The sequence below is a fragment of the Pithys albifrons genome, chromosome 20 (assembly GCF_047495875.1).
Source record: "Pithys albifrons albifrons isolate INPA30051 chromosome 20, PitAlb_v1, whole genome shotgun sequence".
NCBI lineage: Eukaryota > Metazoa > Chordata > Aves > Passeriformes > Thamnophilidae > Pithys > Pithys albifrons.
Genome location: NC_092477.1, coordinates 13,441,801 through 13,560,563, shown reverse-complemented (window position 1 = coordinate 13,560,563; position 118,763 = coordinate 13,441,801). Strand labels below are relative to the sequence as shown.

Below are 118,763 nucleotides of genomic sequence, written 5' to 3'. Positions count from 1 at the left end.
GCCCAAGAGTGAATTGTGTTCAATTGTGTCTATATGTGTCCCACATCACCTCTCCCTTTCCATAAATAAATATAGGTGGGGAAAAAGCCTGTAAAAACTCACCTTCAGGATTCAAAGATCAAGTCTCCTCAGCAGTTACAAATGTACCCTCTTGGCAGCTGGCAGGTGAAGTAAAAACTATTCCCTCTCCCAATTGTTGAAAGAATTAAAACAATTGCACTGCTAAACAATGCAGACAGGACTAGCTGGACTTCCAAGTATGCTGTACTTGAAAGCAGCAAAGAACATCTTGTAATCTAAAAGGAAGTGTTGTGGGGGTTTTTGAAACCTGCACCTTCTGCACCAGCTAGTTGTCCCTTTCCTTGCTTTCCAGTTTTTGTCTCTTTGCCCACATCACCTTCAACAAGTCAAGTCATATATTCATTGTATTCATGTCAAACAGGTTCAATTCTGTAGTTTGTAACCATTTGTAACAACTAAATTTCAGCATTTCCAGCACTCTAGAGTGTTCGTGTTCAAAAACTTCTTTATTTTATTAAGACAGTGGTGTCAATTAAAAAATATGTAAAATATCTAGCTGGTTGTTTGCTACTTTTATTCTGCAGAAATTGATGGACTTTTCTCTCTATATATTCTAGAAGAAATCTATTTGTTTTCTGACCTTGCCTGTTTGCTTTGTATTCAGTTACATCATGCTTGCAAACTCAGCAACTAATCCCTTGGAACACCCCAGCCCCACCCCAGCCTATTCTTCCTTGTGGCTGAGTAGCCGATTTCTTGCAGAAAGAACATGGCTACGGATGAAGTCCAGGAATATAAAGGATACTTCCTCCAATTCATTACTATCTGCACTTCCTTAGCACAAGTGTTTTAGTTGACGCAAAATGGGTGTTTTCATCCTTCCTAATGGACTTTTCTGACTTGCCCTTATATCTGAGGTCTATTGAGACAAGTGAACTTTGACCTATTTTTCTTCACACTCCCCCCCATTAAGTAAAGGTCTGGTATGTTTTCCAAATTTGAAAAACAAATCTCCAGAGTAATAGATCACAGCTATGGAAATACCAAAACAATCATGATTGACTTTGGGAGAAAAAGTAATGCAATTCACCAAGCCCATCCTTTGCATACCTAGCACAGCCTGGCATATAACGTAGGAACAGAGTTATTTAAATTTCATTTTGGTCTTTCTCTCCCAGGCTACAAGACAAGAGGCTTGGACATGAGCATTTAATGAGCTCTTCAGTACTCATCTTTGGGTGTTGTATGATAAAAGCATGTTACCCTTATAGTGAAATACTGCAATGCAGAGAGTAGTCCTCTCTCCCCCCTGCAATTGGACTCCATAACATCATCAGTCTGGGATAATGTGATTGCTGGTTTTCCTTTCTAACATGCTCACTTTGTTTATTTTCTATCCTGTTACCTATGGGAAGAAGAATTCCAATCAATTTTCCCATTTTAACTGATGCTATTAGTGAAAAGAACCATTTGGTAAATACAAGAGACACTTATTGATGCTTCCTTTATAAAACAGTTACAATGAAATACTGGACATGATCTTGGACGAAAATCATCTAGATCCACGTTATTTCCAAGATGACTAAGTAATAAAAGTCTTTAAATACCCCTCCTGTTTCTAGGGGAATAACAGGAAAAGGAGACCATTTCACAGGGCAAGGATATATGCTTTCTTTTTATCAGTAAAAGTAGTGATTTTATATTACCTTGTTTTGCTCTCATCTTCACATTAGGTTGCGTTTAATTTCTCTCTCAGACAAATGAAATTATGCTTCTGCAGAAATTAAAGCACCTTAACTACCAGTCATAATACAGAGCTTATTTGAGTATGGAATAATAAAGTTATAGAATGGTTTGGGTTGGATCACACAGTCCAAGCCCCCTGCCATGGGCAGGGACACCTTCCACTAGACCAGGTTGCTCAGAGCCCCATCCAATCTGACCTTGAACACTTCCAGGGATGAGGCAACCACTGTCTCACTGGCCAACCCAGTGTTTCACTATCCTCATCACAAAAATGTCTGAATCAACCTTCTTTTAGATCATATTCCCTTATCATTACAGGCCCTACTAAAAAGTTTGTCTCCATCTTTCTTATAAGTGTCCTTTAAGTACTGAGAGGTGGCAATAAGGTCTCCTCGGTGCCGTCTCTTCTCCAGGCGAAACGATTCAAACTGTCTCATCCTTCCCTCACGGCAAAGGCGCTCCAGCTCTCGGATCATTTCTGTAGCCCTTCTCTGGACCTGCTGCAGCAGGCTGTTGCCTTTCCTACACCAAGGACTCCAGGGTTGGAGGCAGCTCTGCAGGTGGGGTCTCACCTGAGTGGGGCACAGGGGCAGAATCCCCCCCTCACCTGCTGCCCAGCCTCTCACCCACCAGCGCCCCCAAGACCTCCCCAGGGCTGCTCTTGATCTGATCATCAGAAATACGTCAGGCCCAGCCACTGCTCGTGCTTGTCCAGGCCACCGGGACAGCCCCGTCCCCCAGGTGTGTCACTGCATGCTCAGCTTGGCATGACCTGCAAACTTGGGAGTTTACTTTTAAGTGCCAAGAAATTTTGGTTTGTCTCTGCTTCTCTAGACTTTCCAAATCCCACTTGAAAAAACTGAAAATTCAGAGGGTTTTTCAATTTTATCCTAGAAATTTTGATTTTGCTGTGTTTATATTATTAAATGGCTAAACACTATAAAGTCTGCTCGACTGTATTACCATCCATTCACAAATAAAGCATGATTGCTGTCTTTGAGCTAAAATGTTCCTTCTGTACCTCTATTATTCTTTTTCAGAATATTTTATTGTTAGAGCATACATACTCTGCACATTTTTAAACTTACAAATGCAATTGCCATTGAAGTAAACAAACTTTTTTTTACAATAGAGTATTTAATTAATGAAACAATCATTATCAATGTAACAAACTGAAAAACATAGCAACTTGATACAAGACTGAGGTAACAAAATACTTTGCCAAAAACCTAGATTCCAACACCAGGTTCTTATGGGTGAGACAGTTCACAAGAATTATAGAAAGAATCCTTTACACAAATGGCATGCAGTGGACTGCTGGAAAATACAGCCAAAAATAGTGCAACAGTTTTCACACAGAACAAACCAAAATGTTGAAATTGGTTTACATTATAATGTGACAAGGAAGTTGCAATTTGAAAACCAGTTTCTTTGCCTCGTTTTTGTGCTATTTGGAAAAACATGCATTTTGGCACTGAATTACAGAAAAGCTGCATGTTTCATAAACTTATAATATTACTTACAGTTTTTGTATCTTCACAATTCTGAAAATAGTAATTATGACTTAATACTTACTTTTACAGAACTACTGCAGTTATTCTCTTTGATGGAGGAAAAACTGGTATGGTTTTTGGTATTTTTTGTGCAAATGCTGTAATAATCAGCACGGATAGGCAATAGAATGTGTTTCACTAGCAGCTTTCAATTACCCATAAAAGTACCAGATAAGAGCAAATGGTACCAAACAACATCACAAAACCTCTCATCAGCAGCTGCAGACTTTGTAATGTTTAAAAAGTAATTTAAAATTGGTTTAAGACAGTTTAATAGTATTCTTACACTGTCATCAATCTGAATTTTTCAATACTGTGCTATAGCAAAAAGATTAATCTGATGATTGTGTCAAGTATTATTTGTTATGTTCATCTTTCTTCTGTATAATGCTTTTTACATTCAAACAGCAGTTGTGTGAAGGAATTCAGTTACTGTTCTTTCCAAGGGAGGCTTGTTGAACATAACTGAAAATTGTTACAACATCCATTAGTTTATTTCAATTGCAATATGCTGGAAAAAAATCCCACAAGCCCTCTTTGTGTTCACCTCCACTTTAGAAATCAGAAGGTATTTGCATGTTTCTAATGTATGTACACAATGCTAATAAGTCTTCCATTTTAAATTTAGCTTATATTTAAGATAGATCAGGTCGTTCCCTTTTAAGGGGGAAGGGCTACTAGTTACTTCAGAAAGCCTCCTGACTTGAACAGTTCTGCTTTGATTCATGTTCCCGTGGCATCATTGTGGTCACTGTTGTGCTCTGTTGGAACGCTGACAGCACTCAGGGACACAGGGCATGGGTGGCACGGGCGTTCAGAACAGTGCACGTGAGGAATCTCACTGATAACTAATCACAGAACTCCATGGGTGCACTATATCATATTCTAACAGTATGAAGTCATTTACTGGTGACAGGATGTTACCACATTAAAAAGCTTCTATACCATCTCTAATGACATTTGATGCTCTGCCCTTGCAGACAGAAGTTTTTCCTCATTCAAAGTTGTCTTAACTTAGCAAAAAAAGAGAAAAAATGGTATAAACATATTTTTCATTAACACTCTTTTCACATAGCTCCCGAGATATCGAGGAAACTTTGTCAACTTTACATATGCTTTCATCTGTCCCAGATCTAAATACAGTTTTCATCAGGAACTGGTTTTCTTGAAAAGCTGGTATGTACTGGGCTTTCAGGATTGTAGCACGAACTCTTAAAAGAACTAAAAATGTACTATTTACCCACATTTAGCAGTACAGGTACTGGTGTTGTTTTTAGAGAAGTTTCAAAACAAAAATTTAGAAAATCATGCAAGTCCACAGAATACATCCTGCTAATGCCAAGGACCTTGTTCTGCTCACTTTAAACTGACTTCCATGTTGTTCCTGTGTTGTAGGCTACAGGCTTGGCTTGCCAATTTCTCCTCTGTGCAATCTTAGGAAACTCAGAAGAGGTTTTGTGGTGATTGATGAAGTCTGAATAGTGATGCCTTATGGCAAAAGAATTTCAAACTTCAAAGTGATGAACTTACCCTACGAACAGAGACAGACTGATATAGCAGGGACATAGTGATGTTGGGACAGTTCCTTCAGATGAGAATGCTCAGGTACAGTCTTTTTTTGTTTTTTGGTTCTCTGGGCACTGGTGTGGAGGCTTCTTTGTACTTGCTCCACTGTTAGACAGGCTTCCCTAGCTTTCATTGCCATCATGATGTCATATGTCATAATAGCAGTACCATCTGCCCGTACTAGTGTCCTGAACTTGCAACATATGCCAGAATTGACTGGAACCAAGTCATCCACAAAAAGACAGAGCAGAAACAATGATATGGATCATTCTGAGGAGCGAGGGCCATGTGATACATATCCTATTACCTGTCCCCCTGTACCAAGGTATTTAAGATGAACAACAGTCAGACTGAACTCAAAAAACCAAACTTGTAGGCAACTATGCCTCTAGTAAGAGAATGAAGGACAAACTTTAGCACTAAGTAAATCTGAACAGGCTTAAATCCATTGTCAGGGCATTTCATGAGTAAAATAACTGAATGAAAAGAAATCCAACTGTTCTATGCCAAAATACATTTTTCCCAAATAGCTCAAATGTGAACAGCAGAATTGTCCAGAGATTTGATACAAAATTTGAGGCAGCCACTTTGCCAAGCAACTCAGTGCACTTAGATTATAAAAATGTTGTTCCACAATTCTCTGTTCTAATTGACACTTTGCAGCGAGTTAACACTGTCAATCACTCTGTGCATTAGAAAGAACTGAAACCCAACATGGGCCAAATATTCTTCAGTCACACAAAGCAGCTTAACAATAAAAAGAACTGTTTAAAAAAGAATGAGCAGAAGATACGATGCTGTTTGTAGTCAAGTATCAGTTCATGCAGTCTCTGACCACAAATGGTTGAGGGCTCTAGAATCCTGCAGCAGTCAGGATTAATCTTCTGTCCATCTAACTTGTCTGTTTCCACTCACTGCACAAGCCTGTACCTGGTCCTAGGGACAACATTCACTTTCTGCTTTTAAAAGCTGTGTCTGAATCAAGTTACATACGAAAGTGCTGAAATATTTGTGGCTGGCTCATGTCAGGAAACCATTCACCTCTTCCTCCTTAGAGAAGCATAACCCGTTTCTTCAGTTGGCACTTCAAGTCACACCAGGTAGGAGAGCAAATTATTCGAATGACATTAGATTAGCAGGTACCTGGAAGAGAATGTAAATTACTTATGGAATCATTACATTTGGGAAAGACCTCGAAGATAATCGAGTCGATCCTACCATGGTTGTTTCCACTGCCCATGAGAAAGCCCCTTCTGAAGAAGAGATGCCACTATGCTTGAACCAACTGAGTGTAGAAGTTATATGCTGTTAAGGTAACCAAACCTATAGCCAGACCTGCACAAATCCTGATTTGGCAGGAATTCCGTAATTTTAAATAATTTTTATTTCTCCTATTGAAAAAATGGATCAATGTACAGAGCATGGGATTATGTCTGTCCCCAAAGATTGTGCACACAGATGGAAAAGAGGTACCTTTTCTAGTAAGGATTTTCCGTAGAACATGAAAAAGTGGGTAGAAATAAGTTTCACAACCTTACCTGAGGCTTGTTGCTTTTGCACGCATCATCCAAATGCTTATGCCATAATATTGCATGAAACCTTGAGCCAGTCTGGAACTTGTAAACATTGCCTACAAAAATAAGAAGATCAAAGGCTCTCAATTTGCAGACAGAGGTGTAGTTTCAAGGGATTCCGATTTCTGTGCAGAAGCCAAAGTCTTAAAGTAAACTGTTAATTTGCACTTCAAATGCTCAAACATGACTTTGCTCGTGTAACAGAGCCCATGTGAGGTGTGTTATCCAACAACCCTGCGTGAAGCGAGTGTGACAACCATTTGTGGTCTCAGAGGCTGAAAGGCCAAATTACAGCCACAGAAAAGACCACTTAGGTCACATCTAATTTAATCCTGGCTTTCTTCTCATTAAGACTTCTGATAAAGTTTTTGATATTTCTAAACATAGCCTTCTTCAATGTCCTAGGGCAAATTGTTTCCTGCAATCAAATATTTTGTGCATTTCAGTCAACACCCAAGAGATGCAAATCCATGTCCGGCACCAAAGCTGAAAACATGAAAAGTGAAGGAAGTCTCAAAAATCTGTAAGCAACCATTCAAAATGCAATATAACTCCAGGGGCTACATTAACTTTTGGAGTTTTTAAAGTTTGACCAAGGGAAAAGAGTTATGGGACTTCAAAACTAAGTATTAAAAAGTATTTAATAATTACTTAAAAGGCTTATTTTGGTAAATGGTTTGATGTTTTAATTGGCCTCAGTGTCAGTCAAGATTTGATACTGAGTGAGTTTAAGGAAGCCATTCAGAAAGTTCAGTATGAGGGTATGTGGACACATGGACATGCTGCAATCTCTTACTGGTTGGGGAATTTCTGCAAAAATTACAGTAACTGTCAAGGTAAAGCAATACCTCTGTAGGCAGTACAGAAACACCACAGCATATTGTAGAAATATATTCAACTGAATTTGTATCCTCCCTTCCAAATTCTATATTGAAAATCTCCCTCTTCAGTCTTTTAAGTAAGTGCCACTGCAAGTTCTGTAATCTACAAACTCATTAAGAGATAATGATATACTTCCTGTCACAGAAATGTAAAGCAAACAACATCCATCCTGCAACATATACCTTTGTCAGGGTTATTTAGCTGGAAAATATCAGGATGCTCTGGGTCATCAGGCAGTGCCACCATCCAGCCCACAATGGAGACCTTTTTCCCAGGTGTAGATTTATACTGGAAGAGACAGACAAGTCAGTCACAGCTGAGACTGTAGCAGGGATTAACTTCTGGGTGTTAGAATAAATCTAAAGCTTACATGTTTTCTTTCAGTGCCTCTTAAAGATTTTGCTCCAAAGTACAGAAGAGTTGATCCTGAAAGCATAACCCAGTACCTAGTCCACGAGGAGAGCTGAATCAGAAAGGAAAAAAAATGAGGAAAAACTCTGCATATCTCTAACATTTCAAAAATGTATTCACAAGCAAGTGCTACCAAAGTTAATTTCAGACGCAAGGAATGGAGAGTCAGGTAAAGAGCATTTCCTGGTGTAAATTAGCCCAGCTCCCGAAATTTGCACGGCTGCTTGTGAGTACAATCCATCTTAGTTGGGTGTATCATAAAAGCTTCAGGACTGATTGTTTGCAATGAAAACAGTGTGTTGCCTTCTACTGGACAGATCTCAGACTTTCGATCTATCAAATTCATTGACATGACAACTCTGCAATTATTCAAATCTTTTAGCCCTGAACAGGAGGGTTGCATGTAAAACCTATCAATAAACTCTACAGAGAACAGAAAAATCACCAAATGCACGGGAGTAGGACCATGTGAAACCTGTGAATTTAGGTTCAGTATGAATTGCCATGATTTTTGTGCTATGAGTGGATGCCATGCAGCCTTTCCATTTCAATGCCATACTACAGAAGTATCACAGTTAATTGAATTTGTAGCCTTCTTTGAAAATTCTGTATTGAAGATCTCCCTCTTCAGTCTTTTATGAGAACGCCACTGCAAATTCTGTAATCTACAAACTCATTAAGAGAGATTAATTTATTTCCTGTCACAGAAATGTAATGCAGACAATGTGGACAATGTCCATCCTGCGACATCTACCTTTGTCAGGGTTATTTCACTGGAAAATATCAGGATGCTTTGGGTCATCAGGCAGTGCCACAAGGTTTATTTCTGCTCTCACAACAATGCCCGCTGGTTACACGACTGCTTTACCCCTGCCCTGCTCTTATGGCCAGGTATGTGACTTGCAAATGCAGGGAGAAGCAAAACTACTGCAGATCGAATGACACACAAGGGTTACAAACCTGTTATAACCTAGTTATAACTTTGATCAGAAAATTACTTTACAATTCATGAAAACATTGTTTTGCATAGTATCAAGATGCAGGTTTAATCTAATCCTGAAAATTAAAATAGCCACTACTGAAGTAGAATCACAGGAAGATTTATAATTAGTCACTTACAGTAGGTTTCTTGCCTTCTTTGAGCAGTGTTTTTCTTCTTAATGGCCCTTCCCAAGTAATGACTCCTGTGGAACCACCTGCTGTGCAGCTGCAGGCCCCTGTTGGGCTGGAGACACAAAACATTGCTCTATGTATTTGAGCAGACAAATAAGGATAAGAAGTAAGCAATATAATTTAGCTCTGAATAGAGCTGTCCTGCACTGCCCTACATATATTGTACCATCTGATACTTGACTCTAGAATGTTTTCCTAACCTAGCTATCAAATAGGAATGAGGATCTTTGCAGAATAAATAGCAAATCAAGAAGAAGTTCTGTTCTTGGCTAAACTGAATTCCATCTGAACGGGCTGTATTCCTGCTTTAGCATTAGCAGGAATTTTTACAGGCAGGAAGGTGAGACTCCTGTGAGTTGTTACAGTCATACAAGGGTATCTGGACACAACATACATTGTGCTAGGAAAGTGTAGAGACCCACATGGAAATTGAGCACCGTACACTGAGCAAGGTAGACCCTGAACTGTACCTGTAGACACAGCTTCGACTCCTGGGAGAATTCCGGATCGGTACCCTCCAGTTAGGCCCCAGCGTGGCATATAAACGACCCCTGTTTGTGAATGCAAATATCTGATGAGGGGAATTCTAGTCTGAGACTTCAACAGTTAGGGTTTGGTAAACACCACAGAGATAGCTCCCAATCTTTTCAGGTCCATGGAAAGAAAAGCACAATACCTTTAGAGTGCTTTCTTTTAGAAAGTTTGCCATTTTTTCCCTAACTATAACAATTTGATAAAAATAACTATTGATTTAGGGCTTACCTATGTCAGGGACCATTTGTGAATTTCTTAGCTAAGTCTGTAGAGTGCTCAGTGAGTGTACATGAAGACTAACTCACCTTTCAAGCCCTGACGGCAGCTCCTCACTAAATTCTGAGCTTTCACTGCTATCTAGAAAGAGAGTAGTACAGAGAAGGAGTAAGAAAACCACCCATGGGAAAATACAAAGCCAATGTATGTGGATCACCAGAATACTCTTTATATGGTACCATGGACATTGCTCACTCAGATCATGTTTCGAAGCTGAAGTGTTTAGAGTTTGTGGTAAAATCTTTACTTGGAAGAGGCTTAACATGAGCCTCCCCATTTATAATGTCTCACTGGTAACTCATGTTATTGATGTGTTTAAATACCAGACAACTACACGATACTTTAATTTTCATAATGCTGCTTTTCCTTCAGAAACTGAGCACTTCGGGAACATAAAATCCAGTTCCTTTATAAGAAATTATTTCTACCACAACATTTGTAAGTCAAGTGAAGTTGTTAGAGATTATATCATTGTTTGTTTTCAAGAAGCAAGCACACCTGTAATAGAGGATATGTCAGCTGTGTGCTGCTGCTAGGAGTCATAACAAATAAATATTGATGGCATTCATAATGACAGTCCCTATTTCTCCTCCAACCCCATGACCAATTTGTCCCTCCTTTCCTGGCACAACTATTTAGCTCATAGTTTTAATTTGCCCAGGACTGATCTTCTACCATTCAGTTTCAACACAGTGAAACGTGTCTGTATTTTCAGAATTGCAAACATCATCTCAGTGTCTAACTCTTGGACAAGCAATTTTCTATCTTTCATAGTCTATTTCCTATTCTAGAAATAGCCTGAGTCACTTAAAAAGTTGCTTTCTCAGGCTTAGAACAGATTCTTGATCACTGCTGATATTATAACAATTGTTTTACTAATTATAGTATCATAATGTGTGCATTTTACGTTTCTTCTGAAGTCTCAGAGAGTACAGCTAAACTACTTTCTCATCTAAATCATGCAGTTAGAAGTTTTCTTTGTGGAAAGACAGGTTTAAAAATATATATCCTGCTTTTTCCCTGGTGAAGGCTGAAAAACACTTTGTGTCACACACCAAGCATCTACAAAACGAATCTTCCTTCAAGCCACTTTCACCAAAACCATCAGTGGGCAACTGAGGAAAGCTGGGGTAAAGTTGACCAGGTAAGCTGGGCAGCAGTTCTGATCTACGTTCTTCCATGAAACCAACTGATCTTTGCACATGTGCTAACGATGTTCCTAATTCCCTGCTTTCAGAATCCCTACAAGTCTCAGTGCCCTGGGCCAGGGTAGGGGTGTGGATACCTCTGCAGAGGCCGTTGGCGAGGTGTGTGCTGGGCACGTGGCTGCGGGCGGGACTGTGACACTCCAGGACACTGTGCCCTGGGCCAGGGTAGGGGTGTGGATACCTCTGGAGAGGCCGTTGGCGAGGTGTGTGCTGGGCACGTGGCTGCGGGCAGGACTGTGACACTCCAGGACACTGTGCCCTGGGCCAGGGTATGGGTGTGGATACCTCTGGAGAGGCCGTTGGCGAGGTGTGTGCTGGGCACGTGGCTGCGGGCGGGACTGTGACACTCCAGGACACTGTGCCCTGGGCCAGGGTAGGGGTGTGGATACCTCTGGAGAGGCCGTTGGCGAGGTGTGTGCTGGGCACGTGGCTGCGGGCGGGACTGTGACACTCCAGGACACTGTCATCCAGCAGGTGCCGGGGCCGCTCTGTCGGGAAGGTGGCGCTTTTGCTCTCCACGACGCTCAGCTGACACATCATACTGGAACAGGAAGGAAGAGAAGAATAGGAAACCCCTCTGAAGCCACCAACAGCCACCCTCGGCTCACAGTATTTCTGCCTCATCAGCAGGGTATCAACAAGCAGGCAACTAAAGAGTACCATGTACTGTACAGATGCTCCTTGACTACCAAAACAAGTTTCAGATTTTACTGCTCTTTGTCAGCAACAATTATGAAATTTCTGCAGCTGGAAAGTTTTACGTTTTTTGACTTCTCTGTACAAAACCCAAACACCCTTGGTGGCAGCAAAAGTCGAGCAAGGAGACTCCAGCTAAGCCACTGCTTTGTGGTCTTTCACTAAGCTGAACTAACACACCATCGCTCCATGACCTTGAACAAGTCACATGAACTTCTCATCCCCTAACCCATCAATTGTGAAATTTGGTAGATGCTGAAACCTTAACTGGGGAGCAGGTGCTCCCACTTGGCTAGGTAAATGGTACATTTAGGGAATTGCTTCTAATACGCATTACCCAGGTGAACCAGTGCAGAGGGTCACAACTTCTCTGAATAAGGTGTGCCAAGCAGCTCGTAACTTCCTTAGATGTATTAGCAAGATATTTAAAAAAACACAAGTATCAGTCATGCAACCAGGAATCCACAGACCAAAGTGGATATGCAGCTTTCAAGTACTGCCCATGCCTGGCACCAGCAGAGAATGGAGTCAGCAAAAATAACCAGGTGTGAGGAGAAAAATCTAGAGAGTACACAGTAAAGCCGGAAGCACTCTTGCAATACAAGAAATAGAAAGACAAATACCAGCGTGTTCTGCTGATATCTTAAACTTTTGTGATGCAACAAACTGCCTGAGTGGAGACAGCTGGGAGTACGCACTTGTTTCCCAGGCTGTGACTCTTCCGGTGCCTTGGCACAGGAGGTGTAGGGAGACTTGCTGCTACTGAGGCATCAGGACACGTGGGTCTCCTGCTGAATTTCACTATCGCTGACATGTCGGATGGACCTAAAAGACAGAGATTATTTAACAGTGAACTGGTACAAACCAAAGAAATCTTGTGAGCTGGTGTTTGGGTACAGATTAAATGAATTGTTACAGATACCCAAAAGATACCATTTCTGAAGCACTGTTTCTTGCACATTAGGTTACACTATCGACTTTTGTTATAAATTCATCTTTATACCCTTGAACTACCTGAAAGTAGTTTTTACAATAGTTTTGCTCATACTTGTAAAAATGAACTACAAAAAATCTTGGGATCTTTACAACAGCTGGATGTGCCAAAGTGTAATATACAGAACCACGAACTCAGTTTGTACTTCTGGTGTGAGCAGGAATGTTCACACGTTTTGAGTTTTGTTCAGAACTTCATGTTGTGAATAAACTCTAAACAATCTGCTCATACTGACCCACAGCTTGAGCATGTAAGCGAAAGCGGGATTTTCATGTGTCTAATGGCCAGACAGATGCATCACTTCTTAATCATCTAGGAGCCCTAGAGACACCTCACTGCAATCATTCTTACTCTCATTTTACAAGAGATTTTATGAGGCCTTACAGAAAACATGGACAAACTGTTCTTGTTCCAGTTCCTCGATGCTTTTCACAAAAGGCTGTCAGTGAGCTTTGCAATACAGTAGAGAACAACACAGCCTACCATCCTCAGTAAATGCAAGGCTATTCTTGGCATCAATAAACAGTTGAGATTTAACTTTTGTGGCATTGGTGCTTGTGATGAAATTGGGAATGGTGGTCATGAAAATGGCCCTTTTCCCCACATCTTTCTCCTTGGTGCAGCCCAGATAGCAGCAGAACAGACTTCCTTCTACATTACAAGAATCAGAGGCTCCAGCAACCTCAGCTTCTGGCCTCTAACCAAATCCCATTAAGAGGCTGACATAGGCAGCAACTTTGTGATGTGAAAAATCATATACAATTATCACCTTTACAAAAGTGTCTGGCCTCAAAGAAGTGATAAACTGGAACAGAAGGAAAAAAACCCAATACAAATCCTCAACAATCCAGGGCACAGTTTGACAACAAACAGTATGTGAAAGTGCAGTTCCAACAGAAATGGCTCTGAGAGGGGGATCAGTAACTGGACAAGGCTTGCCAGGGAAGTGGCACCAAGCCTGTTGGAGTACAAGGTGCATCTGGACAACACTCTTAGTGATATAGTTTAGTTTTATATAGCCCTGCAAGGAGCAGGAAGTTGGACTCAGTGATTCTTATGGGTCCCCCCCAACTTGAGATATTGCGTGTTTCTATCCATTATGTAGGCTATTCCATCTCTCACCAAGCAAAGGAATTATTTATCAGCTTCTTTTGCCTTGCACTGAAGACTCATAGGACACAAGAAGCAGGAGAATCACTAATGAGTTTTTTCCAGTAAGAGGCAAAAAATAATACAAATAAATGCAATATGCTTTCCTGTCCACACTCACTGTCTCAAGTTCTATGAAATATAAAAATTAATTGCAAATCACTTGTATTTTTATTTTCCCATAGCCTAGACTCTGGAATTTCACCATAAACTGAGTCATAACTATGAAGAATTGCAAAGGTTTTTCCCTAGCAGTAAGGGGGAAAATTTAATCCACACAATGTTCTGCACACTTGAGCAAAGTATGCACAGTGCTGTTCACTTAATAATGAAGGAAGTCTCACGACAAGCAAAAGTAGGAAACTGCTTCTGGTAACAGAGGAGGAACAAGTTCATTAGAGGAGCCTGCAGTAATATCACTCATCGGGTCATCAATTTAGTAGGAGAACAGTAAAATACTTAGAACTACTGAGGTGTTCATTACCATAATACCATCAGTGCTGGTATTATTCTGTCAGGAGTGGCCATTTTCAATGCAGTTCTGCATCTTCCTCATCTCCAAAGCAAGAGAAAGATATATATACAGTTTGTTAACTATGTGCTAAGGTAAAAAGAATCTGAATTTAAAAAACCTTTATGGTCTTTGCATTTGCTCTGCCACCAAATGTCTCTGAAGAAGAATGGTGAAGTCCAGAGCTCCATCAGGCAGGACCTGTGCTGGGCACACTCAAGGCAGCAAGTCTGGGGTGCAGAGTCAGCAGGAGTTATGGGGCACAGGGGAGATGACCTCATTTATCTAAAGGGCTAAGAGACAGAGAGCCCGAGCCAAGAAGGATGCCAAAGAGGTTAGTGGTGAGCTGATGAAAACTGCACAGACCAAGAGATGTTTATGGACATACCAGACTGCTGAGCAATTAGCTGGGGAAGCTATGCCCAATACTGCTGATAACAAAATCCCAATATTTTAATTCATTTGAGATGGAGTTATTTTGCCCCTTTTTTCCAATAAGTGAAGTCATCTGCTACTGCTAAAGCTCCTCTTTACTCTCCTGGCTCCACTCCTAGTGCATACTGTTACCATGATTGCTGTTCTGTTATTTTGCCTTTCATGGAGACAAAGCACTCTTAGTAGGATTTTCCAGTCAGCTGGCATGAACAAGGGTTAGTTTGGTTTTCATTATTTCTCAGCATCATTTTCAAGATTATGCTGACATGCACCAAAAAAAATGTATAAAAATATTAAAATGTTATTAAAAGTTTGTTTGCATTAGGGAACGTGAGACAAGTTCATCAGAGTGAGCTGAGTGCTGTTCCGAGATCTGTGGCAAGAACATTTGGAAAAGTTTACACATATCCCAACGGATCTCACTGTTTTTTCCTTTGCATAATTTTTCCATGAATAATCCCTCAAATGTTATAAATGAACATTACTTTTGCAATCCTTTAGTAAAACATGTGAACATTTACAGTCTCCAGAGCTTTTAAAAAAAGTAACAGGGTGAGGGAGTTACAGTTCATAACTTTTCTCCACTAAAAAGCTATCAATAAACCAATACTAGACATGCAAACAGAAAACTGAAAATAAGTTGCATATATGATGAAGAACTGAGGGATTTTTCAGGAAGGTAAAAGTCTCAACTATTGATTATTTTTCAGTGAGCAGCTAAGACATAAAACTGATACTTACCAGCTCTGTTTCTAAAACTTAATAAAGACATTCCAAGCCACAGACTGTCTAGTTAAATCTTCGCTGTAAATTTTTACTGTTCTGTTTTCAGTGTAACCAAAGTCAGTGGGTGATAATTAAAACTTTCAAAGAGAAAGACCTACTTACAAAACACACAATGAAGAACTTAAAAAGAATATTGTGCACAGAATCAAAAATGACACAAAAAATTAAATCTAGAATGATGGCTACTGTAAAAGAACAGTTTAAGTTTCCAGTGAATTCCTTTACAGTTCAATGAAAGCCTCCCAATGCACAGAATGTGTAAGAGCCATGTTTCTTACGGCTGCTTCTCAGTCTGAGAACAAGACTCTGAGTCCTTGGCTGCCCCTCTCTGTGCTCCCCCAGAGCTCACACACAGACAGACACACACAAAAGTCTTTCTGACTGCACAGTAAGCACACTTGAGTCTAATTCCTTCAAATGCTTCCTGGATAGAAGTGACACTTTCGATTTCAGGTGTCACTTTCATGGAATCACTACTGTCAGCACTTGAGTGAGTTACTCTGCACAAGTGGAATGTGCAAAACCCAGCCTTCCACTTCAGCAAAAATGCTGCATTTTTTGCAGTTGGATCTGTGGGGCACTGTATGGGCTTGGGTGACATCCAGATTGGCAGTGAAGTCAAACCCATTGTGAGAGCACAGCTGCAGGGAAACTTGGAAGTTTGGGTTCAACCAAATACATTTAACTAATTCATCAAAAAACCAGAAACTATTTCAGGTGACTGCTGTGAAAAAAGGAGTCAAAAACAAAAACCCAACTAAATCCCCAAACACCAGGACAGGAAAGTTCCTCACCCTCTGGCAGTTTTCTATGTTGTTAGCATTCCTAAGGAGTAACAGCTTGGTAGCTAAAATAAGCATCAATGAACTAGGACATTAGATTTGTTTGGTAAGGAAGTCACAAAAACTAATAGTGATAAAGTTAAAAACTGAGCATGATCCTTCTCTCCCTGGAAACTTTATATTTGTTTTGAGAGAATATCCTACAATTTTTGTGAAGCTTTGGTATGTTAAGAAAAAACCCAAGGACACTAATTCCAGCTGGATTTAGTTGCTGATAACATGTGAATCCCACAGATTTCTCTGGCATTAATTTGTTTCAAAAACACTCCAATGAGTTGTAAAAATCTGTCTGGAAAGTATCACAGAGGAAGAGATTGGACACTAAAGACCAAAGTTTTTTGGAAGCTCTGTAGATTTATGTAAAAGAAAACGTAGTTCTTCCATTTCTATCTTAAGTCCCGTGTAAGAAAATCAGACATTGTGCAGATGAAGCAAATGACCAAGAACTTGCACAAGGATTAGACAATCCTCATTTCCACAGAACAACTGGCTGCTAAAGCACTCAGCACGAACTGTTTATTAGTTGTCAAAGCAACCAGTAAAACAAATGGCAAAACTAAATGTCAAACTCAGTGTTTACATGGAAAATGATGGGGCAGGGGTTTTTATTCAAAAATTCTGGGACTGCTGTAGAGGTGTCACTAGGTAGTATGTCTACTTCAGAGGGTTACAAATGTGCAAACATCCCAGTGTTTCTTCTTTGTGTTTCTACATTTTCAACGCCTACATATCACATACTCTACATCCAATAAATATACCTCTTCTAATTAATTAAAATACATATTAAAAGTTGTTTATGGGCCAGCACTCAAAGCTGAATCGACTCAGCACAATAGGCTGAATTTTACCCCAGTAACAAAGAAGAGAATATACCTGTTTCAGATTAATTACTCCATATTCCTGGTAGGATGGTAACATAAAACCTCTGGTCTAATTATTCTCCTCTCCAGAATTACACCAAGACCTACTTGGGCGGGGGGAGAAGACGGGGTGAGGGTCCATTCCTGACTACTGCATAACAAAACACCCAAAATAAGGGCTACCCACAATGGAGGCCTGGCTGTTGCCAACTTCAATGCTAACTTTAATGCTAGATACTACTTTAATGAAGGAGTTTGATAAAAATCACAGAATCGTCAATATCAGTCTTTAAGTCATTTAGTATTAGATAAAATTTTCTGGACATGGTAATTATTTTAATATTATTTTAAGTTTTTATATTGTTTTTCAAGACAGGATAAATATGATACATTTCAGAGAAGGAGTATTCACTTTCTAAATTCTGATTAGCACTGCACTCTGAACTTTTCAAAGCAACATGATGGTAAAGAACGTTTTCTCTCCTGAGCTACTCTTGATGTGTTAATTCTGAGGAACTTCACTTGCTTAGAAGGCTAACATTTACCATATATTGCACTAAATATTTTCTTTTGTTCTGGGAAAATGTATTGAGATATTCCTTCCAAAACATCCTAACGGCCATACCATAAATGCCAAGCACCTTCCAGCCGACACTTCAGGAACACAGATGTCTTTTACAGCTAATTCAACTGGAAACTGTGAACAGTTAGCACAGTATAAGCTCTCCAACTGCATTCTCTCTCTCTCAAACCACAGCAAGGCAGAATGAACAGACTTAAGTTGCTGCCAAGGAAGTCGTGTGGATCACACAGTTCCTGAAAGCATTCAACTAAACTGCTTAAAGCTCCTTTTTAAATGCTACTTGCAAGAGACAAGAATCTCTGCAGAGTTATGGAAGACATGAAATCTTCCCGTGAAAGCAGTATGCACAATTATATATGCATTTGGTAATTAAATGAGACCCTCTTAGCCACTAATACACAAAACATAGCTTGTTGTCAGACATTCACTTTAATCAGATGCCTGCCTTCTGTTCAAATTTACTGGAAAACCAGTTGGCAAACAAAGTGGAAAATGTACACATGGTTTTCTCCAGTATTTTGCAAACAGAAATACTGTAGGATATAACTGTTCTTATTGAACCTCACACTCATAAAGTTACTTTAAGGGGAAAAAAAGAAACCCACAATGTCCCTGGCTAGCATAAACTGTTTTCTTTTGAAAGAGAAAAAACGGGGTAGAAGATAAAGTCACAGTGCTGGCAATGTGACCAGCATGAACACAAACAATTACACTTTAGGACATGAAGATGACACCATTCCCTGATATTACCAATGATACTGAGGTTTTTTTGCTGTCTCTGGAAACACACACTGACCTGTGTGAGGATGTAGCAAGTCACAGGCAGAACTCAACCAGACTTTTTGCTATTTGTAATATTTTAACTTCTGGACTGTTGAGAGGACTGAACTGATGACTGTCCTTATGGGCCAAGAACATTTATTTTACCTTAAAATTACTACAACCAGACTCCCATGCCTTAAACTGTTGACTAGAACATTAAACTACTGCCCAAAGTACTTGGACATCATCTATTATCATTACAGCTTGTTGACTGCAGAGGACTTACTTGTGACAGACAAGGTCTGAAGCGGAATCATCTCAAACTATATAATTTGAATCCAAATAAAATGGACTGAAAAATACCTGTGAATGTGCTATTTTTAATTCTCCATGGTCAAATACATCATTACTGATACTTGAGAATTTGAGCTCAGAATTATTAAGACTGCCATATGGTTATATTCTATTTATTAATGTTGTGCAATAAACAATGAGTTATTGCTTAGTTAAATTTCAATTTGAATTCATGCTAACTTACTTAACTAATGTTCTCTGGGAATAAACCTGCTTTTTTCAGTAAAATACACTGGATTCCCTTTAGTAGCATTTTTGCAGCCACGTAGGTGGAGGTCACTGAAAAATTCCTATGGGTATTACAAAATGCTGATGGCATTCGTTATCTAACTGGCAAAAAGTGAGAACTCCTTGGCTGAGCAAGAAATACAGCAGGCCACAACTGGGTCAAGATTTTGAAGGAAATACTAAGAGAAGAATGGAGCAATAGGACTGACTTAGGACATGGTTTCTTGTCATCACATAAATTCTCACTCTGAATAAAGCAACCTTACAGAGCACAGATGGGCACTACAGACTCAGAATGGAAAATTCATCCTCTCTTAATACTGCCAGATACCATATGATCATGTATTCAATTGAGTAGGTACTACTGAACATTGACAAGGGGGCACAGGCTTAAAGTCTGCCAGGGGAAATTTAAGTTGGATATCAGAAAAAAATTCTTTGCAGAGAGAGTAATCAGACATTGGAATGGGCTGCCCAGAGAGGGGGTGGATTCCCCATCCCTGGAGGTTTTTAAACTGAGATTGGACACGACACTGAGTGCCATGATCTGGTAAAGGGACTGGAGTTGGACCAAGGGTTGGACTTGATGATCTCGGAGGTCTTTTCCAACCCAATCCATTCTGTGATTCTGTGATTGTCATCATCATTTCTTGTGGACTTCAGCTGAGCTCAAGGCAGTATCATGCCATATTACTTGCCTACTTCAGAAAAGTTCAAAATTCTTGTTTCCAACTTTGAAACTGTATTTTAATTGCCTTCCATTATAGGTCTAATAAAATCTTAGCCCTTGATTAAGAATTACAGAGTATTGGCAATAATCACATACTATGCTGCCATGACTAAAGTTAGAACTTCCATAATCATCCTAATGAAATGTTGGCATCAAAGCCCGAATGTCGAGCATGTCAACATGAGCAGCACAAAGCAAAAGCCAGGAAACAAAAAATTCACTTGTATGTCTGCTTTGCAAATGTAAGTTATAATCATATGAGAGGCAATGACTTAGTTTCAAGTATGAAAAAGCTAATAATGACAAAGGCAAAAGAAAGTATGTCATGATGTGGTGGGTTCACCTTGGCTGACTGCCAGGTATCCACTAACCTTCTCTTACCACTCTCTATCCTTTACAGGATGAGGCAAAGAAAATAAGGTACAAAAACTGTCAAGGGTTAAGATAAAGGCAATTTAATAAAGAAATGCAAAGGCTGAACGCAGAAACAAAATAAAAGAAAAAAAGAATTTATCCTCTATTTCCCATCAGCAGGCAGTGAGCAGCCACAGCCTGACTGAAGCATCACAGCAGATGCTCGGGAAGACAAATGCCTGAGTAGCAAATGCCTCCCTCCCTCCTTTCTCTGAGCCTTCACTGGTGAGCACGTCACACGGTACCGGAGCACCTCTGTATCTCTTTGTGCAGCCTCAGTGAGCTGTCCTGGCTATGTCCCCTGCCAACCTCTTGTCCACTCCCAGCCTACTGGCCTTTGTGGCAGGGGGCTGGGTTTGGAGAGAAATTCTTGGTGCTGTGGGCACTGCTTGGCAGAAGTGCAGTACTTTATCAACACCTTTCCAGCTGCAGACACAGAGCACAGCACTGTGGTGGCTGCTACGGAGAAGTGAACTCCCAAATGAACATGTTCATTAGGAACTCTTTTTTAACTCGCCTAATAAAAACGTTCTCTTGTGAACTATTTCCTTATTTCTATTCCTCAACAACTAATAATACTGACCATTGAGCAGAAAGAGGGAGAGCACCTCCCTGAAGAAACTGAAGACCAGGTCAACTGTTTACCTAACTCTGGGAATAGTAATCACATTCCCGAGATAAACAAGAGGTTCCCTATAAAACCTGGTCATCTGATAGGTGCCAACATGAAAAGCTGAGAGGCAGAGGAAAAAAAACCCTCTATTTTTTTCTTTTGTATTTAGCATCTTCCTTTTTCTTTCTCTCATTCAGTGAGAAGAAAAGACATTTTGAATACCAAATGAAACTGCTTGTCAGCTTGGGTCTGGACCCCTTGAGCTTTATACATTTGCACATGGTTTAACATAATGAGAGAGAAAATTGGCCATTCAGGTTCAAGAGATTAAAACAGAACAGTGTTTGAGATAATGGCTCCTGTAGCAGTAGGTACATTTCCTACAGTCTGATATTTGCTTAGTCTGGTCATAGAAATAAGCAGATAAGTTTTGGTCAACTTATGGATGGTACTCTAGGTTTTTAGATGTTGCTAGAAGCTGTTACAAATCTTTTGTACTCCTGCTTTACACAATGAAATTATCTCAAATTTACATGATTACACAGAAACCTGAAAGGAGAATTTCCTAGGCTATGCACTGCATTGATTTGTTTGTACTGAAAGGGGGCTCTTTCTTCTTCACTTACCATGAAATCATGACAATGCAAGCATTTGTAAAAAATCCCACAATCTGACTTCTGTTCCAATGCTAGCAAACACCCTGTGTCATCTCTTGAACTGCAACTGTTTCTATACAAGTGAGCAATTCTTATTGTTGACTCATGCTACTGATGTACCTCTGGGGTTTCCCATACACTTCAGTGGAGGATTTATGTAATTAAAATGATTTCCTTACTCAGATTTTCAAATGACATTTACCTGCAAGATCTTCTTTGGAGGAAACCAGTCGAGGAGAGCTGTTACCTGGCTCAATTCTTAAAGATAATCTGGAAAAACAAGTTTTTAGAAAAATTAAGATAAAACATTTCTCAGTAGAAGTTGAAAGTAATTATTTTGGCAGTGCTAAGTAGGAATTTTACTTTCTTTGAAGTGTAGTTTTTTTTTTTTTCATGTAACAAAACAGTAATTTTTTCAAAGTAAATCACTATCTGTTAGAACCAAGAAAGAAATTGTTAGGAGAGTCGGTCAAAACAGAACAGGAAATTGTTACTTTATCCTCCCTCTCAGCGTAAAACCGTAAGTTCATATAGTCTTTCACCTGGAAAAAAAAATCTCCAAAAGTTAGTAATTTAGATGCAAACTTAACAGCAAACATTTTATTTCCTCTGAGCATGAAAGTGAATTTAGTCTGTTATCATGTGGAAATGTGCACTCAGAAATAGCTACTTAGTTACTACAGACTTATAGAAAAGAAACATAAGTGGGTAAAGTGACCAACACTTAAAAGAAGGTAATTAGAAGAAAATATTATATGCCACTCTGCCTAACTCCATGTGTTCTAGGATGCCCTCACTCACTCTGGCGTTAGCTCAGACTCCAACATGTCTCCATCTCCCACTGCACGGCACTTCTTCCATCTCTCAAGTTTAGGCACTTGACATTCATGGGTCCTTTGCTCTGTACCTGTTTGACAAAAAGGTATGGAGGACTACAGTGTTAAGTAAGTTTTAATGGAATTGCATAAGCCCAAAGGAAACAGCTGCTGTCCCTGCACAGCACAGAACACACAGAAGCTGCGGAGCCCTCGAGCAGCTCCCAGCTGGGCACCAGGAAAGGCTCTGACTGAAGACAAAAACGTGCAGAGGGGCAGGGGGAGGAACCTGGAAGAGCATTTCAAAATACCACATACAGCCCAACTACCACTTTCCTCACTCCTGTTTATGGGGAATACCTTCCAGTTCCTTTTGAACAGTATTCAAACATTGTTGAGTATGTTTCACCATGAAGGCAGTTAACAAACCTACGGTAACTTTTCAAGTTTTTGAATTTCTATTTTTTGATAGTACTAGATTCTTTTAACCACCCAAATTAATGTATTTCAAGTACGTAATGAATCAGTCACTCCTTTCCAGGCTACCTTTTCTTTCTGCCAGCATGACTTCTGTGACCCGGAAACGCGAACATGACTCTCCCAAAGCCAACAATGAGAGAGTTGCAATGATACAAGTCAATGCACCATTCAAATGTTGATCACATGGGAATTTCTTTCACTATGGAAAAATGGCAAAAGAACCTAATGAAGTCCTTCCCTGTAAATAGGCCCCTACTGTGTGAATTTATCTTCCATCTCTGCAGAAATGTTGCAGGTGCATCCCTTGCACAGAAGTTACTCCTTCATTCACTTCTAAGGCTAATCTGTTCCTCACTATACCAGAGCTTTATTGTTCCCATGCTGTGGGCTTGACTTTTGCATAGAAAGTTTTTTACATTTTTTTAAAAATAATGTCCTGCAGAACTGTGCCACTTAAAGATATTGAGAAATTTGGGTATTAAGCTCATTTTACCGGGTTAGCTCATATTTGAGAAACCAAAGTCCTTAGGCAAAGCAGAACACGCATTTCAACTTGTTTCACAGCTTTTCTCCAAACAGAAGCAGACAACCCTCCTCCTGCTAAGCCATCACTGTTCCACTATTCCTAATTTCTTCTATTTCTGCCTGTACAAAGGACATGTTACTTGTTCTTCCCCACATGTGAAAATGGCATGTTTAGTTTCTGCCAGCTTTGAGGAGCTAATTTCTGATGCTCTTTCCTTCCCTGTTATGAAATAAGTTACTCAGTTTTATTAGTCCTCTGTGGCAATAGCCAACAGTTTATTTGGTCACTGTGGACATTTTTGTTCAATAAGCCCAGTGCAAAAAGACATAACTGCAATTCAGTCCGTGTAAGCAAATCTCTTCTTTTTTTGACAGTGATGTGATTTGTAATGCATCCCTCCTAAAAACTTCCTGCTTTGTTAGACTAAAAGGAATTTAAATCTATACACGAGGATTAGAGATTAGATTTATTCTTAAGCATGTTGAACTGAATTGTGCTCATTAAGCAGGTCCAGTCTATAATTTCAGATAACTATGTACAGAATCAGGCATTATGTAGACCTAGTGTGGCAGGACTACCTCACGTACCCAAGAAGGTCAGAAATCACTTGCCCAACTTTATATTTTGTACCAACTTCATCAGTTCGTTGCGTATCAAGGTCCAAGAACCAGTGAAGCTCTTCCAAGTTTGAAAAACAGCACAAGTGAAATACTGTCTATGAGTATGTACATCAGGGGAAGTGCTATCAGATTTAAAGCAAGAACATTCCTATACCTTCTTTAGTGACAAAAGCAAGTAAGATCAACTGCCATGCAACTACTTGGGCTTACAATTTTGCTTCCTGTTTAAAATTATTCTGGTAAAGAAGAAAAGGGGAAGATAACAGCAGAAAGCAAGACCTAACACCTCTATGGTTCAAGGGTTTAGGAAGAGGCATGTTATCACTATACTATCTAGAAAGCACTTGTATTGTGTGCTGCACTTAGAAGTTCACTGACAGAGCAACAAATGAGTCTTCATTGCTATAAAATGAGATTACATCACTCTCCACTGGTCATCTCTCCAGAAAATGTAAAGTTAGATAATGTTTTTCTGTTTGTTAAAGTACACTCTGAATCTCACCCTTTGACTTGAATGATGCCATAATTCTGCAATGTTTCCAAAACAACAAAAATGCAATTTAGCTACTTTCAACTTAAGAAAATACAGGATTTATTAAAAGAAGAACAAATAAATACTAGCCTAAATTTGAGTTTTGGTAAATATAAAGTACTCATGCTGACATGGTTTAAAAACATTTAAAATAAACTGTGAGAAAAGGGAATATATTCTGAGAATGAGATATCATTTCTCTAACCACGTTCTCTTCTATTTCCTCTGTCCTCCAGAAGGCTAGAAACAACCAAACTCATTTTTATTAAGAAGAGATACTGACAGTCAGTAGAATTTCAATCAGCTTTGCCTTGTCTGTCACCACTCAAATTTAGTTCTGCAATTCCTCTGACACTGTGTTTTCCTTGAAGCAGCGCAGGTTCTACACAGACACACACACACGTGGATGTGTCTTGCCCCTGCCACACATGTGTGACACACTTCTGTGTCAGCAGCACGAGCAGGACCCCAAACAGGGGTCCCAAACAGGACCCCTGGAGCCAGAACCTTTGGCCCCTGAGAGGCTTGGGGTGATACTCTCAACAGGTCAGTGCAGACTTTGAGACCTGATGTGCTTCCCCACCAACATTCATCATGCAGATCCTCACACACCCAGTGACACTCCCACAGCTGACTAGCACTACTACAAATTCCTGTTCTCATAGGACTGGAGCTAACATGGTGCAGCTCTTACTTTTACAGCACCAGCACTGTTACAAGTCAGTATAACCTTTTAATTGCCTATTAATTTCCCTCAGATGCTTTCCCATAGCATCCTGCCTATCTGAACCTACATTTAAACTGATTTTAGTATTCTATTGGAATATCAGTGTCTTGCCTAATATGCTCTGAGGGACTGAATCATAGGTATAAGATGGCAGCCTACAAAATGGGATTCCAGTCCTGTCTGTCCTGTCCAGACAGATAACAATGTCATAAAATAATAAGTCTTTGAACTGGTTTTACTCAAAGAAAACTGTGGAAAATAAAAGGCCTGACCTAATGATACCAAAAGGTCAGCAACAAAATTGTTTAGGAATGGCTGCAAGGTATGTCACATTAGGAAAAGATGTGGCATGGTGCCACACTGTTATATACTGCTATAACTGGGCATATTCTACAAAAACCAGTGTATGGGCTGAGAAAGAAAGATCTGTTATTTTTAGGATATGACATAATTGTCAGGGGTTTTTTGGAGCATTCCTACTTGCTGACAAGCATGAACTTGAAGGAAGCAATTGGACTAGCAGAAAAAATTGCAGAGAAAAGCTTTGTTTATATAAAGTGGCTGCCAAATCTTCCTTTTCAGTGTAATTGAGGTTCTCATTTGGCAAAACATGTGTTGGGATTCTGCCAATACATCTCAGGGCAACTAGCTAAGCTTCTTTCCCTGAGAGCCTGGTACTGAGATAGTTTTATTCTTGATGCCAAAGGTCACACATACATCTCTGCAGACAGCACAACGCTGTCCCTGGCTCAAAAAGAGCAGCCACTGGAAAGAGAGAGGAGATTCTTTTCCACTTTAAAAACTTTGTACTCTGCATTTTAAAGGCTTAAAGTTTCTTCTAACATTGGACCAAGAAAATGCCATGAAACTAAAGATCTACTTCAGGAAACTGAGAAGAAAATGTGAAATCAAATATTCAGAAAAAAATTCAAAAACCTCTTATCAAGGGCAAAAATGGAAGAGGAATTAGAGTTTTCTTTAAGGTTAGATTGATGAGTTTTGATGAATTTAATCTTTTATTTTAATTTAAAGCTCTATTCTGACGAAACAAACATGGTAGAAAAAGATCAAAGTTCTCCAATGTATATAAGCTGCAGCAACTTTCCTTGGTAAGAACCTAATCTTTCCCTCTTTTTAATACCTCTTGTGACTTCAGTCAAGTTTTGTCTTGCCATAGTGAAGCCTAGAAAGAAAACTTCTAAATTTGGATTAGTTTCACAAGTAACTAAATCAAAAGTACTAAACAATATTTAAGATACATCGAGAATCTTAAACCATTATCAGCAAGGCTGCTGCTAAAGTTAAACTAATATTTGAATTTTAAACTGAATTACTTGTATTTTTCCAAATATTTTGTTATAGTATCATGTGCTTATAGAAAACACTTGTTTAATCTTTTTCCAAGATAGTACAGTTCATGGAAGCTATTGTATATAAAGTGTTAACACTTGCATCAACAGGAAACTCCATCTAAAAATCAAACGAAACAACATGACCAGTTTGTTTAGTCCAGTCCAGGGGCTCTGTGTGTGTGGCTCGGCTTCGCAAACGAAGAATTGGGAAGGGCTGTCCCCACCCGGCATTGCCCAGCAGGTCTCCCATCCAAGTACTAATCCGGGGCTGACCCTGCTGAGCTCCCGAGATCTGACGGGATGGGATGTCAGGGAGGCATTTAACTGCCTTTTGTAACTACAACTCTTCACCTTTACTAATGACTACTCCGTTTAATTTTGCTCTATGTTCACAGTTTTAATGAAGCATGGAAGTATGAGGGAAATCTGTAAATAATGACCACTTGTTAAATTTTAACACCGAGATTTAAATCTCAGAGTACCCTTAACAAAAGTCTTTTCAAAGGCTGTGTGCACTGCTCACAGTCAAGGTGTGTCTCTGTCACAATGTCTCTATGTGTGAAACACATACAATGTCAGGAGACTGAGAAAAGGAAGAACATACCTACGTACTCTGGCAGGAATTCTAGCTCCACAGAGCAGATAAATTTTGCTACGAAAATATCAAACATGTTCCTTTTTTAACCAAATAATTTTCTTATGGAAACATCACTACTTTTAGTGCTTGTGATCAACCAGACAAAAACCCACAAACACCTCAAATCATAGCCAAGCATGAGTTTTTACAGGGAACGACCCAGTGCTGGTTCAGTTTCTTTTCCTGAAGTTTACCCTTAGCAAGGGGATAAATTTTGGACATTTTATCTCTGTTTGAAGTAATTTCTGATAATACTTGGAGAAGTTCCAAACGAACACCTTGTCTGAATGGTTTTACTTTTACAATTATTCTCTCAGGTTGAACAAACATTCCTCACAAGAATTCCTATGGACAGGTTTGGCTAAGGGATAGCCCTGTGTGGCTGGAACGAGAGCTCAAAGAACAGCTCTGGCAGCTGCAGTTACCACCAACTGCAGCTAAGTCCAAAACTGAAACAACAAATCGCCTGACTCATGTTGTGCTCAAATATAGTTTCTTTGTCTCTATTATGGTGACCCCCTTTTTTCCATCACAGCAGGATGTTACATCTGTAGGGCAGCAGAGTCAGCTCTAATTGCAGCAAAGTGCCATATGCACGTGTACATCACCCCACCCCAGCAATGCAGTCTTCTGGTACTAAACCTGCTCTTTTCTTTTGACAGACATTAACTGGTAAGTTTCAAATACCATCAACTGGTCAGGTTTCAACTTAAAATTATTTAATTATTTATCTCATTACTTTGATTAAGAAGACATTCCAGGATGCCATTACTCTGATAGTTACAAATCATATTTCAATATTTAGCTTCTGAAATTTGTATTCATTTTATCCTGGTGCTACCATTGCAATTTAGTTTAAATTTCTCTTTACCCTGACTGTTTTCTCCCAGTTGTGTTTATACGAAGTGATTCTTTTACCTAAACTTCTCCTTTTCTAGGCTAAAGCCAAAGCTATTTCTTTTAAGTCTGGTGTTACAAGATAGATGTTATTCACCCAATGGCCCTAGCATTTTTTAACCCCACTTTAAGCATGGGTGGCCAGAATTGTGCTCCATGGAGGCTCTCACCAGCTCCTTCTGAAGGAGTAGAAACAATTCTGATTTTTATAGAAACACTGTATTTGATAGGGAGTAGGGATGAATTTGTCTTTTCATGGCTTTATCTCACTTTCAACAGCTATCTACTGATCAACACCATAAACTAAAGTCAGAATAATTATGTAACACTTTGGTTTTTGTGGCACTATCATTTTAGTCATCAGGCCATCTGATTCTTCTTTTGGGATATTCAAATCATGTTCTACTTCAATGAACCCTTCCATCACTGTTTTATTAGCACACAGCCTACGTACACACAAACTGTGAGACAAAGTTCTTAACTGAAATATATAATAAAACTGATAACAAGACTGATTTAATTAGCAACCTCTCTCCCTAAAACATATTCTAGAATATTTTATACTGGCATCACATTATTGAACATCTGTTTGCCTTCAGTGCTTTAGATTCTGCTCAACTATAGTTACTGTATTTGTCAATAGCTAATTGTATAGTATTGCACCTACCTTGGTTGAGCTATTTAAAACCTTGGCTGACAGACCCAGATTTAATTTGCTAGCTCTTCAGAATTACTGGCCAGGAATTGTCACTTCTTTTAACTGGAGCACATTCACATACTGACCAATGTGCTCTCTGGTGTCTGCTTCAAACCACTGTGTGGGTTGGCTCTTCTCCAGGTCTTTTGTAAACATTGCTTTGACAGGCTTAACCCCCAAAACTTAAATCCCCAAATCTTAAGTACCAATTTACTAAAAATAGTTATTTGAAATTGGTAGATGTTCTTAATGTATTATTTATAACACCATAGAGTCAATCTTGGAGACGACTTTAGGATTATTAACAAAATTGCCAGCAAACAACCATCATGTAATAGAATTTTCATCTACTTTTAACTGTTACAAATATATTTCATTTTATAAATCTGCTTATAGTCATAAAGGAAGACTGTGATTTTGGATTTTACTCAGCAGAAACATCTTCAGTCAAGGGCTTTTTGTTCAGCTCTTAATCAAAATAACAATCAAGTGATATTTCCTTTAAATTTCCCAAAGCCTGAAGAAAAGAACAGTACTTACTTATAATTGTCATCTTCTACAAATTTCTGAAGTTCTTCAATGTAATGGACAGACTTCAAATACTTTTGCACATGGGGCAGTTTTGTGAGATGATCTGTGGAGTGTTCAAACAAACAAAGATGAACATTCATGCCACCCAAAACTGATTATTATTTTAGGGTATTTTTCTGGTTCTTACAGTTACCTTAATGGAAACAGAGAATTTGAACCTTCCTAAAGAATAAACCAGGCAGAAATACTACTTTGACTCTAAGAAGATGTTACAGACTGGATGCAGCAAAAATGATGCTCTCAGTTCTTAAAGAAAGGAAAGATGCATTGCATCACCATGAAAGCTCAAGGATTTTATTAGATGCTGTCTCACAGGTGGAAAAGAGTTTTATTTCCTGCAAACCCTGCTTGAATTTTCGTTCATTTTTCTGCAGCCATGGCTATTAGTGGTGCTCTTATGACCAAGAAGTGATTTTAAAATTACTAAATAATTAATTAAAAATTACAATGCTGAATGCCAAGAATGAAAGATGCTAAGTTCAGAGTGACAGAAAACCCCCCTGACACATCAGGTGCATGGATAAGAATATGCCTCATAGTACCTAACTTAACCTTTATGCTCTTGAAAAGACAACTGTTTTAAAGGCACCCTTTATTCCAGAACAGTTTCTTCAAGGCCATATTTTAATTTTCATCCTGATTTTAACTAAAGCACTCAAAATTAATGCACAGCATTGCAGGAAGATACCAAAGCTGTCAAAAGGCAAGGGTCAATGAAATAATGAAGTTTCTTTGTCATTCAAAGTATTCAGAGACAAAATGAAACTCACAATAAGGAAGTGGCACCTGAATAATCTAGCTATTCATAATCATACATTATTATGGCTAGTCCCTACCTTTAAGTACTTTAAAATAAGTTGACAACAATACCAAAGGACAAGGACTGGATACTTAAACATACACAGTTAACTTCTCACCTCGTGTCCTCACAATCTTTTTATTTTGTCCTAAGCACTTTGAAACTGTAGCATTAAATGCCCTGAACTTACTCAATTGTGTAGCTGCTGCCAAGGCTTACCAGCTCGTTTCATGTTTAAGCAATGAAAAGTCATGCTAAGTCCCCAAGAGCACACTGAGTATTCATCAAGACTCCAAACCCAGCAAATTTCTTGATATACATCTTCACTAGCAGGCTAGAATTGCAGAAATTAATTTTAGAGTAAAATCACATTAACAAAAAGAACAACCTCTCATTTTCCTCACTTCATCCAGGAGCAATGTATGTGGAGAAGCTTAACACAATCGAACAACTTGTATAGACTGAAGTATTTGTATTTCATTTTGTATCATCAGGATGTTAACAACAAAATAATAATGAAATGAACACATTGTACACTCCAGAAATATACCTACTGCACAGTAAAGGGAAAATATTAATATAATTCTCTCTGATTGCCTCTGGTGGAAACAGAATACAACCCAAATGCAACAGCTGCACTTGAAAGTATATCATTTGTAGCCCACACGTAGCAGTAAACTCTACACAACCTCTGTTATAACTCTTACAATTTAGAATACATATTTATCTGCCCAATTTACTGGTAAGACTGAAGCTACACAGGAGTGGAAGCTACATCACTTATCAGGACTGAACTCTACCAACGTTAGCCTCTTGTGTTGCCTTTACAAAGGGCAAAAAAACTGCTTCCACAATGTTGCACTAAAGAAATTTTAGCTAAGGCTTAATAGGCATAACAAAATTTACCAACCATAGTTACAGGAGACCTGCAGATCAGCAATTATTCGGAGAATATTGTTCATTTGATTGGATCTTTGTTCATTCTCCATAATGCTGTCTGAAGCGGGATATGCAGAATCAATGTAGATTAAATCCAAGAGATAAATTCCTGAAACAAACAAATCAATGAACCAATTGATCTAGTGTTTCAAACAGAAATAGTTGCATTATTTTTCATGCATACCAACAGCCAGCAGCTATTTACTCTCACTGGGGTCTGGACCCATTAAACAAAGGAGACCTTGGGATTTGCATATTGAAAAATTCCGTAATTACTGCTTGAATTTTATGACACCTCTTGAAAAAGGACAGAAAAGCTTTGTAACTTAGGCTAATGCTCACTATGAGCAATTTTCAGGACACTAAAAAGAGAGTGAGAGCTGCACCAGCTGGTGGAGTGAGGGTTGGGACACAACCAGAGCCCCCTGCAATGCCACCAGTCGCTGCTGGAACGAATTACTGCAGCTTTGGCTCTGGCTCCAGGGTGACTTTGCTAGAGGACATCAGGAGAAGATACTTAGGATTGACTAGGTAAAAAAGCATAAAGAAAAGGGGGTTATTTATTAATTTATTAATTTAGAAAAAGGCATGAAAAAATGTAGTTTTTCCCTTGAGAACAACATGTGCTGTAGACTGAACACAAATCACTATGTGTGCTCCATTCAGGGCCCACTGCAGCTATTGCTAGTGTGTCAAAAACATTATTGTGGTCTGATTTTTTTTTTAAGGATTGCTCAAACGTTTAGGGTCAGCTAAAAGGCAGACTGTAATTTAACATATTCCTAAACTATTCTACGACCTGTGCAGGAAAGTTAGATGCCTCTTTGTTGCATAACAAAGAAGGGAACATTCTTTTAAACAGGAAAATAACTTGTGCAGCATTAAAATCTACCGTATTTCCACATTAGATTTTCCATACTGGTTTTTGAGCATGTTTATAATTAATGATTCCCCCCCTTCACCCCATGTTTTCTTGAAAAGAACATTCTTAATTCCAACAAATTACCTTGCTGCCTCATTTCACTTTTCTAGCTTTAGAACATGACATTTCCTCAACAAAGCCCACCTATTAAAACAACAGGCAATGCAGCTGTGCTAGTCAAGCACAATTTTTCAAAAGGGAAGGAAACGCAGGGACCACGCCTAAGCAAAGTGCTTCAGAGAGAATTCCAGTATGCTTGCATTAATTACTGATAACAGTCAGATCACTGGAAGGCCATTAAGTTTGTGCAGTGAAAACAAATTATTTTCATGTCATCTCCTGGTTCTAAGTATGCCTTAAAGTTACTCAGGTTAAAAAACCCAAAAGAAACAAAACCAAAATCCAAATCTGAACCCCTGGAAATTGTATTTCCATCTGGGAAAATAATAAACTCTTTTCTCAAATGAAAATGTTCTTATGTGTTCTCTAGTTATGTCTCATTTCTATCATACATAGCTACAAGTTACAGACCACCAGCATAGTCTAGGAAATCTAAGAAAAGCATGTGGCTTACTAGAAGTTTTCTTCTTTACAGCTTAATAAAAAGACCCAAATCCATCGATACAGAAGTTTTCTTAATTTGTAGTACTGAGTATCTGCATGAGCAAAACCTCCTCGCCATGTTAAGTGCACTCCATACTTTGCTATCACATCATTTTACAGCTGAGATTCAGTCTTGTCATGAAATTTTGCGTATCTAAAGTGCTGCCTGGAGAATCTCCATTAATGTTCCTACTCTGAGACTGAGGAACACCATAGAAATCCCTTGCAAGACCTTTTATCACTCGTGCTGAGCTTGCTATGTATCTGTTTCCTCAGATCTCTACCACCTTGACAAGTAAGTGGTTCACTGGATCACACTGTATTATCTCCAGCATTAGCCAGGCTGCAATACCTAATTTGTTGAGGTTTTTTAGCTTATGCATTCATGTGTTCTGGAAAAGCCTTCCAGTGCTCAGGGAGAAATGAATGAAGAAATCATATGACCTGTCATTGCAAAATGAAGAAACAAAGAGGCAGCAATAAGCCAGAACAAATTCAGTCTGTTATGAACCATTAAATACTTTGCTTTGAAACCATAAGGCCAAACCAAATTGTCTCTTAAGCCCCCAGCAATCTGTGAATTTGGACTATGAAAGAACCATACCCCCCTCATACCCATACCCACTGACACGACAGATAGGAGAGTGCTGCAGTGACTACAGGTAATTTGATAATCCCATCAAAACCAACAGGGACATTTAGCCCTTGTAAATGAGTGGAATAAGAGTTGGATTAACAACTGAGCAACATATAAACCAACTGGCTCTTCACTGTCCCCTCTTGCCCAGTGGCACAGCAAAATGCAGTCAGAGTTCCAGCTGTCAAAATTCCACCTGCTCCCAGCCTCTGTACTGCAACATGCCTTATGGCAGCTGGGTCAAGGCTGCTCCAGCTACTCTGAGCAAGTCAGTAGCTTCCCATTGATATGAAGGGTACAGACACCCTCTCACTCTGCAGCAGTGGTTGTAAACATTTCTTCAGGACAGTCCACTTTCCAGGACACTGTGCAGATGAGGACCAATGAGATACACATGCAACAAAAAGGATGAAAGGGTGTTAGCCTGGGTCCTAGAAATTCCAAATAAAAATGCAAGGAAACGGCCTTTTGGTAGGTAGTACCAAACTGATGGATGTCAAAAAAATTAAACTGAATGTGATATGCTGGAATGTGTGAGAGAACATACTCTCTGTAATTACACACCAAGCAACACCTTTCCAAAGTTCCTCTTTGTATCATCTTTTAAAGCAAGAAGGATGATTAGTTTGTTTGGTTTTGTGTTTTTCTGAGGGTTTGGGGTTTTTTTTAGCATTAGCAGCCTGTATCTGGGCAGTTACATTTTGAACTCTTCTACATATATGATGTGATAATAAGAATAGATGAGAATCAGTTTACTTTGTACAGAGAAATGACAACATTATTCCCTTCAGCAAGAGACTTCAAGACATGTTTCTCTAAGGAAAGGCTCAGAGCTGCCCCATGCCAAAGCAAACACACAGCACTAGATTTTCAAACTTTGGCTCACATTTGTGCTACTGTGCACTGAAAAAAAGCTCTCTAAGCTGTGGAGCCATCAGGATATTTTCCAGAGGGTGAGCTCATGGGCAGATTCTTCCACAGCAAGTATCCCCTTCCAGCGATATTCACGTTTCTCCATTGTTACCAGAACTAATTTTGCAGCTGGATACTATATGCAGACAACATAGTGTTCATTAGATTATGGTGTCATGGAAATAATAACACAGACTAAGGAAAAGCATGGTCAAGTAATTCAGAACTAAATTTATCAATGAAAATCACAACGTGTAAAAGGGGATCAATTATTTTTAAATTAGCAAACTCCCCCCAAACCTCTAATATCAAGCTCTTAAATTTTAACTGGAGAGCTCAAACAAAGGCATAATATTAGTAACAGTTCAAAGACAGGGAAACATTAGTACAACAAAAAAGTGACCTTGAAATGTAACAGTCAATGCCACCTAGATAATGCATCTTGAGTGCTACATCCACTAGACAACAAGTTCCAAGGCTAAGTTTTATTGAAAAAAGTATTTATAGAGAACTGGAGTGTTCAGCAGGATGCAAACCTAAGTCTGTATATTTGTGTCTTGATTCACAGTTAAGCTTCTCCTATTGTTTCTTTAATCAATAATAGTCAAAGTTTCTGTAAAATAGAAAGTAGCACTGAGGCAGATAATAAATAAGCATACCTGCGAGTTGAAGGGTGCTAATAAAAAGGTCTTAAAAAAATACCCCCAAGCCTTCTGAAATCAGTGGTTACTTAACTTCACCCAATTTTGATGAACCTTGGCTGAAGCATGTAAGCTTTAAATTGTTCATGAACAGCTACGATGTATAATTTGGTCTTCATTAAGAAAGACTGACATAACATGCTATGAAAGACAAAACACTTTCAGTGCAGTACAAAGTTATGCCAATGAGAAAAGCTGAGAAGGTATCACTTTAAACTGCAGTAACAGAAACAAAGGGAAATCTGATTTTTAAGGCCTTTGCCTGAAGTTAGAAAATCAGGGTTCAAATTTTCTGTTCTCTCACAGATTTCTTTGACCAGGGCATGTTATTGTCATAATCTATTTACCAAAAGTTGAGAGAGAACGAGAGAGAGAGGGAGAGAGAGACAGTGAGTGTGAGTGTGTATGTGTGTGTGTGTCAGAGTGAGTGTGTGTGTCTCTGTGTGTCCCCGTGTGTGTGTGTGTGTGTGTGTGTCTGTGTGTCTGTGTGTCTGTGTGTGTGTGTGTCTGTGTGTGTGTCTGTGTGTTTGTGTGTGTGTGTCTGTGTGTGTGTCTGTGTGTGTGTCTATGTGTCTGTGTGTGTGTGTCTCTGTGTGTGTGTGTCTGTGTGTGTGTGTGTGTGTCTGTGTGTGTGTGTCTGTGTGTGTCTGTGTGTGTGTGTGTGTGTGTGTGTGTGTGTGTGTGTGTGTGTCTGTGTGTGTCTGTGTGTGTGTGTGTGTGTCTGTGTGTGTCTGTGTGTGTGTGTGTCTGTGTGTGTGTGTGTGTGTGTGTGTGTGTGTGTGTGTCTGTGTGTGTGTGTGTGTGTGTGTGTGTGTGTGTGTGTCTGTGTGTGTCTGTGTGTGTCTGTGTGTGTGTGTGTGTGTGTGTGTGTGTGTGTCTGTGTGTGTGTCTGTGTGTGTGTGTGTGTGTCTGTGTGTGTGTCTATGTGTCTGTGTGTGTGTCTATGTGTCTGTGTGTGTGTCTGTGTGTGTGTCTGTGTGTGTGTCTGTGTGTGTGTGTGTCTGTGTGTCTGTGTGTGTGTCTGTGTCTGTGTGTGTGTGTGTGTCTGTGTGTGTGTGTGTGTCTGTGTGTGTGTGTGTCTGTGTGTGTCTGTGTGTGTCTGTGTGTGTCTGTGTCTGTGTGTGTCTGTGTGTCTGTGTCTGTGTGTCTGTGTGTGTCTGTGTGTGTGTGTGTGTGTGTGTCTGTGTGTGTGTGTGTCTGTGTGTCTGTGTGTGTGTCTGTGTGTGTGTGTGTGTGTGTGTGTGTGTCTGTGTGTGTGTGTGTCTGTGTGTGTGTGTGTCTGTGTGTGTGTGTGTGTCTCTGTGTCTGTGTGTGTCTGTGTGTGTCTGTGTCTGTGTGTGTCTGTGTGTCTGTGTCTGTGTGTCTGTGTGTGTCTGTGTGTGTGTGTCTGTGTGTGTCTGTGTGTGTGTGTGTCTGTGTGTCTGTGTGTGTGTCTGTGTGTGTGTGTGTCTGTGTGTCTGTGTGTGTGTCTGTGTGTGTGTGTGTCTGTGTGTGTGTGTGTCTGTGTGTGTCTGTGTGTGTCTGTGTGTGTGTGTGTGTGTGTCTGTGTGTGTGTCTGTGTCTGTGTGTGTCTGTGTCTGTGTGTGTCTGTGTGTTTGTGTGTCTGTGTGTGTGTGTGTGTGTGTGTGTCTGTGTGTGTGTGTCTGTGTCTGTGTGTGTCTGTGTGTTTGTGTGTCTGTGTGTGTCTGTGTCTCCGTGTCTGTGTCTGTGTGTGTCTGTGTGTGTGTCTGTGTGTCTGTGTGTGTGTGTGTGTGTGTCTGTGTGTGTGTCTGTGTCTGTGTGTGTCTGTGTCTGTGTGTGTCTGTGTGTTTGTGTGTCTGTGTGTGTCTGTGTCTCCGTGTCTGTGTCTGTGTGTGTCTGTGTGTGTGTCTGTGTGTCTGTGTGTGTGTCTGTGTGTGTGTCTGTGTGTCTGTGTGTCTCTGTGTGTGTCTGTGTGTCTGTGTGTGTGTGTCTGTGTGTGTGTGTCTGTGTCTGTCTGTGTCTCCGTGTCTGTGTGTGTGTCTGTGTGTGTGTGTGTTTGTGTGTGTGAGCATTTCCCTGTCAGAAAGAGCTCATAAAAATAAATGACTAGGAAGACTTAACAAAGCCAGGAGTTAAATTCCTGATATAAATAATGTAACAATGTGCAGCCTGCAGAAGGAGCAGCACCATTTATCCTTAACAATTCAGAATTTCAGATCTCTTTGGAGGTTTATGACAATTTGCAGGCACAAAGTGTAATTGAAAACTTTCAGTACCTAAAATTGTCTCACAAATACACAGTGTTGCAAAATTGACCACAAAAAAACCTGTGCAGATAAAGACTGAAAATTTACATCATTCTTAATTGTGTAACTTCTCATTTCTATTTTTTAAAAACTTTTTGTTTTCTAATGGATATCAAACTATCCTATAAAATAGTAGGGCTAACAAACCCAAAATTAGGGGGTTAAACCATACCACTATGATATACTTGACATATATTTTAGTGCACAGTGCTCTGTTAAGTGTCTGCTTTGCAAATGCAAGTACATTAGGAAACAGCTGCTGTACCGTATTTTTGTCAGTCAGACATTTACTACTTTGCAAAAAAGATTAGTGAGCTGGTAGGGAAGTATTTCAGATTAGCCTGGGGACTTTTAAGTAACATTTTGATCAAATACTATAATAAACTACCACGTTTGTTTGGCAGACTGTACTGTTACCGTGAAAGCCACAAAGACATGCTGTAAGAGGAGAGGAAAAAAAGTTAAATGTTCTAATGAACAATTTAGTTCTTACTCACAATCACATCCAATTTAGTTCCTACTTACAACCACATACACTTGTATGGACATCGCAGTCTCTGAATGCACGTCCTGCCGTGTACCAGGACGCCTGGACACAGAGCACTCCTTGGGGAGAGGAAGCAGTGCCTGCAAAACATGCAGTGACTGGCACACTGAACACAAGGGAACCCATGGGAAGGAATTCTTTTCCATTTTATCTCCTCAAAATTGAATAACGACACTGCTTTGATAAAAGAGCCAGGAAAGACAAAGATATGATTCTAATTTGTAGTGAGCTGTATTTATGAAAGCATTTTCCCACATACAGTAGTGTGGTTGAATCATACTAAATAAAGCAGAGGACGGAGGGGAAGAAACTTATCAATTAGCTACGTGGTAGAAAGTCCAAATTACTAGTCAGCAGTTCATAAAACCAAAGACATCATTGTTAGGAGATGAGCTCACAGAAAAGCCAACAGTTTTGTGGTATTGCTGGTTTCATGAACACTGACAAATCCCATGGAATAAAGGCTGGAAAAGTTTTCTACAAAACCAAATGTATATACTGGTCAGCCTTGGTGGGACTTGGGAGTACTCAAAACAACTGAAGACAATCATTTGCCAAGGCAACACCACGGGATTTGTAACACAAAGAAACATTCATTATAACATGTCTCGAGAGACATTACACCATTAGGAGATGGTCCTGTGGATGGCCATCAAGGTGATCACTGGGTTGGAAAACTTGTCATAGGAAAATAATTTAAAGGAATTTGATCAGTTCAGCTTAGAGAAGCAAAGGGACCGGAATGGGACCTGATCAGTCTTTCAGTACCTACAAGGCAGTCACAAGGAAGATGGAAATACTCTCAGAGCGATACTCAGTAACAGGACAAGAGGCAAGGGGGGACATTCTGTCTGAATACAAGCAAAAGTTCCCCTCTGTGAGTACAACTAAATATTAGAATAGGTTACCTGGTAGAGGAGAGCAACTTCCCTTGCTGGAAATATTCCAAGATTTGGCTTCACTGGACCCTAGGTAACCTAAACTATGGCCCTGCTTTCCACAGAAGGCTGGATCAGACAATCTCCAGGAGTCTCTGCCAGCCACAACTCTATTATTATATGATAAATGTGATAAATGTGCTTGCCTATGCTTATACATCTATTATTGTAGAGGAGTTTGGAGTAATGGAGTTAGATAGACTAATTTGCTGCAGCAGCAAGGCTCTGTATGTGCAAGCAGACAAAGGACACTGACTTTAACTGTGGAAAAAGCAGGTACTTCAAGGAATCTCTTTTATCAGGAGATATAAGCAAAACTTAACTTATAAACAGGTAGAGCTAGGGAGAACCTTATTTTGGCTCGATCAGCTTCAGCTATATCAACTAATAAAACTAAAATTTTATGTTGTTAATCCCGTGGCCTTTCCTGAGTCTCACTCTAATGGATCACCGGAAGGAATCATCTCACCTTTGTCACTGCAGTGATGAAGCCTCATACAGAAAAACAGATCAGTAAGTGCAACAAAAAAAACAAGCAACTTTCAAACTAAGATACCACTGCATGAAGGAAAATGCTACCAAAACTTCAGCTGGAATGATGTTCAGGATGTTGTACTCTGAATCACCTCCAACTGGTGCAAATAATATTCACTGAAACAGGCTAAAAAAATATGAAGCTGTCTGGAGCTTTCTAGCAAAGCTTTCCCTCTAAAAGAATTGGATTTGCTCAAAAGTACTGCCAATTTTTATTTCTTTTTCATTTTTTCTCAAAACCCAACTATTTCCTAATGCTTTTCCCATGAATTGGGAAAAATATATTACAGAAGATTAAATACTTTAAGAATGATGCATTTTAACATTTTTAAACATACTCTATCCAGTGTCAGAAAGCAAAAAATGCTTCAAAAAAGAATATAGGAAAAAGGCAAAGGTACAATAGCTGTTTTCCAGATGTAGTTTCCTGCCAGAAGCAAGCAGTGGTTAAGGGACTTCCTGAGATGGATCTTACATAAACACTTTTGGGTTTAAGTCTGGGTGGTAATTTTTCTTTACAACATTTCTTCTCTGAATTTGTCTGTTCACTTTTTCTGCTACTCCTACAGAAATGCCTTTTTCAAAAAAAAAAAATTAGTTTTGAAAGATACTGTGGCAATTGAACTGCACCCTGTCTCAAAAAACCAATCTCTCTGATTTCTCACTTTTCCTTTTCAAGATTGGCACATTCTGATCTCTTTTGTTTACGTTGAGCTTCTGATCACTGACCCAAAGTCAGTTGATTAACAGTATTTTCACTCCCTTGCAAAGCCAAACTCACCCCTGCCAGCTGCATCCCCTGCTGCTGCCATCAGCTTCCACAGCCAGATATAACCGGGTGTTAGCACCTTACTACTGGGAGGATGTTATCAGATTTTAATACAAACTGATCCCTGAAATTCTCAGTATGAAAGACAAATGAACTATGACATTTTTTGCAAAGCACATCATTCAGCCTAGAGCCTTTAACAAAAGCAATGAACTGCACTTCACAGTATTACAAATCCAAGGAAATGGTATTCCCACGAGGTAAAAGCAAATGCCCACACTAAGGCAAATCCTACCTTTTCCTTCAATCCTTCCCAAAGAGCAAACACCTACTGTTATCTAAACAATTCAGATATCCTACAAACACTTGGCACATCCAAATAAAAGCTCTCTGTCATCTATCAAGTTGCAACAACTTTTCCCCTGTAGACAAAACTGCAACAGATCCAAGAAATGTGGCAGCTTCTTCATATGCAATTTGGAACAAGCCATATACAAAGCTTACAGAACAGGTTATTTAGCTTTAAAAAGACAAAAATGCACTCAGCACTTAATCACAGGCTGATCTGTGTAATAATATATTTCTTGTTCGGCAAAGAGGACAGTCAAAGAAAGAATTTGTCCATTTTTTATAATTTCTTTTAATAACACAGTTACCTGTAAGAGAACTTTACTGACAAGACTAAGAAGAACACCACAAGAGACATCTCCAGTCTCCTCCATTGTGCAAAATTTTTAGGCATTATTGCACTTCTTTAAGTGACCGAGTATCAGTGGAGCTTAGGTACAGGTTAAGGAGCTTAAAAGGTGTTATGGATGCTTTATAAATATTGTCCTAAATAAACCACCTCATCCCCCAGAAATCCTGCTTTTTTTCAAGAACCTTGGCGCTGCGACGCATAACTCTAAGTTAGGAACCTTTTTTTCCTACAAAAGGAAAGACTCTAAAAATTTTAAAATAAAAACTTGATACTCCAGCCAAATTGTAATCCAGGCAGGGAATCACCTACCCAGCTCAGCAAGGAGTTAGGAATTGGAGAAACCAACCAGCACAGGAAACATATCCTGGCAAACACTCATGGTAAACCCACTCCCCTTGCTCTTCCTGCTCCCACTTCCCTTCCTTGAGCAGCTCTGTGTATCTTAGGCTGAAAAGGCCCCTTGGAAAGGAAAAAGCATGAATCATACACAAGTTGAAAGTAAGTTTAATATGACTATTGATAAACCTGACAAAAATGAATAGAATGATCACTTTCTGGTTCTCTTAAGCCGGCTTTGTCAGTATAAAACCGGTACATTAGAAAAGCTTTGAACAGCTTTAACCCCAAGAGCCCTGAATTGGACACTTCAGTATCTGGTTTTGTGTCCTCTCTCTTTAGAGAGGAGTAAGCCTTTGAGTTATAATAGAAAATAATGTAACGAAACAACAGTAAATAATTAGAGGTGCTATTATTCCCTGAAGGAATCCCAGGCCATGTAGTAAAAGTACAAGGAATTAAAAAAGCTCAAGGTTTACTGAATTGCTAGTGCAATATATTTACACATGGGGATTTTTTCCGACATCCACTTTTATGATGGAAATAATTTATCATTAGACTTGTTCACATTTTAACTTGAATGGAAATAGTTTGCTTCAATTCAGTATCATTAAACCTCTTTATCTGTCCTTGAGTTCATCTTCAGTGTTCTCATATTGGTTTTCTCCACTTCCTCAAAACCCAACGATCTTTAAAACCGATAAATTACAAACAAAATATTATTTGAATATGGTATAGCTTTATAAAGATGGCTATTATATACAATGACTGAAATAACAATTTGGTTTGCTAAGCTGTAACAAAAATTTACATTTTTATATTGTTTCACTTTTAATTTTGGTAATTTCTTTACAAGACTCCCAGCAAGTTATAAATACATCTTAAAGACAGCTTTTACATTCATTCATTCAACAAATTATTTATAAACCCAGAGGTGATAGCTAATAACTAAAAACATTCTACAGACACAAAGTTCTGTAATAGCAAATTTTTTAAAAGGTTCTAGGAAAACAGTAAGAATTTACTGCAGTCAAACTAGCCAGAGTTTAGATTATCAGGACGAGTGGCGAGAAACATTACGAAATGCTCGGGGGTTCAGCCATATTATGAATTCTCAACTTGCATTAGATGGTTTTAAGAGTTTGCCGGAATTTGGCCAATTTTATCTTCCTTCATTATGCGATCGAGCTGTTCCATGACAGACACACCCGGGCAGCGCTCCTGGCGGAGCGCCGGGCAGTCCCCTCGGGTGCGGAGATGGGGCACTCCCGGCTCGGCTCCCCCAGTTCGGCTCCCCCGGTTCGGCTCCCCCAGTTCGGCTCCCCCGGCTCGGCTCCCCCGGCTCGGCTCCTCGAGTGCGCCGTGACGGGACCAGCGGCGGGAAGCGCCCCCTCCACCCGCGGCCTTTCGGGGCCGAGTCCCGAGCAGTCCCACGCCTGACCCCCATTCGGCACACCGGGCCCGCGGACTCCCCCAGCCCCCGGGCGCTGGCGCTGCCTCCCGGCTGCCCCTCGGCCTCCCCCGCTCCGAGGCCGGGGGGGTCCGACGGCGGGGCCGCGGCTCGAAGCCCCTCCCGGCAGCGACCCAGGGGCGGGGGCAGCTCGCCCGTCCAACCAGCGCCGGGCAGGTCGCCGCTGCCTTGCCTTTGCCTTCCCTCTCCCTTCCCCGGCCAGGACAAGCCGCCACAAAGGGCTGGGGTTCAAATGAGGCTGCCCCGGGCCGCGTGAGGGGACGGGCGGGAGCGCCGAGCGCCCCGCGGGAAGGTCCCGGTCCGGCTCAGCCTGAGCGGCCGCGGCCAGAGCGGTCCTGAGCAAGGATAACAGAGAGAAAGAGAACTGCGCCGCTTCCCCAGGTACGTCCCGTCCGGCCCCAGCGCGGACCGCGGGTGCCCGAGGCGGTGCCGGGCCGGGAGGGAGAGCCCCGAGGGGGCGGGGGAAGGACGGGCGCGGCTCGGGAAGGGCCGCGATCGGAGCCGGCAGCGAACGAGAACCACCACCCTGGCAGGGACAGCACCGCGCCCTGCGAGCACCGAGCCTGGTCTGTGCCGTTAGAGAAACCGCAAAAACACTCCCGGACGCAAACAAAAAAAGGCTGTCAGGGAGTAGAAGAGAGTTGTAAGGAGAGCGGAGACATTACATGCCAGGCAGTGAAAGCCTTCTTGACATAATTTCCAGGAATATTATTAAAAATATGATTTATTTATTTCTGCGTGTAACTCGGGTCTTCACACTTCCTTAAACTTGCTGTAAATGCATATGCGTTTCGAGAAACTTTCTAGGACATATACTATGTTCTAAAGGACTATCTGTATGAAAGAAATAGGAAATCTTCATTCAGTTTTTTACACTCAAATCTGATCAGGGAGATATAAAAGTTCCTGATAATTTACCAGATTCTATAAAATGAGTATTTGAAATATTTTGCAAAAATTTAATAAAAAACAAAGAGCCCAGAATTTATGAATACACTCCTGTAAGCATTAAATATTTATTATATGATCTAACTGCTATTTTTCATGGGCAAAGTGAGTCATCTATTAAAATATAAATCTTTTTAAGAGCTGTTATGGACAATGTGTATGCACACGTAGGAGCACACACAGTATGAGCACCTTCTGGTAGTGATTGGATTAAGTGAAAATAAGGTGAGGCCGCTGTTAAGGGAAGCAACAACAAAAGCAGTGCTCTCTTTCAGTAATTACATTCCACATCTGTGACAGAACTTCAGTAAAGCACAAAGAACAATTCACACATAGCACGACTAAAACTCTTGGTAATCCAGTAGAAAATTTGTATTTCTTGTAAAAAGAAGCTTTTGTCTAAGTCTGAAAAAAGTTACATGGCAGCAAAAGAGAACAACCTTCTGCGGTTTCTTGCAGCACTTGATAGTATTTCAAAACAAAAGTTCTCCAAAAGGTCATGAAGACGGTCTGGTTCTGAAGTTTTGCTTTAGTAATCCATTCCCCTCAGTGAGAACAGTAAAAAAACTGAACTTGTGCTTGAACCAAGATGTCACCAGTTTTAAGTGGACAGAAGAGCTGAGAAGTGACTGCATTATAATATGGGTATCTTAAAGCAATTAATCAGTTAATGTCAGTGTGGCACTGCTTACAATGGAAGCAACTAACTAGTGGCAAAACGCTAAAACTCATTCTCTCTGTAAGTTTGGAGTTAATTTTCTCCAGTTAGTTTTACATCATGTTTTCATAACTAAAACTGCATGCTCCTATGTGTCAATCCCTCCCTATATTTATTTTAAAAGTTCAAACAAAACTTTAAAGCTTTACCCAATACATGTGACATGCATATTACTGTGTTTTTCTCTGTGAATTGCTGTTGCCTTTTATAAAATCAAAAAGAAATCAGTATCCAGGTTTTTCACAGCAGTACTCCCCATCTAAAAATCAAACCACACAAGGTAATTCTAAAAGAAACCCTGTACCAGTGGAAGTCCTCTCCTTAGAAAAGAGCAAAAATTAATAAATCACATCAAGCATGAAGATTACCTTTGAGAGGTAAGCTGAGAGGTAAATTAAAGAGGATGGATTAACATAATTCCACGCAAGAAAATGTTTGGGAGATGTAAAAACAGAACATGAGCTCTGAGAAAAGGGACAGGGAGTAAGAAAGTAAGTGGATTCAGAAACTTCATGCTTGTCTGTCTTATCACAACGGTAGCATGAAATCCAGATCATGTTACTGGCCTGGTGCCTGGAACATGCCAGCTAACTGTAAGTCCACAAACACTGGCTATCAGAGGATTCTGCAGAAGCAAAACATGAATGTTTGTTAACAAAGCCCAAACCCAAGCTGTCTGATCTTTTCATAGTAGGATTTTACATTTTCAACACCCTTGCTTCATTTGCTTTTATAATGTAATGTAAATGTAAAGCTGCAGTAGTTCAAAAGGTGTTCAAAAGATGAACCAGCATCGCACTGTCACTGACACTCAGCCTGTGGTTCTCCGGCTTTGTAGCATTTACTGCTACTGTAGAGAAACACAAGAGCAGCAGCAAGAAGCAATTCTACTGCTGTCACCTACTGAGACCTGTGATGTTCCTTATCTGTAGGAATAACATAATAATGCAATTTAAATACAGAACTTCTATTGTGGTATGAAATTCAGGCAATTATTTTACACTTTTGTCTTACTTAAGGTTTTGCACACAAGATTCGCACAAATCATTATTTTGCTTTTGTATTTCTCCAAAATGCTTTAGGACAGGTGATGTCTTAAATATCGAAACATCTCCTCCTTGAACTGACTTTAGTCCAAAGTAAGACATAATAAAGTGCACTGTTCAGCCCCTACCCAGCAGTCTTCCTACTGCTCCAGCTCTACTTTTTGCAGGACACAGTATAAGCTCCTAGAGACAAAATGTCAATGCCTCAATGCTTGAAAGACTCAGCATTGGAAATCCACTTGCGGTCGAGATGCCAATGTTGATAATATATACTAAGGCTTTCATAAACACATTTCTTTCCAGAGTAATAATGCAAGTGTCTATTTTATGAACAAATTTCATCCAACAAAAAGCAGTCATGGCATTGAAAAGCTACTGGCAGCATTTTTAGATAAGCTTTATGAGTCTATGACTGTGTTATTACAAGTCCTATTTTTCAACTGATGAAGACAGACCTTTAATTGTACACAAAATTCCCAGAGGTAAACTGAAAGAGACAGTTAACCAGTCTCTTTTGTAAAAATGAGATCCTCTGAACCATGTCATCAGAACCAACAAATAATGAAAAAAGCTACAGAGTTTGGAATATCCACAATGACCTGTATTTTGTAGCTGAAAACCAAAAAGGCCATCACGCTGACATTGCAACCTTTAATGCTTCCTCTCAAGGCAACCTGATTAAAAAGCAAAAGTGAACATTTGCCAGACAGTAATATTTTTGCATGTAAAAGTATTTTTACCTTTACCATTTCAGGATCATGCTAGTGATTTAAAAATAGGTTGTAAAACACATGTATAATTTTAGATTTTAAAATAATCAAATCTTGTTGAAATGTAACAAAAATTCTAAGATACTTGTAACGATCAAAAGGTAATACATTTTGAGTAATCAAAAGCTCCACATAAGCAAGACAGAGAGTACAGGACAGAGAAATGTTTCAAAGCAAAGCCAAAGTAAGATTTTATTTATTTTTTCCCTTTAAAGGGCAGGAAAAAAAAAACAATCAAATGCTGAAACATCTGATATCCCTTTCAGAAAGTTTATTTCCTCTTTTTTCACCAGATCATGGAAACATCCTCAGTTGAGTAACAATGAATGAGCAAACCAACCAACTTCTTATTACCTACTTCAGGTTTTATACTCAGATTGCCAATATTTGGGATATGAGCTGAAATTCCAACCAAAGTGCTTGTGCTGGCTTGAGTATAAAACTGCTGTGATTATGGGCCACACAACAATGCTGCCAAATCTTTTTATACAGATGCAGTTATGCTTGCAAAAGACAAACAGAAAAAAAAATTTTGCCTGAGCAAAAAGTAAAATATACTGCTGAACAGGGTAAACATGCACAAAACTGGGTTTTGGTGCATCTGCACCGTGGCAAGTTTCTCCCAACTCAATCCCCATGAAAAGCACTTTTATGAGTTCATGACTCTTGAACAGCCACAATCTCGAAATTAAACTATGGGAAACTTCCATACTTCTCATTAGAAGTTTCTTTTGATGTTTAATTAAAATAAAACGTCTTTCTTTTTAAGCATGCCTCTTTCACCTGGTTTTTGTTTGTATGCTAGTGTGTTAAAAGTTTTGTCATACACATGAGGATAAAGGACTGTATTTCCAATAATTAAACAAATTTGCCCCAAGCCTGCAAGCATGCTTAAGGTTGAAAAGTCTACAGCTGCCTAAGGGAATTCTGCAGGGGGGACAAATATGGCCAGAGAAAGAGGAAGAACTGAGTGATCAGCAATGGCACGAGTCAGGTACAGAATCAATTACTGGGCATAGGTGCACTACGGGAGAACTGAAAGCTGATGTCCTAGACATGGGAAGGAATCCCAATGTTTTAAGAATCCGATGTTCTGCTACTCAAAAAGAAGATATTAAAAAGAATGAAATCCTTCCTTAAAACTGTTTCGTTGGCTCCCCTCCCCCCCACTTCCTCAACTCCAACAAGCTTTTTTCTCCCTGAAAGATGAATCATTGGGAGTTGTTGAAATAAGCATATTCGTTATAAACTTCCATTTTAATCCAGCTTCAGAAAGGAAGAAATGCCCTTTGTTATGTGGTCCTTCACAATATGCAACAAACAGACCTCATTCTAAGCACTTATTTTTCCCAAACAAGTAGATGATAAAAAGACTTAAGAGATTGTCATGAAAGGACTGCAGGAAGACATCTGATGGTTGTTTCTGGTTGTACTGGGGCATTCTCTTACCAATGTCCTTTTCCTTCCACTGTTTGTTTGTATAAGAACATCGTCTTAGAAAAGGTGACATGCAGCAAGATCATGACAGAGAAGCATTTCAGCACAGTCTAATAATGCTGATGTCATTCACTGTGGCTTGCCTTTGTAATCAGAGATCAAACCCTACAACAGACTTGCTAGAGAGGGGCTCAGTGCCCCACGTTAGCCCTGACATGGTCAGGGGGTGGGACTAAATGATCTTTAAGATGATATAGTAAGATGAGGCTGATGAACTCTGTTCTATTATTTTCTTACATAGTTCATAAAAAGACTGGAGGAAAATCTTTTATGATGCTCTGCATTTTTGTCCCAGAAAAGCATGTGCACCCCAAAGCCTATGCTCAATTAAAGACATGAGATGCTGTAACAAAGACAGATGTGAACACTGAGGAAAAAATTAGTTTCTTTTCAGTGGTCACAATAGTTGCAGGTTTAGAAGAGGAAAGAAAAGGATATTATGATGCCAGCAGTGAAACAAAACTATTTTACACCTATATGCAAGACATTTGCAAAACCAGTCATCTGTGCAGAAACATGAGGCCTGGACAACTGCCAGGTTTTCCAAGTGTGACCTGCTGTGCAAATGCTGATCATGCAAGTTAAAGCTGTCTGGGGTGAATTTAAGTTCCCTATTTTCTAGGGCTCCAAATAGCATTCCTTTGCTTACAAAAACCATGTCAAACTCCAGATTTTCATCTGCCATGTTTTCAAGATTCTTGACAAGTTCTGTAAAGCACCATTCCTTTCTATTTTGCAAAATGAAAAAGGGTTTATTCCAAGTAAGAAACTGAGGCAAAAGAATATATCCAAAAATTTTAAGAAAGATCAAGTCGTGGTCACTTTTGTTTGAATCTTTTAGAGAAACATCTATGGTTTATTTCACAAAAACAGAAAAATGAGAATGACAACCATATCCCTCTTCTCAGTATGAATAAGGATGCACATCCATCATGATCTTGAAACTGAAAAAAAAAAATCTCTTAAAAGTCAGCAGCTGCCTAGAATCACAGAACAGTTTAGACCAGACAGGACCTCATCTTCATCTTACAAAAGAAGGCAGATTTCAACATTAGATCAGCCTGCTCAGAGCGTTGCCTTAAGTCACAACTTCTTGTATTTCCAAGAGTGGAGATTCTACCACCTCTCTGGGTCACTGCTTCAGTCCTTGGCCATCCTCACGATGAAGTTCTTTTTTAATAAACTCCAGTGTTTTCCTGAGGTAATTTCTATCCTCCGTATACTTTCACAGTGAACTCTCCCCCCAAAAATCCATCTTCTCTACAAACACCGATTTAGTGGCTGAAGACAGCAGTAAGATGTCTCCTTCACCTTCTCTTCTGGAGGCTGCACAGACCTTGCTCTTCCTGCTGGTCTGCCAGCCTTCAGCTCTCCACGCTGGACTTACTCCAGTTTCTCACAGCTGTCACAATCACCACTTCATGTAATTTCAAAAATTTCATTGTACTAAAGATGATCAAGCAGTAAGGTGACATATTTAAGTACTGAATGGTTACTCCAGGTGAAATGTTTTACGAGCAAAGAAAAACATTATGCTAACACCACCTTGGTTTTAAAGTGTCAAACAGGCTTTATATGCTGAAAAAGCTCCCTATCACATTTTTCCCTCATTTATTTTATGAAAACTAGGTTGTATATACATGATTATGAAAATTCAACAACAAAGATCTTTTAGAAATACAGCATCAAAGTGCTGTTCAAGTAGCTGATGAGAGAGTGGTTTGTGACAGGTCTCCCTGGCAGCTGTGACAAGGCTAAGCCCATGTTTCCAAGACAACTGATGCCTATACAGTTCTGGCATCGACTTATCTTTTAAGAGATTGTGAAAGCCTCAGCTTTTCACCTTGAATATGAATCTGCATGGAAAACTAAGTTCAGGTCATGTCACCAAAAATGATCCTTCCAGGTGATTAGACTTGCTGTGCACCACCTCTGCCACCAGGCACTCCTGCAGGTATTGATCCCCTTCCAAGAGGTGACCGTGGAGCAAGATGACCAGGCTGAGAGTAACAACAGTGTTTCCAGTGAGACTCACAGTAAATCTTTCAGTTGGAAATTCCACTAGTTTGGAAAAATAACATTTTATTGCCCACGATATTGGGGTAGCAGAATTTTTAATTTAAAGTTATTAAGGACTAATTTAAAGCTTTTCCATTTTTTAAAGCTCTGGTGTTTCAATACTGCTGAATAAAGTTAAATTTTTGCATTTCATCTGAACTGTATCTCTTGCAATATATATGCAGTTATACTGCAAATGAGCTATTTGATATTTTTAGAACTTTTAGCAGCATTAATACACATATTAACTTACATTCTGTTTACATTTAAAGGCTGTATTTGTAACTGTAAGAAATCAAAAAATGTAATTCATATGTAAATGAAAACACCAGTCTTGGAAACTTTTGGGGTACTTGCCTGGAAGAAAGGATAGTTGAAATCCTGGTATTTATTGCTTAGTTTCTTATGGTTCTTGGCAGGCTTCAGATGAACTACCAACTAGTGACTACAGTTCTGAGCACAAAATGATACAAATATTCCCCATGAAGTCCACTTAAGCTGATGTAAATTCAGGCTGGACAAGAAAAATACCTCATTCATATACATAGTTACTAGGTAGTGTTTTAGAAGAGATTATCACTTGTAAATCCACATAGATTTCCTATTTGCTACTCACTGTTAAATTTATTTTAAAACAGGTTGAAAAAGTTCTTTGCAGAAGAGTATTTGACCAGACCTAGAGGATCATGACGACAACAAGATTAATCTGTTTAATGCTAGTAACTGTTGTGGGAGTTACTACAAGCAAAGCACAGGAATTTGAAGGCAATGACAAGGAAACAGATCAAGAATTCATTGACATGAACAGATATAAGCGTTCCAGTGACATGCAGGACAAATGCACTTACACCTTTATTGTACCTCAGCAGAGAGTGACGGGTGCCATTTGTGTTAATTCTAAGGAGCCTGAAGTTCTACTTGAAAGCAGGGTAAATAAACAAGAATTACAGTTACTTAACAATGAACTTCTTAAACAAAAGAGACAAATAGAAACTCTCCAGCAACTGGTAGAGGTGGATGGTGGAATTGTTAATGAAGTTAAACTCTTAAGAAAAGAAAGCAGAAACATGAATTCTCGTGTCACACAACTCTACATGCAGCTACTACATGAAATTATCCGAAAACGTGACAACGCTTTAGAACTTTCTCAACTTGAAAATAAGATTTTGAACCAAACTGCAGATATGTTGCAGCTTGCAAACAAATACAAAGACTTAGAGCACAAGTACCAGCATTTGATGTCAATTGCCAATAATCAGTCAATGATAATTGCCCAGCTGGAAGAACAGTGTCAAAGAATGCCATCCATAAAGCCACTGCCACAAACGCCACAACCACCACACAAAGTGTACCAGCCTCCAACTTACAATCGCATTAATAACCAGATATCTACTAATGAGATTCAGAGTGATCAGAACTTAAAGGTTCTGCCACCTACCTTACCAACCATGCCTGCAGTTACTAGTATTCCGACTTCAACTGATAAACCATCTGGTAAGTAGTATTATTTAGTTTATGCTAATATGCAGTGGGCAACACTTTACCTGTAATACCAAAAATGCGGTCAAAATTTATTTAGCAAAATAAATGCAAACTAATTATTTTGAACTGAGATTTCTTAGATCTGGTGTTGTCTGTAACTATCTTGTGTATTTTTTACATACATTTTGTAGTACAAGCACAGAAAGAAGGCAAAAAATTAACTCTGTCTAGCCCCACAGATTGTTCTGGTGTTACTTTGCCAAGACAAACCGACCATTTATATTACAGGTATGAGATAAAGGACCTGCAGAAAAATCTTACTATTCAACAGTTATCTACATTTTATTTACCTTTGCTCAAGACTCAACTGCTACAATTCATGACATCTGAAGGGGTTTGGCACTGTTTGTGTGATTATTCATAAAGTCATTACAAGTTTGTTCATCTGTATGATAACGTTGTGCTTGTGTAACTCCAAAAGGAATCTGCATCTGCTCTGCACCTCACACAGGGCACTTGTGCTCTGGACAGGATCAAAGGGAATGGTGGAATAGTAAGGGATATTATACAGATCTCACTAAGAGTCTTACAAGTTCTGCCACAAGCAAGATTAGAAGATGTGAAATCCCAGTAGAGATCAATTGACCTACATGGTAACAAAAATAACATGTAAAGAATTCAGTTTCACCTATGGTCCCATAGATTTTTATAAAAACCCAAACCACAGTTCAGATACATGTTACATGTAAGTGAAGTCTGTGCTTCAGTGTGTGAGCAACACAAACATCTGAACTCAGAGATGAAACAGAGTAATGCATGGGAACTGCACTCAGTGTATTTCATGGCTACTTGCAACATACTCCAAAAGACATAAACAAACTTTAGAATTATCAAATCATGTAACTGCCACACATTAAAAAACCCCCACAAAACAAAAAACCAAAAAGACCCCCATCTTATTTCTGCATAGAAATACTCACAATGTAAGAAACTTGAGCAGATGTTTCAGTCCAAAGCACTGCATCTCCACAGTCTGTAAAGTCTTTAAAACACTTTGCTACAAAGCAGTATTTTGACAGTATTGCCAAAGATGAACTCACCAAAGCCTGCACTGTGGTATGCAGAACCTCTGCCAAAAATATCATGATTCTAATGTACTGTGTAAGCAGATCTACTACAACTGCTTTGGAGCAAGATACTATGGCCTCTTTAATAATTACCTTTTGACTTCCATCTCAAAGTAGGTTCAAGCTTTGTACAGTATTTCCCTATCTTTCTCTAAGTGAAATACCTTTCCAGCATTCTTTGAAGACCTTTCCCTTCCTGTTACACTGTTTGAAAACATGTTCTTGCTTCACATCCTCCTTGTGCTTTCAAGTGCTCAAACTGGAGCTGAGGCTTCACCATCAGAGAAGAACAGAAAAGTTACTTCAGGTGTATAGCACTTTTGCTGAGCTATCCACATACCTTTTCCTGTTCTGAAAAGTCAAATGATAACTCAGATCAGGTTGCAACCCTGCAGAACTCCCAGATCCTCATCTGAGGATCTGTGCTGCTTATCCAGCTATTTTTCATGTTGTTTACAGTCCACAATTCTAAGATCTGACATCTGCTACTTCTCCCTGGACTACATAACTTATCAGAAAAAGAAGTTTCGTGCTTCTTCCGCACCAATTCATTATAATACTAACTTCTCTCCTTGTTTGCTCATTTGTAGCTTTTGATTTGTTTAAGCAAGTTTCCAACAACTGAAGTTGAGCTAATTAACCTATCATTTCCATGGTATCCTCCTCCCCTTTCTTTTTGGGCATGAAACATTTAATATCTTTTCCTCATTCTCCAGAATGTTCTCCATTCACAAAGCACATCTCAAACAAACCCCTCCCTACAATTAATGCCAAAAATTACCTTTTAGTCATGACTGGAATAAACTAGGAAAAACCCACAAGCAATATGCTACAACACAAACAAAACCCACCACCACAACCGCCCAGCCACTGTTAAAAAATTCATCCATATTTTATCCAATCCTTTCTGTAGTATTTCTTGAGTTCTTAACCTTTACCAAAGCTCCTGGCTGCACTAGCCATGAGATCACAGCCAACCTGTGCAATGAAAACTGAAGCAAAATGGAAAAAAACCACCCTAAATGCCTTCTTGTCTTTTAATCTGTTGACAGCTTTCCTTTCTCACGAAGTAATAGACCACTGCTCTCCCCTGATCACAGACTTACTGCAGTCTTACTATTCTCAGTGCCTTATTTAATTCTGTACATTTGTCCACAATGTTTGTTACACAGTGCCCCTGCCCATAAGCAGGAAAGTGGAACAAGGTGATCTTTAAGGTCCCTTCCAACCCAAGGCCTTCTGTGATTCTGACTCCCTAGAGATGATTTTACCAAAACTACCTAACTGAAAGTCAGGGTGTTTACACCTTTTTCAATTCTAAATTTTTGAAAGTTAATATCTTACAAAAAAACCCCTATCATGGAAAAGTAGCAGCAAACTCTGCTTTGAAATACTTAAAATAGTTAATCTTCATCTTAAATCACTTTCAGAGAAAAGAACCATGTGCAGTAGAGCACTGCTGCTATGTCACCTAAAAGAAACTGCAAGATCAGAACACTGTAAATACCACATTGTATATTGCTACAAATTTTCATGAAGATCAAAGCTCTGTGGTTGACTCTTTTAGGAGTTTCTTCAATAATGACTTGTAACTAATATGTTCCTTTTTGTTTTTAGTAAGTGCCACTACATACACATTGTGATTAAATAAATGAGTGATTTAAATTACCAGTGCTCTTTACATTTGTTTTTTTCCCACCTCTCATAATAAGCCATGTAATTGTGTGACAGAGCACTGCATCTCCATCTGAACTGCCAGACATCTGAACAGAGAGCCACAACAGAGACAGGGAGAAGGGGCTGAGAAGCTCCAGGCAGAGTCTCTGAACATGATACGGCCACAAGAACACAGCATGGCCACAGAACACTTGAACTGGCTCTTGGTACACTGACTTGCTGAGTAAAACAGTTAAAAAGGCAAAAAACCCCTCAATCCCCAAAACACTTGATATCATTTCTATAAAACTAATTAATTTCTAACTCATTTACTGAGTACCATTACTAGTGTTGGGGAATAAATTATGAAAAAGTGTAGAAGAACTGAAATAACTGAAAACAGAAATTACTCTTGATAGCAACATATGCTTCAGTAAGGCTCCTAATGAAAAGATATGGCAAGCCTTTCTCCATCAGTGGGCAGGGGAAATCAATCCAGGGTCTCTGATCTCAAATCCTAGAATTCTTGCTGACTTACCTCTTATGCTTAGGAAGCAAAGCAGCAGGGGGAGCCTGTCTGCAGACTCCTACATCATTTTTACATCTAAATTTCTCAGACTCATTAAAATGGAATTTATCTTCCCAGTAGAGAAAATGTCTTTTAAAATCATGAATATAAGATACTTTCAAAAAGAGTAAGCTCCTCATGGACTCTACAGAACTCAAGGAAAAAAAGGCATTCTCCTTCTGAAAATAAGAGTGCATTAACTGTAGTTTCTATGAATGCAAAGCATTTTAAAAGTCTTCTTATTTATATAAAATTTCTCTCACAGGTACTCCATGTTAAAAAAAAAATCTTATTTTCTATATTGTGCTGTCATTTATTAATGTGACAACAGTAAGACCTATAATCTGAATTTATGTTGCCGGTTCCATTGCTAATGTCTGTGTCACTGCCATTTTGGGGATCTAAGAAGTTGATTTTCTCAAAGACAGAATCAAGAACAAACTTATCATTTTGCTTTCTAAAGGAAATTCTTAATACTTGTCTCAGGAGTCATTCATATTTAGTTTCTTTGAAGATGTAATCGATGATAAAAGTACAGCTGCCTTTATCAGTAATTTATTGTGAAATATTCCAGAAATAAAGTTACAATAAATTGATCTGTTTGAAAACACTTGGTGGATATGGTACCTTTAATAAGAGGTAAAAAATTGCACTATTCAGTTAAACTAATCTACTGTAAAAAAGCTACCTATTTAAATACTGCTCTTGCATTAAAGATATTCTCAAGGGCAGTTTGATGCACAGCTCTTCTGTTTTGACACAGGGCCCTGGAGAGACTGTCTGCAAGCATTAGAAGATGGCCATGACACAAGCTCCATTTATCTTGTGAAACCAGAGAACACAAACCAGCTGATGCAGGTCTGGTGTGACCAACGGCATGACCCTGGGGGCTGGACAGTCATTCAAAGACGACTGGATGGTTCTGTCAACTTTTTCAGGAACTGGGAGACATACAAGGTTAGGACAAGTGAGCAGATGAACTTTTTTCACCCTCTAAAAATTACTGGTAAAGTTAATTTAAAGGGTGATTTTACAGTCTGGCCAAGGGCCTGCCTGAAAAAGAACTTTACCCTTGCAGAGGAGGAAGTAGCTATAAAATAAGTTGCTGCAGATTTCTATACACGCTTTACCACTAACACAGATGCAGAATATTAAAACATGCTTCTCTTTGCTTCCTGTGCAGCAAGGATTTGGTAACATAGATGGAGAATACTGGCTGGGATTAGAAAACATTTATTGGTTAACCAATCAAGGCAACTACAAACTGCTGATAACCATGGAGGACTGGTCGGGCCGGAAGGTGTTTGCGGAGTACGCCAGCTTCCGGCTGGAGCCCGAGAGCGAGTACTACCGGCTGAGGCTGGGCCGCTACAATGGCAATGCTGGCGATTCCTTCACCTGGCACAATGGCAAGCAGTTCACCACGCTGGACAGGGACCATGATGTGTACACAGGTACCAGAGCCCGCTGCTGCCTTGTGTTTTTTCGCCCTTCTCTCCCACACCCTTTTTTTTAGAACAGAAAAATACTTATGGTCATACATACACAGAAAAAAATTTTCCAGTTGCAAAGGGATTTGTTGATTAATACCTTATGAAGCACACACTGATGTGTCAGCCCTCATAGTAACACCAAAACAAAAATTCATTCACACTAGACAAGAGCCTGTCAAATACATTATGGAGGGTTGTTTGGGACAATAAAGCACACCAGTTTTCCAGCAAGGGAGAGTAGCAATAATGAGCTCTATCTGTAGAACCTAACTACTGAACGGCTTCCTGAAGAAGCCTTAATTCACCACATGGCATCTACATATTAAACATACAGTTAAAAAAGCAAGTTTTTCATTTACTTCTGAGACTGAACTGGACCTTTCTTTTGCAGGTAACTGTGCCCATTACCAGAAGGGAGGATGGTGGTACAATGCATGTGCTCATTCCAATCTCAATGGAGTCTGGTACCGGGGAGGGCACTACCGCAGTCGCTACCAGGATGGTGTTTACTGGGCTGAATTCCGTGGGGGATCGTATTCACTGAAGAAAGTGGTGATGATGATAAGACCTAACCCTAACACATTTCACTGAAATAACTCCTCTCTTGGTTTACTTTCTTGTTCTAAAAATCACAGAAAGACAGGATGTTATTACCTGGAATTACCTTTTCAGAAATGAGGAATGTAAGATACTGTACATTTATTGATAAGATATGAGGGCTTGTATATTGTATTTTCAAGAATCATCCCAGGAAAAAAAAAGCTGAAGGAAAAAAAAAGAAATTGCCACAACATTCAGAACACCTCTTGGTACTATTAGAACTGGCAGTTAGATGAACTGTAGATAAGCTTCCTGGTTTTTATTCCCTGTAAATTAATTTTGGATGGTAAAAATACTGCCACAACATTTAAATATTTTTGTATGTTATGTATAAATATTCTCAAATACAGGAAATATTACAAACTGTACAGCGAGAGTTTTATTATTATTATTATGAGCAATCATTTGACACAGGAAATCATATCCCTTGAACTGTGTAGCTGGTATATGTACAGTAGCGTGATTATTATGGTGCAATCTTTTTCAAATGAAATTAATAAAGTCAGAACTATGTAATTCTGTTTTAAGAGCAGATAGTCACACGATTGCTGTTGTGATAAATCCAGTCTTTCCCCTTCACTTGGAGTATTTTAATCTGCTCCCACAAACTGCAGTTCACCACTAATTCAACTATTTTAGATAAATACACTAATGATTTTCCTACCAAAATGAAGTAGCTACTTGCATATGGAAATTAATCCACATTTGTGCTATATAGCCAACATGTTATACTACACAATTGTCACAGTATTTTGTGCCTGACTTCAGTCATTACCTGTTGTGTAGCCTCTGTAATCAGAAGTGGCTAGATATAAATTGAAGGGACTATCCAACTTTGCAGGCAAACGATGGATACCAGTTTATAAGCTATTTAATATCCTTAGCCTATAGATGAAAATTATATAAAGAAGTTATCTGTAGCCAAGAGAAGTTATTTTTAACATATTTCACTATTATATTACTGTCAAATTATTAAATAGATTTACTCATCTATATTTAGAGGCAGTCACACTTATGAAATACAGACCGGGATAATTCTAATATTCTTCTGAAGTAGGATTCTAGACCATACCCATTTCAAAACAGCAACTACTACAAAAAATATAAGTTAAAGAATGCATAAAAGAGGCAGAGTAAAAGCCTCTACAAGTTCAATATTTTTCAGTAAGCCTGTATGACACTTACTGTATGTTTGTGTGTGTGTGCTTGCATCCTTTTCCCTCGTTACCTCCTCACTACCACAGTATGATGTGTGATGTAGCATGTGTTGTATATAACTGAAAGTAGGGGGTTTAATATATTGGATTACACCTGTAATACTGTAATTCTTTAATAAAGAGCAACGAATGTTATTTTGATATGTTCAAATTTTATCCTGTTTTAGTTCAGATTACTTAACTTCACATCACTCTGCCTCGTGACTTAAATCAACCTTGATACACAACTACTAATCATGTGTGTCAAGTGTTTAAATATTGCAACATCAAAAGCAAAACAATTTTCAGCTGAGAAAAATACTGAATTTCCACACAGCCCATGGAAGAAGGACTTGTTGTAGGTCATATGGAAAGCCCTAAATTTTCCAACAATATTCAAACTTTACTTGCCACTAGTTTAGCTGCTGAACTCTGGAAAAGATTTAAATGTTAGGGAGGAAATATTAAATGCACCAACTGGCCCTAGAGCCTAACCCTAATTGGCTCTACCGATCAGGATTGTAGCATTAAGGCTACTTCATGCTTGGCTTGAGTAAGGAATGCAGAGAACTTCAGGTATCCATTGTGCAGATCTCATGAATGAGGAATTCCCTAGCAAAGCTATTACAGATGCTCTTCCGTATCTGGAGATACAGCTACAGGTGCATCTTCATGGCATACACTCCCACCAGGCTTTAAACCCATCTCCATGCTGACAGTCTTTTGTTAAAATAATCGTATTTCTTAACCTTTCTACCTAAAAGATAAGTGATTTACCTAGAGACTCATCTATGTAATTAAAAATGATAATGCACAGAACTCAGGTTATGAAGACCTGGATATACCATGTCTGAGAACAGAACTTAACAATTTTTTCCATAAAATTTGCATTAAATAATTTTAAACAAACGCAGAGGCTTGGCACATCAGAAACAACTGAACATAAGAAATTTGGAACTTACACAGTGAGGTTACTAGGAGGTATATTGGCAGAATCACAGATTCACAAAATTTCATTTTTTTTTGATTCACACAACAGAATCCAGCTTGCACTAGGATCTACCTACTGTAGTAACCTCACTGCTATAAACTGTGAAAGGCCTTATTTTTTCCTGTTTCCCTCATTATTTCTCATTGTTTCAATTATATTCTTAATTCATCCCTCCCCAAAAGTACTTCTCAGACAACACTACACTGCCTAAATATCACGTGCAATACATTTACACACCTATCATTAGCAAAAGGTGAGTTTATACAGGAAAGAACTGCACCACTATGAAGAATAATTCTAACAGCTTCAATTCTCCTGCAATCCTCCTTCATTTTAAGAAGCACCGTAGAAATAGTCCTGCAGCAGCACTCTTGTAGAAACTTAGGCTGCTCTTCAGTATTTTTGAAATATCTCTGCCTTTTTCAGAAGAGTAAAGAAAATTCTGTCAATTAATACATTATCTATGTATCAGGAATGAAACAGTGGAGCTCTACCCACAGCACTTTAAACAAGAAGCTCTCTCACAAAATTAAAGTTACTTCAGAAGGCAACTAGTTATTCCTTTAACCTGAAATTATTTTCTAAGAAGTTTCCATAACTCATACCAAGTTTTCAATATGTTTTTTTAAGTATGGCCATGAGGGATGGCCATCACATTTATCAAATAAGAAATATTGTAGATAGGCAGTGCTTGCTGTTATCCACAGCAATTTGTGCTGGGGCTCATGCCACTCAACATATTTGTAAGTGACCTGAAAATGGGAGTGAACAATGGAATGAAAATCTGCTGATGACATTAACTAATTCAGTGGAGCAAAGAGAAGGGCTGACTAAGAGGAACTGCAAAGGATTTATGAGACAAACTGCTTGGACAGTGAAACAGAAAATGAAAGATCTACAGACGGTGTTACACACAAGGGGAAAACTGTCCTAACTTTCCATATTAAATGGAAGCGCAAACCACTGGCAATAAAAGCATAATCTTGGGATTTCAATAACAGTTCCTGACTGCAACTGAACTTAGAGCTAAGAGAATGTTAGGAATTATTAAGTAGAACACAAAAATTTCCTGAAGTAACTGTATAAATCTTGCATTTCTACCTGGAATTTTGCAGGCAGTCTATGTGCACTGTCTCCTGCTAAAAAGAGGGATCCAGGACTCAAACACTGCCTTGGCAGGTTGTCAAGGATGCCAAGTGGCACCTGCACAAGGCTTGATCAAGTAATCCAAGGACTCTTCCTTTTGGAAGACAGGTAACTGAACACTTAGTATGAAGGCGACAGAGATACTGACTCTAGTCCATCATGTCAGGAGTAGCTTCAAGTTGCATAAGGAACCAGGTAGGGTTTATTTAGTGAAAGTAGAAAATACCATGTTCAGTTCAAGAAAAGAATGTAGTACTGGACAGAGTTGAGAAAATCCTGTCAGCTGGGTGCTGAGCATGCAAGGAGTTTACATGTGTTTAAAGAGAGAGTGAAAGAGTTCACAGAGGGATCCATTGAGGCAATGGGAGCCCCTAAATAGAGACAGCAATTCTGGCCCAGGAAGCCTGATAATTCTCAGCTCTTGTTATCCAGGTTCAGCGATTTAAAAACATTAACTCTTTTTAGCTCCACTTTAGCATCACACTAAATCACAAATAAAGCCATAAAATAATTATATTGAACTACATTCAATAACAATAACCTGAATGCAGAAATATTCCCAGGTGAAATACTGAAAAAGTAAACGGTTCACCAAATGGCTACATGGTGCATGTTACAAAAGAATACGACATAGTATCAACACTGGATAGCATTTTAACTATAGGTCTCATTTCTAATATATTCTTATGTTGCATTACACATATTTATTCAGCACCCACGAGAAATAATCATTCCAAAAGTACATAAACATCTGTATAGCCTAAAAATCTCAACATGACCTAATTTTTCTACGTAGGAAATGGAGTGAACTGTACCTTCCATATACAGTACTCTTCAGGTGCACAACATGGTACATTAGTACTTGTCAGTCAATGGGCTACAGGTAAATAAAGCAATTGTTCACACTCACCTAAATATGGAATTGTAGGAACCATTTTTAAGCTTCTGATGTACTCCCGTGTCCTCTTGTAATTATCTTCCTTAGACAGTAAATAGTCCAACTTCTCAAAAGTGGTCTTGTCTTTCCGATTCAAAAGCTACAGAGAAAATGGAGATCATAAAATTTTAAAAGACAAATCCACACAAAGCTGACAACAATCAATAACTTGTTGAATCACCCAGAGAAAGAAAAGTCAAGTTACGATTAGATTCATTATAATCACCCAAACCAGCATAATGTTTGAAAACGTGATACCTGTGAAAAGAAGCAATTCAGCACAAGTCACAAGCTATACCATTATTTCTGAATAAAGTGTCAAGGATTCCCATATCACTACATCAGTTTTGAATAACTCCAGCAATACTAAAGTTTTAGAGAAAAGGTATTCATTGTAGAGTCACCAACGTTCTCGTAATTTACCAGAATTGCTAAAATCCTCTTCATTTAAAAGTACAAACAGCAATGGAAAATGCTCTAAATAAAAGCAAACTGTGCCATTTCAACTGTGCCTTATTAAAGGTATGACAAAAAGATTTGCAAGAAAGTATAAGGAAAGTAAACCATTTTGATATTAAATCTACATATTCTATTATTAGACTTACTAGAAAAAACATAAAAACATTCAGCAATGCAAAAATTCTAAAGTGCTAAAGACTGTAAAGTAAACATGAAATACACAACTGCAGCAATAAAAACACATTCTCTGTTTCAACTGGTTTAAGAAACCCCAACAATATTTTGAAGATGCTTTTAAAAGCCAATTGAGTCAGAGTGAGTGGCTAATAATTACTGTGCACTGGCTTCTTGCCCGAGTCCCTTCTGACAGCAGACAGTGCCCCACAGCACATTCCTTCACTCACTCCTTCCTCTGGAAAATTCCAGTTCTTGTATTAGTTAGCTTGTAAGTCTGGTCATTAATAAAAAAATAATATAAAAAGGACAAGAATTAAAATATTTCAGAAAAACCTGTGCTGCTTTCTTTTAACCAGCACTGACAATTCCTTGAGGCCCTGACTCTGCACTGTACTTTATTTTTGAACTACTGTGCCTACAAACAGCCTGACACCTCTTTAGGCTGAAGTCAAATTAGTCACGTACTTCTTTTCACATGGAAGTAAATTTTCCTGTTTCAGTTCCAACTTCAGCAAAGCTGCTCAAAACAGCAGGCACCTTTTTATTACTTTTATTATTTTATTATCTTTCTTTTTTATTGACTACAGCCTAACTCTGAGCAATCAGATTATAAAAAAGTTACAAGCATTTTAAAAGCTTGATAAACTTAGATAAGTCTAAAATACAGCCATTGTTATTTATAAGTTCTGAACAGTTAATGTGATCCATGCTGGATGGAATACTAAATTAATGAGAATTACCTAATCCTTTGTAAGGTTGAAGATTATATATAGCAGGACTAAGTTATAATTGTGTATTCCTCTTTAAAGAAATATTTAAGTTTACTGTAAGTTTTGCTTAGGAATTTTGCCTTCAAGAGATGGAGCCTCTGAAAACAGAATTATCTAAGTTTTAATTTCTAAAATAAATAAAAATTTAAATGGATTGTACAATAGTGACAAAATCAATGCTTGTATACTTGTAACATGCCTTTTTTCTTTTAGGCAACATATTAAATGACACACTATGTTTTGGATAATGGGACACTGATACACATTCTGTACAAGGGTCTTCTAAGATTACTTATCACCTAAGTACTCTTACACACATAACCAGTGGCTTCTAGAACAGAAAGAAAAACAGGAAATTATCAGGGAAAGACTGTTTACAAACATGCAGTCAAAACTCTACTTTCACAAAACACATAACTGACCACTACTTATGCTACCACAGAGACAAGAACATAAAAGAATCTTCTTCCAGAGTTTACAACTCAGCAAATTCTGCAGAGTTCAAAAAAGCTCAGAACTCAAAAGCAGACAGAAAAGACAATGGTCAAGGCAACACTTACAGCCCAGGTTTTGGTCAGCCTGAAGATTGGTGCACTTTGCAGTGCTGACACCACAGACATCAGAGAATGAAGGTTATTCAGTTCCAGAAGCTTCTGAGGAAAAGGAATAATAGCTTTTAGCAAATGGAAAAGGGACACAGAATTAATTAATCTCAAAGTTACATTATTAAACCATGATTTTTTCATTAACAAAATACAACATTTTCATCAATGACTGCAGACAACAACATTATCCAACACTGTCATGTACAAAATTCTTAAGACCACTTTAAAAGTTGCCAGTTTCACAAATATACCCATCGATGAGAGGCATTTCAGTTGTGAGAATACAAACTGTATTTGATTCTGTTATTTTCTGAGGCTGTTCATTCAGGAACAGAAAATGAGAAAAAGTTATTTGATGTATTGTTCTTGAAAATTAGTGCAATTGTGAAAATTAAAAATTAAATCAAGACAAAAACATTAACCAAAGATGCTGATGACCCTCTCAGAATTAAAACAACTTTTGATTTTGTAATCTGTTTCCCAGGAAAAATTTATCTCCCTTCAATGTTCTTTACACTTACTCTGTGTTGACAATTATTCAAAACACATTGACCTCAAGCAGACAGTGCTTGGGAATAAAGCTGTCTCAGATGGTAATGCTTGCTACAATATAGTTCCAGTAAAATAGAAAAATGAGAATTGCTGTCATGTAGCTTTCTTGTACATTTAAAAAAGAAGCTGGAATTATCCTTGAGTGATCCATTTACTCATTGCCCAGAAGCACTTGAGGAAGATCTGGACTTTATTGAGGGAAAAGCAGGAAAGAGAGGAAAACAAAGAGAAAAAAAGGGGGCAGTGTTCCTCTTTTTGCAGGAGAAAAAGAAGCCCAAACAAATACTACAGCTCTTATTTCTAAAAATAGCCCAGACCTCCAAGCTGACCGTCCTCCAAGTACTTGGACTACGTATTTGTGCCAGGAACTTATTCAGATAAATTTTCTTCTATGAGCACAAAAATACTAAGTAAACTGATTGAAATATTTGCAATACAAAAAAGTTGTTTTGCATACATAGAAAATATTATTTAAATTACCTACACACATACATAATTTCACACACACAAGATGAGCACTTTGATCCAAGTGCTGTGTCAAGTGCTGCAAAAGAGAATGACCACGGCCCATGACGCAGATATGTAAGTAGAAAAGAACAGTTGTCACACCTTCATCCTGTTCATGTGGTACAACATCACAGATAGGCTAAAACAGAACTTTACCCTCTGCAATCCAATAATGGCTCATAGGGGTAGTGGAGAAACAAATAAAAAGGAATTAACAGTTTGAATTATAAGAAATTTGTACTTACTTTAGCTATTTTCACAAAATGGCTCAGTATTTCTGCCCTTATTTTTAAGGTCTGTGCTGTTAAGATTTCTCGTACAACCCAAAAACTGACCTATAAAATAAACAAATATAACTTATTTTATTTACAAAATATTGACTTCATTAGATGTAATATTTGCAAACTTTCAAGATGCTATAGGGAGAAAACAGGGCAAAGAAAGAAGAGCTCTGATCCCATGAATTCTCATCTGTATTACTCCAATTGCCCCACAAATGAGTGAGGCATAACCAAGATAACTAAAGGAACAAGTGAAACACAGGAAAAAAAGAAAGGAACAGAATGGCAAATGTTGTACCTTGACAGAACAGTAAAATACATTAGAACGAATGGCTTAGAGGAAAAACATGAAAATGTGGACAAAGCAATTGAGAACAAGAACTGTCATTTAAAAATCTTAATCCTCATTTGGAAAGATGGTCTTAATTGACAGGAGCAGTTCTGTTTACAGTCAAAGACAACTGCCAAGCAGTACCTGTTCATGACTGTAATCAAATTATTTACCTGGTTAAACCTCCTAGTAAAGGCAACTATATTTGGAGCAAGGATATGTTTTTCTTTCTTATTCCATCCACAGCTGGCTAGTTCCTAGGAAACACATTTAAAAATTGCATTAAAAACCAGAAATGAGTTCTCCTTAACACCAGTTCTAAATGATTTTGTTCTTAGAAGAACAAATTTCAATCAAAATGTTGTTCAACTTTCCAAATGTGCACAACTAATTTTAGACGTCTTTACAGGAAAGGGCAGAATCAGCCAAAGAGAATTCTGCCCCTGAAAAGCACTTTGTACATGTTGATAAATGGAATATACTCTACAGATCTGGAGGTCTGCATGTACCTGTGTGAGCACCAGGAAAAGCATTTCCAGTTTCAAACACATTTTGAATCACAACCTCCAGCACTTTAACCTTCTGCAGGTAAAAATGCCAATTTGCATTTGTCAAGACACAGATTCTCCACATTAACAGTCCACATCTGGTCTTAATGGGACTAGAAATCTTACATTTATGTAGATAAAGAATCTCAGACACTCTACTAGGGACAGCAAAATCTACCTTGGTCAGAAGAGTAGAAGTCAGTAACCTAAGGATATTATGCAGTTGCCAGAGTTAGTGAGCAACAATGGAAAATCATCTGACAAGGTTTAAAATTTGGACTGGACAGGAAGGTTGATAAGTGATCCAACATACCCTTGCTGAATTTTTTTATACTGCTAAAATACGGTGTGTTCTAGAACACTGTCTCTTTTTTGTGTAGAAGGATGCTGGCAATTTCCTCAATGCATGCAGTGACAAATCAGTGTTTTGTTCTGCTATAAAATTCTATGGCAAAGATGCTTCATAGCGACTAAAGCAAATGTAAATTTGCTTTAAATACGAGTATCTTATATTAAAGCTCCTCAAGCAGGAATCATGTGATCCTTGTACCTTCTGTAGTAAATAATTTATTTCTTCAAAATAACAAGATTACATCCTTTTGCAAATTTATCATATTCTCATAACTACCTTTATTCTTAATTTCTGAAGTTCTTATTTCTGATTTTCAAATGCCTATGTTAATTTTGATCACTTTTGTTAAACAGGCCTCAAGCTTCTTTCTGTACCTTTCTTAAAACATTAAAAACTTAAAGAACACTAAGACACTTATTTTTAAGGGACTGGGCTGATATAGTCCCTCAGAATTGAATCTTAAACGTGATCATACAAATTAAAAAGCTTACCAAGTGGCTGATGCAGCCCAAAACACAAGTTATGGCCAGAGGCACGAGTGGAACTCTGAAATCTGATGTGCATTGAAAAATAGCAGCAGAAAGGAAGAGTAGAGAATTTTTACATTTGATAAATTTATCTTGGAGAAACACTCAACCCAAAGCAGGATGGCAAGACTTCCAGAAAAGCACAGTCATCTCCTTTGGCAATAGATAACAAATCAGAGTAACTCAGGCTGGGTTACAGATTCACAGTGCTAACAGGAATAAGCCTACAAGAACATTAGTGCAGTGCAAGAAGGTGAGCATTTTTGAATAAAGCATTATTTAAATGGTTACATTTCCTCTAGCACTGAATTCCAAAGATGCAAGCAGACAGTTTAAGAAAACCTACCTCTGGCTGTATAGCTTTAAATACTGGCATATCCATCAATGTTATCTGACTCTGAAAGAAAGACAGAATTTTAAATCATGTAATATGAACAGCTAACAATGACATATGTCCGTCTGCTCTTCAGTAACTACAAACCATTTGCACACTCCTCACAGACCAGAACTGACCAGACTGTTTGGCCGCTCAGGTCAGGCTGATGTACAAGCAAAAACTCCCCATCCTAAGGGGCACCATATCACTCCCTGTTGTCCTCAGGCAAAGGATTTCAGCACCTGCACCAGACTAAGGGGACAAAGCTGTGCTTGAGCGTCTTCCTCTCATGTATTAGAGCCCAGACAGTAATGGCAGGCAGAATGATTTGCCTTTCACACAGAGAACAGCATACACTTCACAGTCACTAGGTTGAAGGGCAATAAATTATTATGTGGTAATTAGTTAGGGCTGGAATATGCTTTAAGGGGGTCATACACAGATTTTCAGTCCCGCAGAAACAAAATTAAATTTTTGGTTTCTCTGCAGGTTGATGAGGTGTTAGTTTTTCTGCTCATGATTATAGGTGGCAAATGGAACTAGAGAGAAACATGTCACAATCATGAAAAGCTGTATGGCTACATACATGTATGTTTATAAAGTCTAGCATTAAATCAAGAGCCTCATCAACAAGCTTCCACCTCAAGACAACAGCAGTTGGAATAGAAAACCAATCAGCTTTAAGTTACAAGCAACCTTACCTTGACTTTATCATTTTACAGACACAGTTCCAGGTTAACCACAAATGTAGGACTACACTCTATGTTCTGGGCTGTCTTTGGACTTAGTATTTGTACTGTGATGAAATCAGACATACTTATTGTCACATGATTTTACAGTCCTGTCTAAATTGTGGCTCTAATAATTCTGAAGGCAGTCCTTGGCCATGGATCAGCAGAACTTGGGCGAACAGGAATTATTTACAACTGAGTTGATGCAGATTTGCCACCCAAATATTTTTATAATTTTACCTAGCAACAGCTGTGCACTAGTGTTCAAAAAGACCCTTCTGAATCTGTTCCAAAGCGGCAAACTTACAGTACTAAGGTATAAGGTAGGCCTATCTCCAAGACTTTTTGTGAACAGGTATTACATGAACTTTTGCTAAGTAATGAGACATCATTTTGATGCTCAGAATATTAATGAAGACATTCAACTAGGTGCAGTAGCTTTTATCCTCACTCCTTTCTGCTCCCCAGCACATTAACCTGCAAATTAAAAAGAAGGGGCAAGGACAAGAATTGCACTGAATGTTTGCCAAAACTGCAGTTCTACTTTCAGTTTAGCACTGAAAAATCGGTATTAAGAATACAAATTGTTTCCTCTCTACAAACTTCTTCCTGATTTTAAGAAAAAGATTTTTCTGAAAAACTGATGTTTCAGCAGAAAAGACGAGTATTTCGGGTTTCAATTTAAAAAAAAACACCTGTTTAGTGGATGTGGTCATATTAGGTCAAAGGCTGGACTTGATGATCTTGCAGGTCAGTCTTTTCCAACCTTTAGGATTCTATGATTCTATAAGTAACATCTTTAAACCTATGCTAGGATCCTCTAAAACACTATTAAAAATTCAAAAGGCTTCATACAGAAAAACAAATATGCTGTGTCAGGTCAGTACTGAATAATTAAATCCCAAGACATGTTTATTTTGTTAAAGTTGCTAATAATAAGAAATTTGTTTTCAAGAACTCTGGAAGTTCATTTCAAAGTTTTGGGTTTTTTTAAGAAGAAAGGTTTTATAGATTTTTCACTACCCTGCAAGCCCTGAATGCTACACAAGCTTAAATGTAAAAATAACATTTCTACTTACAGCAAACTCCTCAGGAGTTACTTTCAACACATCAAATACAACTGCATCGTAGCTTTTATTGGCATAATCTGAACTTCGCCCTTCCAGAGAATCTGAGCTGCTACTACCCTACAAAGGAAACAACAGCAGGCTTATCTGTAGAATGATGAGTTACATCTCAAATTCAGAAAATAAGTATGTGTAAAAATACTAAGCAATGATAAGAAAATGTATGAACTCCAAAAAGTTTCAGACACCGAATTATAAAATTTAGTTTAGCACTGCCCATGAATGTTTCTTTCTTCTGCAAACCAGTTTTAAAGTCACAAACTAAATGAAAGAGCTGTCACACAAAAGGAAATGTGTTGGGATTTTGAAGACTCGTATTCAACAGGATTTTTTAAATATGCAAGGTAAAGAGTGAGTAGATCCAAGTCAAGCTGCTCTATCCACAAAATTACAAACAAGGGAAAATTGACACATCCTGAAATTTAACTGGGAAACTGATTAGGAAGCCTGACACGAGTAATGACCAAATCCAAGAAGAAAATAAAGGGGAAATAACAGAAAGGCAGATAGGTATGCTGTATAATGAAAGTGCCAAGCCAGCATTCAGAAAGAGAAGCGCTGCCTCAGTAGCTACAGACATGAGGGCAAAGGATCAAGATTAATACAGCCTTGTTAAGACTCCCAAAAGATTTTTGATGTGGTTCATCACTCCAAAGACATTAAGCCCCAGCATAAAGACTGTTCTTGCAATGATAAATAATTAGTTACAAGACAGTTGTTACAAGCCCTGGAAGTAAGTTAATCAGCAGAGAATTATGCATAGATAAGTGGTGTTTATTATATATTCATAACTAGGAAAAGAGTGTAGACTTGTTGAAAACCATGAATCTTCACTTTATTTATTTGTGGCAAAACAAACCCCAAAATCTGGCAATGAAAAACTGAAAAGGGTCTTCACAAGATATGATTAAGTTTGGAAAAGGAAAAGAGAAAATATATAATGCATTATGAATATGCTTCTTTATAAATCCACGGTGGACCCAGCTCTGGAATACATATGCAGTATTAGTCTGCATTTTAAAGCTGGGAAAAAGTACTGCCAATCCCACATTTAAAATGTGTGCTTTCCTGGTCAAGGTTTCCTGTAGCTAATTTATAATATTACATCATAATATCAGAGGAAAGTAAACAACCAGAAAAGCTCAGTAGGGAAGTAATTTTCAAGCAGTGCTTCTGTGGCTCTCATGGAGCTGTGCACAGCAGCTCAACAAGGAATGCAGCAGTTTCTGGAAGCAGCACAAAAAAAGCTGCATGGTCTCTGAAATATGCAGAGTTAATGTGAACAAAAATCTTAGAGCACTTTCTTACTAGCAGACTAGTAAATTTCAATAAAAGAAGAAAAAAAGGCTTGGATATTTCTGACTGTCTCAATCTTGATGGTACATTACTCAAAAATAATTAACAGCTCTAAGTTACAGAATAACAGGTCAAAAATGCTATTTAAAACTAATCAAAATGAGTAATCATCATCACCAACGATGAAAAAAGTGGCTGTGAACACTGAGAACCACAGAGTGTTCTAAAATTACTCCGCTGTCATGTTGGTCCTTTTTCTTATGAACAGTCTAGTATTTGACCAGTAGTGGAAAGGGCTGCTGTGAAAGCTGAAAAGTCCCTAAATTTTCATTTTGATAAAGGAGCTAATAAACTTCAAGGACCTGTACCTCTGGAGTGGCAGAGGTGACCATCACATCAGCCATGAAGTCATTCCTTTTATACATGCTCTCCCCAAGATGCACGAAGTTTCAGCTCAGCCAGCACTGGTTGAAAACAGAAAACAGAAATTCCTGCAAAGCAAATGTATTTGTGGAAATAAGTAAAATTTATAAAAAAACCACAACACACACACACAGAGACACACACACAAAAAACATCAATACATGAGATTTCATTTTGCTTTCTCAGAGTAATGAACTTAGAAAACAAGTTTATCTTAGGAGATAGATTATCTTTTCTTTTCCAGGTACCAACTGTGAAGGGAATACAACTAAATACTGCTAAAGCCATGCCAAGTCCTTACACCCAACTTCCACTCCACTTGAGAAATACAAGGGAAATGGAGTATTCTTTGTCATTTACATTGACAGATTATCTATGAAGCCCCTGCTAGGCAGAATGCATCCAGAAACTGCAGGTTACCAAGAACTGCTTCCAAAGCTTCCGAGTCAGCTCAAGCTCTGGTTCTCTTTAGACTGAGCAAACAAACAGCAGGGTGGTTTCATCGTTCCACACACACACAGACAGGAGTCCCACAGCCACCACTGCCACATGGACTCTGACAGCAAGATCCAAGTTGCTCAAATATGCAGCCCTGGGGGACACTGCCCTATCTCCCTCTGCACCCTTCCTCCTTCCCACAACACTGATCACCCCAACAGCAAAATGCTGGAAATGCAAACAGCTGAGAATAAAAATAACCTCTTATTAACACACTTTAGAAAGATGAGGTCTTCACTTCTCACCCCTACAAAGAAAAAAACAATTCTCCCCACTATCTCACATGAAATAAGTCATTAACTGTGCTTCAAACAATGACAAAATCTCCTGTTGGACAAGTCAAGAAGCAACTTCCTTTATCTTGTGTCCTGATAAAATTAACTAATATTTTGAGCACTAACAGACTGCAAAGTATTTCCAGATCTGGAGTTGCTCTTGTTAATAGTCCTTAGAGAAACTGAAGTGGAAAGTAATTTTGTAGACGTAATTTCTTTAATATGTGGCATTTATGTCAAGGACACAAAAATATACTTGTGTCCTCCTTCCCTGACCTTTGGCTAGGCTTTCCAGTGTGTGGGGGCTCAAAAATGCTCCCAAAAAAAGAAAGAAAAATCCCATATGTGAACTTGTATACTGACCAAATTCAGTTTTACTCCAAATTTTAATGTTCTTTTTATCAAAACGAGACAGAAATGCTTTAATATCTGAAACCAGATACAATAATGTACTTCTGCCTTTCAACAGTACATACATAAAGCTTGCAAGGCTAGAAACTTCCATTCTAGAAAGCATCAAAATTGGTTTTTTAACCCCCCAGTGTTTCAAATATGACACAAGCATTAAAAATGCACTGCTTTTTCGTATGTGCAGATGCTTCTTCCAAGATTTACATCTAGGAAAAAATACTTCTCTAAACACCCATTTGTTTTGATGCCTTGAGGAAAGTCAGAGGGAGCAACTATCTTTTAAGTCAAATCCACCTGGTCATTTGAAGTATTTCCACACCTGCTACCACAGAAAGTATTACTGTGCACACAGAGCAAGACAGGAGCTAATACTAAGTCTACTGTATGTATGTATGTATGGCCAAACTTTGTGAACGCAGGTTTGGGCAGGGCTGTCCCCACGTGCCCTTCCAGCCTGCGCAGTGGATTTCAGGTGAGGCTCAGCGTGCGCAGAACTGGCCCCACCGTTTCAGTCCTGAGGTTCACCTGCCACGGCCGAGCGAGCTTGGACGGTGCCAGGGAAGTCCTCAGGACCAGAACCTACAGCACCCGGCATTGCCCAGGAGGTCTCCCATCCAAGTACTAATCTGGGGCTGACCCTGCTGAGCTTCCTGACGGGATGGGATGTCAGGGAGGCAACATAGAGAAAGATATTAAAAACAATACTCCTCCATACTTGCAATATTTTCCTCCAATAAGATTAAAAAGGAACTTCTAAAATTCTAAAAATTTTTAAAGGTCCAACATGTCAATAAAAGGTAAAAAATTACCAAAATTATGTAAAATTTCTTTTCATAGCTTTTCACTCTTTCAATTTCTTTCAACTTGCTCAGGTTAATCATTATAATGATGCATTACACAAACAGTGCTAAAAATCAAAACAAAGAAAACAGCTAATCTGGGTTCTCGGGCACATTGCAGTAGATCTCATTCACAGACTGCCAGAAGCAAAGTGGATAAATCGGATGTAAACATACATACCACCAGAAGTTGTCTGTTCTTTGCCAACTTGACAAACCCATTTAGATATGTAGTGCTCTCTGAAGTAAAACTGAAGACAGTGCAAGAACAACTAAACTGGAAAAAAACAAAAACACCATGAAAACCAAGTACAGAAATAATCCCTATAGCCATTATTTTACCAGCATTTGTCAAATTTTGTTATCTATGCCATAGAAGTGACAGTCTCTGAAAGCAAAAATGCAAATTTTACACTGCTGTTAGTTATATGCATGTAATGCAGCTAAAATGCCCATAAATTCATTCTTGGTACTAGTTCCCCAAATCACAAAAAAGTCACTGAGACTCTGAAGCACAGATACCACCTCTAGCCAAGCAAGGCCCTATGCCCTAATTTCTGAATGCTAGTGGAGCAATGTGGAGAAGTTACCAACTGTTCACACTCCTCTCAGCAAACACGGGAAGAACATGTCAGCAATCACTGATGACTGTTGGTCTTACTGATTTTCTTGTTGGAAGAAAAAATACTGAGCCAGACAGGCTTCTGATCAGCCCCAGTTCTTCTGGGCTCTACACGTTAACGGGGCCTGAAATCAGCTAAGCCAGTTAACTTACTATTTTCATTAGTTGATTATGGTTTTCCTAATACCACTGAGTAATGAACTGAGAGTTGCAGCATGCTTTTGGAAAAAAATACTTCAGTATTTTACCAGAAGGCAACTGTTCTTTTTAAAGCTTAAATTAGCTGGACAACTGGTTCAGCAAAGACAATTAAAGAGCACTGGGTCTCTCCCTGACTGGGCACTGATAACTTTGGTTGGACCAATGAAAGTTACCAGTTGGGTTTGCTTTTTCTTTTTTTAAATAAATGTAGAGTAGAACAGAGTTCCAGTTGGAAGGGATGTACAATTATCATCTAGTCTTACTGCCTGACCACTTCAGGGACGACCAAAAGCTCGTTACTAAGGGCATCGCTAAAGGCTCTTCACACTGACAGGTGTGGAGTGCCAACACCTCTCTGGGAAGCCTCTCAAGTAAAGTGCAGCTTTGAACCATTCCTATACATGCCATCCCTGGATTCCAGGCAGAAGAGATCAGCACCTCCCTCTCCACGTTTCCTCTCAGGAAGCTGCAGAGAGCAATGAGGTTGCCACTCAACTCCTTTTCCCCAAACTAGAAATCACAAAGCCCTCTGCTGCTCCTCAGAGGATGTGCCTTCCAGACTTTGGTATCAAATATCAGAAAGGTTAGCTGTCATCCATCAGGACAAGGGAATGGAGAATACTAAGAGAATCTTGCCTTCTACCTTCAGCAAGACCAACAATGTACTACTGCACTTCACTGGCAATGCTCAGCCTAAGGACAGACCTACAACTGACCATACAGAGTTCATATTCAGTTCTGAATTCTTTTTCATCATTGCACTCATCTTCCTCTTTCTCCACTCCTAAACTATTCCCGCAGATGTTCACTGTTAGAACCTTTCCTTCCTTGATGAAGGACAAAGTCGTACTCAGCTGCTGTGGGCAAAGAGTACAAATGACAGGATGTTAGCACAGCTAACACACTGGAAAAGGACTCTCTTATGAAAACAGAATGAAACCATAACAAGGTTGTATTTCTGCCTCTGTGCTGCCAATCAGCACTGATGTGAAACTTGTATCACCATCTACATCACGTTCAGCTTCAGCTCCTAGGGGCAGGCTGAGGGGTGGGGAGAAGTCTGAACTTTCTGTTTTATTGGTAATAAAGACCAAAAGGCAATTAGCATCACAGTATCCAAAACTATGCACTTCTTGTTCTCCATATCTAGATATTACATACCATTTCCCTTCCACTGTTTCCTTTGTTTAGTATCATCATTTTAGTATTAAACCCAGAAAAAAAATAAATTCAGAAGGATTTCAGAATCCTTCTGAGCCAGCTGTTTGTCATTGGTGTGACAGAGCAAGCCATTCTGAAAGGCTATCTAGAGGAGAACTTTCCATTTTTCCAAGCAGCAGCTGGTGGGTACTGGCTGACCCAGAGAAATGTTAGCACACAAGCCTGAGAAGCAGCGAGCAACAGTATTGCAAGACCATTTTGTTCCCGACAGCAACCCCTCCCAAAGGCAGAAACGACCATGTATCTTCACTTATGCCCCATCCAGTATCACCTCTCAATCCCCATTTCTCTTCCCCTCACATATGATTTCTGCAAAGTGGAAAGAAAAAGACTGTATCTCCCAGAGCAATGTCAGAAACCATCCTTGCAAACCCCACTTCCTTCAGAAAACAGTAACCTTCCGTCTGCCACTGGAGCCTCATACACTTAATTCACAAATGCAGATATGAGACTGGACAGTGGGGCTGTGTAAACCCTCAGAACGATTTATAGGAAAAAGCTCTTTTAATGTCAGGAAGTCCTTTTGAAGTAATTCAACATTAGACTTTGGTAGACATCTTGAACACCATGAAAAATGCCTGGATTTAAATAATAATTTCCTACTAACCGTTTATTAAGAAAAAAGCAATTAAGCTACAGATTAGTCATATAAATGTGATGTCTTTTTAAAGATCCTCCTAAGAAAACACTCTTGTATATTTTCAATATCTATTTCACTAGAAAGTCCCTAATATATTTCATTATGCTTTAGGCAACAGTACCACCTATAGATAAAATATTCCATGAACAATTTAGAAGTTTCACATAGTACATCCTTTTCTGAGAAAATTCTTACTATAGTTAATGATGAATTATGAAAATGTAAGGGGAAGAAAATTTATCCTTTAGTACATAGACCCCTATATTGGGCTGTGACAAGATTAATGTTGATACATCTTTTCAAGGCAAACAGCATTCCTACGTTTAGTGCTGCAACTTACACCAGTCACTGTTATACTGCGAGCATAAATATGGAAGTTGAGCCAAACCAGCAAAGCACACGTGTCCCAGATCCAGGATCAACAGACGTGTCACTCTTCAATCCACTGAAACAGGATTTTAACTAAACCACTATAAATATTAAGAGACTGTGGATTAATTCAGCTGACCAGAAATTGAAATCCCTTAAGCAAATATTATTCTTCAATAACATACATGGTTCCTGAGCAACCAGGCTGCAAAACTGACTCTTGCAGCATCTCCCAGCAGCTTTCAATGGGACAAGTCTAACTCAGGAAAAAGCAGATTCAGAGTTGATTTCCTTTATTAAAATTCTTTCAACTCTCTTGCTTCCACTGAATGAGTTCAACTACGAGCAGAAGAAGCAGCTGCTGTGATGAATTTAAGAAACAACTTCAGAATCCAGGTCCCAAACTCTTGGGTTTTATGAATACGGTAAAAACAACACCCAAAGCACAGGTCAGGCTTTTAGGATACACTTTACTTGACCAGTCACATGCTATGCCAGACTGCCATGGATCACTTTGGTAGCTGCTCCTCAACAAGTCAGATGCCAACTTTTCAAAATAACTGTCACAGACAACTTGGATACAATGACATCTGTGGCAACCATTGCTCCAAAAAGGTAAGCTAAATAATAAAAAGGCTGTTATAAGCATAATGCTCCTAAACCGTCAAAAATTAATTCAAAATTATTAACTATCTCATTGGATCTTAAGTTGCATGTCAGAAGATTGGTTTAGAATTAACTGGTCTGGAAGCAATCCTCATTCCAACAGATGACTGGGTGAAGACACCTTGAGCACACACACACAGGTGAGTTCAAGCAAGCTATCACATCAGATTTTACAATCTAGCCTCCCCTGACACCCTTTATAAGTGCCATTCTTACTTTGCTGACAGAGCCCTGCACTGCTGTTTCAGCAGCCACTTCTTGCCCACAACACGCTGCGTTATCCCGGACCACACCCAGCTGATGTGCAGCAGGAGCCACCCTACACAACTCACTCATGGGGGCTGCCTGTTAGCACCTGGGAAAAAATAACCCACCTTTATGACCATGCAAACACAGTTATCATTGGTCAACAGGAAAAGACCCCACATCAATGGAACATGACCACAAAGAGGGGGAAAGCACTTCTGCATGCCAAAGGGAACAAAGTGAAAAATACTTCTAGGTTAACAACAGTAACTACAAAAGCAATACATGTCCTCATCAAAGTGCAAATAATATATAATAAAAAAAACCAAGTGAAGAACACAATAACATTTTGATCCATATCAAGACAAGAGCTCTCTCCATCCAAGTCCTCTCTTAACAGTCATTACCCTTCAAATAAGCCTGCAAACTTGCATAGGTTAAAAGGCCAAGATATGTTCTGAGGGAAGTTCTACTTTAAGGGAACCTCCATGAAACAGTTGCAGGAAAAGCAATATCTATCTGCAGTATTACAGTAAAATACTATCATGACTTTTTAAAGTTCTTTAAACTGAAAAGAACTGACAGGAATCTCTGCAATCTGGTATCAAACTTAAGTGAAAATATGAAACTACCTGTAACTTTACATACAGGTGCATACTTACAGTGGAATAAGGCAGCTGTGCACTCAACCCATTGTGCTGCACACCTCCATTCGTCCTTTGTTGGGTCTAGCTCTGGATATTCCACAGGTTTATTTCTTGTTTAAAAGCATGACATTCCTGTAGGAAACAGGATTATGGTGACATTTGTTTTGCAACTCAGTTCTTCTCAAACTGGGCACTCTTCACCTGACACATGCACGCTGGTATTTTTATTTTTACTTCAAAGTCCATGGCTAGTTGCCCATTCTAGTTTCATTGGCACATGAAAAACTACTAAACTCAAATGAAAAGAATATATCACAGAGGGAACAGCAACCTATTATGAATTCCACAGCTAAATATACTCCCAAATATGTGCCTGTAACTCTCACTCTGTCAATCAACACGAGGCCCAAGCCCATATGCGTTGCTTATTGGTTCTACTCACTTCTTTCAAGGTGCTTTATGCTACTAATTCTCACATCATTTTCCTCAACTAAACAAAGCAGAATGAGCACAAATCCAAATACAGTAGTTCTTTTATCTTTGTATCAGCAAATAATGCCATAGCTTTTCCACCAAACATGATCAGCAACAAACCTGAGAAAAATACTGTTTGGGTAACTTACTTTGCTAATGTTTAGGCATATTAGGCACAGCTCATCCCTTTTCTCCTCTTGTACCTTACCCTGACTTTTATAACACAATGTTTAAGAAAATTATACATCACCCGAGAAGCAAAGGATCTCAAAGATAGCTACTTTCATAGAGAAACTGACATGAAAACCCCATTAAAGCCTATGTTGCTTTGCTAAAGCTAAAAATCACTGCAGACCACATGGTGTTACTACTGCTCCTCTACCACAGTCTCTATTTTCCTGCTACTGTTAGGGAGCCTCCACTTTAAAAAAGTGTATCTTCCAGACTTTAAATAGCTTGCTCTGATGTCCGTAGCAATCACAGGTATCTTTTGCTGGAAAAGCAGTATTCTCTCCCACACCCAAAACTCATCCATGCAGGTACTCCTTGCATGAACAAAAGTTCATAAAAGAATCGAAATGCCAAGTTAAAAACGGGCCAGCATCCACTTCAGTACTTCAGTCAAAATTAGAGACAAAATGCATGTTGACCATCCTGCACGTGGCAGCATTTTAGTAAAGGACAAAGCCTGCAATTAATGTCCACCTCAACTTCGAGGTGTCATCCCTTTACTAAAGTAAGGCACACAAACAGAAATATGAATAAAATAACTCCATTCAAAAAGAGTGTTGCAATGTTTTTCTTTAAACTGGTGCTGCAGCACACAGGACGGGCAACATACAGAAAATGAAGAAACAAGTGCACAGTTCTATCCTTTACCATCTTCCTGTCCTACTCACACATGGTCAACATGAGAAAAAAAATCTGACTTTAAAATCTGTTGGATATGAAAGGCACAGATTGCTACATTCATATATAAAGTCTTGGAGGCAAACAATTCTGTCCATATTTGAGACAGACCAGCCCAGATTTCACTGTTTTCCAATAATCACTAAGGCAAGAGACTACATACGCTCCATTTTGTTGGGTTCAGAACAGACTGCAGACAAAAGGTCTGATGAACTTCCACAACCGAGAATTTCAGCAATGGTTCCTTCTCCACTACTTACCAAAGCCCCGACTGACTGAAGCCAGACCAAAACCTGAAGTGATCTGAAAAGAGATCTCAGCCAAACACGGCTCTTAACAGGGCCCGCACAGCGTCATCCACATGATATACAAATAGCTTCCAAATTTATTCCCAAAGACCGCTGGAGGAGGTGGCCAGCCCGCGGTGGTTTCCATGTGCTCCCCCCGCCCCTCACAGCCGCCGCCCGCCTCGCATCGCACGGAGCCCGCTCAGCTCCCGCTCCGGCCGGTCCCGGAGCGCCGGCGGGCAGGGCCGGCACCGGAGCGTCCTCGCTCGACGAGCGGGGGCCCAAGACGATTCCGAGAGAGGCGGCGGAGCCGGGCGGGAGGTCGCGGGGCGGGGAGCGCGTCCCGCACACGCACCTGCCTCGCTCGGCAGGGGCCGACCCGGGCCGGCGGCGATAGGGCCGCGCCTCGCACCGCCCCTCGCGGGCCTGGGAGCCGCCGGCCTTCTGCGAGCGGCGCCCTCGGAGACCGGGCGCCCGGCCAGGCCCGCGGCCACACGCCCGAAACGGGAACGGTGGCGGCCGGTGCCACCTGTCCTGCCGGGCGCGCGGGGCTCCTCCGCGTCTCACCTGCTCGGGGCAAGCTGACCTCGGCTTCGCCCACCAGCCCTCTCGGCTCGAGGACGGCCCCGGGGCGGGGGTGCAGGGGCGTGTCCTCAGGGCCGCAGCCCCCGGCCCGGCCCGGCCCGCGCCGGTGCCGCTCCCGCCGCCGAGGACGAGGCCCAGCCCGGCGGGGCGCGCGGAGTGACGCGCTCACCAGCCAATCAGCGCCCCGCGCGGGAGCGCGCACCAATGGGCGCGGGCGGGGCGGGAGCGCGCGAGCGCAGGTGTCCTGCGCCGGCCTTGGCCACGCCCGCCCCGCCCGCGCGCCCCGGCGCCCCCTGGCGGCCCCGCCCCCAGCAGCGAGCGCGGAGTGGGCGGGGGGGGCGCGGGGTCCTGCCCTGTCCGCGATCCCGCACAGCTCCCTGTCCCTGTCCGCGATCCCGCACAGCTCCCTGTCCGTGTCCGTGATCCCGCACAGCACCCTGCCCTGTCCGAGATCCCGCACAGCACCCTGTCCGTGTCCGAGATCCCGCACAGCTCCCTGTCCCTGTCCGTGATCCCGCACAGCTCCCTGTCCCTGTCCGTGATCCCGCACAGCTCCCTGTCCGTGTCCGTGATCCCGCACAGCACCCTGTCCCTGTCCGTGATCCCGCACAGCTCCCTGTCCGTGTCCGAGATCCCGCACAGCACCCTGTCCGTGTCCGAGATCCCGCACAGCTCCCTGTCCCTGTCCGTGATCCCGCACAGCTCCCTGTCCGTGATCCCGCACAGCTCCCTGTCCGCGATCCCGCACAGCTCCCTGTCCGTGTCCGTGATCCCGCACAGCTCCCTGTCCGTGTCCGTGTCCGCGATCCCGCACAGCTCCCTGTCCTGTCCGTGTCCGTGATCCCGCACAGCTCCCTGTCCGTGTCCGTGATCCCGCACAGCTCCCTGTCCCTGTCCGAGATCCCGCACAGCTCCCTGCCCTGTCCCTGTCCGAGATCCCGCACAGCTCCCTGTCCCTGTCCGCGATCCCGCACAGCTCCCTGTCCGTGTCCGTGATCCCGCACAGCACCCTGTCCGTGTCCGTGATCCCGCACAGCGCCCTGTCCGTGTCCGTGATCCCGCACAGCACCCTGTCCGTGTCCGAGATCCCGCACAGCTCCCTGTCCGAGATCCCGCACAGCTCCCTGTCCGAGATCCCGCACAGCACCCTGTCCGTGTCCGAGATCCCGCACAGCTCCCTGTCCCTGTCCGCGGTCCCGCACAGCACCCTGTCCGTGTCCGAGATCCCGCACAGCACCCTGTCCGTGTCCGAGATCCCGCACAGCTCCCTGTCCCTGTCCGCGGTCCCGCACACCGCCCTGTCCCTGTCCGCGGTCCCGCACAGCTCCCTGTCCGAGATCCCGCACAGTTCCCTGTCCCTGTCCGCGGTCCCGCACACCGCCCTGTCCCTGTCCGTGATCCCGCACGCCGCCCTGTCCCTGTCCGCGCTCCCGCACACCGCCCTGTCCCTGTCCGCGGTCCCGCACAGCACCCTGTCCCTGTCCGCGCTCCCGCACACCGCCCTGTCCCTGTCCGCGCTCCCGCACACCGCCCTGTCCCTGTCCGCGGTCCCGCACAGCACCCTGTCCCTGTCCGCGCTCCCGCACACCGCCCTGTCCCTGTCCGCGCTCCCGCACACCGCCCTGTCCCTGTCCGCGCTCCCGCCCGCCCGTGGCCCAGCCCCGGGGGCAGGGGCACTGAAGTGCCGTCCATCCGCTCGCCTCGCGGCACCGCCGGTTTTGACTTGACCTTCCCATGGACGAACCTCTGGGAACCCCCAGACCGAGCCCGGCCCTGCTCCGGGTGCGGGCGATGAAGCGCCAGGCCCCGGCAATGACCGGACAGAACAGTGCCTGTTCTTCCAAGGCTATTAAACAGGGCTTCGGGGGCTACTTGAAGGGACTTGATTGATACTTGAAGGTACGAGGTGATAGAAGGGTGCGCCCTTTGCTGATTTACAGCCTCTCTAAAAGCAGCGCCGAGGGCGCAGCGTGTGCAAGGGGAACACGCGCTCTGTGCACTGGAGCTCCCCGCAGCGCAGAGTCCAGCCCTGCACAGCTGGCTGCGGTTCTGCCCGCCAGAGAACAAGAGCCAAGCGACGGGAACCGGAGGAAGCTCCAAGATACTGCACGATGCCCAGACTACATTTAGGAGGTGCCTTTCCAGTCTCCTGGTTACTGAAGGTTTTCAATCACTGTCAAAACCAGAGCAGTTTAAACATCTTCAGATACCTCAGTTACACTTGTACGAGTTTGCTTTTCAAACCCTAAGAATAAACTATAAAAATAACTTTAAACATAATTTTGGGAATTCGCTTGTGAATACTGACCCAATTCCAATAACCATATCAAAGCCAAATGCACTATATAGGAAGGTACTTTCCTTGCCTTTTCCTTCCTCTCAGAGAGGCTGAAGAATTAAAATTAATTTCATGTGAATCGTCAATCATTTAACAGACTATTCTTGTTTGAGTTTATCCTATTGGTACTGCCACTACTTTCACACTACACACACTTTCCTCTAAAATGTCCAGCATCAGCTCCCACTAAAGCAAGAGTACAGGATCCTCTAGCAAAATGTTTTCCACTCTTTATCACTGTGCCAGGACATTAAGAGAGCAGTTCATGGGCTACAATCCTCTTTAAAAAAGATAAATTAGTTACTCGTTTTTCTACAAGAATTCAGAAAAAAACTCAGTCTGATGACCAGTTACTTGTCTGAACAATTATGAGATTCTAAGTCAGAGTTTCCAAACTGATGCTTAAAGCACTGTAACATGATGATGTCCCCTGCTCAGACAGGTCTTGTGGAGCACAACAGGACAACCTCTGAAATCGTGAGTATAAACCCTGCTTTGCTGAGAAGGGAATTGCTCAGCACCTGCTGCTCTTGAAGGTGTCATGATAAAGACTGGAAGGCTCTGTTGTTGCTCCTGTTTCAGGTGTCTGTAGTGTCCAGCACCTTAAATAACTTGTATTCAAAAATCAGCCAGCACCCTCTGGTGGAAAAAACCACACAGACAAGTAACGTTAATTTAGACAACGTCATTAGCCATATAATTTCCCAAAATTTTAATGAAATGTTTCTAAAATTCAACTGACTTCTCATTTAATAGTCAATTTAATTTTTTCCCAAACTGATGCACAATTGTATTATGCTATTTCATGTCATTCATGTCAGGTGTCATTTTTCCTGCATGATTATTGCTGAAAAAGTGAAAATTCTGTATGTCATGTTCACTGGCTATTTCAGCTTCCCCTCAGGCTGTTTTCAAGAAGTCTGCATTATAAAAAGTTAAACAATGTGGCTGCATGTACACAAACATCAGGTCAACAGAACTGGGTTTTTTTAACCTAAATAATTTTTTCCTTAGCCTTCACAAAACTTCTGCACAAAAACTTTGTCTTCTATCTCCCACTTTGCTGAAAATGGTATTTTATAGAACTTTTTCAACAAGTATCCAGTCTCTGAGTTGGTTTTTCCCTTGATGCTGAATTCAGATGTGCCAGCAAAGATGAGAAAAGTTGAGGCATTTCACAGCATTCATAAAATTAGTGATTTGGGTTGGAAGGAACTTAAAAGCTCATCTTTTTCCACCCCCCTGCCATGAGCAGGGTGCTCCAAGCCTCGTTCAACCTGGCCACGGACATTTCCCAATATCCCATCTAACCCTGCCCTCTGGCTGTGGGAAGCCATTCACCCTTGTCCTGTCCTTCCACCCCTTGTCCAAAGTCCCTCTCCAGCTCTCCTGGAGCCCCTTTAGGCACCGGAAGGGGCTCCAAGGTCTCCCTGGAGCCTGGTCCTCTCCAGGTGAACACTCCCAGCTCTCTCAACCCCTCTCCAGTGCAGAGAGGCTTCAGCCCCCTGATCATCTCCATGGACTGATGCAGTGCTGCAGGTGCAGGGGTATCACAAGAATTACTTTAGTTTTTTCTGCAATCGAGTTATTTTATTGAGCATCTCTGCTGAAATAACCTGAAGTACTATCTACATTATTAGGGACAAACTCTAAACAAGCAGATAAGTTGAAGTTTAACCACACATACTGTACTGTGACACTGTAATTATTGCCATGGATTGCAACTTTACAAATACGAACTACCCAAGGTCATTGGTGTATCTGTAGACAGAACTAGACAAAGTTGAAATCCCATGCAACAAAAATGCATTACTGGGGTAGCTAGAAAGGGAGTTAAAGAAAAACTGAATAATTTCTAAGTGTTAAGTGCAAAGCACATCAGAGGTGTTTTATTGGAGATATTTTTTAAATCTTAAAATAATCTGATACACATCACCATAAATTTCCCTTATTTCCACATCTTCATGTGGACAAAACTGGCAAAGGGGTTCTTTGAAACTGCCAGTTAGTTTGCACAGGCAAGTGACCTATGTCATCTCCCACCTGAGAACAGCAGAAGTCCCTGACTTCATACCAGATTTTCCTCACTATACAGAGAGAAACCAGTCTTCAGAAAGACTAGTCAGACACCGTGAACTCTTATGGTGTGTTATGAATGGCTCTTGAAGTGAGAGACACTGTGTTACACCATGTGAAAACTGGACTGTAACATCATCATTCCAGCGTTCTGTGAATAGACTGGCAAGTTTTGAATCGTTGAACAATGAGAGTTTTCTAATCTTGCTGCTTTGCTGATGTCCCTTCATTGTTTTCCCAAGTTTTTCTCTTCCAGAAGCAATTGTGTGTCTTCACTTTTTTCCATTAATTCTCAATATGTCTGTTTTCTTATCCTTGCATCTCCCTTATACCTAGCCAGGGTCACTGTCCTTTGTCTACTTTCTATGTTTTCAAACAAGCATTTTTATAATTTCTCTGATACTGCCTCATACTGATGCACATTACAGAATTGCCTGAAAACACCATCCTTGAGAACCCTCCTTCGTTTTAATGACAGGAAAACGTCCACTCTGGGTGCTCTTTCCAAAACCCTTTTAATCTTTCCTCTCCTGCCTAGATCTGCTGTCCTTTGTTTTATACAGTACGAGCCTTCTGAAGCCGTATCAGAACATGTGTCTTGAACCAGGGTCTCATTTATAGTACAGATCGACATTTTTCCAGAGCTCTGCCTTCATAAGCTTTCTGTTGCACTCCATCATACAGAAGATCTTCCCTGATAATATTCACTCTTTTTTCTGATGCCAGAACTTCAGGTATTTGGGAGAAAGGGAGATGTCTTGTGCCCACTGAGTGTTATTAGATCCTATGCACATAGTTCTTGTCTAACTAGAAAAAAAGCTCAGTTTGGTGGTGGACGAAGTATGAGCCTTCATAAAAGTACAAAACTCAAGTATCATCCATTCACAACTGAAACAATTAATGCTGGCAAAAAAGAGAAACTTCAAGAGTAGTTTGGCTCTAAAGACTTTTGATTCCTACTTGGTACATGAGTATTAAAATGCAACTTTCTATCACCCTTCAGGAATAGCACCTAAAATGCAAGCCCCTAAGTGATTAGGTAATTAAATGTAGACACTGATACCACAAATTTGCTCTAGAAGCATTTTAATTTACAAACAGCAATTCTGATTGACTTTATACCATAAAAAAAGCAATTTACAAGCAAGAAACAAATTCATCAGAACAAAATAAAGCAGCACGGAAATATTCATGTCACAAATCTAAACCCAAAGTGAATACAAGAGTAAAATATCATTTGAATAAATACTTTAAAGTTCATGCTATAAAATAATCCTTAATGGCAAGTTACTAGATGTTGCAGCATCAGCTGAGTGAGCTTCATTTACTTCACGTGGTGATGAAGTGCAAGGTGTGAGGTTCCCGGTTTGTATTGCAAGATAATGACACCAAGTCAAGTCATTCAAACTGTTCAATTAATTATCATGAAAAACAACCATACAAATAAAAGTTCTTTAAAAATACAAATTTTCAGTCAGAAACAAACACTGTTAAAATCGTGCAAGAGCTCTGCCTCTAACCAGACCTACACCCAGAGGCTTGCAGTAGAGTCCAAAGGCTGAGTCCCTGTGGGAATGGGCGAGTCAGCAGTTCTGGGTGTGCCACGGCTGAGTGAGCGACGGCAGCGGCAGCAAACCTGCCCAGTCAGTGACTCGTGGCTTCACAGCCCCTGAAGGAGCACAGGAACTCATGTCCCAGGCTTACTTGTTTGTTTAGCTTTTTTTTTTTAAATGTAAACTTGTGTAACTTAATGCTGTCACAGGGATGTGCAAGTAGTATTAAATCTACAATATTACATACAACTATTCTGGCACTTGTTAAAATATATGGAAAATGCACACAGATTATAAACTTGAACATTTTGAATGACTTCACTAAACTTCCAATTCAATCACTGAGTAGTATGAAATTTACAGTTCATGAAATAAAGAGATTCATATAAAGAATTTACATAATTCCCCAAATACTTTCAAATATAAAATTTAATAAATAACCCTGACCAGTCAAAAAGCACCATTCAAGGGTAAAATTCCCTTGGAAAATAGATTAGGTGTTGCATATTTGAGTCCCTTTCATTGGTTTCACGTGAAACCTGTTTAGAAAAATGACAATAAAAGAATCACAGTAAACTAATACAAAAATTCAAATAATATATATATTTAAAGGTAAAGCTCATTCAATATTTTCCCAGCCCTTGATTTTTTTCCTGTTGTTCTTCCCATAATTCAGCCTAAACATATTAAAAGGCCTCATTGTTTTTTCTGAAAGTAAACCAAAGACTTCAGCATAAACCATGAATTTATGCTGGGGAAGACTGCATTAAAACTCTCAAATTAGGCCTACAGTCTACCCTGCTGACAGTGAACTGACAGTATCCTTTATGCTACAGAAAGATTTCACACTAAGAAAGCAGAGCCAATCCTGAGGCCTTAGCGACCAAACTGAACTTCTAATATACTGTAAGTATTTACAAAGCTATCTTCTAAGTGTATTTACAAGTTTAAAAGAAATTATATGGAAGATAATGCGGAAGAAAACTATAACAGTTTAAACTCACAAACATTCTCGAAGTATAAAATTCTCTATTTTCACAGTTTGTCAAAACAGGTTAAGCATCTAGAGGAAAGGACACTGTCACTGCCTTCACATTTGTCTAGAATTAAACAGGTAGATTAAGAAGAGACTCAATTATGAACCAGCCTATGTAATTTCACCATTTATTCTGCTGTCAAATATTTCTTCACATATATTATTGACTTCTGCATTTATTGTAAATGAAATGTGTAACAGCTCTGTGCTGAGCACTGGACAGACACGAGACACTACCGCGCTTCCACGGCTGCTGAAGTGTCCCAGCCTCCTGCTGGGGGGGCTGGGGACAGGAATTCCTCAGGTCCCGTCTCATGTCTGTGCCAGTGCTGATCCTGGCACCCCGTTGTGTGACAAGGCACAATGGAACTGCTGCTGCCAGGGGTGCTGTTGGTGTTCAGCAGAGCCCGGCAGGCCGGGCAGAGCTGGGCTATGGCTTGGGAATCAGGAATGCTTGGGAATCAGGGAGGGCACGGGCACAAGAAGGGCCAGCAGGACTCGCACGCTGCTGGATCATGGGCTTGGATAAAAATGGATCATCTCCTGCCCCTTAACAGTCCCTTACAATGGTTTGAACCTGAACCTGTACAATCAACGAGATGGTGTTTTGTTTGCTTTTGTCTGAGACAATTTTGGATAAGTCACTCTTTGGTAAACTCAAACCATTTTAATACATTTACAAATACAAAGAACTAGATTGAAATAATGTTAAGATTGTGACACAGAGAAATTCAAGAAATATAAAATTTGTACCCATATCCTGCTATCCTCAGCTCATTCTTCCAGGGAAAAAGTCACACCAAAGGCACCACAGCACAGGTTCAAGATAAAGGGTTAAAAATAACTGTACATTTCTTGGATTTTGCATGTCTCAAACTTAATTTATGAAAACACACTTTTTTTTTTTTTGCATTTAATTGCTTAAAACAAACATTTAGGGAAAAAACGGTATCAGAAACACCAACATGTTTTTAGGTGGGTAAACACACAGACTACCTGCCCTAGACACAGACTGTGTCTTCCCTTACTGGAAGCAGAAGTTCTCTTGCTTCAAGGACAGTAACATCTCCACACTCTCTGCCTCTTCATTTAGGCAGTTTTGGGACAAACAGGAAAATGATGTACCCAATTTAACTGAAACTGCTCCAATGGAGCAGGCGAGGGTTACACTGTTAATCCACATTTTGTGAAATTAATTCTTATTGCAGGCTGTCACAATATTAAGAACTAGTGTATTTAATAAAGCTACTGCACAAATAAGTCCCAACTTCACAGCGGTCAAAAAGCTTTACAACATAGCAAACCTACCTTTTAGCTTTCCTGTAATTTAGAAATGACCTTTTATTTTCTAAATTACAGGAGTTAAACAGCATGTTCACAGATGTATTTTCAATATCAGCTAAACAAACATAAGACCCAATAATACAAAACCTGTATTTTAAAGAAGTATGTGATGAATTTAATGATTAATTCAGGTAGAATTCAGGTAGAATGTTACACAGTAGTGTTTGCCAGTCCATGCTTTTGAGGTCTCTTAAGCTGTTGATTTTTGTGGTGTGTTTTTTTGTTTGTTTGTGTTTGAGTTTTTTGGGGGGTGGTTTGTGTAGGGTAGGGGCTTTTTTTTTTTCTGCGTAACTTACTATTGTGTTTCACATTTTCTATGTTATACTGACCTAAATGATGAAGTTAGCACCATATTAAAAACATATATTTGGTGAAATAAAAAGATTTAGAGTATTTTTAAAGTTGTTGGTAGCTCCTTTATGCAGAAAACAATCACTGAAAATAGCAGAGAAGCCATAGCAACTCTGTAATACTCACACTACATAACAGATATATTGCTCAATATTCCCGTAGAGTATTTGTTTTTTTATACAAAAAAAAGTACAAATTCCAAGTGCTGGCATATCACTTGGAGCTTTAAGTAGGAAGTCAACGTGCACCTGAAAACAGTTCTCTGTGAAGAGAGCTATTAAAATACTGCTTGGAAATACTGTGGTTTAAACTACATCTCTCTCTGGTTTTAACCAACCGTGAAGAGCGATGAAGTTAAATTTAATTACCTGGTCTGGTTCTACAGTACGAAATGAAGGTAGATTCTGAGGCCAGTCAAAACACATTTTAAACCACAATGCTACTTTTAGGTTTGCTAATATTTTTCTTTTTTTCATATATATATATAGATATATATATAGATATATATAGATATATAGATATATCTATGTCTATATATATAAAAAGTTCAGCACCACAGGTTGTCCAGCTTGCATTCTAGACAACTAACAAAATCCCTCAACAATTTAACCATAATTTAATAGATTTATGGCATTTGGTTTACATATGTTATAAAGCAAAGCTATTAAAACAAGGTAATTCACTTTGCTCACTTTTGCACACAAAATAATATTTTAATAAACTGAAAACCAAACAACATTCCTTTAAAACCAAAACCATCCTCCCAAAGTCCAAAGTCCTAAACCCCAAGCAAAGATGAGTCCTAGCAATTGAAAGAGTGGTATATGGTATCAGCCTTGACATACTTTTACATTCACCTCAACCAGAATAGGAAAAGTGAAAGCATTTTATATATATAAAGCAAATTTATATATATAAACAGACTCACTACCAAAATCAGTTAGTAAGAACACAGATTTCACTGTGACACGAGAGGAAGCAAAGGTATGATATTCCCTCTCCCCAGTGCTGTGTAACTCATTACCAGCAACAGGATTTCACAAAATAAGGGAACTTACAGCTTCTTGGAGCATCCAGCAAAGCTGCCAATCTTATTTTAATATCTTTCTCCACTGGAGTTTGTGTCTTGCCAGATCAATCAATAGGGACACTTCAGCAGACTCTTCCTATCCTTTCCCCAGCAGAGTCTTTATATTCTGAGCATCTTCAAAAGTAAAAAACAAACCCCAAACAACTCAGCCTCCTTCAAAAACAAAGACTAGCTGTGTAGTCTTCTCCAGAAACCGTTTCTAACTGATTCCAGAAGGTCAGAAAAATTTAAAGGCTGTTACACTTACACTGAAGATTATTAAATGAATAAAATAGTTAAAAAATACATTAGTAGTGTGCTTCTTTGTGTTGCACTTAGAATGTAGTATTTTAATCAGATGTGTTAGACATTGCATGAACTTCCACACTAGAATCCATGGCTTCAGAAGCTGAAGCATTATTATCTCCTTTCTGTTCCACAAACACTTCTGTTCTGTCTGGAGACTCGACCCTGTTCCTCACTTCTGTTACCCCAGGGTGATTTTTTCTCAAGTGCTGGTTTAGTGTACCCTGGAAAGGAAAGCATTTTCCACAGATCTCACAGCGAAAGGGTTTATCATCTGTGTGACCACGAATATGATACTCAAGTTGGTCCTTACGGGTGTATTTCTTTCCACAAAACTTGCACACAAAAGGAGTTATTCCCATGTGCAATCGCATGTGTCGATCAAGGCTCCCTTTCTGGTTGAAAGACTTCCCACAGTAAATACAAATTAGCCTCTCATTGTATGGATACCATTGACCTCTTGCATTTCTTTCCCGTGGACTATTTTCATATGCTGGATTACTCACCACAGATTCACTGTCAGCCCCTTGCACCAAGCCCTGGACATCACTATGCAAGTGACCCGTAGGTACTCGTTTTTGGCGTGCACGACCCCCTCTGAAACAGCTCAGCATTGACCTTGAAGGACTCGTATTGCTCAGGCTCCCAAAGGTTTCTGACACACCTGTAGCCTGGGATGAGGCATGGGTAAATGAATAAACATGTTGTAAGACAGACCCATAGGAACCAACATTTACTGCCACCACCTGCTCTCCGTCCACCATTTCAGTGTGATATCCATCATCCCCAAGGGAAGAGCTGTCAGAGCAGCTTGGCCTGTCAGACTTTTCCATTTTAACTTTCACCTCTGCAATCTGACCTTCCCTTACTATCAGGTCGCCTTGCTCATGATCACCTTCAATCTGAATCTCGTATTCAGAGATACTCCCGCTGCTTCCTCGGTCTGAATGTCCTTCTTCTTGCAGACGGCTGCGAAGAGTTTTGCCCGGCGTAGTTTCCATCCGCAGATCGCTGCCTGCTGTTGGCTGTCGCACCTGAGAGCAATAGGGAGGAGAGATGTCAATAGGGTTGGCAAAATAGCTGCTGTCTTTAACGCCATTGCGGTTCTCTGAATTGTCTTCAGCACCAACAGTGACAGAATCAACATCACCAACAGTGATCTTTGAATGGATACTCTCCAGGATCTGTGTGCACTTGTCGATGACACACTGCATCTGCAGGAAGCTGGCTGCAGTCAGAAAGCTGACAACGTCCTTCAGCTGCAAAGACATCCTTCCAGTGTAACAGAAAGAAAGCAACTGCTCAAAAACGTTGGGATTTTTAATTACTGATATGGATAAGCCACTCATGGTGCTCAGTGCTGAATGGTCTCGGAAATACGGAGAGCTGGCAGCTAACACAGCCTTGTGGGCACGGAATGGTTGCCCCTGGATGTGCACGATTATGTCACAGAGCTTCCCTTGCAGGCGGAGTTCGTTCAGCTGGCTCAGAACAGTGTTGCTGTACTCGGGCACATCAAACTGAATGAAACTGCTGCTGTCCATTTCTACTGATGGAAAGAGTAATCTGAAAAAAAAAAGATTTACAACTGAGAACAAATACAGAGTTTTCCATGCAAAAAATAAATGCTTGCAAATGTTTAAGTTAAATCACCTCACTGATCAGTTAAAGGTGCGTTACAACAAAATAATAAAAAAGTAGAGTTTTAATCCCTGCGTTTCTTACATTTCTGTAATTTGAATTATGCCTCTGCAACATGTTTTATTGGTGAATAATGGCCAGAAGAAGAACAATCTTATTTATTCACAGAGATTCCAAATGTCACTATGTGGAAAGTAAAAGTGATCTATAGATTATATTCCCATACACAAGAAAGTTTTATTTTACTCGTATACAGGATCAAGTTAACAGCTCCATAATAAAATTCGAGTAACATTAACCAAAATAATGTTCAGCAGGTACTGTACCATAATAATGCTCAATTACTCATCAGTGCTGGCAGGCCAGTAGCTCTTTCAAGACAATATGATTTATGGCTGAAACTTTTCTGAAACAGTCCTGGAAGATCATTACAGTTTGAAAAGGCTAATAAGAACCCCCAAATTTTTTAACAGCTTCCTCTAAGCTGCAACATCTCCCTTATCTCTTCTCTTTTGGGTTAGGCATGTAGCATTAAACTGAAGCAGAAAGGTATTCTAAAGCACAAATTACCTTTGGATGCACCCACTGTGTGATCTAAAGAAAAAAATTATCTCTGCAGTTAACCAGACAGTCATAATGAAACTTAGACACATTATAATTCTTTATAGAATTAGCACAAGTGAAGAAAAAAAAGAAGTTAATGCTCAGACAGAAGTTCTGTTCAGTACCTTCCATGGCATCTCAGCACATGCAGAGAGAACCAGTGTTATTTAGGCTCAGTATAGGCATCTAGAACAGGAGTTCAGAATGATGACAGTTTTATTTGCCACAAACAAACTCAAATATTTGCGGAGTAGTGAGAATTAACACAACTTACAGCAACACTGGGTACTCTCATTGTTAAAAAGTAATGCATTTTGTCTTGCTTTAGCTTTCTCCCCTGCCTGTGAGTTAGTGTAAAGTTAGGGCAAAGTCCTGTAAAATTTCAGTCCACCTCTGGATACCCACCTACAGATAGGTTCTCTCTTAAACCTTTCTGCAAAAGTAGATCAAAGTGTTTAAGGTTCTCCAAGCTATTATGTATCCAAGAAACTGGCAGAAGGCCCAGAACTGGACACCAGCTTCACTAAGTCCAAGCAGGGCTCTGTGCTGAGTCTCCTGTCTATTTCTGTAGGAGATGATCCAGTCACATGTAAAAGAATCATATAAATTCTCTTTGCATCTGCTTTACATTTATTTGCCAGGGTTTATACAGCAAATCTAGGCCACAGAATGAATTTACTAGTAGTTAATCGCTGCCCTACATCTTCAAACAAAAGTGTTCATTGAAGGAACCTACGAACATCAGGGTGAAAGACACTTGACATTTCTCAGTAGATTTTGAAAGAAAGTTACTTTCAAAACTATATTCTATGAAAGCTCTTATTTAATAAAAAAACCCAAGAAACAAGACTAGATGGTGACAAACCGCATTAGGTATTTAATTTTACTGACATCACACAGTAGCAGCAGGGAAGCATCAGATAACTACAACACAAAGCTGTGTGTCTGCCAACAACGTATTCGTTCCTGCTTCCAAGTCTGCACCGGTTTAATTTCCTTTGCTTTCCGAGTATGATGCACCATTCTCACAGACAGGTGAATGACACAAATTATGCTCATTTTAACTCACACAAAGGTATGAGAAAAGATCTCTTGCATTTTCTTAAGTTAGCTCAGCAACGAGGGATCATTGGGAAAACACCCCACATTAAAAACCATTACTATTGCAGCATGTCTGAAAACAGGAATACATAGAAAAGGCAGGAGGGTCGTAATGAAAATTAAGCAAAGTGCTCCATGACACCAAGAATGCCTCTCAGACAAGAAGTGGCATAATAAGAGGAAACGGCCTCAGGCTGTACCAGGGGAGGTTCAGGTTGGACATCAGGAGGAATTTCTTCATGGAAAGGGTGCTCAGGCATTGGTAGGGGGTGTCCAGGGAGGCAGTCGAGTCCCCATCCCTGAAGGTGTTCAAGAAATGACTGGCCACGGCACTCTGTGTTCTTGTCTAGTTTACAAGGTGGTGACTGGTCACAGGTTGGACTCAATGACCTTGCAGGTCTTTTCCAACCTTAAGGATTCTGTGATATACTCCCTCCATACATTACTGCTCAGAGTAGAGAAAAAGCAAGAAAATAAACAGGTATTTATATAAAACAGTGCACTTCTCCCTTGCATTTTGTAGGAGTCAGTATCTACAACACCATCTGTGTGAGAACTCAAGACATCACTGCAAACATGTATCATCATTCAAGAGAATTTTAACCTAGGAATGTAACTATGTGATCACGCAAGTTTTAGAGCAAAGACCTTCATCACTCCTTTCAGACTGCATTTGCATTAGTCTTCAGATTTTCAGCAGCCACACTAATTAGTGCTGGCTGTATCCAAGAAAAACTGCCATTGGGTATAGCCCAGGCGAGAAGGGTGTCTCTAAGACACCCTTCGTTAAATAATTTTTAAAAATAGGGAAGATCATAGAATATTTTACCAGTTTATACCTCTCATAACAGTAAAGTATTAATTATCTTCTAAAAGTCAACATATAGTGCCCTTGAATGTCTCTAAGCAGTGTGCCACACAGCACTGCTGCTTCACTGCAAATCCAGCCCCAAAGCAGGGTACACTTTCCCACCACCAGAAAACAGTTTAATATTGCAGCCATTAAAAAGTAAAACCAAAAGAAGGTGTAAAAACTCCATACTCTCCCCACAAGTGAGATAAATCTGAACTACAGCAAACTTAGAATAATATAAGCAGCAATATGCAAGTATGTAGAATTGCTTTTTGTATCACTTCCTCACTTCTTTCGAAATGCCACTGGAATCAAAGAAGAAACAGACTGTCCAAATTATCTGCAGGAAAGCACGCCACAAACAGTGCATGTGGCATATTATTCATTAGAGAACAGCTTAGAAAGTCAGTTTGCTTCACTTCTATTTTAGACTTCAATACAGAATTTGATAGAGTAGTGAATACTACACAACAATTTAAAACTTTGGTACTTCACCTTGTAAGAATGCAGAGAACGTCCAGTTTCCTCAGAAACTGAACCCCACTAGTGCAGGCTGAAATATATTTCCTAGAAAGCTTTTCTTGCACACTTGCATCAGGAGTTATCAGAACACTGCAGTTAAAGTCATCATCCCCCCGTGCAGCCAGAGAGGCCGTGCTCTACCCACAGTACTGACCACCTGCCTGGACAGGGAGCTCAGAGCTGTGGGATGGGACACAACCCCACGGGCTGGCCCTGCCTGGACAGGGAGCTCAGAGCTGTGGGATGGGACACAACCCCACGGGCTGGCCCTGCCTGGACAGGGAGCTCAGAGCTGTGGGATGGGACACAACCCCACGGGCTGGCCCTGCCTGGACAGGGAGCTCAGAGCTGTGGGATGGGACACAACCCCACCAGCTGGCCCTGCCTGGACAGGGAGCTCAGAGCTGTGGGATGGGACACAACCCCACCGGGCTGGCCCTGCCTGGACAGGGAGCTCAGAGCTGTGGGATGGGACACAACCCCACCGGGCTGGCCCTGCCTGGACAGGGAGCTCAGAGCTGTGGGATGGGACACAACCCCACGGGCTGGCCCTGCCTGGACAGGGAGCTCAGAGCTGTGGGATGGGACACAACCCCACGGGCTGGCCCTGCCTGGACAGGGAGCTCAGAGCTGTGGGATGGGACACAACCCCACCGGGCTGGCCCTGCCTGGACAGGGAGCTCAGAGCTGTGGGATGGGTGGGACACAACCCCACCGGGCTGGCCCTGCCTGGACAGGGAGCTCAGAGCTGTGGGATGGGACACAACCCCACCGGGCTGGCCCTGCCTGGACAGGGAGCTCAGAGCTGTGGGATGGGACACAACCCCACCGGGCTGGCCCTGCCTGGACAGGGAGCTCAGAGCTGTGGGATGGGACACAACCCCACCGGCTGCCTGGGAGCAGCACAGGAATCCCTGGCACTCAGTTCAGAAAAGCTTCACTAATTCAGACTTGTGTTCAACAAAAATTTAAAAGGGTTTGTTTTTACCTCACCAAGGTTCACAACATGATGAACAGAAAACCACTTCAAAGAGTGAGTGATTTCAACATCAAAATAAAACCTATTCATTTATATGTAAGTACATACATACACATGCACACATAGACACGTGCCAGTATCAGTAACACTGGAAACCCATTCCCAGTGCTTAGCAGGGAAATGGTTGGATCTGCATATTTTGCATTTTTATGGGGGGGGGGAAGGGAGCCTCTTATATGAGCAAATATCCAAAGAAAGCAGATGTGAAACTGAAGTTCCAAGGGCCACCTTCTTCCCTTAGACTCTGTTTTCCTCACAACTGATTACCTGTGTGGAAGTCATTGAAAGAGTAAAAATGAAACAACCATCAATGCATAAAAAAAGTTTCACCTAACAATTAGAAACCTCAATAGAAATTACCTATAAATTTTGATGCTAGAAATCAAATTACTACAACAGAAGTTACAGGTATGTAACTTTTTCTGAATGCAGAAAAAGAGTTACTAGGAGACAAACTAGAGATAAGCCAAGATCAAAAGGTCTCTTCCAACTCAAACTATTTTATGAATCTATGATTCCAATATCAACAAAAATATTGCATCAGATAAATAAAACAAAGGGACATGTTGGTGATATATGCACTTCAAATTGCAAGATCTTACAAGTAATGACCAAAATCTTTAATACTGCGCACAAATTTCACAATATTCTCCTTATGTCATGCTGAATAGTTGTATTTTCTGAATATCTGACAACTTTAAGATGCATGCTTTGAGAAGCCACTAAAATTATAAAAAACCTCCAGCTTCCATTTGGAGACTCGGGATATATATGTAGCCAGAACTTTCACAGGCTCTTGAACTTTCTGCTACTACAATATTATTTACTACTAAGATAAATATTGTGCATTTTAATTCATCCACTTTTTTTTTTAACCTTGAAATCATAACTTTCTGGCTCCAGTGTTTCCTAAGTATCAGCAACACTTTTTGCAGTAGATTACAGTAGCTGTGAAGAGCCATTTTCATGGTATTTTCCCAACCCGTTACTTGGGACAGACCCGAGTTTGTAGCTGCCCCTGGCCGGGCGATGAACCAGCACAGTCTGGCCCAGATGTTGAGGATTCTCTCACAACTGCAGTGCAGTGAATCCTGTACCACCTCGTTTCCCCTGGCAATCACGCTCTCCTGCATCAATGTTTCTAAAATTGTTCTGGCTTGTTCCAAATTCACTCTCAAGTCTGATTTGGTTTAGACTAACACCAATTTTGCGTGCCGTGCACATCTGCAGGGATTTGGAACGATCTCTGCGCTACAGAGCCTGGGGTTTCTCGGGATTTTCCCCCTCCTCTGAGGGCACAGCAGCAGCTGAAGGTCCCGCGGCTCCCAGCAATGACCACGTCCCCGTCGGGCCGGGGATTTGCCGCCTCGCTGGCAGTGACAGCAGCCCCGCTGCCGCCCCGGCAAAGCCGCGCCGCACACACCGCCCGGGCCGCCGCGACAGCCCCGGCCCCGGCGAGGCGCGGCCGGGCGGGAGCAGCCCCGGCGGAGCCGCTGCCGCCGCTCCCCGGCGGGGCCTGGCAGGTGCCGGGACTCCTGCCCCGAGCACGGTCCGGCCCGCCCGGGAGCGCCGCGGCCGCCCCGCGGCCGAGCGCCCCTCGCGCCGCCGCCGCTCACCTGGGGCTGTCGGGGGCTCTCACATGGCGGGGCCCCGGCCGGCCCGGCCCGTTCCCACCGCCGCTTCCCGCCCGCTCCCGCAGCCACTCGCACCCGGAACTGATTCCGCGGCTGCCGTTCCGCTTCCTGGTGCCGCCCCGGCAGCGGGCGGGGCCGCGGGGAACCCGCCCCCGCTCCGGGACCTGCCGGGCTGCGGCGCTGCCCGGACCGAGCGCTCCCGGCGCGGCGCCTCGCGGAGGCAGAAGGGCTCAGCCGTGGCTGAAGCCGACGTGAATTGGGTAGAGCCGCTGCGACAAGTGCCGCGGTGCAGATGGAGAGCGCTGGGCACTGACAGATACAGTGAGGGGTCATCCCTCACCGCAGATGTGAATTACCTTTATTGAGAAAATAATTAAAAAGTTCACCTGTGTTACACTGGCCTTGTGACTCACACAAGTCGCTTCAGCATGAATGCAGGGGGGTTTTTTTGTTGTTGTTTTTGTTATCCTGCAAATACTTGTTCAGGTAGTGCAACGACTCAGTTTTACCAGACAGTTGATGTACTACTTGATAAAAAGTCAGAGCGACTGATGCAGCAGGTCCTGCTGGGATATCCACCTGGTCTAACTTTGGACACCACATTCTGTCTTCTGCAGGTATGTCTTTCTCTCCCTATAAAACACAAAACAGAGTCTTCAGAAACCAGGCATTGAACCAAGCAGCAGCCTGGGGAACATACTGACCAGGGCACAAATAATAGAGCTAAAGAACACACACACAGGTTGTATTTGTTGGCTCACGTAAAAGATAATTAATTCTGAACAGGCAGAAAACTTTGGCCTTGTTCTTACATGGCATTCAGTAAGTGTAACCATCAGCAACAGAAAATCAATTTGTTTGCACCATATTCCATTTGAATTTCCTGAAGACTGAGGAGTCTGGTACACAAATACTGACTTCTCCACGAATGAGCTGCACAAGCTTTTAATGAGTGAGCTGATTTATGCTTGGGTAGCAGCAGCGTCTGGGACGGTTCCACAAGAGCCGAGCAGATGGAGGCTGGACAAAATCAATTGTTCAGTACGAGTACCTACAGTCAGTCAGGGAGAGAGGAATTCTCACAGGAAGGTAAGAGAAAGTTGATCTTTAATACTTTCCCCAGTAGGAAATTTCTTTCATGCTTAAACGAAAAAAAAATCTATATATTATCTGTACCTACTACTTCAAATGTACCAGGAGGCTACTGGGACATGCAGTTGCTGCTACTGTGTGTGTGTTCTGAAATTTTCCCATCGACATGTACATTCTGTATTGTAACTTCAGAGATTCTGCAAAGAGTGTTATAACAAAACCTGTTTGATAAATCTGAAGTACCATGAAAACTAATTACCTAAAGTAGCAAGGAAATGGGTCCAATCCCACAAATTCATCAAATTTACTGTTCTGTTCTATATAAATCAGATTTTAGTTTAATTTTTTCTTAGACCAGGCTGGCATACTCTCAGTATTTCAAGAAGACACATTACTAGGTACACTTTTTCTTTATATATTTAATAAAGTTATATATCAACAACTTTTGGATTTGTACTTTTGTTTGAGCACTTATTTTGGCAAAGTGAAATATTAAATACTAGTACTAGACATGCATTCCTTTCATTCAAGCTTAAGAAAACATTTACAAAGTTGACAGATAACATTTATTAAAACATGTTATACGAAAAAGGGGCAAGGGACTCTTCTATAAGAAGAAAATATTGAACAGTAACATTAAATTAAAACCATGCTGTACAATTAGGACAGCAGTATTTATAGACAAAACTATCCAAACTCTGCAATACAGGCATAACATCTCACAAAATATCAAGATATGCAAATTTACTATTATAAATGACTTGTTTAGAATAAAAACTTATAGCTCATTAAGGAAGATTCACTTGCATAAACAGTTACATTTCTGAAAGAAATAAGGAATCCCATGAATAATAAAAGAAAAGGAGCAGCAATTGACAGACACAGGCTTCAAGCAAAAATCAGAACTTACATTTTAATCACATTAAAAATATACCATTTTCTTTTTCAGCATCTTCCCTTAGGGCACTGACAGTTTACAGCTAATAGCTAAAGCAGCCAAGCTACCCCATGAAGCATCTAAATGACAAAACCCCAATTTCCTGTGTTGTTTTGAGAAAGGTCCTAATTCTGCTAAAGCAAAACACTCAATATACTGCTGTAGGTCTCATAATTCAGAGACAGGTCACCTTGCTGGCATCAAGCAAAAGTGTTGAGATTACAAACCCTGTTGTGCCACCATTCTTTCAGGCTTAGTTATACAAGGACATCAAGGAGTCTTTTAATAAGGAGAAATGCAATACATCAACCTTTGACCATCCATCTTGCTTATGATACAGAACGAGTTTCTCAACCTCAGACACACCTCAGATGAAAAAGCTTTGAGACAAAAACCTGCACTGACAGTACCTTCCAGGGCCTACCTGCTCACCTATAAAACAAAAACGGTAATGTTTAAAAAATTTAACAACAAAAACCCCACACCCCAAGACACTGTGGTGCGTAAAATAGGAACCTCCTCCCTCCAAAGGCTCCGACACACACCTAAGCAGATTTTAACCCTGCCAACAGTTGAATTTTTCAGAATGGCAGTTACACAGATTCCAGGGAAATTAACATCTCAGTTACAAAATGGAATGCAAAGGAACTTAGCTGTAGTATCATTAAGCATTCTTACCACTGCTAGGACAACGAATAGCTTCACAGCAGCAGGAAATTCTGCAAGCCTCCTGTGTGCACAGTGATGCTGGTTTTCAGAAGACACTTTACTACAGCGAGCAGCCACATCATTGAAGGTAATGAAGCACAAGGGAAGATTAATGAAATCCATGGCTAACATATGCATTCCTATTTTCATATATATATGTATACACACACATATACATTTATACATGTGCATACACATACACATATATATTTATATATGTGTATATATATTTTATATATATATAAATGGATCACTTCCCTCCTCCCCACAAACAAGAAATAATTTTTTTACCTTGAACAAGACCACTCCATTAGCAAAGATTAAAAGTTTGACAGAAGCCTTTGTGTATCTTGGCTATGTACAACTGCAAGAGAACCAGTGGAAGGGGCTGCAGGGGGGATGCATGGCCAGAGGTTCTGACCTGTCCTGTGCTAGTCAAGAGGGGTTCAGCCTGCACTGAAACAGAAGTAGACAATCCACTGCATGCCCAAATGTCAACCAGAGGTGTGTTCAGTGCCTCTGCTTAAACATTTTTAAGGAAGAGTGGCAGGTGCTAGCAAGATGTGCAGGGAAACACATCTGGAGAAGATACTCCTGGGGACATGTTGAGAAACTGAAGAGCTGCTCTTGGAAAAATACCTACAGAAGTCATTGAGGACATGTATAGAGACATACTCACAAAAGGACACACTCTGTGCCTGAGGAGATTCACCTGTGAGAGGACTTTGGCCTACAGGTAAGCCATGCCAGAGCAGGTACACCTCTGAGTAACTGAGGCCCACAGGAGACTCAAGCTGGAGCAGACGCATCCCTGAACTGACTGTGGCCTGGTGTGGCCCAGTGTCACCATGACCAGCCCAGAGCACCAGAGGACACCCACTAAGAAATGAAGAGCATCAGACAAGGCAGTGTGCATACAAGCCCAACCTCCCATGTGACCCGTCACCTCTCTGAAGGAAAGGGCAGGGGCTGAATGAAATTCTTGGTGAAAACAAGGGAACCTGAGACTACAAAGGCAGAGAGGAGAGGTGTTAGACTTAAGCTGAGCCTGAGGAAGGGGAGGAAAGATGTTTCCTTAAGTGTTTAAGTAATTTTTTTCCTGTTTCCCCAGCACCTGAAATGGCAATCAGAAGTTTGTCAAAGGGCAATAAACCGAACACAGGAAACACAAGAGAACTGTTTTGCCTGTGCCATGCAATAGTAAGGATTTTAGACATGTATCTCAAGCTGCCCTAAAATCATTGATCCTCTCACCTTGATCTCATGACAATCATACCAGTATTTTCCTGCAACCAACTGGTTTTATGTAAGTTAACATCAGAAAGCCAAGTGCTACAAAATCAGTGGAGCAACATTTGTTGGATGTTCAAGACAATGCCATAATATGGAGCAAAACAGCAACAGGCAAATACTGAAAGGTTACTATGCATGCTAAGTCATTAAAAAAGGACATGGTTCTATAATATTATCTACTGGACCTGTTATAAAACCTTTAAAGTGTCTCTCACAGTACAGTTTATTTTAAAGCTTTATTTCAAAGTAATCTAACTGCAAATAGAAGTAATGTTTAACCTTGAAATATCCCATATAAAAGTCATTCCAAGCTGGTAAAAGAAACAGGTTTGCTGGCAGCTCTGTAGGATGGTCTGGGTTTTGGCAGACAGTTTTTTGCTTGATCATGGTTTTCAGACTGGTGTTTCTGTCCAGCCTTTTTTATGGTTAAATGGGAAGAAGCACCCTTAACCTTTTCATGCAAAACTAAAGTGGCATTTTCAAAGGGGCTGAGAACTAATGTAATATACAAAATCATTCTTGAAGTGAGTATGCAAATGAACACCCTGGGTGTGTTCAAGGCCAGGCTGGATGGGGCTCTGAGCAACCTGTCGTGCTGAAGGTGTCTCTTCCCATGCCAGGGACATTGGAACTAGATGACTTTCAAGGTCCCCTTCCAACCCGAACCATTCTCTGATTCTGTGATTCTAATGCCTTCCCCCTAATGTGATTATGGTACTTGTAGAAATGACACCCTGTATGTGGTAAGGCCTTGGAGAATGGAAAAATAGGGCCACCGAGTGCAAGAAATCTTTCCTCTACACTCTTGTAAACAGGCAAGCATTATAGTTTTTTAAAAAATATTAAGAAAAGACAGTGCTAGCAGTGTGGAAACAAACCATAAAGGGAATATAATTTCTAAGTTTAAAAAACATACTTATAAATTTTTATGGTTTGTTTTTTTGTTTTTTTTGTTTAAATACAAAGTGCTTCTATACATTAAGCAGGTTACAGTGTTAGTGAGCAAAATCCCTGTTTTGGTACCTTGACCACAAGGGTTATATGTGGCCACTGTAGTATTTGTAGAGCTCAATTAAGTGCTAAGAATAGGAACTCAGTGGTGCTGACCACTCATGCCCATTGCCAGCAATGGGTTCACTGTATTTGGGAATATCTGTTTTAACAAAATTCCATATGAAAAGTATCTGAAGCATTAGAAGATTAAGAATTAAGAGCCTCTTAAAAAATTAAAGTTTGTAAGTAGAATGCCAGTAAAGAAATTAGAGTAATTACAGCCCACTGAGTAGTAACCCTCAGCTCGTAGCAGACATTCATGTTCAGGATACAGTTCAGTTGTATCTTAAGACAATTTGTAACTGGGAGTTCAAAAAAGAATCTGAAGAGTAATAATCTTTGTGTGGTTTTGCCCACACAGGGTCATCTGTTTCAGTACATTAGACTGCAGAGCCTAATATAGAAATTTGGGCCAGACAGGCTTAGGCCTTCAATGCTGGTTAACATTTTTCCAGTACTATCAGCACTGTACTTGGATATCACCTCTATTATAGTCTATGTATGCTCTAAAGCCTCTTTACTTTTTATGTTTTAGTAAGCTACTAAGAAGGGTTAATTGCTTTTGCACTGGGCTGCATTAAGCTTTCAACCCCCAAATCCTGTTGTTGCCTTTCCAACTGATGCCTTCCCTCTCCCTGCAGAGCTGGCAGCATCTCAGAACTCTACACACTCCTCCATTCATCTCCACAAACCAGAGGCCCAGGAGCAGATCCTCGTCCTAACAAAGAACAAGTGCCACTTTCCCAGCAAGAATCCCAACTTCAGACATAACCACGGTACCATGTTCTGCAGTACCATTAAAAATCACCTACTTCCTACTTTTTTCCACAAGCAACTTCACTTGAAGAGGTAAACAACTCTGCTTGTGACCACACCTAACCAGTCACAGTAGTTTAGTACCAAGAATCTATATTATAGTTCTTACTATTCAAAGAGTAAAGAATTAAAAGTATAAATACCTATCAATGACTACATAATTTTCCTAAGGCAGGTTTCTAAAACTAGATAAAAGTTCTCAAAGAAGTTTTTCTACCAATAAAATGTCAGTTCATGAATCCAGTTTGGTACTTGCTACTGTAGTAAGCCACAAAAATTTGAACAGAAAACTACAATTTAAATATATGATTACTTTGAGTAAGTTCCAAATGTTACATATTACTTTTTTTATACTTATTACATACATTTCTTGAAGCTCTCACGACATAGCAATTAAAATCTAATGAAGTCAAGAGTCATACAGCATTACATCCTAGAGGAGCAAGGACAAATTACACTTAATATATACCGAAGTTTATATATTGATAAACTGTATTTAAGTTCTTTACAAACTCTAAACAGAAATTAGACATTTGTTTTACTGAAGATAGATTAAAAAATGGAAGACGGATAAAGGAAAGCCAAAGAACCTTTAGCACTGCCTTTCATTGGGCAATACAGCAAAGGCCACTGAATGACACAGACTATCTAACCATGCATGGGAAGTACACTGGAGTCTTCAGTTTGAGGTGAAAGTCTAGGGGTTTTTTTCTTGTTAAAATTTGAATTATATAACCTGGTTTGGTCATCTTAGTTTTCTTTTCCATTAAGTATTGCTACCTGAATTCCTGCTTTGTCTCAGTTTTTTCAGGATTTTTGCCAATTTAGAGCTGAGTTTTACTGTGAATCTATGTGACAGAAATATGAGGGATTCTCAATACTGCTGTGACTACAATCAATGTCAGACTTCATTTTGCAAGTACCTTTCAGATTAACCATTTGCACTTCACACACCGAACACCTGGAGCAGTACTGAGGAAAGCAAAACCTGACCAGCATAATCACTAAAACTTGTTTTTTGAGAACATACAATAGCAAGTACCAGACATTATTTGCATAATTAGTTTATTTTTCTTGCGCTACTAAGCAAATGTAAGCACTAATGTCTCAGTTCATCTCAGTAGTACTCTGCTCAGCCTTGGCAGCCTGATAGGACTTGGTACAAGAGGTCACGTGCCGATGAAAACTGTCCCGCCACATAAATCTTTTCCCACAGATGTTACACTCGTATGGTTTGATGCCTGTATGAATTTTCATATGGCCTACAAGATGGTGTTTCATTTTGAATTTCTTACCACAGACACCACAGCCATAAGGTCGCAGACCGAGGTGCATGCTCATATGCCGATCTCTCTGACTTTTGTGTGTAAAGCTTTTTCCACACTGACAAGGATAGAGCTTGTCAGCATGGGAGAATCCAGTGAGAGACGTTTCTTCTTTAATGCCAGCAGCCATTTCGATGCCCTCACCATAGCTTGCTGCTATCATGAGGTCCTGTCTGTGAGCACTTAAATTTCCCTCTGCCCTTTCACCAGAAAATTCTTCCATAGACGAGCCATAGAAGTCAACCTGTTCATCATAATTACTTTCATCTGCATGTTCATCGAATTCTGTTTCCATCTTTTTGTCACCTATATGAAAGTCTTCGACACCAGAAGACTGGATAGAATGATCTGCTTGAATGGCATTCATGGATTCTGAAACTTGGTGTTCGTCGTAAGGATTATCAACACCTTCACAGTCCTGTTCAAACCTTTCTGGTTTCACGTGGATCCACCGCTTGTGAGACATAATGCTGGGTTTGCTATACATTGGTCGGGTATACTGGTACTCTGCACTATCACTAGTTCCTTCTTCCCCATCCTGACTGGTCATTCCAGTGCTAAGTCTATCGTGTTCTGTTGAAGAATTACTGGGAAGGTACTCGTGTTCTGTCAGCTGACACGACAGCTCATCTTTAGAGCTCTCTTCTTCATTTTCGCCATCCCTTAGTTCCTGCACTTTGTGGAATTCTGGCTGTCCTCCAGAGCCAAGCTCAAAGGTTTCAACAAGGCCATTGTAACTACTGCTGCTTGGGGACTGGTGGTCACTGCCATGGTTCATCTTCTGACACAGAACGGTTGGGTTCCCCTCGAGCACCTCGGTGCATTTATCCACCACGTGCCACATCTGCAGGAAACTCGCTGCCGTCAGGTAGCTGACGATCTCCGGGGCCGGCATCACCAGCCGGCCCGTGTAGGTGGACAGGAGGATGTTTTCAAACACTCTGGGGTTCATCACATCAGGCAGGACTATTCGCCTGCTGTTCTTCAGGAGAACCTGATCACAGAAGTAAGGCGAGCTGGCTGCAAGCACAGCTTTGTGGGCTCTGAAGAGGTGGCCCTGAACCACAATGGAGACATCACATAGTTGTCCTTGCTGGCGCTGTTGGTTTAACTTCTGCAAAATGGTACTAGAAAAATCTGGAAATTCCACTCGAAAGGAGCTTGACCCAGACTCCATTTCATTACAAATTTAGTGTCGTGCTGCAAGGAAAAAACACAACAACAAAAATCAGAAATTCTGCTGAGTCAAGTACCGACCTTCCCATTTCCTTCTACGCTTTCACAGACTCACGTGGAACTCAACCCAACATTTTCTGGAACTTTATGTCACTGCTGTACTTGTATCTCTCACCCCACCTCACTCCTCTTCTTCCTGAAAGCCGTGCCGAGGCCACACCTTGCTATGCCAGCACATTTTGCTGTGGTTCTTCTCTCCAAGAGGACTCATCCACCAGAGCAGGAGGCACAAACAGCACACTACCCAGTTGGGATGGGTTAACCCTTTCAAGCACAAGTGTTCGATAACAAACCAGTTATTTCATAAAATTATAGCAATAATGTTCTAACTCCAGGATGTCCCAGGGTTTGTAACAGCACATGAAAGCCTCTGTATTTCAACTCCCAACAAAGTAACTTCCCTGTTCCCCCAATAAACACTGATTGTACACATGAAATATTTCACTTCAGATGCAGTTTTCAAAAGTGACTGTGTCGACTCACCCCACGGCAGTGGCAGCACAGGCAGAAGCCCACTGAGAATGGGGCTTATGACCCTCCTCATGGTACTTCCCTGTCCTTTTATTGACTGGAATGTGGAGCAGCAACAGCTTGTACAGTTGCAAGACCATAATTCAATTTTTAATTTCAAGCCTATTGAGATGTCATTATAATGTTACTGTCAGAAAAATCTTACAGAATTTAAAATGTCAATCAGGAGACTGAAACTGCTGTACAGAACTTTTCCTGCCTGTAACGGACTGTCAGTAACAGCAACAACGACACGCCAGAACCTCAGCTAAGAGCTCTGTGTTCTCACATCATCCAAACGTCTCACTGCAAAAGTTAACAGTCCCTGAAGGAGAAATACAACTTTGCAAAAAGCATACTTGACATTTTTAATTGAATTTGAGATAAATTTGCATGTTATTATCCTTAGAAACTACAGAAATTTAAATGCAACTATGAAAGACCAACATTAACTGCTTGAGTAAGCTAAACCTGTGGCATTTTTCAATTTGATAATCTCCACATTGAAGGCAATGGGATTCCTGAAGAGCCACAGAGCAGCAAGTGGAATCCTCTGTCCAACTCTGTGACGTTGCCACTCACATAATTGCAGACCACCTTTAAACCCACTGTGTTCTGCACTCCTCAGATTCTTCCCTCAAAGCATCAGGCCAGTTCAGGCGCCCAGATCAGACACTGACACTTTTCCAGGGAGCACCAGAATTCTGTGCCTGCCAGTTAAATTGTTAATTTTTCTTACCACTTTGCTTAAAACAACTTGACATAATTATTTAAGTACTTTGAGCTACCTTATGCCTCTCATGCCTTGTGTATATCAAGCCCACTTTTTATAAACAGTCATACTTTTCTATACAGATGCAGTTCCTTACCTCCATTCAGAATATTTTCAGATTTAAGATTCTATTTTTCAATACTTGTCTATAAAAAAATAAGCCCTCAGGAGACGTTCAACCGAAATTTAGAGACAGACACTGGCAAAGCTTATACAGACTACCCTGTATAACTACACTGTCATCTTTCAGCAAGGACTCAGCCTGTCACCAGGGAAAAAATTCCAAGTGGGAGCAGACTTTTGTGTATTTTAAGTTCTCATGAAAGCAAAATCTAAGCAAAATACTTTCAATTGGCAAAGACACACACATCAACCAAACGTCAGTTTTCCAAAGGGGTTTCACTTCGCCCTTCTACACCCTGTTCTGTTTCCGCATTTCGTTCACCCCAAATCACAACGAAGTCGTTCTGTTTCAACTAATAAATAAAAAACTTAGTCTCCATGCTGCAGAATTGAACGGAACACACAAAGCACGTACCAGTCGCTTCAAAAATAACATCACTTTCAAGAGGGGCAGGCAGGGAGTTCCCACCCTCAGCCCCCGATCGCCCCCGCGCCGGGCCCGGCTCCAACCGCGACCCCGCACAGGCCCGGCGCCTCCCGCACCGCGCGGACTCGGCGATCCGCCCCGTGCGGAGCGGCCCCCGCGCCCCGGCCCCTCCGGCCCGGTCCTTCCGCCCCGGCCCGGAACGCGCGGAACCCGCGGGGAGGCCTCGCGCACCACCCCAGCCTAGCGCGGGCCCGGGGACTGGGCCCGGCCACAGTGCGGCCTCCCCAGGCCGCGAGAGGCGGCGTCTCACCTGCGAGCCCCGGCGTCTCTCGCATAGCGGGATCCGCCCGGTGCGGCCCCGGCCCTCGGTGCGACCCCGGCCCTACCCGCGGCGGAAGCAGCTCGTCCTCTTCCGGCGGGCACTTCCGGATCCCGACCACGTGACAACGGACCCTCCTCTCCGCTCGTGCCCGGTGCGGCGGCGGCGCCCCCTGCCGGAGCCGCGGGGCAGAGCGCCCCCTGCCGGAGCCGCGGGGCAGAGCGCCCCCTGCCGGAGCCGCGAGACGGCGCAGTCTGTGCCGCGCCCGAAGAGCGGGGCTGGGCTGTTCCGGGCTGTCCCGAGCTGTTCCGGGCTGTCCCGAGCTGTCCCGAGCTGTCCCGAGCTGTCCCGAGCTGTCCCGAACTGTCCCGAGCTATCCCGAGCTGTTCCGGGCTGTCCCGAGCTGTCCCGAGCTGTCCCGAGCTGTCCCGGGCTGTCCCGAGCTGTCCCGAGCTATCTCGAGCTGTCTCGAGCTGTCCCGAGCTGTCCCGGGCTGTCCCGAGCTGTCCCGAGCTGTCCCGGGCTGTCCCGAGCTATCTCGAGCTGTCCCGGGCTATCCCGGGCTGTCCCGAGCTATCCCGAGCTGTCCCGAGCTATCCCGAGCTGTCCCGGGCTGTCCCGAGCTGTCCCGAGCTGTCCCGGGCTGTCCCGAGCTATCTCGAGCTGTCCCGGGCTGTCCCGAGCTATCCCGAGCTGTCCCGAGCTATCCCGAGCTGTTCTGGGCTGTCCCGAGCTATCCCGAACTGTCCCGAGCTATCCCGAGCTGTCCCGAGCTGTCCCGGGCTGTCCCGAGCTGTCCCGAGCTATCCCGAGCTGTCCCGAGCTGTCCCGAGCTATCCCGAGCTGTCCCGAGCTGTCCCGAGCTATCCCGAGCTATCCCGAGCTATCCCGAGCTGTCCCGAGCTGTCCCGAGCTATCCCGAGCTGTCCCGAGCTATCCCGAGCTGTTCCGGGCTGTCCCGAGCTGTTCCGGGCTATCCCGAGCTGTCCCGAGCTGTCCCGAGCTATCCCGAGCTGTTCCGGGCTATCCCGAGCTGTTCCGGGCTGTCCCGAGCTGTCCCGAGCTATCCCGAGCTGTTCCGGGCTATCCCGAGCTGTCCCGAGCTGTCCCGAGCTGTCCCGAGCTGTTCCGGGCTATCCCGAGCTGTTCCGGGCTATCCCGAGCTATCCCGAGCTCCATGTGATCACACTGACTGTGGAAGCAGATCAGGGCTAGTTTATTAAATAAAATTTTCTGTTTTACGTAGGAAGCAAATGGAAACAGCATTAGTTAATTTTTGTGTGTTTTATTCTTTCTTGAGTTTATAAAATTTGGATCAAATTCACAAAAATAAGGAAGGATGTTACCATTTTTGGCACTTTCTGGTGTTTCCAGACAGTTGTAAATATGAAGCTTCAGTTTGGGATCTGTGGCCACAACAAGAAGATAAAAGCCTTGTGGATCCAAACCAAATGCCAGATTTTTGGTGTCTATTACTACCATACCCAAGTTTAATTTGCAGTTTGATTGCAGCACAAACAAAGGCCCAGAGGTTAGTGGTTGTTATAAGCAGCAGTAAAATAGGAATATCAGAATTGCAGAGTATTACACAGAAATGCAGCTTCGATTCGTGAGGTGTTTGTGTAAAGAGGTCCAACTGAAGGGCTTTGCTCATAGCTCGGGGCACTGGAGCTTCCATATTTAACAGCATATTTTTGGCCTGTCTCCTTTTGGTGGATGCAGTGCTAATACTGTTCTTATCTTTGTGAAGTTGGATGTTTGATAAATACAACCTATGCCCACAGAGGTTGATTTGAATGGTGATATTTGTGGTAGTGGGTTTGTTTTCCCTGGTGCTCACTGAGTGCCCTCAGAAGACAAGCAGCAGGACGCCGATGGAAACGCTGGTTGGCTGTTCCTCCTGGTGGCAGCAGCCTTGGGGAGTGTTGCCCTGTTGTTGCTCGTCAGCTGAGTCATGATGGCCACATACAACTCCAGGGCCCACTGTGGTCAGCAGGAGGGCTGGTGTCCTTCCCAGAGCTTTGGATGCACCATCCCAGGAGCTGGTGCTGTAGAAGGGAACCCTTGTTTTATTCCCACATGGCACTGTCTGGACACGACATTGAATTGAACAGTTGGAAATTTTTGGGCTTGCCTACTTTTAAGCCACACCTCCTCCCCCCAAAAAAGTAAAACATTTCCTTTTACTACTGGAAAATAGAAACATCATACTGGTACAAGAGAAATTGTTTTGAAGCATGATGCTTGTGATCTCCAAAGCCAAATACTTGAAATACTCCTTTCATGGAATAGCACTGCCAACGGCTTAGCTCTTTCAAATGAAATACTCATTAAATTCTCTCATTGCCAAATCAAATCCTTTATAAATGTTTCTTAAAACCAATAAAAAAGAAAAAGGCGGCCCAACTCCCAATTAATTTTCACAGAAGAAAAATCTTGTTTGAAACTCTTAGTTGCTTGGCATAGATTGCTGGACTGAGTTGGCCCTCAGTGAGTCATGAGCAAGTGTCCTGGCATGCAGTTGCACTGATGTTATTTTACATTGCTGAGAGAGAATATTGGTGCTTTTTAAAGATCACAGTTACCTCCATCTTTCACTCATGGAATCTGGACCCATGGCTGAACTCCAGGGAGGAAGAATCACGTGCCTCTTTGAATCCGTGTCCTTAGGAGCAAATTGTCAGTCATTACGTACAGTTCTTCCTGTGAAGAAGGTTTTTAATGAAGTCCCCATATTACACACCTTGAAATAGCAAAATGACAATGCCAAAAGAGCATGCTATCATTGGTATTTGGCAGAAAGCAGAAGACTGCAATTATTTTAGGAAAGTTTTAGCACTTACATGCTAATCCTGAGTGCTAGGTCTGATAGGGATGGCATCCAGGAGTAGGTTTCAAATCATGAACAATTTGGAAACAGAAATCTGAGATGAGTCCATAGCTCTCATCTTTTTCTTTTTTTTCCCCATGCACATCTTGATTATTCTAAACTTGGAGACCATTATTTTTCTCTCTTGAATGTTGTTTTTTTTTAAGAAGAGTGTGGGCTTTTTCCTCCTCTGTACTTGCAGATGTGATTAATTTAAATAATTAGTTTTTAAAGTGGTGGGTTTTGTCCTTTTTATGTTATAACAAGAAATAAAATGTTCTAATAAGTCAGCTGAAATGGAATTCTTTCTTGACATTTGACAGGCTGACACATGTGTCTTTCCAAAGCACACTTGTTTGTATTTTGAGATGGAGATAGTTTGCATCAAGTTGTGTTGGTAAACAAAAGGTCTCTGTAATTCTTGCAGTCAGGACAACAGCAGCTTTAGTTGCACAGTGATGGTGAAAAAATTGTTTAGATCTGTCCCGTAGTGTTCATATACTCTGAAGGTTTGTATTCTTTGTTAATGTACTAAGATGACATTAGTTATACCTTGCTGTGTGAGTCAGACTTTAACTACCAAACCACTCAGAATGGCAAACGGGTATTTGTGGATTTGGATACATCAAAAAGTTTCCTTCCCTGAGAAACTTGGGGTTTGATGCCACAGACCCCGCTCAGATAAACCTCTTGCTGATTTTCAGTGCTGAAGAACTTACCCAAGAGAAGAATAGAGAGGGTATTTTAATTTTAATCAGCTACTTCATATTTTTAAAAATTTCTTACTTCAAGTGAGGAGAAAAAATTGACACATCCATCCGTAAATATGTAGTGTGGGTAATTTGTATGTTGTCAATTTTGGTTTTACATTTGTATAAAATTTTGTATTTCAACAGACAGACACTGTCATTAAGTGCATTGTAGCACTATTGTTCAGAAATACAGAAATCCATTAATCTCCGTGTTATATTATTGAAGAATTAAAAAACCTCTGAGCATTGATGGAAGTCTAGGAAATAATTATATATGTATCAAATATTTATTGTTTGCTCATAAAAACGAAATGACACAATGATAAGACAGATACACTTTACAATGTAACAAAAAAAAGTATGTAAAATTTTATAGCACTAATCAAGAACAGGAAAGTATTCAGTTCCACAACACCTTTAAATTTTAAACAGACACACATTGCAAAATCCCTTGAGCAAAACCTAAATAATACATTATAAAGATATAAATTTCATTCTGCTTCTCTCCAAAAAGGCAAGGCTGTGTCCTGAGAAGACCAACCTGTGTTGAAAACAGGCTCTAACACTGATGCTTGCAAAAAACAAACCAACCAAACAAAACCCCATTTATGATTCAGCCATAGACTTGTCTTTATTGTACTTATAAAATATACATAGCCTTTTATTGAATTGCCTGCTGTCGAAATCTGCAAGAATTTTATTGCTTTTTACTGTCCTGGAGAGGAATAAAGCAGCAGCCTCTGTGTAATTTCATAAGAAGTGAGGACAGTAAATCTAATTTTGCTGGATAGGGGATCAATGATAAAAAAACATGCAATGACCAAAATTTAGAAGTTTTGGAATACATAGTATCTGTATGTTTCTCCTCGTTTGTATTTTCAAAACAGTTTCTATTGTATTTATATCTAAACACATATCCCATTACAGTGCAGTGTGAGAGCTATTTTAAGCTTTGCATTTATCTATTTCCCATGGCAAGGTACATTAGTCTGTGTCAGTATTAAATCAGGGTTTGAGTCTGTGCACTCTATAGCAGTATCTCATTTCTCTCACTTTGGAATGGGATGGAGTTGACTCTGCAACATGATAGGAATAAGGTGAACTTGACCATTGAACAAAATGCTTTCCTTGTATTTTGTTTCCTTTCCTCTGAACTGAATGAGGGATCAAAGCATGGCCCCCCCAAACTGTCTCCAGAGATGCCACTATCCTGAAACTTGAAAACTGGGATATCATTTTAAAGTAAAAAGTGTGGCTTAAGAACTTCTCATCAAGGTGCACAATATGCTTCTGTTGGCTGTGTTTCTCACCTTGAGAACCACGGAATCTTTCCCAAATTGCCTGACTGTCCGAAGTAATACTGGACCAATATGTGACTATTTGCTTGTCACGTCCTTTCAGGAGCTAAATAAAGATCTAGAAAAATTATTTGACCTCCTATTTGCCAAATACTCATGTTCAGCAACAAAGTCGGTTTAACAGTTCAAGGACAAGAAGGAAGAAAAAGTTCTTTTCTGTTGAAAGTTATGTAGTTTTGCATGAGGAAAGGACCTGCAGGAGCTGATATTATCAGACATGGCCCACCTGCTCTTATTTTGGAGGGTTCCAAAGCACTTCACAGCTTAAAACTCTGATGCAGCCTTGACCTAAGTTCTTGCAGCTTTGATCAGTGGAAACTGAGGATGTACAGAATCAAACTGTTCAATTAATAACATTTCAGGACAGACAGTCAAGAAGAAACAATAATCCCACTGAAAGTTCTGTTCAGGGGCTACAAAAGGAGAAAATTTAAAGAAGGAGCAGTATAAGAACACAGATGGCTGAGAAAAAAAGTCATCTTCTCAGAACAATGAGTAAGTGATTGCCTGTTGCTGTTGCTACCGGAAAACTACAGTACCTCTGCCTCAGTCACAATGAAGTGTGGAATGGCCTTGGAGCAGGATTTTCTTGTACTATAAGCTGAAAAGCCCTTCAATCATAATAAGACCTTCCTGTGAGTCATAAACTTGCTGCTATCTAGAGTGCTGAAAATCCTTTTAGTCCAAATTTTGTTTCTAAAGGCCAATAAAATTTGAATTAACTATGTTTTCATGTAAAAATAGTGAATTTCATCCCAGGGAGAAACCTGCAGAAAGTTCCCAGGGAAAACAGTTGGGTTTCCTTTGAGTAAATAGAATAATTCTCTCTGGGGTGGATTTGAGTATTATCACAAAACCCTGTAAAAAGAAGTTAGTGCCTGTATGGGAAAATCCATTAAAAAAGTCTACACAGCAGAAAAACATTTTGGCTCATCTTTAATACAGCAGCTGCAGGGAGGATGCAGCTCTGATGTCAAGGTGGTGGCTTTGGCAAGTCCGTCCCTGCCTTGCCCATCTCTGGTGATGGCCAGAGCCTGTGACAGGCAGGCAGCAGAGCCAGCACGGAGGAGCTGAGGGAGATTGACTGGCCTGTCCCACCCTGGTCCAGGAGCTGCATGGAAACAATAAATGTGGCTGGAAGTACTTTGAAGTTTATTTCTAAATTGGGGATGTTATTATAGAGATTTTTTGAGGGAGAAAAAAGAAAATTCTGTGTCATGTGTCTCAAAAAATGTGCCTTATTCTCAGACCTTTCTTTATACAATGAGTTTGCTTTCCATCTGAATTTCTTTTGGTTTTGGTTTTCCTTTTTTTTTTTTTTAAACTGCAAGGCCACTTAGGGCAAGATACTTATCTGTGGGCACCATGGACAAAAAGACTGTTACAAAATTATTTAACATCACATGCTGTATCCTGGCATTTTCAAGAAGTAGCTTGATGCCAAATGACCAGAAGTAAATACATAGTCAGGAATAAAATGATACCAGGCTCATGCAGGAATAATTTGTTATCAGATGCTGGCTCTTTAAAGCTCCTAGATACTGGATACTTGCAAAAAATTCAATTCATTCTTTCTTGTGAAATAAATCTGATTTTAAGTGTTTTACTAAATTCTGTCACAAGGCCAGGAATGAGACTTAGAGCACTGTGTTCACACTGATCCTGTCTCTTCTCTTTCAGCAACCTCGATGAAAAGAGAATTCTGAGGAACACAAAAGTGTAGTTACTAGAGGAAAAAGCCATGTTAACCTTTCCTCAGGTGAATAGTCCTGAGAGTTACCCAGGTATGAAGGGCTACAACTCTGGTCATGAAACTGGCAGAAGGTCAGAAAGGGTCAGCCCTGCAAAAATTGACTCTCTATGGATCCTTTGAAACTTCAGCTTGATTCCTAGTATGTCTCTGCAGAACTGCTCAGACTGGGAGTGCGTTGGGATCTGCTCAGGCAGGGCTGGCTCTGTGTGGCTGTGCATCTCCTGGAGCTCATGGGCAGTACCAAAGCTGCTCCAACGCCTGCAGCACCCCAGGCCTGGTGCTGGGGAAACCAGCTTATCTCCCATGGCTAAATGGTTGCAGAGGCCAAAGTGAGTGTGGCCAGCCAGTTTGGCACTGGAATTGCAATTTTTCCTTTTTTTTTTCTAAAATGTGAATTACTGCCTTTAAAATCATTCTGTGTGGCGAGTAGTGGTGTTGTGGCGTCAGTTGTGATTTTTTGAGGCTCATACCTGGCCTACAACTCTGATGCACATGGGGAGTTTCTGCTGATATGTCTGAGTCCCAGGCAGGGTAACACATGACTGGGGCTGTCCGTGGTGACTCTGCTGATTAACTCCATAGATCACCCTTGCTGTGCTGGAATCAATGGCTGTGGTTAAAGGTCTGTCAAACTGCTGTTTTTCCAGTAATGAGTTTACAACAAAGCTGCCACCAAATAGTTTAGTGCCATGTGTTTTTCCTTTATTGATTTCAATAAAAAGGCTAATTTGGAGATAGGCTGTATTGTCATTTCTAGGTGGAGGTTGGTTAATATAACTAAAAGCATTGCTGTGGCACAATGGAGACATCGACCCTGCCACACTCACAGAGAACAGATGGAGTTCAGGAGGCAAAGAAGGATGTTCCAAGTGCACATCCTGGGCTGGATGAGATGTGGCAGCTGCTGGGATTCTTTCTGGTGGAAATGCACTGGAAAAGCATAGCCAGATCAGCCAGATTTCATGCATTCTACAAAACCACCACCTTTCTCCAGGTCTTATTTGTGTTCTACTGGCCCATGGTCATGCCAAGGCTGCCAGCCCACCATGGTTCTTAAGGGACGGGGACACTCAGCCTGGGCAACAGTGGGTGCTGCTGCAGGCACAAGGAGCAAACTAGTGTGGTGTGTCAGGGTCTCAGCCTGGTATGGAGCTGAGGTGGCCGGTGCTGGTTCTGCTGTGGTGCTGGTGCACAGGCGTGGGGGGGAACAGGCTCTGCCCAGGTGGGGACAGCAGGTGTTGTTGGCATTGGGATGCTCTGCCCTCAGGCCTGTCTGTGGCTGGGCTGAACCTCCAAAACTACAGGGATGTTCAGAGCAGAGCTGCAGACCAAGGGAATGTTTGTGGGGCAAAGCTGTCTCTCTGCAAAGAGCTGCCTAATTCTCTGAGTCAGAAGATTGTAGAGGGCCCCAAGTGTAGCCAGGGTTGTTCCTCCACCTTTGCATGCTGCTGGCATTCACAGGGATTATTTCTTCTGGGCTCACGTTTCCTTGGGTTTAGATCTCAATCTGTTCACTGCATCCTCTCATTAGGGTTAGGATTATAAATTCTAATGCTTTTCAGAGCGCCAGGACTCTGTTCAGAAGAAGTCTGCCATTGCAGAAGTTGATACAAGAGTTGCCACAATAGTTTAAGAAGACAGAACTTGACTAGAGTAAAAAACATTTTAGAGTCAGACTTTGTGGTATGTGGCTCTGAGCCATTTGAGATTGTGCCCTTAGCTTTTTAAAGAATTCTGGCTTTGGAAATATTAGCTTAAGCAGTTCTGAGCAATATTTCAGGAAAGTATTATATTGGCTTTAGCTACTATAAGTCCAGCATTAGTAACAAAACTCCAGTTAAATACCTGATGAAAACAAAGCCATTCTCAAAAGGCTGGATCTCTTTAAAAACAGCATCCACTTTGGCTATATTAAAAGTTCCCTTATTTCAAAAGAAAAGGATTAAAAAGCCTTTTTTTTTTAAACTCACCAAACTAAACATAGTTTGACAATGAAGAAAACCTGCTTAGCTGTGACCTCTCCTAAATACTAACCTTCATTCAGTGCAACATAATGAGAGCATGTGGCTGCCTGAGAGCATGTAGCTGAGGACTATGGTTTGCACCCTCAGTTCCTCAGTGTCATGATGGAATGGGAGCTAGTCCCAGTCCCAGCTGGTCAAGCACTAGTTGCATACAGCCCCAGACCATTACACATTGCAGCTGGGGGACAGACTCCCACCTATTTCCACAGAGCTGGAACTAAACCAGTGGTGATGAGGGTTCGTCCTAATTTCCTCTCCAGACTCAGGACAGAGCACACAAGCAGGAGAAAGGTCAGAGAATTGCCAAGTCCACTCTCCCCTTGGCTCCCTTGTCTTCTCATCACCCCTGGACCTTCACCTCCCTTCTCCTGCAGCTCCCAGTCTCTCCTCTCTTAGGGAGGTGCTGATAACTTCTGAGATTATGTGGTCATAAAGGAGACTCTGCAGTCTTGTTTTCAGGCAAGAGTATATCCAGTTGCTCTCATCTGTAGCTTCTGCTTGTGTTTTACCTTGTCATGACCATAAGATGCAGTTAGAATGCACTGGCTGTATGTTTAGCTTTTGCATGTTGTTTACACAAGAAACACTAACTGCTTGGAAACCATGATGTGCATAATGAATCCATGTGCAAACCTGTGCACATGTGTGGCTGCACTCACATGTATACAAAGATGAGTAATGCATGGAAACCTGCTTTCTCATTTCATCTCCTTTTACTTTCACAGAAGTGGACATATCACACAGGTGCATATCTCCAGTTTACGTGGTCTGATAGGAGAATTCCTAAATTTTCATCTCTGCTTATAAATTAAATAGATCAAATCTCTGTGATTTAAGATAGAAAAACACAACAGAAGCTGCACAGCTGAATGATTTTTGGCACAATATGAAGAACAAAATAGATGCTTGCCTCTCTTTCAAATAAGTGCTGTGCTCTGCAGAGCAAAGATCAAGCCAAAGTTCACCTTATCAGTCTCCCGTACCTCACCTGGGGCTCTGTTATTGATAGGTCTGTCATCCTCCTTAATATTGGAGGGGTAATAGCAGCTGATGATTAGGCCACTCTCAAGCTATTAACTACATTTCTTATCCCTTTTATAAGAGGTTCTTAGTCAGCTGGGAAACAAAGGCTGCCTTCAGTGAACAAGAGCCCAAATTGTGGGCCTGCATCCTGCAACCTGAAAGACACAACTGTTGCACTTAGAGGAGCCTCCAATGGCAGCGAGGGGGTGGATGTCAAAGGTTACCCCATGGTGTTATCTGAAATGAGCAGACTCTGGCTGCCTCTTGTGCTGACAGAAGCTTGCAGAGAAATTACAGAAAATTGCCTGTTTTGTCAACATTTTCTTGTGGGGCTTAGAAAAAAATGTGGGACTCTAGTTTCAACGAGTTAAAGGGGCTCAGTCAGCCTAGAAGTGACTGACAAACACTCTATTATTCATCTATGTAAAAAAGTGATATTTTATATCATTTCTTTGAGTGATTGTTAAGTGACTGGATAGTGACATTGACATGCAAGGTAATCCCAGTAATATTTCCAGTTCTTGTTTGAAGGTAGACTTGCACATTTGTCAGTGCTGACAATAGGTATTCAAAAAGAAGTGGTGATGAAGAGCCATCTCTCAGTACAATCCCAAAACACAGAGGCATCTGCACCCTCAGATCTCAGCACAGAGTACATTGGAAATACACTGGACTGTAGTGGAACAGGCAGGACTGCCAGCCCCTTAACTAGTTGTTCACTTGGGATGAAACTACAGAGGTGACAAACAGGACTTCTGCCACTTCTGCCACACTATAGCTAGAAAAAGAGCTTTTCCTGTCTGGCTCTTGTTTTTGTCATATAGCAGATTTTTTTCTGTATAGACAGTTAGTGAGTTGGAAATGTTTTTGCAAGAATGAAACAGGTAGTTATCTTAAAAATGATTTTGCTAAATGCTGCTTATGGATGGTGGGTGGGTGCAATTAAGGAGTTTGATACGTAATTCTACTTGCCTTTTCATGGAATATGGAGTCTGAGCTACTCTTGCCCTGTGTAGTTTGCCTTCAGTGGCTCCTTGCTGGTGTCACAGGGAAGAGAGGGGTGTTTAGCAGAATAGAATTCTTGCTAGCCTGTCTTATCATAAGCCTGAAGAGAGGCCATGTTGCCATTTATAGCTGATCCCCAGCATTCTGCTGAAATGCCCCTGCTGTGTCTTCTGCCTTTTGTTCAGCAGTCAGTGGTTGTTGGCATAGGTAGATTGTATCTGTTGGGCTGGAATCACCAGTTGCTCCCCCAGTCCTGTGCTGTGTCAGAGCCTTGGAACCACGATGTCTCCTTCAGCCTTTTACACTACACAGAGCAGATGTTAGAGGTGACTCTATGAGGCTTGTGAAGGCTATTTACATGTTAGCTGATCTGATGTCTCTGAGCTACAACTCATAAAGCCATCACTGACTTGTTGCATGTGCCATGTCACTGCTGGTCATTGGATGTTGTCAGGTTGCCAGACAAAACACGGCAGAGAAACTGAACTAAAAGGACTGTTTGGAACAAACACATGTGAACCTACTGACTGACATTATCTGGGATGAAGTATGAATTTTACAATAAATAAAGCTTTGAAGTATTCTACTGGCATACTTTTTGAGAAAAGATAACTAATTTGGTGATAAGATGCTTTAGGCCTCAGTGCTGCGGGTGATAGGAGGATTACAGTGAAAGAAAGAGACACAAAAGCACAGCAAAGGGGTGGTGGTGTTCAGGTCAGGATTGCACTCTTGGAATCCTCACCAAGTGCTGCTGGTGTTCGTGTGCAGAGTCAGCACAAGGTAAATTCTCTGCAAGTGCAGACACTGGATGTGGGATGCCTGGGTGCCCTCAGACTTAGAGAGGTGTGAGAATATATTTTGGCACGAAGGAGAACAAATGCTTTGGGAGAGCAAATTCTTCAGAGAAATGCAGCCTTTAGTCAAAGAAAAGTAGTACATAAAAGTAAGGCAAACTTACTAAAACCTGTTAGAATTACATTACTCAGATCCAAGCCCTAGGGCTGCTCTGTCCATTTCTCTCATTCTTAAAATGATATAATGCAAATATCAGTGAGTCCAGAGGCAGGCAACAAAAAGTGTTTGATTTTATTGTAAATAGCTTTGGTTTGTTGAGAGAAGAGATGAAAAAGAGAAAATCTAATAATAAGAAATCAAAAGAGTCCATGGAAAATCGTACTCCCATATTTATGGTTGCTCATAATGTAAGA

At 40.8% G+C, this 118,763-nt stretch overlaps 4 protein-coding genes across 5 annotated transcripts; 1 reads left to right on the top strand and 3 right to left on the bottom strand.

Moving 5' to 3' along the window:
* Positions 1-2,793: 2,793 nt before the first annotated feature.
* RALGPS1 (Ral GEF with PH domain and SH3 binding motif 1) lies at positions 2,794-78,840 on the bottom strand. Of its 2 annotated transcripts, XM_071574625.1 has the most exons (22): positions 78,674-78,840; positions 76,452-76,568; positions 72,006-72,101; positions 69,747-69,869; positions 68,035-68,142; positions 66,195-66,245; positions 64,595-64,678; positions 64,055-64,144; positions 62,706-62,798; positions 60,713-60,839; positions 31,141-31,278; positions 29,381-29,474; positions 21,760-21,827; positions 12,339-12,465; positions 11,334-11,485; positions 9,766-9,817; positions 9,397-9,477; positions 8,873-8,978; positions 7,713-7,805; positions 7,525-7,630; positions 6,425-6,516; positions 2,794-6,029 (listed from the first exon to the last, which is right to left on the bottom strand). In XM_071574625.1, exons 4-22 carry the CDS (start codon positions 69,801-69,803, stop codon positions 6,000-6,002), a joined length of 1,749 nt encoding a protein of 582 aa, XP_071430726.1. In that variant the 5' UTR covers positions 69,804-69,869; positions 72,006-72,101; positions 76,452-76,568; positions 78,674-78,840; the 3' UTR covers positions 2,794-5,999. The 2 variants fall into 2 exon arrangements, 1 of the variants encoding a protein (XP_071430726.1); XR_011699505.1 differs by lacking the exons at positions 2,794-6,029; positions 6,425-6,516; positions 7,525-7,630; positions 7,713-7,805; positions 9,766-9,817 and having other exon boundaries at positions 8,891-8,978; positions 11,230-11,485.
* Positions 42,673-57,821, top strand: ANGPTL2 (angiopoietin like 2). The gene is made up of 5 exons (XM_071574624.1): positions 42,673-42,887; positions 50,182-51,037; positions 55,140-55,333; positions 55,560-55,830; positions 56,261-57,821. Exons 2-5 carry the CDS (start codon positions 50,230-50,232, stop codon positions 56,458-56,460), a joined length of 1,473 nt encoding a protein of 490 aa, XP_071430725.1. The 5' UTR covers positions 42,673-42,887; positions 50,182-50,229; the 3' UTR covers positions 56,461-57,821.
* A 4,137-nt stretch (positions 78,841-82,977) lies between the features above and the next one.
* On the bottom strand, positions 82,978-96,226 carry ZBTB34 (zinc finger and BTB domain containing 34). Its single transcript, XM_071574409.1, has 2 exons — positions 96,140-96,226; positions 82,978-90,330 (listed from the first exon to the last, which is right to left on the bottom strand). Exon 2 carries the CDS (start codon positions 90,306-90,308, stop codon positions 88,809-88,811), a length of 1,500 nt encoding a protein of 499 aa, XP_071430510.1. The 5' UTR covers positions 90,309-90,330; positions 96,140-96,226; the 3' UTR covers positions 82,978-88,808.
* A 1,434-nt stretch (positions 96,227-97,660) lies between these two features.
* Positions 97,661-106,871, bottom strand: ZBTB43 (zinc finger and BTB domain containing 43). Its single transcript, XM_071574433.1, has 2 exons — positions 106,760-106,871; positions 97,661-104,581 (listed from the first exon to the last, which is right to left on the bottom strand). Exon 2 carries the CDS (start codon positions 104,556-104,558, stop codon positions 103,164-103,166), a length of 1,395 nt encoding a protein of 464 aa, XP_071430534.1. The 5' UTR covers positions 104,559-104,581; positions 106,760-106,871; the 3' UTR covers positions 97,661-103,163.
* Positions 106,872-118,763: the final 11,892 nt, after the last annotated feature.

Bases quoted from the DNA above. Each gene is read 5' to 3' on its own strand.
- ZBTB34 (XM_071574409.1), bottom strand. From the start codon at position 90,308: ATGGACAGCAGCAGTTTCATTCAGTTTGATGTGCCCGAGTACAGCAAC.
- ZBTB43 (XM_071574433.1), bottom strand. From the start codon at position 104,558: ATGGAGTCTGGGTCAAGCTCCTTTCGAGTGGAATTTCCAGATTTTTCT.
- ANGPTL2 (XM_071574624.1), top strand. From the start codon at position 50,230: ATGACGACAACAAGATTAATCTGTTTAATGCTAGTAACTGTTGTGGGA. The intron at 55,334-55,559 runs GTTAGGACAAGT...CTTCCTGTGCAG, and splicing joins GGAACTGGGAGACATACAAG to CAAGGATTTGGTAACATAGA. The intron at 55,831-56,260 runs GTACCAGAGCCC...TTTCTTTTGCAG, and splicing joins GGACCATGATGTGTACACAG to GTAACTGTGCCCATTACCAG.
- RALGPS1 (XM_071574625.1), bottom strand. From the start codon at position 69,803: ATGTATAAAAGGAATGACTTCATGGCTGATGTGATGGTCACCTCTGCC. The intron at 68,143-69,746 runs GTACAGGTCCTT...TTTCCTTTGTAG, and splicing joins TCACCTCTGCCACTCCAGAG to GGTAGTAGCAGCTCAGATTC. The intron at 8,979-9,396 runs GTACAGTTCAGG...TTGTGTCTCCAG, and splicing joins AGTCGAAGCTGTGTCTACAG to CCCAACAGGGGCCTGCAGCT.